Source organism: Corythoichthys intestinalis, chromosome 2 (genome assembly GCF_030265065.1).
Source record: "Corythoichthys intestinalis isolate RoL2023-P3 chromosome 2, ASM3026506v1, whole genome shotgun sequence".
Classification (NCBI taxonomy): domain Eukaryota; kingdom Metazoa; phylum Chordata; class Actinopteri; order Syngnathiformes; family Syngnathidae; genus Corythoichthys; species Corythoichthys intestinalis.
Genome location: NC_080396.1, coordinates 62773090 through 62917268, shown reverse-complemented (window position 1 = coordinate 62917268; position 144179 = coordinate 62773090). Strand labels below are relative to the sequence as shown.

The 144179-nt window shown below is 38.6% G+C and overlaps 7 protein-coding genes across 17 annotated transcripts in view; 4 read left to right on the top strand and 3 right to left on the bottom strand.

Moving 5' to 3' along the window:
- cacna1db (calcium channel, voltage-dependent, L type, alpha 1D subunit, b) overlaps positions 1-41810 on the top strand; it is a 138018-nt gene extending 96208 nt beyond the window's left edge. For 7 of the 8 annotated variants that reach the window (XM_057819588.1, XM_057819570.1, XM_057819580.1 and 4 more), the window contains 25 exons: positions 1-104; positions 473-525; positions 610-756; positions 1278-1479; positions 1576-1734; positions 4301-4411; positions 7804-7887; positions 12718-12846; positions 12966-13031; positions 13684-13775; positions 14755-14914; positions 15009-15136; positions 15380-15476; positions 18392-18494; positions 18608-18709; positions 25135-25271; positions 26337-26453; positions 26596-27029; positions 28702-28728; positions 29527-29670; positions 29841-29998; positions 30245-30357; positions 30440-30574; positions 30660-30845; positions 35598-41809. The exon at positions 1-104 is cut by the window's left edge and continues 4 nt beyond it. In XM_057819588.1, the coding sequence (XP_057675571.1) occupies positions 1-104; positions 473-525; positions 610-756; positions 1278-1479; positions 1576-1734; positions 4301-4411; positions 7804-7887; positions 12718-12846; positions 12966-13031; positions 13684-13775; positions 14755-14914; positions 15009-15136; positions 15380-15476; positions 18392-18494; positions 18608-18709; positions 25135-25271; positions 26337-26453; positions 26596-27029; positions 28702-28728; positions 29527-29670; positions 29841-29998; positions 30245-30357; positions 30440-30574; positions 30660-30845; positions 35598-35879 (3470 nt within the window). In that variant the 3' untranslated portion in view covers positions 35880-41809. Of the gene's footprint in view, positions 105-472; positions 526-609; positions 757-1277; positions 1480-1575; positions 1735-4300; positions 4412-5046; positions 5125-7803; positions 7888-12019; positions 12062-12717; positions 12847-12965; positions 13032-13683; positions 13776-14754; positions 14915-15008; positions 15137-15379; positions 15477-18391; positions 18495-18607; positions 18710-25134; positions 25272-26336; positions 26454-26595; positions 27030-28701; positions 28729-29526; positions 29671-29840; positions 29999-30244; positions 30358-30439; positions 30575-30659; positions 30846-35597 lie in introns of all 8 variants that reach the window. The other variant, XM_057819532.1, reaches the window with a different exon arrangement.
- Positions 41811-54055: 12245 nt separating this feature from the next.
- chdh (choline dehydrogenase) lies at positions 54056-71342 on the bottom strand. Its single transcript, XM_057819611.1, has 9 exons — positions 70945-71342; positions 66822-67052; positions 63082-63248; positions 62798-62949; positions 60963-61092; positions 60764-60898; positions 57429-57571; positions 54739-54841; positions 54056-54668 (listed from the first exon to the last, which is right to left on the bottom strand). Exons 1-9 carry the CDS (start codon positions 71340-71342, stop codon positions 54250-54252), a joined length of 1878 nt encoding a protein of 625 aa, XP_057675594.1. The 3' UTR covers positions 54056-54249.
- Positions 71343-76257: 4915 nt separating this feature from the next.
- LOC130905885 (interleukin-17 receptor B) lies at positions 76258-85629 on the top strand. Its single transcript, XM_057819655.1, has 10 exons — positions 76258-76315; positions 76393-76417; positions 79558-79671; positions 79829-79932; positions 80508-80640; positions 82888-82920; positions 83025-83057; positions 83194-83280; positions 83566-83843; positions 84706-85629. Exons 3-10 carry the CDS (start codon positions 79638-79640, stop codon positions 85123-85125), a joined length of 1122 nt encoding a protein of 373 aa, XP_057675638.1. The 5' UTR covers positions 76258-76315; positions 76393-76417; positions 79558-79637; the 3' UTR covers positions 85126-85629.
- Positions 85630-86547: 918 nt separating this feature from the next.
- actr8 (actin related protein 8) lies at positions 86548-100910 on the top strand. The gene is made up of 13 exons (XM_057819602.1): positions 86548-86795; positions 86891-87061; positions 87147-87257; positions 89422-89526; positions 89603-89776; positions 93907-94000; positions 94075-94207; positions 95668-95821; positions 97441-97536; positions 97634-97774; positions 98316-98616; positions 98692-98855; positions 100388-100910. Exons 1-13 carry the CDS (start codon positions 86664-86666, stop codon positions 100529-100531), a joined length of 1920 nt encoding a protein of 639 aa, XP_057675585.1. The 5' UTR covers positions 86548-86663; the 3' UTR covers positions 100532-100910.
- Positions 100911-102195: 1285 nt separating this feature from the next.
- Positions 102196-105178, bottom strand: selenok (selenoprotein K). Its single transcript, XM_057819717.1, has 4 exons — positions 105064-105178; positions 104650-104740; positions 104392-104466; positions 102196-102295 (listed from the first exon to the last, which is right to left on the bottom strand). Exons 1-4 carry the CDS (start codon positions 105080-105082, stop codon positions 102196-102198), a joined length of 285 nt encoding a protein of 94 aa, XP_057675700.1. The 5' UTR covers positions 105083-105178.
- Positions 105179-105737: 559 nt separating this feature from the next.
- Positions 105738-122387, top strand: LOC130905892 (mucin-2-like). Of its 2 annotated transcripts, XM_057819674.1 has the most exons (5): positions 105738-106099; positions 120143-120293; positions 120378-120470; positions 120577-120723; positions 120825-122387. In XM_057819674.1, exons 3-5 carry the CDS (start codon positions 120419-120421, stop codon positions 121616-121618), a joined length of 993 nt encoding a protein of 330 aa, XP_057675657.1. In that variant the 5' UTR covers positions 105738-106099; positions 120143-120293; positions 120378-120418; the 3' UTR covers positions 121619-122387. The 2 variants fall into 2 exon arrangements, with proteins under 2 accessions (XP_057675657.1, XP_057675652.1); XM_057819669.1 differs by lacking the exon at positions 120378-120470 and having other exon boundaries at positions 120825-122386.
- Positions 122388-122944: 557 nt separating this feature from the next.
- Positions 122945-127924, bottom strand: LOC130905871 (lamina-associated polypeptide 2, isoforms beta/gamma-like). 3 transcript variants are annotated; one of them, XM_057819624.1, is made up of 11 exons: positions 127676-127924; positions 125010-125118; positions 124738-124869; positions 124621-124667; positions 124409-124474; positions 124177-124332; positions 124021-124092; positions 123863-123942; positions 123710-123800; positions 123507-123562; positions 122945-123300 (listed from the first exon to the last, which is right to left on the bottom strand). In XM_057819624.1, exons 1-11 carry the CDS (start codon positions 127814-127816, stop codon positions 123042-123044), a joined length of 1209 nt encoding a protein of 402 aa, XP_057675607.1. In that variant the 5' UTR covers positions 127817-127924; the 3' UTR covers positions 122945-123041. The 3 variants fall into 3 exon arrangements, with proteins under 3 accessions (XP_057675607.1, XP_057675616.1, XP_057675625.1); XM_057819633.1 differs by having other exon boundaries at positions 122951-123300; positions 125010-125115; positions 127676-127922; XM_057819642.1 differs by lacking the exon at positions 124409-124474 and having other exon boundaries at positions 122952-123300; positions 127676-127922.
- Positions 127925-144179: the final 16255 nt, after the last annotated feature.

Sequence of the window (144179 nt, the reverse complement as noted above, 5' to 3'; positions counted from 1 at the left end):
TGGTCCAGTGCGTGTTTGTCGCCATCAGGACAATTGGCAACATCATGATTGTCACGACGCTGCTGCAGTTTATGTTTGCTTGCATCGGAGTGCAGCTCTTCAAGGTACAGTGAAGCAGATAGTTGCGTAGGCTACATAAATAGTGTGAAATTATAACATGGCCACATTGAAAGGTGCCAAGAAGAAGGCTAGGCAGAAGGAGGCGAGCTTTCTTTTTGTCTTCTTTGCTTTTTCATTGCCATTTTCAGAAGAAATGGCTATTCCTATGCCAGCCAGCTGTCAACAGTAGTGTCTAACTCTGCCCCTTTGAGTGCTTAAATGTAGGGTTTGCCACACACTGTGTTACATGTAATTAAACCTTAGTTACCGGATAGGTTTTCACTGTAATGTGTTGTTTAGTGTATAGCCTAGTGTGATCCAAACATTAGCATTCCTGTTATCTAAATAATTTACTTGTTTTCTTGATATACAGGGTAAATTTTATCGCTGTACAGACGATGCAAAGAGCAGCCCCGATGAATGCAAGTCAGTATATAATTTATCTCATAATAATCCTCATATACACGTTTTATTTTTTGTGTGATAAAAAGTGTCATTCTAAAACCACAGAGGCACGTACATTCTCTACAATAATGGAGACACTGCACTGCCCATGGTCAAGGAGCGGCTGTGGTTCAACAGTGACTTCAATTTTGACAACGTCCTGATGGCCATGATGGCTCTCTTCACTGTCTCCACCTTTGAAGGATGGCCCACGTAAGTTAGTCAATTATTGATGGTAAACTTGCAATTATATTATATCTGGTAGTATTGATGAGCTATATTTAGAAAACGAGTAGTATTTAGCCACCTTTTGTGACAGCTATAAGCATTCACAAACCCTTTTAAAGAAGACAATCAGTTGTGGATTTTTAGTATACACACCAGGGCTTTGTCCCTGTCGCCCACGAGTTTTTACCATCCAATCCCATCTGTTAACTTGTTTGGGACGGAAACAAAGTCTGCTTTGTGAATGAAAGATCAGAAACTAAATTGTCAAAAGAAAAAATTGCCTAATGTTCAACCAAGATGTACACTTGGGAGCACTTTGTTAACACGTTTAATTAAGCAGATGCTTATATCACTAGTTAAATCTCATTACCTGAAATTCTAATTGGATCTTCATGATTTTCTGTTCCTCTACCATTGTAGAAAATGATGTTTTTCATCAAAGTTTGAGTACTTGCAGAGAACTGCTCTGTTTTATGTTTTTCTGTTTTGTTTGTTTCCCCCTGCAGTCTCTTATACAAGGCCATCGACTCGAACCGTGAAAACATGGGTCCCATCTACAACTACCGCATTGAGATATCCATTTTCTTCATCATCTACATTATCATCATTGCCTTCTTCATGATGAACATCTTTGTCGGTTTCGTGATTGTCACTTTCCAAGAGCAGGGTGAGAAGGAATACAAGAACTGTGAGCTGGACAAGAACCAGGTAGGAAAAAAATATGATTATTCCCGCCACAATTAAAGAAAAAATACACTACACAAACTAAAATATTTTTCTTTTTCTACTACACCTTGGCCTCAGCGTCAGTGTGTGGAATATGCTCTCAAAGCCCGTCCCCTGCGGCGCTACATCCCCAAAAATCCATACCAGTACAAGTTCTGGTATGTGGTCAACTCCACTGGCTTTGAGTATGTCATGTTTGTCCTAATCATCCTCAACACCCTATGCCTGGCTATACAGGTAAGTGATAAGAGATTTGTCTTTAGTAGCTACTAATGTTGCACAAGTACCATTTTTTGGCTCCTGATACTTATTTCGCTATTGACAGATACCGAAACTGTACCAATAGCACATTTTTCCTCTCTCTTTAAGTACTTAATTACTTCATACCCTCTTGAATATCAAATAGTTGCTATCATGGCTTGGTCAGACACTGCTTAACAGCATTTGTGCTTACCTGGTCAGAGTGACAATTAAGTCTTAAAACTAGTCAATTTTCTTCATCGTGTTTTGAGTGTTAAAGACTAGTTAACAGATCCATGCGTCAGATTATTCCTCTTACTTTTAGTAATTATTACCAATTTACTATTATAATTTTCGCCTAAATCAAGAAAAATTTGCTTTCAAATAATGTTTTGAACAATATCTATTCTCGAATAAAGAACATTTCTGACTTTTTAAAAGATTAAATATACTAATTCATTGCTTAAAATAAGTTTATTAAGCTTCAGCTAGCTATTTTTATTATTGCAAAAAATAGAAGTGAGTAAAATTTACTCGAGGCACAGGTTAATAATTTCACTTACCGGTATGTCTAGTAGATTAACTCTGAAAACAAGGAAATTTGACTAGTTTTATGGATGCGTTTTTTTGCAGTGCACAATCAGTGCCTTATGCCACAGTAGTACTTTAATTTAGCTCAGGCGCTAATCACTTATTCTAGTAAAGAACACAAGTTCACTAGCTTGCTTTTCCCAGTTTTGTCTCCTTCTAAAAAAGCTAAATTTTTATAGACACTCATGTCAATGTCAGTCACAAAACTTTAAATCCTGGCTGGTAATACCTTGTGACATTACTTTTTTTAGGTGCGTAAACATTTGGATAGATATTCATGTTAATTGTAAATAATTTATTTGATTCCATAAAACAAGTTGTTAGTTGTTATTTGGTTATATAAGACAGGAATATTATTTATTTGATTTCGTGGAACTAGTTCGTGACGTCACGTTTGACGACGTACTATATATGAGGAAGTGGCTCGGTGCGCGAGTTCAGTTTGGCGTGGAGGAGAAGGACGCATAAGTCACAGAGCCAAACAGTTTTTCACGTCTCCTTTTCTCTCTCTTCCTAGTTGAATTAGTCTCTCTGTCTGTCTCTCTATCTCTTAGTTGCTCCTTTGTTTATGTTCTGGATGACAAGCGTTTGGATTAATTCCTGTTGGATTAAACGAATGAACTGGGAACGAGCTGCGTGAGACTTCAGCCTTCGGGCTGAAGGCTTTTCATTTTGGAACCTACACTTTTATTCACCATTTAAAGTATAGACAAGTTTCCTGAGCGAAACATGGGCGGCGCCATCTTTGACAATTTCTTCTCCGAACGTCCGGTTTGGACAGAACAACATGAAGTGTGGTTGAAGTAGGCAGTGTGTTGACAAAGTTAAAACTGCAAAATCAAACCAGAGGAACCCATAGAATCTCCCAAAATTGATTCAGCATGACGTAAGTGAGACTCCGAGACTTTCTGTGCTGCTCCTGGAAGCGCCAATATATCACAATAAAACTTTTGGACAACATGATTTCACTTTTTGTTTTATTTAAAAAAAATGGTGAATGTACAAAACAGGTCAATAAATCACAATTTATAAAATTATTACGAAATATTGACAAAAGCGGCGCATAGGTCGAGCCTTCCATTATCAAAATAGAACGCACGTACTCTCGATATATTTCCATCAACGTACAGAAAGTGTTGTTGAGAAGCACATCAAGTTGTCTTCCCTTGTCTAACAGCATTTTCCACCTGTTAACAAACGAAAAAAAAAAAAACTTGCACGCTTGCATTTATGCATTTACATAACTGTGCCATCCTACACGTACTGATTAGCAACAGGCTAGCAGCAGACAGCATGTGTTGAAGCCACAGCCGTACAGTAGTTGTAATAAATAGTATTAAACATCATCTTAATTACAATCATCATCGTAATAACAATATAAAAGACAACAAGTCGTTTCATGCGTAAGATTTTAGCTTTAGTATTTTTTGAGTAGCGGACACATTAAAAAGCAGGGATAGGAAGAACATACCTTCCATAACACCAATGGCAACATGGCTACATAAACACCCAGTCTTTATAATAGCAAGCTGAAAGCTAAGTTTAGCAGACTTTCTTTAAGCATTAAATTAGTATATTTAATCTTTAAAAAAACTTGTTTGTCAGAAATGTTCTTAATTCCAGAATAGATATTGTTCAAAACCTTATTTGAAAACATTTTTTTTTAATTTAGGTGAAAAATAACCCATTTTTGGATGTATGGGCTTAATAAGAACAAATAGTGATATTCAGTATACTGAAAATAAGCGGATCTGTTAACTAGTCTTTAACACTCAAAACAAAACAGAAACAACTATTTAACTACCATAGATTCAAGAATTATAATCTGATTAATACGTTATAAATTTGCAGTGTAGTTGATATTGATGACTGCATTTCAGTGCCATGTTTGGGCCCCCTCTGATACTAGTATCGGTATCGATGTAACACTACTAGCTTCTTGAATATATATGTGTACGCTGTCTCTTTCTAGCACCATGGTCAGTCTCACCTGTTCAACTATGCCATGGACATCCTGAACATGGTGTTTACTGGTGTTTTTACTGTTGAGATGATCCTCAAGCTTATTGCCTTCAAACCCAGGGTAAGTCCACGAATGAGTCATGATTATTTGTATTTTAGTTAAACATTAATTGAAAAGGGAGAAAAAACAGCAGTCAGAGACAAGTGCAGAAACAAAACCGGCGACCGAGAATTAGTTTTGTGATAATCGCACAAATTTGTTCTCCATAACATGATGTATAAAACAACTGGTGCAGAATAATTCCTGCGTGATAGTCAAAGAAAATTGGGCCTAAATTATTTTGTTTCTGCCAAGCTGTAATCTGTACCACCCCTATTACTAAAACAATATAGGCTACAGACTGCACGGCCTTAATCATACAAACATTGAATCAATTCTACATCACCTCCCAAAAAAGTCAAAAGACAAAAACTTCACGATTGAAATTTGACAGATTAATGATGACACACATCTCTAGTACAGTAACCACTGTTATATATTAAGTTCCTTCCAGGGTTGATGGTCCCCTGAAGCTTCATTGTTAAAGGATTCCCTACGTTCACACCAAAGTTTTGCTTTGACCCCCTTTTCCTTTTAACACAGCCCTCATGCACTCTTCCTGTTCCTCTTACCTTCGCCCCTGGGCCCTGCATCCCTCTTGTCCTCCCCGCCTTTTTCTCCTCCAACCACTGGCTGTGCATGGTTGCCCTACGTAGGGCTATGTAGGGGATGCCTGGAACGTCTTTGACGCCATGGTGGTGATTGGCAGTGTAGTCGACATCATACTCAGCCAGGTAGAGAGACGCCAGTATATACAGCTTTGTCTTGTGCTGCCTCCACCTCTTGTTGCTTCCGTCCTGTGCGTCCTCGCTACCCCTTCTTCTCTCTATTTTTCAAAGTATTATTATTATTTCTTTAATTTCATGTTTTGGGACGGGTGTAACAGGCAGTCCAAAAGCCTTCTTAACCCTTTCCAGTGACAATGGTCACTATTAGAGTTGTCTGATAATGGCTTTTTAACCGATATCCAGATATCTTCCAACTCCCAAAATCCGATACTACTGTAATTTTCAGACTATAGGCTGCTACTTTTTTGCTTCATTTTGAATCCTGCGGCTTATAGTCCGGTGCGGCTTATGTATTGGTTTGTTTGGGTTAATAGGTAACGCTTTATTTGACAGCGGTGTCATAAGACCGTCATAATTACGACATGACACTATCATGGGTAGTACTAAATGCTTATGACAGATGTCATTGAGTGTCATACAGCAAATTATGTCTCTAACTTTAACATTTATTTCCAGCTAGGATCTTTTATATCCATTCGAAAGTGAGATAATTTGCCGGATAACACTAAATGATATCTGTTAAAAGCATTTATTAATGCTCATGACTGTTTCATGTCATAATTATTATTGTCTAATGACAGTCTTATGGTGCCACTTTCAAATAATGTGTTACCAAATACCATAACTAGCAATTAATCAACTGGAACAGTAAAGAAGAAATAATTGGCACAGAACATGAATTTTGATTGTTGCTGCCATGCATGCTATGAGGCATGTTGGAAGTGTTGACAGCAGGTGGCAGCGGAGGTTGACTGTCTCCCCCAAGGGAGCAGTGATGGCCAAATAAAGCTTCTTGAAGCAATGAATGGTGGTTCATTTGGTCTTATGACAGTCATATGATGCCACTGTCAAATAAAGTGTAACCGGTTAATATCTTTTGGTGTAAATATCCCATAATATAACGAGGACAGCTGCGTTTTATCCAGTGCGGCTTATCTATGAAAACATTTTTGTGTCAAATTTGGTGGGTGGTGGCTTCTAGTCAGGTGAGCCTTATAGTGCGAGAATTACGGTAATATCAAACCAATACGATATATCCGGTCGTGGACTTAACATATTATAGCTAATTGTAAAGTGGTGCCCCATTGGATGCTTTAAAAATGGTGATGCTCACATAACAAATCCCGGACATCTTAGTTTGGAAACATCTAATGGTCAATAAGCATAACTGCTGTGTTAAGCTGTGACCAGCCCTTGTACAAAGGGAGAAGGTTTCTACATTAACTCTGAAGACCACATGCATATTGGTCTAAAACTGATAATGACAAACCTATTTCCATATTATCTGATGTCATTTTAAGATGCTTTTGTTGATTGATATTATCGGCTACCTGAAAATATCAGACAACTCTAGTCACCACAGAGGTCATCTATTCAAAAGTTATGATTAGCTTAACTGCCAGCCCAGGTCAGAGAGAATGTATTGTGGTAGCTAGTAAATACAGTATTTCAATAAATTGATCTTGAAAACATAGCAATAGACATCCAATCTATTTAAAATAGAATAGAATAGAACTTAGTTGTCATTGTCAGCCAAACAATTTGACTTGGCACTCCAGTATAAAAATATGTATTGAAAATAAATTGGAAAATATATACTCTAGGGCAATAAGTGAGAAATTATAGCCTGCTTGGACGGATATACTGCATGTGCAACACAAGAATTTCAAGTAGGGAGGGGCTAGAAGTGATCATTCGATCAATGGCAGCCAAAGCGTTAAGCTACGTGAGGTCGCAAGAAATTTATAAAACAAAACAAAAATCAATAATAAAATTCCCAGGATAAAATACATACGGGCCACACTTATTTGAAGTGATGTCTTTATTCTTCTTTTTTCACTTTATTAGAATTTTAAAAAATAGTTTTATCTTTTTTTTTTTTTTATCATCGTATTTTATTTTGATAAACACATATTTTAATTGAACATACAAAAATAAATGCTGGCAACATTCATAGTACAATTGAATGTCAAATGGGAGTCACAAAATATTGTCCCACAGATCAAATGTAATAAATAATTTTAAGAAAATAAAAAATCACAATTGGTGCATAAAAGTGTCAAAATAAGTATTTTTAATATTAGTATTAAATCATTGATTGGTTAAATTGCTAGTTTGGTGGCTGATCAGCAACATACAGTAGATCCACATTATTGCTATTACCAGACTTGTTTCTGGTCATGGCAGGTGGTGGGCAGAAATCAGGCTCTGTTGTGGCACAATAATCTGACACACACTGACAAATGTTTTACAATTTTGTTTTGTGGTCACTACTTTGGTTACCCTCTAAGATGCATATGGCAAGAAACATAACTGATTGGAAACTTCACCCTCTCACTTTTCTATCTGATACATCTTTTCGAGGTGACCTAATTTTTATTTCAGATGTGTGCTATGACCATATCTTATGAAAAGTAGATGATATATCATTCATAATCAACAATAGATAATACAGTGACTACTCTCATCAATGGAAGTTTATTATCTCTCAGTCTTAATAAAAATGTTCTTGCATGAAAAGTCTTCTGTCGTTCACAATGTATGTTTTTCTTTTACCTATCTTTCCTTTTCTTTCTTGCCCTGTCTCTTTTTTGTGTGTTTGTATTTGTGGCTTGTGGCTTGCAGAACTATTTTGCTGATGCATGGAACACGTTTGATGCCTTAATTGTTGTGGGTAGCGTGGTTGACATTGCCATCACGGAGATCAATGTAAGTAGTCACACATGCGTGCATGTTTGTATGCCACTGTTGCTACTGTAACTGTCGAGTGTTGGGGGTTTGATTTAATTGTTGAGTCCTGTTTAAGAGATCAGAATATTTATCAGAATATTTATTTTCATATATCTTTAAATTTTGTAAACACAAATTAGTTGTCCAGTGTACGTATTACCTAGTACATTCACAGTAAAACAATATATACCGTATACATTTACAAAATCTTTCTTACTATGTTTACTTTCACTTGAAATTAAATTTAGTCTCAACATATGGTATATTCCTTACATTAACAATAAGCATTTCTGTTGTGTACACTGATGGCCAAAAGTATTGGCACCCCTGCATTTCTGTCGGATAATGCTCAATTTCTCCCAGAAAATGATTGCAATTTCAAATGCTTTGGTAACAATATTTTCATTTATTTTGCTTGCAATAAAACACATAGATAATGGGGGGGGGGGGGATCATTATCTTTTTACATGAAACTCCAAAAATAGGCTGGGCAAAAGTATTGGCACCCTCACTCTAATACTTGGTAGCACAATCTTTAGACAAAATAACTGCGAACAACGGCTTCCGGTATCCATCAATGCGTTTCTTACAATGTTCTGCTGGAATTTTAGACCATTCTTCTTTGGCCAACTGCTCCAGGTCTCTGAGATTTGAAGGGTGCCTTCTCCAAACTGCCATTTTCAGATCCCTCTTCAGGTGTTCAATGGGATTCAGGTCTGACTCATTGCTGGCCACTTTAGTCTCCGGTGCTCTCAAACCATTTTCTAGTACTTTTTGAAGTGTGTTTTGGGTCATTGTCCTGCTGGAAGACCCATGACCTCTGAGGGAGACCGCTTTAGAACTGACTGGCCACTTTAGAAGTCTCCAGTGCTTTCTCTCAAACCATTTCATTTTCTAGTGCTTGTTGAAGTGTGTTTTGGGTCATTGTCTTGCTGGAATGGTAAGACCCATGACCTCTGAGGGAGCTCCAGCTTTCTCACACTGGGCCCTACATTGTGTTGCAAAATTTGTTGGTAGTCTTAAAACTTCATAACACCATGCACACGATCAAGCAGTCCAGTACCAGAGGTAGCGAAGCAACCCCAAAACATCTGGGAACCTCCGCCATGTTTGACTGTGGGGACCGTGTTCTTTTCTTCGAAGGCCTCGTTTTTTTTCCTGTAAACTCTATGTTGATGCCTTTCCCCCAAAAGCTCTACTTTTGTCTCATCTGACCAGAGAACATTCTTCCAAAACGTTTTGGCTTTCTCAGGTAAGTTTTGGCAAACTCCAGCCTGGCTTTTTTATGTTTCTGGGTCAGAAGTGGGGTCTTCCTAGGTATCCTACCATAAAGTCCCTTTTCATTCAGACGCTGAGGGATAGTACGGGTTGACACTGTTGTACCCTTGGACTGCAGGACAGCTTGAACTTGTTTGGATGTAAGTCAATGTTCTTTATCCACCATCCGCACAATCTTTCGTTAAAATCTCTCATCAATTTTTATTTTCCGTCCACATCTAGGTAGGTTAGCCACAGTGCCATGGGCTTTACACTTATTGATTACGCTGTGCACGGTAGACACAGGAACATTTAGGTCTTTGGAGATGGGTGGTAGCCTTGAGATTGCCCATGCTTCCTCACAATCTGGCGTCTCAAGTCCTCAGACAGTCCTTTGGTCTTCTTTCTTTTCTCCATGCTCAATGTGGTACACACAAGGACACAAGACAGAGGTTGAGTCCACTTTAATCCATTTTAACTGGCTGCAAGTGTGATTTAGTTATTGCCCCCACCTGTTACTTTCCTGTGGCACATAACACAATTACACAAATTTGAGAAGCATCACATGATTTTTCAAAGACAGCCAATAATTTTGTATGTCCCGTGTGTAAAATGATAATGATTTAAAATTTTTTTTTCCATTGCCTTTTGTGTTTTTTCATTGCAAACAAAATAAATGACGATATTACTACAAAAGCATTTGTAATTGCAATCATTTTCTGGGAGAAATTGAGCATTGTCTGACAGAAATGTGTGGGTGCTAATACTTTTGGCCAGCAGTGTATGTCTGAAAAGCTGAAAAATTACCAACTTTTTGATGTGTGGGCTTAATGAGAACAAATAGTAATATTTACTTAAGGTAAGTGGAATAATCTGACACATTAATCTATTAAATAGTCTCAACACTCCAAACAAGGAGAAAAATTATTTGACTAGATTTAAGAGAAATAATCTGATTAGGACGTTATAAATTTGAAGTGCATAAAATTATTGTACTAAACCACAGCAAATGTACATGCACAGTCTGCATTTAAATACTACTTAATTCGTACAATGCTCGCTTGATGCAGTTGCAACGTTGCTTCTCGCCGTGTTTTGTTTGCGTCATCACAAGAGGCCTACGGTTCTTCCAACTATTTGGTGGTAAAGTTTCAGTCTTTTAACCGAAAATGCAATTTTGGATATTTTCTGTGCCCAATTTTCCCTCACATCTCTACTAATATACATGAGCAATTCAATTCAATTCAATCCAATTTATTCACACACAAATTCATATTTACAAAGTGTACATTATTATCTCAGTGCTGAGCCAAGATTATGTGTGAGTCAGGTCTCCTTAAGAAGCCACTAAAAGCTTATAGTCAGGAGCCTGCAGGTGTATATATATATATATTCATTCATTCATTTTCCATGCCGCTTATTCCTCACGAGGGTCGCGGAGGTGCTGGAGCCTATCCCAGCTAACTTCGGGCAGTAGGCAGGGGACACCCTGAATAGGTTGCCAGCCAATCGCAAGGCACAAGGAGACACACAACCATTCACGCACACACTCACACTCACACCTATGGACAGTTTAGAGTGTTCAATCAGCCTACCATGCATGTTTTTGGGATGTGGGAGGAAACTGGAGTTCCCGGAGGAAACCCACGCAGGCACGGGGAGAACATGCAAACTCCACACAGGAAGGCCGAAGCCCGGGATTGAACCCTTGATCTCAGAACTGTGAGGCGGACGTGCTAACCACTCAGCCACCGAGCCGCCTATATATATATATATAATATAAATATATGTACGTAGTACATTGCCATTTTCTTTAACCAGTTTAACCAGTGTAGTGCTATCTGTTTTTTATTGATTGTACAAATTGTAATGGACGGCGTTAGGTACTGTTAGTGGAAATAGATGTACAGTGGTTCTTCGACATACGATCGCAGCGACATACGATCCTTTCGACAGCCGACGTAAAATTTGACTTGTCATTCTCGTCTTGACATATGACGACATGTTCGATATATGACGATTTATGACAGCGTCGCAATTTCTTTTTTTTTTTCGCGAGACGGACGCACAGCGGTTTTTCTTGTGAGAGAAATCAACATGAGTCTCAAGAAGGTTAGTGCAGGAAAGGGTTAAGAAGGAAACGATAGAAAAATATGAGCGTGGTGTGCATGTCAGTGAACTGGCTTGACAATCCAGCCGGAATACGTCTACCATCTCGATGACTACTCTCATTATTATTATTGTAACATCGGCAAGGAAGTCGCCAGCTTCATCAGGTTTTTAATCATTTATTTCAGAACTTGTGCAACACAACACGGCTACTGTACACCGTAGCTGACGACAACAGCAACAGAACATGAAAAGAGAAAGTAAAAACTCCGCCGTACCTCTCTCACGCTCTCGTCAGTCACACAGTGCGTTCAGGAGCAGCAAGAAAAACATAACCACTACATTAGAATCCAATTCATAATATTATTATTATTATTATTCTGATTTGTATTTGTAATTTATTTGTTTTGTTATGTGTTATTGATATTTATAATCCCATCTGCAGTATTTTATTAAGGATTTGGCATAGGTTTTTGGGCTGTGAAACAAATTAATCAAATTATAATGTATTCTTATGGGGAAATCCCGCTCGACATACGACCATTTCGACATACAAACCAAGAATGAAATTTGCACGTAAGGGTACCACTGTCTACTCTACATTTTTAACCTTGCTCGGTTAAGACAGTGGATTTCTTAAAGGTAATAATTATGATGTCTTTGCATTGTTTTGTCTTTGTTTGTGTTCGGTGCTTTACATTTGGAATATGTAACTCCCAATTAACTTCAGGTTTTTGGTTTTAAGTCGGCAGCACTCCCTGTCGTCAAGGTGATAGTGGAACCAGGGGTAAGAATGTGCCCTGTCTCCTTCATTTCAACTTCAAACTCTAAGAACGCTTGAAAAAAAGAACATTGAAATATTATGTACTGGAACTTCATACATTTGGACATATTTGGAATTTCTTGCAATGTGGCTATCGTTTATTGGCCAGCTGACATGTTGTTTTTTGTAACTGTCTTGGTGCATGGCATGAGACATTACTGTACTTCAATTCAACTAACTGTAACTGTGAAGTGTTTATATTTCGTTGGAAAATGATTGGCTTCGTATGATTCGTATTAGGTTGACATCTGTACGTGATGAAGGCACTGAGTTGCCGATCATGGCATCAGACTTGAGGTTGCTTGCTTGTGGTTTGTTTGTCTTTTGGACTGTGAACTCCAAAATGTTTAAGGGCATTATTCAAATCAATGTTTTGTTCGTGTGATGCATTTTGGTGTTTTCATGGCATGCCCTTGCTCTGCATGTATTCTCATTATCAACATTGCCAAGATGGAGACTTTAAAGTCTTCCTGATATCACTGGTACATACTGTACGTTCTATGTGACAGTCTCAATAAATTTAAATTGATCTTGTATATTAATATTTTCATACTGTTCACTTTCTCTGACCAGAATTATTAATCTTTAAATGTCATTGTCGTCAAATCCTTGTGGTGTAGAACACAGAAGACAGTGCTCGCATCTCCATCACCTTCTTCCGCCTCTTTCGAGTGATGCGATTGGTAAAGTTGCTCAGCAGGGGGGAGGGCATCCGGACACTCCTGTGGACATTCATCAAATCCTTTCAGGTGAGTCTAGAATCCAAAAAATATTTTGACTGCATCATCATGTTAACCAATGGCACTGCCTGTAATATACAGTATGTAGGTAGAATGTCTAAATTCCCTTTTCTGTCCACTTGTTCAAGGCTCTCCCCTATGTCGCACTTCTGATAGCCATGCTGTTCTTCATCTATGCAGTAATTGGAATGCAGGTAAGGTATTCCCAGTTAAAACATACTGTAACTCGAAAGGTATACATTACATTTTAAGAATTTAGTATGACAACAACATTTAGTACGATAGGAGAATTGTTACACAAAGGGGATTTTCACTGGGTAATTATTTTATAACTGTTTGTCTTAAAAAAAAATGAAAAATACTTCAATGATGGTTCAACATGTCAAATACTCTGTACTTCGCAGTGATCTGGGCATTTATTTTGAAGCAGAAGTTCTAACTTGTCATCATTCCCCTCAAAAAGTTAATTGTTTTGCCCCCCTAGCATTCCCCGCTATTTTTGTGTTTAGGATTACATCGTACCTGCTTCTTTTACTCTGAGTTAAATGACCTCCTAATAAAGCGTACGACAACGTTTCAACCTCTTTGTGGAAGCGTACATTTCTTGAAATGATTCCATGTTTATGGGTAACCTTATAACAAGGATAAAGGAATTGATCCGCTCGCTCACAGGTCAACGTCATGAAAGTCTTACCTAATGAGGACAGCCTATTGATAACAGATCGATGGATCGTGCATGTAGTGCCAAGAATGTCTTACCTTCACATTAGCAGCATCTGCTGGAAGTTGTGCCTTCGTTGTCCCTATCTGCACAATTGATTTATGTTTATTTTTGCCATTTGACAGGTTTTTGGCAAAATAGCGATGGTGGATGGAACACAAATCAACCGTAACAACAACTTCCAAACATTCCCTCAGGCTGTCCTGATGCTCTTCAGGTCTGTCAGTTTCACTTTGGATTGTGTATGGTGACAATTAGTGTTGTTTTTGGCAGCCATTTTAAATTTCTTCTTAGTCTTTTGGACGATAATACTTATTAGTGTAAGTCATATTTTAGTCATCTCAAAATGTGTTTGTCTTTGTCTTGTTTTTGTTGACGAAAACTCCAGACTAATTTCGTCTAGTTTTAGTTGACGTTTACTAAAAATGTTTTCATCTGCAAAATTAAAAAAAAAAATTACTCCAAAATGAAATAAAGGTTTGTAACTATTTCAAAAGAATATTGACAGACAAGCACATATTGTAGCGTCTGCAAGAACAACGCCAACTTGTTGATAATACACACTCAGCAGGAAAAATAAATTTAAAAAAATCAAATCAATCAATTATACCCACCTGGATGCCACGAACTGTATGTTAAAAAAAAAAAAAAAAAAAGTTGTCCAAGAGTTTAAGAAGACCCGCGCCGTTAGCATTAGCCTAATGCTAAGGCGAATGCTATGCTAATGCTACCAGTTACATTTAGTGTGTGATGATTACACAACACAGACTTTTGAAGGCAAAAGCAACATTGTATATACTCTCTGGCAAAGCTAAGAAAATAAATCTTACCGTGTGTGCAAGCTGGAGTGACAGGAGACGACCTGGTAAGTTGGGGGGGGGGCGCAGCACATCACGAGTGACACAACAGGCACTGCTACGATGCAGGCTAACTACACATCAAATGTCACACATTGTGAACACGTGACGGTAACTATGGCGCATTTTCGTGTCATTCTCGTCTCGTCAGGCGAAAACTGACATTTTTATCGTTATGTTTTAGTCATCCTAAACACGTTTTTAGCTCATTATCGTCATGAAAAAGTGTTCGTTTACAAAATATTTTCGTTAACGTCGTCGTTGGTGAAAACAACACTTGTGACAATTCAACATCAAGTGGTTGAACATTATAACTTGGACCGTAATGTTGAATGTCAGATGTGCCACGGGTGAGGCCTGGCAGGAGATCATGTTGGCCTGTCTTCCTGGGAAGTTGTGCGACCAAGAGTCGGACTACAATCCTGGAGAGGAGAAAACTTGTGGCAGTGGCTTTGCTATCATCTACTTCATCACTTTCTACATGCTCTGCGCTTTTCTGGTGAGCTTGACACATACCAAAGAACTACACAGCAGTATTAAAGTTGGCCCACATGCAGACATGTTAATTAAACATGTTCATTTGTTGGTTTCAGATTATTAACCTGTTTGTTGCCGTCATCATGGATAACTTTGACTATCTCACGCGGGATTGGTCCATTCTTGGGCCACATCATTTAGATGAATTTAAACGGATCTGGTCCGAATACGACCCAGAGGCAAAGTGAGTACTTGGGTCTTCGCAACTCATCATTGTGCAGCACTGGCATTCCTGTTAACATTATCCTATTGTTAGCATCCCATTTATTTACCAACACATGGATAGAATGCGGTCAAAAAGCTCCTAGCAAGATTTGAATCTCACTACACTATGAGCAAATAATTGACAAGACCCGTCACACATGTGAAATACATGTGAAAACTATTTTCTTGTTGTAGGCTATTTAATGGTTTGTTTTCCCGCCAGGGGCAGGATAAAACACCTGGATGTGGTAACCCTGCTGAGGAGAATCCAACCTCCCCTTGGTTTTGGCAAGCTCTGCCCACACAGGGTGGCGTGCAAGGTGAGTACATGGTACTGTATGTGAAATTATATACAATACACATCATCTTGACACTTTTTTTTAATGCTTCTTTTGACGGTGTCATATGACTGACAATCATGACATTACACCAGTTATGAAAAATGAATTTTTGTGACAGATGTCATTAAGTGTCATTCAGTAAATTATGTCACTTTCCATGCAAAGACACCATTGTTTCAAATGTCTTTGGCTTAGGCATACGACACCTATGTAATGACATCTGCCATTTACATTCATTCGTGTTCATAACAGGTGTCATCAACTGTCATGTCATGATTATGGCAGTCTTATGACATTGTCATAAGAAGCGTTCAAACAAAGTGTTACCCGCATCACAGTATAAAAAAGTCTTTCTCAGTGAACCCAGTATGTCACTTTTGAAATCAATGAATAGTCGACTTGTTTTTTTCCCCTACACAATAAAACAACTGACTGAATAGCCACCAAGACTGGTCATTTTATAATTTTTGTTGTTGTATTATTATACACCAGAGGTCGGGAACCTCATTCAGTGCAACACAAATGAAGGTCCCAACCCCATTGATAAAACAATAAATTCCACTAATCAACCCTGAAAAGGCATCAAGAGAATATCAAGAGTGTGCACTTAAGTAATCAGAGCAAAGGGTGGCTACTTTGAGGATACTGCAATAATATACATGTTTTGAGTTATTTTACCTTTTTTTGCTAACTACATAGTTCCACACATTCATAGTTTTATTACCTTAAGTGAGAATTTACGATATGAAATATATCATGATCATATATATATATGATCCACATATCATATATATGTAATGAAAATAAAGAAAACGCACGAATGAGAAGGTGTGTCCAAACGTTTGGCCTGTACGATAGATAGATAGATAGATAGATAGATAGATAGATAGATAGATAGATAGATAGATAGATAGATAGATAGATAGATAGATAGATAGATAGATAGATAGATAGATAGATAGATAGATAGTAAATGGAGAGTACTTATATAGTACTTTATCTACATTGTTACAATGCCCAAAGCGCTTTACATTCGCACACATTTACCCTTTCTTACACACATGGTACTGCTGCCATGCAAGGCGCTGCCAACCCATTGGGGGCAAGTTAGGGTTCAGTGCCTTGCCCAAGGGCACTTCGACAGTAGGCAGTCATAGCCGGGAATCGAACCACTGACCCTTCGGTCCTAGGACAACTCAAGCTACCAATGGTGCATTTGAACGCATCAAGCGAGAGTAAGGGCATTCTTGGCTTTTACGAGCAGTCACCAAGTTGTAATTGAATTAGATCTTTAGAAAACAACAACAAAAGCCTAACATCATCACTTGGGATGTTACAATCGTTGTTCAGTTGCATGCTCACTAATTGGAAAATAACAAATAGAAACATGGTGTGGCACTGCGTATATTTCCTGGAAGTGGAAACCGCAACCAGAAAACTTGTAAATAACAGTGGCCAACACATGTGGAGCCTCTCGGAGCAGCTGTTTTGTGGGACTCGCTCTCCTGGAAGTGCCGACAATTTTGACAGGTGAAAAAAATCATGAAAGTGAAACTGATCGAGCCTCTGTGACTTGAGGTACCATGCAGTTCACTTTCGTGATTTAATGTTCCCCTATGCAATTTTATATAGTCCAGTTCGCTCGGTATTCAGTTGGTAGGGGCCAGCTCCGCCGCTGGCTGAGCGGAGACTTAACGCGAGAGACGAGCTCTGCACTAACGCCCTTCTCTGTGCAATCCATGATGGGATGACCACCAATGGGCACTGAATTGAAGCATATTATTACGACGTACATTTGAAGATCCAAGAAAAATGTGTGAATGGACCAGAGGTTGCGCTAGACTTTTTCGTTGTCTGTCATTTTGACTGACAGTGTCATAAAAATCCGGTCATAATCTATTTTTACCCGTCATTTACATTTTTAAAATGATAATAATGACATATTCAATAGTATTTAGTTTTCATTCATTTTTAATTAATATTCTGTCCGAACAAGCTTAACAAGAGGCAAACAGACAGCGGAGTGCACCAATCAGCGACGGGCAGACGTGCCGTTAGCAAAGCGACGAGGGCAGGACGAGGGACTTGCGCGCGGAAGTAAACATACGAGGAGAACGGAGTTTATTCAACATGGCTAGCGCGAGACAGACTGTTGTCAATGTCTCGTGTCGATGTGTTTTAGCTCATTTAAAACTGAATTTACCGCGGATTGGAACATATTCTCGGCTCTCTCGCCATCTGTGTTGTTGTAGAGATGACTTTCGGCGCGCAAGAGTGACGTTGCTCGTGAAGAACACGTCACGCAAATAAGCAAATCTGATTTTTCGATTGATTTTGTACCTACTCGAAAGGCTGTGTCCCAGACTTTTCTCTCAGTGTTTGAAAAATACAGGGAGAACAGTCTGGCCGTGCCAGGCAAACACTCAGTTGCTTTGACATTTTTCCGAGTAAGGCCAACGACGTCATGCATCAAGAGAGACAATAGCTAATTAATATGCTCACTCGCCACCCTGTGGTCTGGGGTGTGAATTGCAACCTGTCAAAATGACGGATGGACTTCAGTTTTTTCCGTCACCGTTTTAAAAAACCGGTCAACGAAGGAAAATATTCGGTTAACGCGAACCCTGGAATGGACCATCAGCTCATCACAGCTCGTTCATGTCAAACGAGCCTCCGATTCCACATTTGAAATTACGAGTTAGCAGAGAGCCAGACGCACTCATCAAAACAGCCAGATATGGCTCGCGAGACATAGGTTCCCGGCCTCTGTTATAAACATACTGTAGATATATTTCAAGCCTAAGATGAAAGAAATATGAACTCCTTAGCAGCTGTAATAAAACCGTGTAGTATATCTCCACCCAGTCTGATGTTTGATTCATGACCATCTGCAGCGTCTGGTTGCGATGAACATGCCTCTGAACAGCGATGGCACAGTTATGTTCAATGCCACCTTGTTTGCCCTGGTACGCACTGCTCTGAAGATCAAAACAGAAGGTAATTAATTGTAAATTATCTTTATACTCTGATTAAATTGTTTGGTTTTAATTGGTATCCTCGAAATATCAAATCGGATTTCCTGGCTTGCATGTTGTCTTGGATGTTGTCAGGTAACTTGGAACAAGCTAACGAGGAGCTACGAGCTGTGATCAAGAAAATTTGGAAAAGAACTAGCATGAAAATGTTGGATCAAGTAGTGCCCCCAGCAGGTGGTGAGTGGTCACGACGCACACCACAGAAATACCAGTCCTAAGTAACGTTTTCTCGTGCATCTTGCGCAATTGGACGTATTACATCTACAGTGGTACCTCTACATACGATCGCTTCGACACACGAACTTTTCGACATCCGACGTAAAATTTAACTCGCCATTTGTTTCTACATCCGACGACATGCTCGAAATACGACGACAATGGCAGCACCGCAGACGAATGCACAGCGGATTTTCTTGTGTGACAAATCAACACAGGTTTCAGAAAAGGTTGGTACAGGTGGTGAAACAAGGAAAAAGTTGATGCTTACCTTCTAAATGAAGATGCAAATGACAGAAAAATATGAGCGTGGGGTGGGCATCCGTAAAATGGCTCAACATTACATCTCCACGGTCCTCCTCCGACCATCGTTCGCCAGTCTTTATAAGTTGAGCTGACAATTCTTATTGTGGTAACATCTCCAAAGAAATCGCCAGCTTCGCCACGTTTTCATCATTTCTTTCACAACTTATTCAACACAAAACGCCTGCTGTCTGCCGCAACTGACGGTGTTCTCAAGAGAACATTCAAAGTGAAAGTGAAACTCAAGCTCACCGGTCCAGGCACGTCAGCACCGCGGTGCGTTCAGGTACACAAAAAAACGTCCGTCTTATTAGAACCCGATTCGTTACACTATTACAGGAATTATTATTATTCTTTTTATTATATTATTCCAATTTTGATTTATAATTTATTTGTTTTGCTACGTGTAATTGCTATTTGTAATAGCACCAGCAGTATTTTTTAAGGATTTAGTGCAGGTTTTTGGGCTGTGGAACGAATTAATGGAATTATAATGTATTCCTATGGGAAAATCCTGCTCGACATACGACCATTTCGACTTACAAACAAGGTCCTGGAACTGATTAACTTCGTATGTAGAGGTACCACTGTACCTGTAAAGTTATTTTCACCAAATCACATATTTGATATTTTTCTTAAACTACTAGTCGCCATTCTACTGTGAGACTAAAAAGGACTATCATAAATTTTAACATTAAAATTTTATTTTTAAAACAGAAAAATATTAAAAGTCTTAATTAAGTTTGTAAATTTATGAATGCCAAAAAATGCTGTCCTCCAAATTGCCAAATAAACAAACAACTATAATAACTACAATATGGACAGTTTGGACATTACCATTGTGCTTAAAAATTAATTAATTATTATTTTTATTAATGATTAATTAAATTATTATTATATTATAATTTAATTAAGTTGTGCCATTTCTCACTGCTGATTGTCTTTCTGATTGTTTGCATGTACTGTAATTTCTATCCTAATTTGCAGACATGCTTTATTGCTGTGTGTTTTGGATGCCAAACATTTTTAACTGCATGTTTAGTGTGTGTTAGCTTTACTCTCAGGCTGTCTTTTTTGTTTTTTATTTTTCTTTTATTATTCTTTTAAATGTCACCTAATTTGTGTGAAGCTTCTCTTTCTCGCAGCTCTGCTTTGCTCCATCCAACCGTCTTTTCTCTTTCTGCTACCCTGAGCTCCCTGGACAGTTCTGTTTTAGATTGGTGGCATGATACTGATGATAGCATGCTTGATTTAAAAAAAAAAACAATTAAACTAACATATGTATATGCTAGTATATATATGGTGGAAAACACTCAGGTGATTTGAAGTTCCGCTCTGAGACCCCCAATTTGGCCAAATTTCAAAATTGTCCTATATGCATGTATGATACATTATTGGAAAGCTTAAAATCTCTATTTTCTGGGGGAAGAAAATTTTGGAACAGGAGGACATTAAAAAAAAAATAAAAAAAAGTTTAAACCCCTAAACCCGAACGTAACTCGAACGTGAGAGCATGAGAGACCATAATTAAAGACACCATGATTTTAACGAGATATTATTGCGTACTTACCTTGTTTCAATCCAAAAACTTCGTGTTGCATGTCTCACCGAGTGTCAAGACACATCTGTGAATGGCCACAGCCGGACTTTTTGGGGATTTTATGGGTGAAAGACGCTAATATAACAAGGGTCGCAATGCAGAAATCGCAGACATCGAGGAGTGGTCGAAATTTTCTTTTTCAAATAATTACCCTTTTAAACGTTTTTTTTTTTTTTCAATTTTTCTTTGCTTGGATCGATTATTCATCATCTAAAATATCGGGGAAAATGCGACAGTAGCAAAAAATATACAATTAATTGAAAGTTATGAGGTACAGATCTGTGACTTATTTACAGACACTATTTTTTTCATTGTGACGTAATTTGTTTAAAAGTTTAAAATATGCGAGTGAATAATTTTATTTAAAAAATTAGACATCAATTAATGATTCTAAGCTAAAAATGACAGACATTTTGAATAATAAATATAATTACTAAAGTTTTTATGGCAGGGTTGAAACAAAAGCGGTTGCGCGGTGTCTGTAAACGGGGGACTCCAGGGTAAAACAGACAAATAAAAATAATTTGGGGGCTGATTGAAACTGCTATGGCAACATATGGACATATTGTTCGATCTAACACAACAGTTATTGGTAACACTTTACAATAAGGGTCCCTTAATTAACATTAGTTAATGCATTTTTATACAAAAACTAATGTATAAGTATCATTACAATAATTAATATAATTGCTTAAAGCATTAGTTAATGCATTAATTAATGCATAACCAGACCGTAACTAATGGTTTGGTAAAATTACAACAACAAAAAAAAGCCCTATATAGGGTTAGGGTTCGGGTTTAGGGTTCGGGTTTAGGGTTAGGGTTTGTTAACTTATAACTTTATAATTTCTTAGTTAAGGGAGGACACATGTGCTGCACTTTACAATAAGGGTCCAAAAACATTCAGCAATGTTAATTAAGGTTAAGTAATACTTATGGGGTACGTTCACGTGAAATAATACCATACTTAAGGTTAGGTTATATTAAGTATGGTATCATTAATTATCGTTAATTAAGGTTAAGTAATACTTATGAGGTACGTTCACGTGAAATGATACCATACTTAAGGTTAGGTTATAATAAGTATGGTATCATTTCACGTGAACGTACCTCATAGTTATTACTTAACCTTAATTAACCATTACTGAATGCTTTTTGGACCCTTATTGTAAAGTGTAGTACATGTGTCATTTAACTAAGAAATGATAAATTCTTAAGTTGACAAACCCTAACCCTAAACCCTAACCGTATATAGGCCTATATATATTTTAAATTTTCCCAAACTATCTGTTACTGTCTGGTTATGGGTTAACTAATGCATTAACTAATGTTATTTAATATATAACGAAATGTTAATGAGGGATTATATGAATTAACGTAATGTTACTTAAACATTAGTTGTTGTCTTTAAATGCATTAACTAAGGCATTAACTTAATGCATTAACTCATGTTAATAAATATATTAGTAAAGGTTAGATAAGGGATTACAGTAAATGAATTATTGTAATGTTACTTAAACATTAGTTGTTGTCTAAAAATACATTAACTAATGTTAATTAAGGGACCCTTATTGTAAAGTGTTACCCAGTTATTTTGGCTGAAAATACAGCAGTTTATTTTAAAGAGGGGTGCAAGAGCAGAAACTGCTTTTTTAGCCTTGTCTGTGTTTTCCACCGTATATAGAAAACGTGTGGTACTTTGACAGAGATGCTTCCATCTTCTAGCACCTATCATCCTTACTTGGTCCTACACTTTTGGAAATAGTCCAAGTAATGGTGAGAGATGAAAGTGCATTTCGAGTATCACACGATACAACTAAAGTTCAGTCTCTCTCCCCATTGAGATTCAGTAGCCTATTTTCCACTTAGCATCTACCTGCTTTTTATGGCTCGCTAGTTGTATGTATGTGGAACTTGATGTACTGGCTCAGGATCAGAGGCATATCAAAGCTGCAACTCAGCCAGCTACGATGAAGTTAAAACCCAAAACTTGGGGGTCTTCTCCCCTTTCTATTACAATTACCTTCCATCTAATTTTCCTACCAGGACTAAACATAATGCTTATTTAAACATTAATAAATCAAAGTTCTACTGTTATGCCTCTGATGAGCTTTTCCAGGAATTCATAGTAAGAAAAGTTAGAAATCCTTCACCTGAGTGAATCAGACCTGATGAGCTTCCCTTCATTTCTGGCGAACTGTGTTTTAGTTTGCATGTTGTGTCCCAACACAAAAATGCTTGCTGCTCCTGTGTTTGGCTCCTGTTGCCACCTTGCAACCTTTGCAATCTGTAAAAATTACAGGTAGTTTCCGGGTTACGAACAAGTTCCGTACCTAAATTGGCGGTGTAATTTCCCCATAAATCGGAATTAACCCTTTAAGTACCCCTGATTACCCACCAAAATCTCAAAATAACTGTCCAAAAACATGTATTGTACATCATATTAATAAGATAAAATAAAAAATAAGATACTGTTAGGTACGTTATGTTAAATGCCGTTATACTCAATGACTATTCGGCCTTTAAAAAAAAAAAAAAAGGAAGAAAAAAAAACTATTCGGGCTTCACTTCGCCATGCTGCTGAGAGAAAATGCCGCTGTGGAAAGAGTAGGGATGCGATAGAAGAGGGATATCATGGCCGCTCAGGTCGCCTGCGTTGCCCTCTGTTAACGTGAGCCGGCAGGCCGAACTCAAAAAAAACAGATTAGGACTTGCAAGAAGTGTCGGCGCCGGGGGAGAAGCAGCAGCAGCAGAAACATTAAAACAACGAAGTGGGACCAGACATCGTCAGTTACTGCAGGACGGCGGCGACACTGGTGGGGGAAGGAGGGGATCTTGACAATAGCAAAAACTAGGTATTGTTTACGCAAGTAAAAAATAAAAACAAAAAAAACGACTGGAGACAGAATCGCAAACGAGACTCGGGCATCGTATAGTCAAAATCATGTAAGTCAAGTACGTCGTAGCCCAGGTACAACCTGTATTAGCCCCTTTCAGCCAAGCTCTGAAGTCCAGTAACGTGGCAATGTTGAAGCAGTGAACAGAATCTCACTTTAGTTCACTTTACTATGACATTACGCGGTCCTTTACCACCACTTCAGAAATTAAGACTCAAAGGTTAATGACGTAAGTGTGGTTATCATAAGACAAAAGGGTGCGCCAGAGTACTTCACGTAATTTCCTTATTCTTCTTCACGGCAACATGAAATAACAAACTGGTAAGATAGTGAAGTCCTGCATCTGCTCGATCTTGGCGCTAATTAAGATATAAACCTTTGAACTGGAATGTGGGACTCGGCGGTCATTGTTCAGTCTGGTTTTAGAGTCAACTCCTAACGGGTGAGCCAGTTCGCTCTACATGTATGAAAGCAGACAATTGGAAATGTGGTCATTTGTCTGAAAAGACACATTCCGTGTGAATTGCAGGTCAGGCTCTGGTCAGATATATAAAATTGGAATTTAAATACAGGTAGTCCCCGGGTCTAGAACGAGTTTCATTCCTACGCCAGTGAAGTAACTCGACTTTCTATGTAAGTCAGAATTAACCCTTTATGTACCCCAAAATACTCCTTAAATCTAAAAATAACTATCCAAAAACATGTATTATGCATCATTGTATAGCGAGCTAAACTGTAATCTTTGCCACTTACTCTCTCACTCGGCTGCGCGATTTCTTCGTGGGCGCAAATGCGCTTGTCCTCGTGTGTGCGCGGGCACGCTTCTTCATGTGGGCAAATACGTTCTTCTTCGTGCGTTCATGTGTTCATAAAGGCGTGTGGAAGTGCTACCTGCTCTACGCTTCCTGCGCCAAAACAAAAGTCAACATTAAAATCAAATACACATTTCGCCAAAGGGCAGAACATTCATATTAATAAAATAAAGTTAAAAGAAAAATACTGTGAGGTACAATAAGATACTGTTTACACGACAAAAAAAAATTGGCTGGAGACAAACTGGCGGATGAGTCGAAATCACATAAGGGGTACATTGTAACCCGGGGGCCATCTGTATATTAATACCTTAGCCCTATGGAAATAGTACCAAATTTAATTTCTGATAGTGTAACAAATAAATAATATGGTTACAAATGGATTTATCGCCACACGTACTAATCAAGCCAGGCAAAGGGTAGAGAAGATGTTTGCTGACAGATGTTGTTCAAGACTGTGCAGAAAATAAGCGACTTGGACGAACGCAAGTTTAGTTTTACAAAATTATTTGTTTTTGCTAGTTTTATTTTCTGTGCCAAGATGTTGATTTTTTTACCCAAAATGCATTGGATATGTTTTGTAGTTTTGTTTTTGGATTATTGTGTTGTCTGGTTGTGAGATAGTATTTGTAAAGATCAGTAAAGCATTCTGGATTTGTGTGTTCTGAACGTTAATGGACAATGTCGCTTTTGTGCGCATGCAATGGACGAGGGTTTTGTTACGTCTTTGGTGTTGATTTGGGAGGCCTCGGTGTGTCTGGTCTGTTCACTCAGATGACGAGGTAACAGTGGGGAAGTTCTATGCCACCTTCTTGATACAGGACTACTTCAGGAAGTTCAAGAGGCGCAAAGAGAAAGGCCTCGTGGGTAGGCGTTCATTCGACAGGATTAACACCACTATGGCTCTGCAGGTAAGTGCAATCACACTTATTGTCGTGAAAAAGCTTAGTAAAATCCAAAGAAAACTTTGATGAGAAAGCAACATTTCCCATCAAATATTTTTGAAAGAGTAGTACATGTCTCCAATAAGAACATGTGTGGTATTTAAAAAAAAAAAAGAAATTTAAAAATTGATAAGTATGGTAGTCATTTGAGAAGTCTGAATTTCTGTGGGACAAAGCAAATTTGTAACTGTCACAATATATTGCTCGTCCTTTCCCGAATATAACACGCACTTTTTTCCCCAAAATGCACTTGTAAAATCATGGGTGCACATTATACAAGGTACAGGGACAGAGAAGATTCATCATGATTCATTTTCCAGTGTCTGCATGGACCAGCACAATATTACCTAGTCCGAACGACAGTGATATAATAATCAACTTTCTATGTTGTAAATAATTGTTTTCATGATGATATTTTTCGCATTTAGTAAAATTAAAATGCTTTTGTTGTACTATTCATTAATAATCGGTTCATTTTTCTTACCATGTTGTCGCAACATGCCGGCTTGACACGGCCATGTTGTCCTAAAGAACGTATACGGCGATCAGTTTCGTATAAATGTTGACTGGCTGGCGAGCTAGGACAGGAGTCTGAGGAGGAGTGTCGAACCACGGAGCCAAGTCGCGTTGTTTTATTGACATTGAAACTCACAAAGTAACAACGTACGTCTTGCATGCTGCGACGGGAGACGTTTGTTTACTTCCGGCTGTTCTCTTAACTAAACTTTTCCACCTGGGAACTACACAACTTGCCAACATTAGTTCTGCTGGTGAATTCTGTTAAAACTCGCTACAATCGCTTACTTTATAAAAGACTCATATTTATTGGTGCTAAAATTAGGGTGCGCTTCATACACGAGTACAAGAATTTTCCCTAGATTTTACAGGTAAAATTCGGGTGCGCGTTATACACGGGTGTGTGTTATATTTGGGTAATTACGGTAAATGAATTAAAAAAACTGTCAGCTTCCCTGGAACCAGTCTATTAACTGAAATATTTCCTGTTACGTTCTATTTCATTCCATATAATAGGCCGGCCTGCGCACACTACATGATATCGGACCTGAAATACGTCGAGCCATATCATGTGACTTGCAGGATGAGGGGCTTGTCGATTTGACCGAGGAGGAAGACGAGGGAATTTACAGGGTATCTTACATTTTATATGTCATACAAAGCACATTTAGGTTGAAGGAAATTTTCTAAGTATGTGTATTCTTTTTTTTAAAACTGGTCACACACTATGCTGTACTTGTTAATAGCTTTTTATGCTCATGGCGTCACTTTGCAGCGCAATGGCGGCCTTTTCGGTAACCATGTCAACCACGTCAGTGCGACTCTGCAAGGCTCCACACACCCGACCACTGTCACTCAACGTCCTCTACAGATCCTCCCCTTTTCCTGCAGTGCCTCAGTAGAACCCACCCAGATGGGTCCAAGGGAAAATGACAGAAGCGAGGAAACAGAAATTACCTCCTCACCTGTCCAGTACAATCATCATCATCACACCTCTCATCAATCTGACTACTCCTGCTTTAATTCCAATCACCAACAATTAGCTGTACCCTCCAACGCCAACCTAAACAATGCCAATGTGCCACTGCTTCTCTCCATGACCCGTGGGAGACAGCAGAAATGTTTGTTATCGACAGACCGCCTGTCATCCGCCAAAACGGGATCACCAGTGTCCACCCGCAAAAAGCCATGGAAATCACTCTCCATGAGGTCAGTTCATTTTGTCCATATCAGTAAACATTTTTGATTGTATACATTCAGGGGTCGACGATATAAATTGCCCGGACGTACTTTCAAAACTGTCAGGGCCACCAAAATGCTCAACCACTGGCCTGGTGTGGCCAGTAAAAATATTCATACTGAATCCCACGTTGCTCCTGGTGCTGCATCATCAGTAGATGGATGGCGATGTAGTGTAAAGCGCTTTGAGGGCCTTGATAGGTGGAAAGGTACTATACAAGTACACTGCTGGCCAAAAGTATTGGTACCTCTACAATTCCGTCAGATAATGCTCAATTTCTCGCAGAAAATGATTGCAATTACAAATGCTTTCGTAGTAATATCTACATTTATTTTGCCTGCAATGAAAAAAACAAAAGAATGGGGAAAAAAAATCATTTTACACAAAACTCAACACACCTTTTGAAAAATCATGGGATGCTACTCTAATTTGTAATTAACAGCACCTGTTACTTACCTGTGGTACATAACAGGTGGTGGCAATAACTAAACCACACTTGCAGCCAGTTAAAATGGATTAAAGTTGACTCAACTTCTGTCCTGTGTCCTTGTGAGTACCACATTGAGAATGGAGAAGAGAAAGAAGACCCAAAAACTGTCGGAGGACTTGAGAAGCAAAATTGTGAGGAAGCATGGACAATCTCAAGGCTACAAGTCCATCTCCAAAGACCTGAATGTTCCTGTGTCTACCGTGCGCAGTGTCATAAATAAGTGTAAAGCCCCTGGCACTGTGGCTAACCTATCTAGATGTGGATGGAAAAGAAAAATTGATGATAAATTTCAACGAAAGATTGTGCGGATGGTGGATAAAGAACCTTGACTAACATCCAAACAATTTCAAGCTGTCCTGCAATCCGAGGGTACAACAGTGTCAACCCATACTATCCGTCGGCGTATGAATGAAAAGGGACTCTATAGTAGGATACCCAGGAAAACCCCAGTTTCACTTCACCCCAGAGACATTAAAAAGCCAGGCCAGAATTTTCCAAAACTTACCTGAGAAAGCCAAAAATGTTTTGAAAGAATGTTCTCTGGTCAGATGAGACAAAAGTAGAGTTTTTTGGGAAAAGGCATCAACATAGTTTACAGGGGGAAAAAAAACAAAACAAAACAAAAATCATTCTCTTTTGTGTTTTTTCATTGCAAGCAAAATAAATGAAGATATTACTACTAAAGTATTTGTAATTGCAATCATTTTGTGGGAGAAATTGAGCATTATCTGACAGAATTGCAGGGGTGCCAATACTTTTGGCCAGCAGTGTATAACACCATTTACCATGTTATTCAAGCAAATTTTCTTTTTCATGATTATTGTGATCAATAACTGACGCATTAACCTGGGCCAGTGTTTTCATAGTGGGGCCAGTGAATTTCAAAAGCCACTGTCCCGAGGGCCAGTGCCTAATTTCCCTTATTACCTTCCCCTGACATAGCTGCAGTGGTTTAAGTTTTTTTTAAATTACGACCAAACAATGATAATCGACTGCAACTTCAGAATAACACAACAGTTTTCTATAATTGTGGTCAGAGGCAATGCAATGTGTTTACAGATGTTCTTTTTGCTTCATTATGCTTTTTCTACTCTGGATCTCCTATCCACTTTACCCTTTGTACTTGGCTGACCTGATGCACTTTGGAACAGGAGGCACTGCTATGAGGCCTACATTAGGTACAGTGTTATGCATTATATGAAAAGCAGCACTAGCAAAATTAGTACCGTATTTTTCAGACTATAACTGTTTTTTTCATAGTTTGGCCGGGGGTGTGACCTATACTCGGGAGCAATTCATGTGTGAAATTATTAACGCATTATTATATCACTTCACACGTAATTTTCACACTAAACCGCAAGAGGGGGCTCAAGGCCTGTGTTTCAACATTGGCGCTAACTTATAAAAACAACTGAGAAGGCATGAACAAAATGGCACCTAAGAGAAAATCATATTCTGCAGATTACACGCTTCAAGTGGTGAAATACAGTATGTAGCCGAAAATGGTAAAATGTGATTTATACTCTATTGAGACTTACATGTTTTTTTTCCTTTTCATTGCGCATTTTTTCGGTGATGCAAGTTATACTCAGTCCGAAAAATACAGTAATTGAACTGTCAAATTCCGAATACGTAGCTCATTAGATGCCATTGACAGTGATGGATGTCCAATCCTTTGACTGTGACTGGGAGTGTTGGCAGCTAATACTAGTTGCTAGTCCCTACCAGTTAAAATGGATTAGACATTCCTCAGAATCATTGACACCAAAATGTGGTCATTCAATGCAAGCTCCTCCCATTTCAAATAGTTTGGATGACCATTGTCATTAGTGAATTAAAAAAAATACAGAAGTATGTCCACCCCTGGCAGACATCATCAGTGATGCCTGCAAAAAGACAGACTTTTGGTTATTGGAATGATGAATGTCTCAGTTATGTTTTGATTCACTCACATTGACCTGTTGTTGGCTTTCCAGGTCAGAGGTTGGGAGGGGACGCCGCACTGTCTGTCCCATATCTGAGCCACGGAAAGCTGACAGTGATGAAGAGCAAGGCTCAGTAGAGTACTACTACAGTGGGGATGAGTCCCAGGAAGATGACATCATGCTCGCTAGGGACCGGTACAGTTACACACTCATTCCATTCAATCAGACAGACTTTAGACAAGACAATCTGTGTTGCCTTTTTTTGTCTGTTTCTGACCTGCGAGTCACCTATCGTCATTGACTTTCCAAACATGCATACATTGCTTACATCAATAATGTCCATTTATGTTTCTGTCATTGTACAGGGTTCCCACCCAAGACTCCAACAACATAGAGGGTGAATTTGACGCTGAGGTGTCAAGCATGGAACATCAATCAGATTGTTTTTATGATGATGACCAGCAGCCCATATGCCAAGACGGCAAGCAGTCACCTCGCAGATGGCTTTTAGCGTCACCAAAAGGTGACACACTGGCCTGACGTTGTTATCCACATTGAAGGGCTTTCGTTTATAAAAGTACATGCTATTTGCTTCATATAGCTCCAATACATTGGTTTTTGATATTGGACCTCAACACATGGAACAACAATCTGAGTATTGTGTCTATATGCACACGAACAAAGTTTACTGCGTAAACTATTTTAAAGACAATATAACAGGCTAATCTACTGGTATACAGCATGTATTTGTTCCCTTGTGTCCACACAGCCCTCAACAGACCAACCTTCAGTTTTGAGTGTCTTCGCAGAAGAAATAGTCAGGAGGAAGCTCCGCCTTCTCCTTCTTGCACAGCTCTGCCACTGCACCTGTTGCAGCAACAGGTCCAAGTGTTACCCAAATGCATTCATTCGAATTTTCGATTCATCGAGTCTTTTTGACATTTTTGTGTCCCTTTACCATCAGGTCATGGCGGTGGCTGGTCTAGATGCCAGTAAACTTCAGCGTCTGTCCCCCACGCGGTCTGTGCATTCCTGGGCCACACCCCCTGCGTCCCCTCTAGCCTACGATTCGTCACCCTGCTACACCCCGCTCATACAGGTGTGCATTAAACACTGAGGATATTTTACACCCCAACTTAGTCATACTCTCTACATGTGTTTATACTGTATGTGTGTGCCTGCAGGTGGACTGGAGAAGTTCAGGAAGTGTTGGCAACATCCCAGCTTCGGTAAAGAGGAGTTCATGGTACACTGATGGACGAGACAGCACCGCCCATGGTGAACACTCCCACTCACGACTCCAGCTTCCTGCTAAGAGTTGCTCACGTTTCCTGAAGAAGGGAGGCAGTGCCAACAGTCTAGTAGAGGCTGTGAGTATTTTCATCTATCACTAGCACAGGGCTGATGTTAGCGCTAGGACTGGGTATCGTTTGGGTTATATGAGACACCGGTTACTCAGTACTTTATAAAACAGTTACAGTCCTTAAACGGTTCGGAAACCAATACTTCCACCTAAAAGAAAAAAAAAAAAACAACTTGCAATTGTTGAGCTGAATTGCTGTAATGTTGCAGCTTGTTAAACTAAAGGAAGCTTATGGAAGGATTCGTGTCTGTGTGCAACACAGCTGGTCATTAAGGTGGTTTCGAGGCCATGTTTCGCAACTATTCAATTCTTGTGAACTTCTTTGCTTTTGTTGCGGAAGTACCTCTACTTACGAAATTAATTGGTCCTGGAAGTAAGTCTCGAAACCTAAAAATTCCATAAGTAGAGACACGTTTTCCATGTAAATGCCCTAATCTGTTCTAAGCACGACTTAAACACATTAAATTTTATAATCAGGATGAAACCAGAATAAAACAAAACAGCCAAACACATTTGAATCATTCCATATACCTAAAGTAACCTGTAATTAAATAGATAATAGAATACCCACCTACCCTAGTTGAAACGTCATCAACAATTGGCCAATCGGAGAGGCAGAATACTGTAGTAATATGTATTTTTCGGACTATAAGTTGCAGGTTTTTTTTTTTTTTTTTTTAAATAACTTGGCTTGGGGTGCGACTTATACTCTGGAATTGTTTGAGTTGCGTGGGCAAGAGGGGATCCCAGAGCAGACACACAGGGGTGAGATGAGTAATCGTTTATTGGCGATCACGAGAATGTGGGTGGGGTGGATGACTTGGCTCGGGGTAGTTGAGCTGGCGTAAGACGAGGAGGCTCGGAAGGAAGGCAGGCGTGGAATCCGACGAGGGGCGCGCAGAAAACAGGACCTGGGACGAGAGCAAGGTAGTCGTAAGCCAGTGAGCAAAGATATCATATAGGAATGCGAGATACAACTGACGTAGGAAACAGACGAGTTTATTGGGGGACGAGGTAGAGCGTCTGCTGGACTTTTATGGCTGGTTGATGTTAACTGCTCTCAGCTGTGGCCGCTCCACCCGTCTGACCTGTAATCAGCTAAAAACATACACACCTGCCAAAGGTGGGTTCAGGCCTCAGGAGGGAGGGGCGGAGGCCCTAACAGGAGTGGCTTATGTGTGAAATTATTAACACATTATTATATCATTTCACATGTTATTTTGGTGTTTTGGAGTGACACTGATGGTTTGGTAAACTTGTTAGCATGTTCTTTATGCTATAGTTATCTGAATAACTCTTAATAGCTATGTTACGTTAACATAGCGGCCACGTTCGCATTTTGTTGTTCATGTATCATGTAACATTATCAAACTGTACACTTATTCAGCATGTTGTTCTCTATCGTATTTTTATTTTAAATTGCCTTTCAAGATGACATATCTGTTATATGTGTTGGATTTTATCAAGTAAATTTCCCCCAAAAATGCGATTTATACCCCGGTGCAATTTAGATATGTTTTTTGCCTCTTCGTTGGGCATTTTATGGCTGGTGCGACTTATACCCAGGTGCGACTTATAGTCCGAAAAATACGGTATAACCAATAGGCCAACAGGATCTTATGCTGTGACATAGAATAGAATAGAATAGAATAGAATAGAATAGAATAGAATAGAATAGAATAGAATAGAATAGAATAGAATAGACATATGTATAACATAATAAACATATGTATTTGATAAATAAAATAAATAGAAAAATATATGCTCTAGAGAAAGAAGGAAGTACATATGTACCTTTTATAGTACTGTACTGTATTTATGCCTCTCTTATCCTGAAATGTCTTAATTCTGTTTGTAAAGACGTTCGTAAGTAGAGATACTATTGTATTAGTGACTGTTGTTTAGCTACTTGGCGACTTCAAATGGTTGACAACTTACCCCCCCAAAATATGCCTGATAGCCAGTGTCGCTAATAACGGCGTTAAGTATAACGGTGTTACCAACGGCGTTAATTTTTTTCAGTAGTGAGTAATCTAATTAATTACTTTTCTCATCTTGGCAACGTCATTACCGTTACTTAGAATGTAAAGGCGTGCGTTACTATGTTGGTTGAATGAAGCAAGAAAGGTCAGAGACATGGACTCACGGAGACGAGAGAGCAGAGCTGGAATGGGGAGGAGGGAAGGGAGTTGTGACGCCGTTGCAAACGCGAAGCTACATGGCTCCAATAATATCTGACTGTAGCCGATAGCCTACAAACTACGCCCACATGATGCTACGTTAGATATCACATGTATATAGAACTAGATGCGAAATGACAGACACAGCGGCGTTAGCACATGTATAGAGAACTACTTTTATAATCGAAATGATAGACTCGCCAGCAGTGTTAGTAAACAGCTGCCATCTTAAAACAGTAGACTTCTCAGGAAGGCTCTGTTGTACAGAACTATCCTAATGAACATAATTAACTTTTTATTTAAAATACTCCTAAATTGGCAAAATCTTGACGTGAATCTATCTTTAAATGATGAAACAGTTTTAAAACGTTCACATGTCAAAAGTAGACAGAAGGGAACTAATGTAATAACTGGAGCAATTTTTACAAATTTAACGGTTGATTCACAACATTAAATGACTTCCAAACATAGCAAAGGTTACTATGTTTTGTTTTTTTTTTCTTTTTTTTTAATGAAAAAAAACAACAGAAACATGAAACATGAAAGGTAACACTAGTTACTTTGCCAAGTAACTGATTACTCTTACATTCAGGTAACTACTCAGTTACTTTTTGGGAGAAGTAATTTGTAACTGTAATTAACTACTTTTTTAAAGTAAGATTAACAACACTGCTGATAGCCTGGGGCAATATTTTTTTCCTCCTTTTTGATGCACATTCTAACAGGTGAGATATACTGTATATCCTAAGTAATTAATTTTCTGGAAAATACGGTAATTATTTACGCTCACTAATATACTGCGCTGTCCTTGTCATCTGCCAATGTCAGTGAGGGTTATTGACAATTACAATCATTCATCAAAAATTAGGACACCCCATGAAATATTCAGTTCTTTATTAGGAAATGTTCACATATCAATGTCTGATCTTGTTTTTCTTTATCTCTGGAAAAGAAAGTGATTTAATTGCAGGTGAACAACAAAAATGATCAATGTTTTACTCATTAAACCAAATATATCAACAAAAATGCATATTCTAACCGAGGAAAAAGTTAGTACACCCCTACCACCTAATAGCTAGTGTTACCCCCTTTGGCTGAAATAACTTCAGTGAGATGCTTTTTGTAGTATAATAATTTGTAGTATAGTTTTGTAGGATTAAGATCTGGGCTTTGACTCGGCCATTCCAGGACTCTCCATTTCTTCCTTTTCAGCCAGTCCTTGGTGGATTTACTGGTATGTTTTGGGCCATTGTCATGTTGCAAGGTTCAGTTAATTTTTTCACAGATTATCTCACATGTTCCTCAAGCACCCTCTGATACACGATAGAATTCATGGTGGATTCTATGATGTGAGCTGGCCAGGTCCTGCTGCAGCAAAGCATCCCCAAACAACGACAACAACTTCCACCTCCATGCTTCACAGTTGGTATGAGGTTCTTTTCCTGGAATGCTGTATTGGGTTTACGCCAAACATGTCCTCCGTTCTGGTGTTCAAATAATTCCGATTCATCTGTCCCAAGAACATTATTCCACAACTCCTGGTCTTTGTCTACATTCACTCTGGAAAACTATTCCACAAGTCCTGGTCTTTGTCTACATTCACTCTGGAAAACTTCCGTCTGGCCTTCATGTTCTTCTTGGAGGGCAAAGGTTTCATCCCAGCACACCTCCCATGAAGGTTAACTTGTGAAGTCTCTTTCTGATTGTAGAGGTATGCACTATCACATTAACAGTAACAAGAGCCTGCCCTAGGTCCCGTGATGTCATTTTAGGGTTTTTAGAGACTTCTTTCAGCGTCTTTCAGTCTGCTCTCGGGGTGAACTTGCTTGGACGGCCAGAACTGGGCATGTTGGCAGTTGTTTTGATTGCCCACCACTTGTAGACTACTTTCCGGACAGTGGAATGGCAAATTTTATATTCTTTTGAGATCTTTTGAAATCCCTTACCAGTCTCATAAACATCTAAAATCTTTCTGAAGGCCTCAGACAGCTCCTTTGATGTCACCATGGTGTTTTCTCTCACTTCAACAGTCAGAGGCACACCAAACTAAATGTGAGGTTTATATAAGGCAAGCCTCCTTCAAAACACTGGCTAATGATGTTCTAATCATGTGCACCTGATGTGATACACTTGTGTGTGATTTTAGCCATTTTAAGTGGGATTGAATGTGGAGGTGTCCTAATTTATTACTCAACAGAAATTGCATTTATTTAAAATTACATTTCACAGAAAGTTATAAAATAGCTATTTTTCAGTTTAAATTGTTTAGTTCTATTACTTGAATCTTTCAAGATTGTTAAAATTGATATTAAAATCCATACGACCAAATATGTAAATAAACACAGAGGCTTCCATAGGGTGTCCTCATTTTTTCACATGACTGTAAATGTTCTTCCTCTAACAGAACTATTTAACCGCTGTATCCTCTGTTGCAAATTATACAACAGAAAATACAGTGGTGGTTTTATGTAAGTTTCAATTTGAAATCAGATCTTGAAATATAATACTCGTATAATATACAGTATGTATGTAAAAAGATTGCATGACTGAACCGTCTATTTATTTGAACTTTGTTTCAGGCGTTGATATCTGAGGGTCTGGGTAGATATGCCAGGGACCCCAATTTTGTGTCCGCCACCAAACATGAGATTGCAGACGCATGCGACATGACCATTGACGAGATGGAGAGCGCCGCCAGTAATCTGCTGAACGGCAGCCTGGCTGACACTAGCAGGGACGCGGCGGTAAACGCGGATCCTGTTGTGCAAAACATGCGGGACTACAGTGACGAGGAGATGTATGTGGCCATGAAACGAGAGGAGGATCTCACGGATGAGATGATTTGCGTCTCGTCACTATAGCAGCAACCAACTTTGATTTAAAAAAAAAAAATTCTGCTGCTTTTTCCACACTAAAAGAACCGGTGTGCTCCCAACAATACACGACATGCAAAAGAAGTGCCTTGTTTTCTCTTTCTACACGAAAAGAAGACCTCTGATAAAAACAAATATCAATACGAGAACATGGATGTGTATTTGATTAATAATTTCTTCATTAATGGTGACGGTTGAGATCGTCTTGCTCTGTTAAAAGCCATTCCGAATCCTATAAATTCACTTTGACAACAACAAGAGCGGTGATCATTATGGTGATAAAGTGTGTCTGTTGCATAAAACATCATAGATTTGTGTTGTTTAACTGTGGGTCAACTTTAAACTGGATTCCAAATGTTGTCTTGCACATTAACTATATCTGTAATTCAGTGGAATCTCTTAGGTGAAAACCATTTTACCCCATAAAAATAATGATCATACATACATGTGTAAAAAAGATTTGCTGATTTATCATTTATGATACATTCACCCTTAACTTTGATCAGATGTTCGTGTTAATACTTGCATCTTGCATACTCAGCTGTTTTTCCAGTGAAACCTCCAATGTTTTGCAATCGGAATCTTTGATTCCCATGAGAATTATTTTCAGTTTCTAAATAATGCAATTCTTTTACTTGAGAGGTCCCACTTTGTATACTTAGTTTCAGAGTGCAGGGGTCACATCTGATTTCATGTCACTGGCTAGACTTGAAAAGAAAAAACAAAAACAACAACATATCATTATACAATACAGCACAGTCCAGGAATGCTAGTAAATAACTATAAGTGGACATCTTATTAAATAATACGCTTAATTATTTTCTTTTTGTAAAACTGTAAAATAATGGTAATGATTATTTTAAATGTTCTTTTCTCATTTGAAAAACCCCCAAATAAAATTCAATATGAAATTATTGACCCAGGCAAAGTAAAACGGATCAATAACCACTGCAAAATATTTTGATTGAGTGAGGTCACTGTCGGTCAATATTTGAAAACTGCATGAAAAGTGCAATTTGTTGACTGGGTTGACTGAGTTTCATGGTTTCAAAGTTTTTATCATGCAAAAGTCACATCAAGCACAACGGTCTCGCCTAATAAAGATATACCTTACCTCAAAAATTACATTTACAGCAGAGAACTGTTTATGAATTGACAAGTTAAATGTTCAGATACAGTGCCATGAAAAAGTTTTGGTCCCCTTCTCAAATTCTTTGTTTTCCCTCGATTTTTAAAAATCGCCACACAAATGTATCAGACAAAAATTATTTATCTAAACAAGTTTTTTTAATAACGCTTTTACTCATCAAGGGGATACAAAAAAACCTTGAAAGTTACCCAGACTTGTTCACTGATTAATTTTCTGTGACTGATCACATTTTTGGGAAAGCAGAGTTCAATAGCATAGTTCACATTCAAGCCTAATTCTTGTCAAACTGATTTAATCAGGAATCCACTTAAATAAAATTTCCTGAAGATCTAAAAAAAACAACAACAAAAATGTACAGCTAAATGCCACGATCAAAATAAAAAAAAGTTGACATGTAAACCATAGTGGAATCCTTTATCCATTAACGGCTAAAACTTTCTCAAGGAACTTTGCAGAAAATTGTATTTTTTTTTTTTTTACCCACAGGCCAGCAAAACACACACTCAAACAACCTTGGCCTTTTATTTCTGCATGTTTTACGATAAAACCACTCCCATTTACAATTTTGTAACACGATATATTAATGGAATTCTAATAATACAATTAAAGGGCTTCTTGAAATGTGAAACCAAAAACAAAAAATTAACATGTGCACATTCATTCTAAACAACTCAGGATTTCCACTATCTTCAAATATATTTTGATTGTAACATTCCCAAGTTAAAGGGGAAGTTAAGAAATTTTAACATTAGGCTGGCTATGTTTTCAGGATAAAGTTATTAATACTTACCATTGCATGTCAATATTTGTAGGATGAAGTAACAGCAACATTTGTAATCCAACAGCTCTGCAGGGAACAGGCTGTCTAGGCCAGTGTTTTTCAACCGGTGTGCCGCGGCACACTAGTGTGCTGTGAGGGATCGTCAGGTGTGCCACGAGAAATTATCCAATATCGTTTTTTTAATTTTTTTTTTTTTAACGTCGTCGGGAGGAGTGGAGTGGGGTGGAGTTGCAGTAGGAAGGAAGAAGTAGGTAGAAAGTTCTCGGTCATGTGCAGATGAGCGAGGTATTGCTCATGTCACGTTCAAAAACTGCTCAGATTTCTAGCCATCGGTCACCTTGCTGTCCGCGACAATGTGGACCCAAGCACGTCCACTTTACATCATTTGTTTAGACTCAAGTGTAGATATACACGAATGTGTCCTTTCCATTGTATCCATATATGATGACCGTCAATCCTCCCGCTGTGTTTTATTCCAACACACTGTCGAGGACAGCAATGTGATGGCTAGAAATTCGAGCAGTGTTTTGAACGCGACACGAGCAGCTATACAACAACACCATGGTGCCAAGCAAGCTTAAACATCATCTCCAAACAAAACACCCGTCGCATCAAACTATGGACTATTTTGTTCGCCTTCATGAAAACACAGAGAAACGGGCAACTTTTTGGAGGAAAAACTACAAAGGTAAATGAGAAAAGAAAACTACAAAGGTAAATGAGAAAGCCCTCAAAACCAGTTCGCTTGTTGCTGAACTTGTTGCTAAATACAAAAAGTCCCACACTGTGGCAGAGACATTAATACTACCTGTCTGCAAAGCCATTGTCAGCGAGTCGCTCGACCCTGATGCGGTTAAAGACATAAGCGGAGTTTAAGGGGGGGCAGGCCCTAATGGCTGAAAATTGTCATTGCATGTAATTGACTTTCCTCTATATATATATATATAAGTTGTAAAGCATTAAAGGAAACAACAAAAATTAGTAAACGAACAAAAAAGATATTTTTATAATGGGTCAAAATAATTTTTTGAACAGATCATGTGACTATCACCTTAAACGGTCATTTGCTTTGCATATTATTTAAAAACGAAAAAAATTCGGGGAGGGCAATTTTATTTTTCAAATGATTTTTACCTTTGTTTGAAAATATTTTTTTTTTTGATTGAAGCAACTTTTTGGGGGATTTAATGACTTAGACACCAATGTCCTACCCATAATATGGCCCTACATCAAAACGATTGCTAAAATCAAAGAAAACCTTTTTAATTAAAAAATAAATGTGTTCAAATGCAAATATTTGAGTCTCAAATATTTTTTCGCATTCAAAAACTTTTTTTCGATGATTGATTTTTTTTTTTTTTTTTTTGATTGAAGTGATTTTTCGTTTGAAAATGTTTTTTGTTTGAAGCAACTTATTTTTGGATTGAATAATAAAGACACAAATGTCCTAGCCAAAATGTGGCCCAAACGCAAAACATTACTTCAATCAGTTGCTTCAATAAAAAAAAACTGATTTCAATCACCCCCAAAATTCAAAGAAAAATAGCTTTCAAATGCATATTTTTGAGTTTCAAATTCATTTTTACATTGAAACACTTTTTTTTTTTTGATCGAATAATGAAGACACAAATCTATCTCCATATGGCTCCGCCCAGGGGATACAATTTTTGACTGGGGTAACTACATTGGCACGACACCGGCGGGCATACCATATTCAATGGATGACGATCTTGGCGAAAAGTATAGCTGTCCTAAGCGGCCTGATTTAGAATTCCCCTCAAGAATGAGGGGAATAAAAAACGCTCATTTTCAACTTATTATTATAAACATCTTGTAAGTTAATTTTATTGCTGAAACTGCGTTTTGGGGTCATCAACATGTTGTGCCCCCCGGCCCAAAAGTCAAACTCCGCCTATGGTTAAAGACATTGCTGAAGTCCCTTTCTGATAATTTAGAAAAAATTTAGAAAACTGTATTTCTTTGTAAATAGCTCATGTTACGATGTGGGCCAACGCGGCATATAGACAGGAGAGGCTTATGTATGTACAAAATGGTTTTTCCTTTAAAAATGAACTGGGTAATGCTTGTAATCAGGGGCGCCCATTATTCCAGAAATCATGTTAAGTATAAATACTGAGGAATTATTTTTATAATTAAATATACTGTACAGAAAGTAATTTTGGAACATTTTTGGTGTGTGGTGTGCCGCGAGATTTTTATCAATGTAAAAACGTGCCGTGATTTAGAAAAGGTTGAAAAACACTGGTCTAGGCAAGCAAGGTGGAGTGACATCACATCGTTTTCTTCATTGCTGATGTTTTTTGGTGGGAACGAAAGGGACTTCCTGCCCCCAAATAAATCACTGACACACTGTACTTTTTACTCTTTGACCACGACAAGGCTTAGTTTGAACAGTTAGACCAGTTAATATTGTTTTTTATTGGCATGCTTGCAAGCACCATTGCCTAGCCACTCTGAAGCCCTACAACTAACAAACTTCAAGGAATTTGTTGAAACCAAGTCCAACGACTTCAACCCCCTGCTAACACGAAAATTAAGCCCAATGTCAAAAATTCTGAACTTCCCCTTTAGAGTCAATAAAATTCTTTTGCACTTAAATAACTAATACATTTGAAGTGATTGATTAACATATTATGAAGGAAAGACAATCTGTTTTAAAAATATAAGAACATTTTTTAATGAGTTTTTCAACCATCATGTGGCATGTATGCCTAATTTATCTCTTTACTAACCCACTAGAAGTTAAAAAAAAAAAAAAACTCCCAATTGCCTATGTCACAAAATGATTTGCAATCGAGAGCAACCGATAACACCAACAGAAGATTGACTGCAGTTGTTATGGGTGTTACATTTTGTGAGGAAATTGTGTTTTGTGCATTCTTTATTTTTATTTAATTCATGTTTGTAATGTTCTGCTGCTTAACACGTTTGATAATTGTAAGGTAAAGTTCCTGTTTTTTACATAACTGTGGTACAAAATAAAAAACATCAGCCTCTATCAGCACTGTTGCACATAGATTTTCTAACACTGGCGTACAAAATCACCGTTTTATTTGATGCAATTCATTTTCTATTCATTTGAACTCTGGACAGGCTTGTTATTATCCAATGTGGGGAAGGCAGCGTCAAAATAATGTACTAGGGCCCTAAGCAATGGAGAGTTACTGAAGTTCTATTTAAATGTGCCATTAGGATATTAAAGATATTAACCATTTCAGGGACAGTGGTTACTACAGTGGAAGTCTATTCAAAGGTTTATCATTGGCTTAACACATTCACTGTGTAGGGCACAAAGTATGTGTTTTAGTAGTTAGTAAAAGAGAGAAATTGATATTGAAATCATCTATTGACGGCAATAGACTTCCAATGCATCCAGTGATGCATCCAGTGATTATATCGATTTATTTTTCGAAGTTTTATTTTCTTCTTCTTTTTTTTTTTGTTTGTTACTGATGGCTCTTTTATTTGCGTTTTTACTTACTACTATTAAAATAATATATTATTTTCCCAAAGTGGATCCTTCAACTAATTTATTCATTTTATTGAAATTGTTGATATATTTTTTTCCCCATTACCTATTACAAAGTAGTTTCAGACCCCTGCCCTATATGCATGTAATAAAAAACATTTACTGCAAAAACAAAAACTCAACATTTGTGCGTGAATGTATTAATGAGAAACTTCCATGATAAGGTTGCTTTAATGAAATTGAATTAACACCTGCAGAGCCAACCTAAAACACTTCAGTTACAAAAAGTTCATTGCATCAGGGAGGACTAGTGAACTATTTTTTAGCCTGTCCTGTCAAGCTGTTTAGACATGGAGAAAAGTTATCTGGGGGGCTTTATCGACTGAAGAGTTTTAATGAGCCACATGGGAGTATGGTGTACTGTTGTAGTTGTTTATTCAGACGAAGAAGTGGACAGGGTCAAAAAGATAAATATTTGATACCGGTGGTCGGCAACCTTTTCTAACAAAGCCGCCAATTGGATCTACTTCCCCCAAAAATATAACCATAATGACACACAAAATATATACAGTATACAGTATTATAATTAACATAGTCAGAGTTTGACTTTTGGGGGGGGGTCAAAACATGTTGATGACCCCAAAACGCGGTGTCAGCAATAAAATTAACTTACAAGATATATGCTCACTTAGTAGCGTAGCCCATGCTCGTAAATACAGGACTCCTGGCTGTGTGTGTGGGTGTGCGTGCGTGTGTGAGCGCGCACGTATTTCTGTGGAGAAGTAGACACCGATTTTTGCATTCCACGGAGATATCCAGTTTAATGCCAAGGTTTTCCAGTCACTCACACCCTTGCGAAACGAATCCTCACAGTGGTGACTGGTGAGTACTGGTGTCAACAATAATCGATGCGGCGATGCATCCCGATGCGGGCCATGGACGATGCCATTCGATGCGGGCAACAAGCCGAATCGATTCAGCACATATTAAAATATATAAGTCCGTTCAAAAATTTTCCGGTGATGCAATGGATTTGGTTTCCCCATTTGTATTATTATTCTCATGTTTACCTGTAGAGGGAGCTACTGTACAAGCAATGCAGGGGGGACGAGGAACCCAAATCTGCTTCCTCACGGGAGTAACATCACAGACATGCGCAATTGCGCAGTGGCAATCGAGAAAGCAGAGAGATAAGACATAACAGCAATGGCTGAAGCGGAGAAAGAGGGAGCGCGAAAGATTATTGACGCACCAAAGACATTGAAAGCAGGCATATGGAGACATTTTGGCTTCTATGAGGTTGGTGGGAAACTTGACCAAACTTATGCGGTGTGTAAAAAATGAAAGGCTGGTACTGTGTGTAAAAAAAAAAAAAAGAAAAGCCCTGGTCTCATTCAAAGCACTAATTAAATGCTGTGATGTTTTTATTTTTATTTTTATATATATTACTATTTTCATTTGACTACAACCAGAATGACACAAGAGCCTATAAGAAGTTGTTTAATGTCTGACCGCTTGTGTTGCCTCATGATTCACGAAAAATATGCTTTGCTTTAGCATTTTAATGCATCCCAGGCTTTAATGCATCGTGATGCATTGCCAAATCGAACCGAATCGAGGCCATCTGAATCGAATCGAATCGAATCGAATCGTGGCCCTCCAAATCGTAATCGAATCGAATCGTGAGGGCAGTGCCGATGCACACCTCTACCGGTGAGTACAAAATTTTTCAACGTCCATGGATTTCAATACCAATCCTGATAGGGATAGGGATGTACATTTTTATAATAAAAATGTGTTGGTTAAAAATATGAAATAAAATATAAAATAATTTCTGCAATGATTCAGAGCATTACGCTTTTCACGTATTTAGAAATTTAAAACGGCAATGTCCATCTCACATGACAGATCATGCACAATACCAGCGATCTACCTACCAAAACTTAGACCTCCCTCTCCAGTAGTGGTACCTTTCGTCCATGAAATTGTTACTTAGTACACACAAGAACACCCTCGCTGTTCTGGTAAGCCTAATATTGTACAGAACAGTCTAGCAAATTCCGAAACATAAGCAACGTAGGCCGCGGGGAACTTGTCGTATTTTACACCATTGCACACGAGCGCAGTCAACAAAATTAGGGCCCTTAAAACTTTAGAGCAGCCACTTTTACATTCAAAACAATAAAATAAAAGCAGTGTGAAAAATACACAAATGTAAAAAACTAAATATTAATTAGTTAACAATAACCGACAATTGTCATATAGCAGAATTCTATTATATGTTTCATGAAATAATTGCAGAATGGATTAAAAAAAAAAAAATAACCATTAAAAATATAATCTGAACAATTTACAATAATTATACTGAATAAATACAACACAGACATGGGGAAAAAGCAGTAAAGAATTTGAATTGCTTTCACTTTATAGCTAAAAAATTAAGGACGATTTTAACATTTAAAAAATCATTTCATGTAAACATTACTATTGCAGTGTTAAAACTGGGTTGAAGTTCTTCATAGTGTAGTGCAAAGCTTACATACTCTATACAGTTGTGACTAAAGATGCACCGATACCGATACTAATATCGGCAGGGGGCACCGCTCCGGCCCGAAATGGTGGTATCGGTATCGGCGAGTACCAACAAAGACGGCGCCGATACCATTTACCGGTCCATTATTATAACATTTGACCACAGCCTTTTTCTCCTCCTGGCGCTCACTACACTCTGTCTCTGTGTTGTGTGATGACATGTGAACACCAAGCAGCTATCGCTATTGGCCTGCTCCAGACCAATGAGAGCGGGCCAATAGCCACTCCTGACCAATCAAAAGGGGGGGTTTTCATATGGACGAAAAACAAACCAGGAAATATGGCGGCGCCGCGGCGTCGGGAAATATTTCCAAATAGAAATCCCGTCGATTAAAATCAATGGCTGCATGCAAGATTTGCGGCCTGAAAGCTTGGAGATGTGGAGTTAAATCGGCCAGTTTCAATACCTCGAACTTGATAAAACATTTGAAGACGAAACGTGAACGAACACAACGAGTTTGAGCCTGCAAGAGCAGGACTGCTATCCAGAGGAAGAAGGCCGCTGGACCGGAGCAACAATCTCTGGTCAGTTCACTTCGTCTACTTTACTTTTATTGTCTTTTACTGAAAGAAATGCCGCAGTAATTTGGGAAGTGTTTCCAAAGTATTGTTGCCACCTTTCAGAAATAGAAATAAGGGACTCCCACCTCCCGAAAAAAAGGAGAGACGGGATGCTGTTGTCAATTATTATTACTTATAATTGTTAGCGTCCGCAAATGCGGAAACAAGGTTGAACCTCGAAGCAGACAACAAGCAGGGGATACATAAAAGGGTTTAATGATTGCAAACAAAAAATAACACGCGATCGCGGGATGGTAGAAATAACAAAAGGAGTCCGTGACAGCAGGTCGACGGACAAACTAAGACGATAGGCAGCGGTTACAAACGAGAGCAGCACACTAACAGAAAAACCCAATGCAGGGGCATAACAAGCAAATGTAGCGAGATTATTGTGCCATATATCAAATAGCGATCAGCAAGGCAAATATCTCGGCAGCCTTCTCTGAGATCACCCATGCTTAAATGCTGTGTTGATGAGCCTGCATTGGATTCAAGTGCCACGCCCCCACGCCCAGCAACAAAACACAATCTAACCAGCAGCAGAATGTGACAATAATTTCATGAAAGTTGCACTGTTTGGACTTTGAGAGGTTTAAAAAAGTTTATTCAGTTCATTCAGAGTTTATTATTATGAATTTATTTTTACTTTCTTACTGTTGGGCTAGTATTATACATGTTTTATTAATTTCACAAATTTAGCACTATTTTGGCCATTGAGAGCCAAAGGTTTATTCAACTATTGTCTACTAGGGTTTAGTGTACTTTTTCCTATTTTGCAAAGGTAAGCAACAGCCTGACAAAGCCTTGATAGCAATGATTTCACATCCAATTATGTAGCTCTTTGGAGGAAAAAAAAAAAAAAAAAATATATATATATATATATATATATATATATATATATATATATATATATATATATATATATATATATATATATATAAACGGGGTGGTATCGGTATGGTATTGGTATCGGCCGATACTGCACAGCCAGGTATCGGTATCGGGGCCAAAAAATGGTATCGGTGCAACACTAGTTGTGACTCATGATCTGTTCATTATCAAAGTACATTCAATGTGCAGTTGCTGAATTTTGATAAACAATAGCAAATAATATATAATGTTCTAAGGCTCAGTTTACAATTAAGAAGCATAATTCTATTTTTAAGACATGTTACTAATACAAATAAACAGATAAATGACAAACTCATGAATTCATGTACTTGTATAACACCATTTACCATTTACCCTTAACGGCAATCGTGATAGTGATCAAAAGATCGCTTCTCGCCCGTCGCAGTCAAAATGGATTGGACGTCTATTGTGTTTGACTAACTACCACAACGCATACTCTGTGACCTGGGCGGTTGGCTTCAAAGATAGAGGCCAGCAGTTAATGAGTTAAAACTAAAAGGTTAAACACGACAAGTTGACCATGGGTTATCATTGTAATGACAAAACTATTTCGTCATTTTGACACTTTCATGCACGAATTATGACATTTTTTCAAAACCCCTACAGCCACTCATTTAACTCTAGCTCATTCGTTCATTCGCCCCTCCCAGTCAAAATGAATTGGACATCTAGATGGGCATTCATGGCCTGTCCAATCAGTTTAAATAAATTAGATGCCTATGACCATTAATCGTGTGCAGGGGCGGACTGGGACTAAAAAGCAGCCCTGGACTTTGACTCAGCCCAGCCCATAAGAATCGCTATACGAAGGGAAACACAGACCCCATAGGGGGGTCCGGGAAAATGCCCCTCCCGGGAGAATTTTTTTTTTTTTTTTTTACATTTTATTGTAAAATGCACCAATTTCGTGCACTTTGAGAGAAAAATGAAGAAAATGTGTCGAGACTGTGACTGTCTGACTACGGGCGCTCAAAGTACTGCAAGGCTGAACTGGAGTTGGATTCATTTTCTGTACTAGCTCTATGATCAACCTGAATAAACAAATGAAAGAATTTATTTTTCAAAGCAAGTTTTACGTATCCAATTAATTATAATATATCTCTATAGATCTCTGTCTATAAAATGACTTCATTGTTTATGCCATAATTCAGTGGTCTCCAAACTATTCCACATAGGGCTGCGGCGGGCGCAGGATTTCATTCCAACAAAACAAGACAAAACCTCTGCACCAATCTGGTGTCTTACAAGTGTAATCAGTTGATTGCAGTCAGGTGCTGCTTGTTTTAGCAGAAACTTCATTGGTTAAACTGTCGGTACTCGATCGGTTAAAACAAAAACCAGGCCCCACAGCGGCCCTTGAGGACCGGTTTGGAGACACCTGCCATAATTAATCTTGCCATACAAATAATAAATTTCAATGAAAATACAATACACATTTCAAGACAAATCCTGCATACATAAACTTCATTGGAAAGTATTAACCAGAAAACAAAACGATATATAAATGATTAATAATGTATATAACATCAATTTAACTACCTAAACTTTAAAGTAAAACCATTCATTTTATTAATATTTTGTTATATTTCTTCTGAATTAATATTGCTATGCTGCGTGTGCATACATTGTTTTACGGCTAAAATATTTTTTCTTAGGAGAGGGATAGTAGGACTAGCATACTGTAACTTGACACGATTGCAAACGGGTACATCGACTAGCTGGCACTAACCCTTTAATTGTCATTTATTTGATTTAAAATGTAGCTACCTGATGGATAACAATTGCCAGTTTACAGAGCAAGTAACCCTCTTCATCCCAATTTACTTGCCCTGCGCTTGTCTGGGGAACTTCCAACAGTTTATCGTTGCCCCCTCCCTCTTCTTTTCTCTCTCCCAGCACCGTCTGCACGTCAGAGCGGCTGCAGCTCCCTCTCACCATTGCCGGGAGCTGAGCTGTTGTTACCCGACGTGGCCGTTGCAGCCAGACTGCTGCTTGCGAAAATATTTGTCGATTTATGACATTTTAATGCTTCACTCTCCAGTTTCTTTATTTTTTTCTCTCTAACCTTCTCCGCGCCACCCTGCTCTTTTCAGTTTTTTGCCACCACCATCCATATTGTGCATTAACACTCGTCGCTATTTTGCTTCCACAAGGAAGGAACCAATGAAGGCTACTCTGTGCTTTCGTCGTTCCTAGTCTATCAGATTGGCGGTGAAAAGCCAGGCGCATTGCTGCCACCTGTCGGATTGGATGCGAACTGTAGATAATCAGAGGATAGGGGGGATAAAAACAGTGATGCATAATGAATGGCGGCCGCCGGCCGTCCAGGGCACCGGCCGTTCTGTGATCCTCCAGAACCCACAGATTACCAGTCCGCCCCTGATCGTGTGCAATCAGTGAAATACAGTACTATGAAAAAAAGTCTTTAGAGTGAATATAGATATCGGCTGATAAAAGCATTTTGAATTGATATCAGATATTTTTCAACATCGGTTTTCCATTATCAGTTTTGGGCCAATATGCATGTTGCCTTCAAAGTGAATGTAGATTCCATTTGCCTTCTGTCTTTGTGCAAGGGCTGGTCACAGCTTAGTACAGCAGTTATGCTTATTGACCATTAGATGTCTTCAAACAAAAATGTTTGGGATTTGTTATGTGAGCAGACTGCTTGCATTCATGGTGCAAAAATTAAATGAACAACAAATGATTAAAAAATAATGAATATGTTAAGTCTACGATCGCATATATTTCGGTATCAGACTGATATTGGTATCGGATTTTTGGAGTTGGACATATGAGGATACTGGTTATTGGTTAAAAACTAATTACCGGCCAACTCTAGAGTGTTCTTTAAGGCTGTAGCCAGTGTTTATCTATTTTTATTCATTTTAATTTCATTAATTCAGCTTTAATTAACACTGTAATAATTCCTACATTCATTATACGGTATAATTCATATACTTATATGAAAATAATATTTAATCATGATTAATCATTTTTAAAAATAATATCATCATGAATGCTAATATTTAAGTTTTTTATGACCAAAAATAGTCAATCGCATATATACTAGTAGTGTTAAAGGTCTTAAATGTCAACTTTTGAATACTGTAGTTGCACACTGAAGTGACCATTTTCTCTGATAGGGTTAAGCTACCAAATCTTATAGCATGAACTCATTTACTGCCATCTAAGGTATTTCTATGGTATTCACAGAGTATGTGTTGTGATTGTTAGTAAAAGCAGAACGTTGCTATTAGAACACTCAATAATAGAGGTAGCTGTCCAATGCATTTTGACTGAGAAAATGGCTGCCAGTCTAGTCTTCCCAGTTAAAATCGATTGGATGTCTGTTGTCATCATGGTAGCCTAAGAGTTAAGATGTTTATCTCGGATAATTACTAAAATTGCTGTATATGCAGAACTAAGCACAATCATTGGTCTTCACAAACAACATTTTTACGTTTAAAAAGAAAATATGGCCTTTGGACTTGTAAGGCTTGCTCAACGAAACACTTAAAATGTCACACTCCATCTCCATTTTTAAGAAATAACTGAAAACTCATCTCCTTGCCATGTATGCTTAATATGCTGTCTTTGATTAACATTCCTAAGGTATCACATGTCAAATCCGATGTAATCAGAATTTTGAAATTTTCCATAGTTAATTGTATGTATGTGTATGGATGTGTGTATGTGTGTGCTGTTTGACTGGGCCCCTACTAAAAGCTTTGAACAGCTTATTTGGAGTGTCCCTTTCATGCATCTTGTCAGATGAACTGCTTATATATGACCATGTTCTTGTGTGTACCATGATACGAATAAATGAATAAACTAAACTAAATGGCAACAATGATTTCCGCCGTCGTTTTATATTATACATTTTAGTAATTCAATTAGTGTTTTTTTTCCTTTGCCATTTCACATTCAGTTGTTTTTGGCGGTGTGCTCATGAATAAACATTAATTTTGCTGAGTAAAAAATGGGCTATAATCTCCAAGGTGACTTCTGATCAATCATTTAGTTTGGAGGACTCCCTAGTTTGAAAGTCTAAGTTGTTGGTTACCCCCAATAACTGATTTCAGTAGGGTTACTGATGGTGTAGTGGTTCACTTGACTGAGCTCAAACACATTGATGGACTGAATGGTGGACAGTCTCTAGTGTAATATGTGCACTGGGATCTACTGGCAACCAAAGTGCAGTCCCGAAGGCCTTGTTCATACTGAAGGCAAAATCTGATTTTTATGCCATCCAGATCGAAACTGAATGGCTCTTTTGTCTGAACAGTCACAAAACACATAAATCTGATTTTTGCGAGACTTAGGCTACGTTCATTTTGCAGGTCTAAATACACAAATCCGATTTTTTATCATATCTGTTCTTTTTGCCGTGCCCGTTCAGACTGCCTTTGTCCATTGAGACCGTTGAAGCATTACGCATGCGCACTAATTCGCAGTCCGACAAGCGCTAAGCAAGAAGACCCGCATGCACAGAAGCATCAAAACAAATGACTACACATGCTGGCTGTCATCCGTCATTCCAGGGTGATCATATTTTGATTACCAAAAAGAGGACACAAATAACAGACATAAAAAATCCACGTTTAGGCTTATGTTCAAAGTTTCTGTGGATCGATAGCATGCACACACTGTCCTTGCATGTCACACACACATACGGGCAGTTTGGCCTGACTCTCGGCCGTGTAAGCAATCTTGAAATATTGCTCATATAGAACAGAAAAAATCGATCATTCTCAGGCTTATCCTCAACCCATTTTTAGTTTTTTACGACTTTTGCCAAGCCCGACCCTTCCCCAAAAGCCGTGTTCAAGGCAAGCTAGGTGCTAACTCACAGCTGCACCTCTACCGGAGCGCGCCGTCTCTCTCGCTCTTTGATGACTTAATTGCTGCATGAATTCTAGTTTGGGAAACTTGCCAGTTCAGACCACCGCGACGTTCTGGAAAAATGTGGCCCGGATCGGATTTAAAACACATACGAAAGTGACCCAGATCGGATTTGAAATGGTCCACTTCTATGCCACTCCCATTCAGACCGTCAAGTTAATGCCTCACTCGAGTCGGAAAAACACGAAAAAAAAATCGGATTCGTGCATTAAGACCTGCAGCTGGAACGTAGCCAAATTGAATCCACATACAGAACGTAGTTTCATATCAGATTTGGACAAAATGCTTCTCAGTTTGAACAGCTAAAATGGGATTTGGCTGTCCGTGACTTCTCTCACTGCTGAAAGATGCCTTTGTTGCCACAGCAACCTGTCAGGTGTGTCAATAATGAGGCCCAGTCTGAACAGGCTCAGATTTGATTTAGACACTTGCTAAAAATACTGTGAACATTCAGCCCAAAAAAAATCAGATTTGAAATGGAATCCGATTGGAAACAGATATGCCTGCAGTCTGAACGCAGCCATAGTCAGCTGGGATGGGCTCCAAGTCTCCTGTGTCACTTGAATAAACAGCAATGGTACTATATGTTCTGTGTAGAATTACTGGCTTGAAGCAAATGACTACGAGACGGGTATTTCATGTAAGCAAGTGAATTGCAAGTAAATAGGAAGATATTTGCACGCCTCAACTGCAACAGCTGCAGCATACCAAAGAGCCGCATTAGTTTTGGAGAGAGAAGAGAAGAAGCAATATCTTTGCCAAGCCGATGAACAAAGTTTGGTTGGTGATTTCTGTAAACAGGAAATTATTAAGGTTATGCAATCGAGGCTGGAAGAATCAAGCGCCACACATTTTAAACAGATGTGGGTGGAAACTAAATGCACAACAGTTAGGACGGTTCCCCCCAAAAATTACATGAATTTTGATTGCATGATTATGCCCAGAATGATCATTCTGATAAATTCTGATCTTTTTTAATCACTATTAGAACCACAATTGTTGATCAAAATTATTTATCATTAGGGAAAATATCATTATGCAATACTTACTGCAATACTTAAACCACACTAGGTAAATAGTTTTCAGTGTAATATATAACTTGTCATTCCAGGGGGGGAAATGATACTAATAAGATAACTATATCCACCTAAATAAATACTATTATCTTGCTTAGCATCACTTCTCCTGAGTCCAAAACAAGTCCTGACAATAAAGGCTGATCCTTTTTTAAGCAGTAATGTCTTACATCATTCTCGTCAGGACTGAGTTTTCTTTTATAGTTAGTACTTCTGACTCATCTTGCTTGTTATTTGGTAGCTTAATTAAGCCTTAACCATAGTCTTCACTATCTGATGGTGAGGTCTATGCCTTAACCATGCGCTCGGTTGTTGGCAAACATTGAGAAAAGTGCCTGATTAGATGTGCAGCAGACCCACATCTGAAATGTAATAATTACCAACGTTCACGTTAATTTGATTGTAGCAACTGAAATCGCAATCCCTTTTAAAACGTAATCAACTGTTGTACTCATTTTCTCGTTCCTTTCACACTTAGAGGGTTGAGCTGTGATGGAAAAATTGACACAAAGTCACGTAGCCTACGCAGGAAGGAAGACAACTGTCGACATGTGATCTCCTCAGATAAATCAAAAACATTTGCTGTGTCTGTGATTTTTGAAATATAGATTAAAAGGATGGCCTGACGACTTCAAGTGAAGGTTGCCGGCATATTTACTGATTAAGCATTATTATTATTATTATTAGAGATGTCCCGATCGATCACGTCATTTTCAAAGTATCGGAATCGGCAAAAAAATATCGGCATGCCTTTTTTTAATATATATCTATTTTTTAATTAAATCGTTTTCTAATTATATTTAACTTTACAGACATAATATGTTACACTCATCCAGTCTTTAGTTTAGGCTTAAGGTAGGGTTAACAAAAATATCCCGATAACGGCGGCATTTAATTTATTAAAAATGTGTCACGTTAAAACATTTAATGCTATTAATATATTCGCTGCACGACCCTCTCACTCATTGTCGCGCTCAATCTGAAATGATGCCGTTTTACCTATATAGAGAGATAAAAGGCAGTGCAAAATGAGTAAAGTGAATTTTGGCAGCCTTTGGAGCCTTTCTTAGTAATAATGATTAGTAATATCATGGGAAGTAATGTGGGGAAGCAAGGTGGCAATTTATCTTTGTCTTAACACCTTAAGTTATTTCCCAAAGCAGAGAAGATATATCCATTGGTAGCACGACGCACAGTCATGGTTCCACTTCCCATCATGCATTGGGCATGGCTGCAGTATCATTTACTGAAAGCTCAACAAATACACTAGATGGCAATATTTAGTCACAATATACAAAGTCACAAGTCTTTCTATCTGTGGATCCCTCTCACAGAAAGAATGTTAATAATGGAAATGTCATCTTGAGGATTTATTGTCATAATAAACAAATACAGTACTTATGCACTGTATGTTGAATGTATATATTCGTCCGGGTTTTATTCATTTTTTTCTTAATGCATTGCCAAAATGTATATAATGTATAAAATGTATAAAAATTATCGGGAATGATTGAAATTGAATCGGGAGCAAAAAAAGCAATCGGATCGGGAAATATCGGGATCGGCAGATAGTCAAACTAAAACGATCGGGATCGGATCGAGAGCAAAAAAACATGATCGGAACAACCCTAATTATTATTATTTTTTTTTTTATAAGTTTGTGTGTATTCACAGTTTACAAAAGGAAAATTGAATTAGAAGAATACTGAAAGAAAGGAAGAAACTTAACAGTAGCTGTGTAAAGCTCACACAGGAGGGGCGGAACTAAAATTTGAAAGCCAGACATAATTGTCAAGGCAGATGTGCTACTTGTTCCATTACTACATTTAGTTCAGTTAGCGTAAAAGCCTAGGCATATCTGAGATAATGTTTTCTTGGTTAAAAAAAAAAAAAAAAAAAAAAAGAATAATTCTTCTGGGATTTAGTGTAATCCGTGATAGATACTAAAGTAGATGATAGATACATCTGGACTGATGTATCGATTGATCAAGCACAATCGAAATTGATCGAAAGGTGAAAAAATGATTAACATCGTCATCTCTTAGATATGCCGTTTTGTTTTAAAGAACGATTTCCATTGCAATGTCTGAAATATTTCTGTGACAAAATTGTCATTTTAACAATTTTGACATTGTATTTTCTATTGCGAACTGATTATGTTAAACGTGTACATAATTCATTTATCTTTTTAACCTCTTATCCTCACGAGGGTCGGAGGGGTGCTGGAGCCTATCCCAGGTAATGGTGGGCAGGAGCCAGGGTACGACATTATAAAGAGCCGCGCGCGTTCCGGTTTAAGAGAGAGTGCACGAGAATTACATCGCTGGACACAGCAATTTGAGCAATAAAGACTCTTAACAAGCAAACCGCTTAACACCCTGTACTGGTTGCCAGGACATACAGAGACAAACCACCATTCATGCACACAATCCCCCCTATGGACAATTTGGAGTGTTCAATCAGCCTACTGTGCATGTTTTTGGGATGTGGGATTAAGCCGGAGTACCCGGAGAGAACCCACGCAGGCACGAGGAGAACATGCAAATTGCACAGAGGGAGGCCGGAGCCAGGATCGGACAAACAATCTCAAAACTGTGAGGCGAACATGCTAACCAATCTTCCTCAATTCTTGCAAAATCAACCAAAAGCCCTTAAATTAAATTGAATCAAATTGTAGTAGGCTTTGTAATATCTGCAATTATTGCATTGTTGTCCCAAAAAATCGGCAATGTTTCGTATCGTCATGAAATTGGCACATAACAGCCCTAGCAGTAACAGTATGTTTAACTGATTTCGCAATAATCATCAATATTGTTCTCCCTCTGTGTGAACTTGGTGTTTCGTTACCATAATGACATGATGGCAAAGTGAACAAGAGGCTTGTCCTAACTTTATCTTTGAGTGTCCAGCGTAGGCGGCTGGTATACCGGAACTTGCAGATCAACGAGCGCTGGGCGACCTCTGATGAGGTCGGCAGCCTTCTCTGCGATCATGATAGTCGGAGCGTTTAGATTGCCGCTAACCATACTTGGCATGATGGAGGCGTCGACCACACGGAGGCCCTCGATCCCAAGAACACGCGTCTGGGAGTCCACCACCGCCATCGGGTCAGAGGGCTTGCCCATCTTGCACGTGCATGAAGGGTGATAGGCGCTGTCAGCCTTGTGGCGCACAAAGGCATCGATGTCAGCGTCGGACTGGATCTGAGGACCGGGCTGGACTTCGCTGCCCCGGAACAGGTCGAAGGCCTTCTGGGCAAATATCTCTCGTGAGAGCTTGACACATTGTCTGAACTCCAAAACGTCGGCATCTGAGAGGAGATAACAATGGAGTTAAAAATGGTATCAGTGCCAGTTGGTTGCGATATGATGAAAACATACCTGTGGACAGATAGTTGGGCTGAAGAATCGGGTGGTCCTTAGGGCTGGCGCTCTGCAGCTTCATCCAGCCAACACTAGTGCTTCTCATTGGTCCAACATGAACCTAAAGCATAACAATAATAAATTGGAAATGTTAAGGTTAACAAACTTCTTCATTCCAGGGAACTCCTAGAGGGAAATCCTTCTTTTTACACACACCCTTATTATCATAATGCCAATTAAACATAACTACAATTTATGCTCTTAAATACCCCCGATCTTTGGAATATATCTACCCTTCCACTTTTCAAGTCCAGACTGAAAACGCACATTTTTACTCTTTCTTACCCACCATGATCCTTAACTGTGTTCTATCTATACCTCTTAATTTTTTAATTTACTTTTATACTGTTTTTATTCCAATTTTATGATTGTTTTGTTATTATTATTATGACTCCATCTTTCTTGTAGTGTCATTGTGTGGCTTGAAAAGCTATTTAATAAAAAACAACAAGCTTTTTGTCACAGTTGTTGAAACTGTCAGTCTGTAGACTAGTAAAATAATGTGTGTGTATTCATTTTTTTTTTTTTTTTTTTTTTAATCAACCCTCTCTGGGCTATCTAGTACCTGTGATATGAATTTTAATGGTGATTATAAAATGTACACTGCTGGCCAAAAGTATTGGCACCCCTGCAATTCTGTCAGATAATGCTCAATTTCTCCCAGAAAATTATTGCAATTACAAATGCTTTGGTAGTGTTATCTTCATTTATTTTGCCTGCAATGAAAAAACACAAAGAGAATGAAAATTTTTTTTAAAAAATCATTATCATTTTACACAAAACTCAAAAAATGGGCTTGACAAAAGTATTGGCACCCTTTGAAAAATCATGTGATGATTCTCTTATTTGTGTAATTAACAACACCTCTTACTTACCTGTGTCACATAACAGGTGTTGGCAAAAACTAAATCACACATAACTAAATCACACAATGCAGCCAGTTAAAATGGATTAAAGTTGACTCAACCTCTGCCCTGTGTCAATGTGTGAACCACATTGAGCATGGAGAAACGAAAGAAGACCAAAGAACTTTCTGAGGACTCAAGAAGCAAAATTGTGAGGAAGCATGGGCAATCTCAAGGCTATAAGTCCACCTCCAAAGACCAGCATGATCCTGTGTCTACCGTGCGCAGTGTCCTCAATAAGTGTAAAGCCCATGGCACTGTGGCTAACCTCCCTAGATGTGGATGGAAAATAAAAACTGATGAGAGATTTTAATGAAAGATTGTGCGGATGTTGGATAAAGAACCTCGACTAACATCCAAACAAGTTCAAGCTGTCCTGCAGTCCCAGGGTATAACTGTGTCAACCCTTACTATCCGTCGGCATCTGAATGAAAACTATATGGTAGGATACCCAGGAAGACCCCAATTTTGACCTAGAGACATAAAAAAAGTCAGGCTGGAGTTTGCCAAAAATTACCTGAGAGGCCAAAAACATTTTGGAAGATGAGACAAAAAATAAAGTTTTTTTTTTTTTTTTTTTTTTCCCCGTAAAGGCATCAACATAGAGTTTACTGGGGGGAAAAAAACGAGGCCTTCAAAGAAAAGAACACGGTCCCAAGAGTCAAACATGGTGGAGATTCCTTGATGTTTTGGGGTTGCTTTGCTACCTCTGGCACTGGACTGCTTGACCATGTGCAAGGCATTATGAAGTCTGAAGACTACTTACAAAATTTGCAGCATAATGTAGGGCCCAGTGTGAGAAAGCTTGGTCTCCCTCAGAGGTCATTGGTCTTCCAGCAGTACAATGACCCAAAACACACTTCAAAAAGGACTACAAAATGGTTTGAGAGAAAGCACTGGAGACTTCTAAAGTGGCCAGCAATGAGTCCAGACCTGAATCCCATAGAACACCTGTGGAGAGATCTGAAAATGGCAGTTTGGAGAAGGCACCCTTCAAATCTCAGAGACCTGGTGCAGTTGGCCAAAGAATAATGGTCAAAAATTCCAGCAGAGTGTTGTAAGAAAATCATTGATGGATACCGGAAGCAGTTGTTCGCAGTTATTTCTTCTAAAGGTTGTGCTACCAAGTATTAGGCTGAGGGTGCCAATCCTTTTGTCCGGCCCATTTTTGGTTGTGTAAAATGACAATGATTTTTTCCCCCCATTCTTTTTTGTGTTTTTTCATTGCAAGCAAAATAAATGAAGATATTACTACCAAAGCATCTGTAATTGCAATCATTTTCTGGGAGAAATTGAGCATTATCTGACAGAATTGCAGGGGTGCCAATAGTTTTGACCAGCAGTGTACATTCCAAAAAAATAAAGCTTCAAAACTGATATTACATCTTGTACTCCATGACCGCATCAATACAAACAAGTCTGGCCGCGATTAATGTCAGCTAGTTTATAGTGTTTGGCCACAGTGCACGTCTCATGCATGCTCCAGTTGTATAATGATGTCATAGTTCTTCTTCTCTGGAAGTTTTTTTTTTGACGCTGCTGTTAATTTCTGTAAACAATGGTGAGTAATTGTTAGATTTTTTTCCCCTAAGAATGACACGTGAGTTTGATTGCGCTCTTTTAGCGTGGGTGTTATCTAACCAATCATCAACCCACACTTTCCTTTACTCTAAATGAGAACGTGAATGTCCTTCTACAGTATACCCGGGCTCCAAAACAAAAACATAACCAGAGCACACTCACCTGATAAGCTTCTATCTTTGAAGCCACCCGCCCATGATCAATGACCTGTGAGGGCAGGAAGTGAAACTGAATGTCGGGATGTGGGACCTGTGGCCCACTGCGAATAAAGCCTCCGCTCTCAAGGTGTGCTGTTGCTCCGTAACCTTGGCGACAAATGACAATGACAAAGAGTGAGGAATGAAACGTGTCACTATTAGATTCTTTCCTGAGTGCTTCTTGCCAACGAAATACAAGGATAATAGTAACGTCAAGACCATAGCAAGTTTAATATTGATCTTTGGTATTTTTTTTGGTATCATTTCCCTCTTAATTCTCACAAGACTAAATTGGCTGCCTCGACTGTTATCTTTATGTTTTTAATTTCTTTTAAAATTTGTATACTTCCGACTACATGCAATAATGCCAATGTTGTGCCTTGAACAAATTTTGAGTCTAAATTTCAATTTGTTGAATGGTTGCAGCACAGTGAAACCTCTACATACAAATTTAATTCAATCCAGGACCTGGTTTGTAAGTCAAAATGTTCGTACGTCAAGCGGGATTTTCCCATAACAATACATTATAATTCGATCAATTTGTTCCACAGCCCAAAAACCTACAGTGATGGCCAAAAGTATTGGCACCCCTGCAATTCTGTCAGATAATGCTCAATTTCTCCCAGAAAATGATTGCAATTACAAATTCTTTGGAAGTAACATCTCTGTTTATTTTGCTTGCAATGAAAAAAACACAAAAGAGAATGATAATTAAAAAAAAAATCATTATCATTTTACACAAACCTCCAAAAATGGGTTGGATAAAGGTATTGGCACCTTCAGCCTACCAAACTTTAGACAAAATAACTGCTAACAACCGCTTCCGGTATCCATCAATGAATTTATTACAATGCTCTGCTGGAATTTTACACCATTCTTCTTTGGCCAACTGCTCCAGGTCTCTGAGATTCTAAGGGTGCCTTCTCCAAACTGCCATTTTTAGATCACTTCACAGGTGTATAGGATTCAGGTCTGGACTCATTGCTGGCCACTTTCGAAGTCTCCAGTGCTTTCTCTCAAACCATTTTCTAGTGCTTTTTGAAGTGTGTTTTGGGTTATTGTCCTGCTGGAAGACCCATGACCTATGAGGGAGATCCAGCTTTCTCACACTGGGCCCTACATTGTACTGCAAAATTTGTTGGTAGTCTTCAGACTTCAAAATGCTATGCACACAGTCAACAAGTCCAGTGCTAGAGGGAGCAAAGCAACCCCAAAACATTAGGGAACCTCCACCATGTTTGACTGTGGGGACCATGTTCTTTTCTTTGAAGGCCTCGTTTTTTTTCCTGTAAACTCTATGTTGATGCCTTTTCCCAAAAAACTCATCAACTCACCCAAAAAACATTCTTCTAACACGTTTTGGCTTTATTAGGTAAGTTTTGGCAAACTATAGTCGGGCTTTTTTATGTCTCTGGGTCAGAAGTGGGGTCTTCCTGTGTATCCTACCATAGAGTCCCTTTTCATTCAGACGCGAATGAATAGTATGGGTTGACACTATTGTACTCTCAGACTACAGGAAAGCTTGAACTTGTTTGAATGTTAGTCGAGGTTCTTTATCCACCATCCACACAATCTTTCGTTGAAATCTCTCGTCAATTTTTCTTTTTCGTCCACATCTATGGACATTAGCCACAGTGCCGTGGGCTTTACACTTATTGATTACACTGCGCACAGTAGACAGAGGAACATTCAGGTCTTTAGAGATGGACTTGTAGCCTAGAGATTGCCCATGCTTCCTCACAATTTTGCTTCTCAAGTCCTCAGACATTTCTTTGGTCTTCTTTCTTTTCTCCATGCTTTATGTAGTACACACAAGGACACAGGACAGAGGTTGAGTCAACTTTAATCCATTTTGACTGGCTGCAAGTGTAATTTATTTATTGCCAGCACCTGTTATGTGCCACAGGTAAGTAACTGGTGCTGTTAATTACACAAATTAGAGAAGTATCACATGATTTTTCAAAGGGTGCCAATACTTTTGTCCGGCCCATTTTTGGAGTTTTGTGTAAAATGATAATGATTTAAATTTTTTTCATTTCTCTTTTGTGATTTTCATTGCAAGCAAAATAAATGAATCTATTACTACCGAAGCATTTGTAATTGCAATCATTTTCTGGGAGAAATTAAGCATTATCTGACAGAATTGCAGGGGTGCCAATACATTTGGCCAGGACTGTATGCTAAATTCTTAATAAATACTACTGGTACAAATACAAATAGCAATTACACATAGCAAAACAAATTACAAATAAAAATCATAATAATAATAATAATAATGTTAATAATAATAATAATAATGTAACAAAACGGCTTCCAATATGGTGGTTGTGTTTTGCATGCTGTTCCTGAACGCACCATGTGATTGATGAGAGAGAGGGCGAAAGAGAAGGAGAGAGCGAGTGAGAGAGAGAGAGAGAGAGAGAGAGAGGTGCGGTAGAGTGGGAAGTTTTTACTTTTTCTCATGTTGTTGCTGTCGTCGGCTACGGCGGACTGTAGCAGTGTTGTGTTGCACAAGTTTTGAAATAAATGATTAAAAACCTGACCAAGATTTGAACTCCCTGGCTGATGTTACAATAATCATAATTGTCACCTTATTTTATAAAAACTGGCGAACGGAGGTCGGAGGAGGATCGTCAAGATCATACATATTCCGGCCGTATTGTCGAGCCAGTTCACTGACGCGCATACAACGCTCATATTTTTCTATAATTTCCTTCTTAATTTCAATGGCATGCGTCACCTTTTTTTCACCCCCTGCACTATCCTTCTAGAGACACATGTTGATTTCTCTCACAATAAAATCCATTGTGTGTCCGTCTTGCGGGAAAACAATAAAATTGCAACGCTGTCATAAATCCGCATATTTCGAGCATGTCGTCATATGTCGAGACAAATGACAAGTCAAATTTTACATCAGATGAGGAAAGGATCGTATGTCGAGGTACCACTCTATCATAATTTTCACAATTATTTACATTTTGTTATGTACACCCATCCCAGATTTTTTTTTTGGTGGGGGGGCTGTTTTTTTGCCTCAAAATGAAAAGATTTTTCAGTTTGGCAAGTTTGTAGTTGATATTAAAAAAAAAATACAAAAAGACTATGTAAAATTTGTTGAAACTGTAAGTAAAACATTATACCAGCAAAATGTGTGAAAAAATCTGATCAGCCCAATTTGCATACCGCACACTTTTGTGTCACTTCTAGCTAAAACCAACTATTTTAAACATAAAATCACTATCTCACTATCTGACTGCAGTTTGACTAAAATAAAATTAATTTGCCGTGTGAGAGTATTACCAGTGAACACAGAGAGCCACTCAAGGCCTATTTTGACCATGTGGAAAGGTTTCTGGGCTTTGTACAGAGTTATGGGTTGAGTGCACCTCTGCTGGACGTACAACTCCAAATGATCCTGCAAGTTGCTGCCAACACCTGAAAAAAGATAAACAAATAATAAAGACAAAACTAATTATACTCTCAGTGATGTGAAATACACCTGGTAAGTGTTGGACCACTGGGATGCCATGTTGCCTGAGGTCATCAGCGTTTCCCACACCGGACAGCATGAGAAGTTGTGGTGAGTTGATGGCACCGCCGCTAAGGATCACCTCTTTTTCTGCGAATACCTAGAAAGCAGTAACATATTATTTGTGAATTGATAATTATTTATATACAGAATATACACTGCATCGCATCCAGAAAGTATTCACAATGTTTCACTTCTATCGCATTTTATTTTATTACAGGTTCTCAGAAATTGATTAATTTACAGTGGGGCAAATAAGTATTTAGTCAACCACTAATTGTGCAAGTTCTCCCACTTGAAAATATTAGAGAGGCCTGTAATTGTCAATATGGTTAAACCTCAACCATGAGAGACAGAATGTGGAAAAAAAAACCCAGAAAATCACATTGTTTGGTTTTTAAAGAATTTATTTGCAAATTATGGTGGAAATAAGTATTTGGTCAATACCAAAAGTTCATCTCAATACTTTGTTATGGACCCTTTGTTGGCAATAACGGAAGCCAAACGTTTTCTGTAAGTCTTCACAAGCTTTTCACACACTGTTGCTGGTATTTTGGCCCATTCCTCCATGCAGCTCTCCTCTAAAGCAGTGATGTTTTGGGGCTGTCGTTTGGCAACACGGAATTTCAACTCCCTCCACAGATTTTCTATGGGGTTGAGCTCTGGAGACTGGCTAGGCCACTCCAGGACCTTGAAATGCCTCTTACGAAGCCACTCCTTTGTTGCCATGGCTGTGTGTTTGGGATCATTGTCATGATGAAAAACCCAGCCATGTCTCATCTTCAATGCCCTTGCTGATGGAAGGAGATTTTCACTCAAAATCTCTCGATACCTGGCCCCATTCATTCTTTCCTTTATGCAGATCAGTTGTCCTGGTCCCTTTGCAGAAAAACAGCCCCAAAGCATGATGTTTCTACGCCCATGCTTCACAGTGGGTATGGTACAATTCAGTATTCGTTTTCCTCTAAACAAGAGAACCTGTGTTTCTACAAAAAAGTTCTATTTTGGTTTCATCTGACCATAACACATTCTCCCAATCCTCTTCTGGATCATCCAGATGCTGTCTAGCGAACTGCAGGCGGGCCCGGACGTGTACTTTCTTCAGCAGGGGGACACGTCTGGCAGTGCAGGATTTGAGTCCTTGGCGGCGCATTGTGTTACTGATAGTAGCCTTTGTTACTGTGGTCCCAGCTCTCTGTAGGTCATTCACTAGGTCCCCCCGTGTGGTTCTGGGATTTTTGCTCCCCTTTCTTGTTATCAATTTGACGCCACGGGGTGAGAAGGGAGTTGAAAGTCCGTGTTGCCCAACGACAGCCCCAAAACATCACTGCTCTAGAGGAGATCTGCATGGAGGAATGGGCCAAAATACCAGCAACAGTGTGTGATAAGCTTGTGAAGAGTTACAGAAAATGTTTGGCCTCCGTTATTGCCAACATAGGGTACAAAACAAAGTATTGAGATGAACTTTTGGTATAGACCAAATACTTATTTTATGATATGCAAAGAAATTCTTTAAAAATCAAACAATGTGATTTTCGGGGGGGTTCCACATTCTGTCTCTCATGGATGAGGTTTACCCATGTTGACAATTACAGGCCTCTGTAATATTTTCAAGTGGGAGAACTTGCACAATTAGTGGTTGACTAAATACTTATTTGTCCCACTGTATTTTCTCCCCTTACAACATCACACAATGTCAACGTAAACAAAGCTTTTTAAATTAATTTGTATACAGTATGTGAAATAAGTGAAGCATAGTGAATCCAAATCAATAGCAAATGAATGAGAGCTTATCTCTTTTTAACCTGTTTTGTCTCTCCTTTCTGTATATATTCCACACCTACAGCGCGATGGCCATCAAATAGGATCTTGGTGGTCAGGCAGCGCACCTCTGTCTTCAAGTTTGGTCGGTTCAGGACCGGTCTCAGGTAGGCACTGGCTGTGCTCCATCTTTTCCCTGCAAATTATTATACCAATAAAACGTGTAATATTACTTTAAGCTAATACAAAGAATTGTGTGGTTGTTGCAGACAATGAATCCAGTTTGACACTAACAAGTTTTCTTGTAGTGGTTCTTTGGCTCCTTTACCGTTAAAAATGGTCATGTCCATCCAGCCAAAGCCTTCTTGTTGGAATCCATTCATGTCATCAGTGAAAGGGTATCCTGCTTGCTGCCCTGCCTCAATAAAAGCCTTGTGAAGAGGATGGTTAGTCTTCCCCCGTGAAACACGAAGTGGGCCACTACCTCCTCGGTACCTGCATGAAAAACAAGCACAGGTGTGCTACAACACACTAAAGGCTGAAGTCTGTGATGAGGAATGCGCATGCCCTCTACTGGCTAAATTGTGACCTACAGCAATAAAAGGTGCATAATTAATTCATCTGCTCTGATACAATTAAAAAAAAAATCAGGCTCGAGGATCAAAAGATACTGGCCCATGCTACATAGCTACCAATTTTCAAGACGATCAGTTCTCAAATGATGAAGCAGTAGGACTTCAAAGTTAGTGTCCACAAGAACAAGAAGAACAAGTACTTCAACCTGTAACAAATTGAATGATTCACGAAATCAATTGAATTTGAAGAGGTTGAGAATGCTTGTATAACTGTGGATAATCCGTATTATCAATATCATTGACATTTATATTGCTTTATGACACTGCATTTAGGCCATCTCCACATTTGGTAATCACCAATATTACTCTTTTATTTAATGTTGCATAATATTTTAATCTCTTGTGCTAATGTCTTACTGAATATTGTGTAATCGTGGTTTCCTACTGCTGCTCAACAGGGACCTGAGAAGACTGATACTTTAATGTGATGTTTTAGAGATGAAAAGAATGCCAAATATTAAAAATTAATTGAAAATTTTGACTTCTGCGGCAAAAAACCTTAAATGTTTGACCCTAGATACTTTAGCCACTATCGTAGTCTTTAAATCCAGTCATGTTTTGACTCAAATAGAATAGCAAGGAGATTTGGAGTACACTATTTGGCTGCAACTAGCAATGTTGCTCAGAGTCAGAAGAACAACATGACGTAAGATATAGAATCTTGATTTTTCAACTAACATTGCATATTGCATTTATTTGCAACATACTGTATACAAGCTTTCTTTTGTTTATTGTTGTTTTGTGGGTTTATTACACACTATTATGAGTACATTGAATATTTTGCAAATAATCTGTCGTGGGTTGGGAACATTTGTCATGCCATGTTGCTTCCTGTTTTATTTTCAGGCTTCACCCTCTTCATAGTCACGTACTTGCCCCTCCTCTTGTCACCTAATCACCTATTGTTTCCACGTGTTCCCCATTATCTTGTGTGTGTATATAATGCCCTAGTTTCCCTTGTCTTGTGCAGAAGTGTCTTTCTTCCCAGGTCAGTCACCGCAGCCGCTCGCTATAGCCTATCATTGTTATCCTGTATATTATCCTCCATTTGGGGCGCTTTGTGTTTAAACCTTTTTGATCCTAGCCATCTTGACTTTTTCCTCCATTTGGAGCGTTTTGTATTTTTGCCTTTCCTCCCTTTTGGAGTGCCTTTTTGTTTGAACTTTTGATTGTGGTTGCCCTGACTTATTCCTCCATTTGGAGCGCTTTATGTTGGTATTTTTCCTCATCCCCGCATGCAACCTCTGTGTTTTCTAAATAAAAGTTTTTGCCTGAACCTCCGCAGCTGAGTCCGCCTCATCGTCTCGGCCTGACAACATTACCATAAACACGAAGATTAGCATAGGCATGAGGAAAAACTGAGTGGGAGTTGGTGATTAATTATTTAGAACAGTAGTTCTCAAAGTGTGGTATGAGTACCACTAGTGGAATGCGGCCTCCATCTAGTGGCACGCAAAAGATTGACTGAATTAAGTGCCCAAACAACCTTTTTTAAAATCCACTACAGTGCATTAGTCAAGTACAGTTTAGTTGTTTTCAATTTAAAACTCCCAACATTCATATCTAATCTATACTGTATATGGCGGAAAACACAGACAAGGCTGAAAAAGCAGTTTCTGCTCTTGCACCCCTCTTTAAAACAAACTGATGTATTTAAAGCCAAAAGAACTGTTGTGTTTGATAAAACAATATGTCTATATGCTGCCAAACAAAGAAAAATTGAAAATGTTTAAAGGGTAAATATATGAAAAAGAAAATCTTGACCACTGCTTGATGTCTGCGATTTCTGCATCGCGACCCTGGTTATATTACCATGTTTCACCCATAAAATCCCCCAAAAATCTAGCTATGGCCATTCACAGCTGTGACTTCACACTCGGTGATACATGTTACATGGAGTTTTTGGATCGAAACAAGGTAATTACGCGATAATATCTCATTAAAATCATGGCGTCTTTAATTATGCTCTCATATGCTCTCACCTTCAGTTAGGGTTTCGCTGTTTGCATTAACAACAAAAAAAAAATGCTGTCCTGTTCAAAAAATTTCTTCCCCCAAAAAATTTAGATTTTAAGCTTTCCAATGATGTATCACAGGTGCGTATCGGACAATTTTGAAATTTGGCCAAATTGAGGTTCTCAGAGAACGGAACTTAAAGTCACCTGAGTGTTTTCCGCCATATACTAGTATATATATACTGGACTGTCTCAGGAAATTAGAATACACAATATTCTAATTTTTTGAGACAGTCAGGAAATTAGAATATTGTGTATTCTAATTTCCTGAGACAGTCCTGTATATATACACAGGACTGTCTCAAAAAATTACAATATTGTGTATTCTAATTTCCTGAGACAGTCCAGTATATATGATCTGTATTTAGGAGTCACACAGGGTGTCCATAGCACACAAACCAACAGAAAAATTACATAAGAAAACACAGGGACAGAAACTACAAAAGAAAGAACATTAAAAAGGCACAAACTATCTGTGCACAACAAGCAGGCTTTTACGCCAATTGCGCCACATGCTTGACCTACATCTATAACTATGTTAAGGGTCCGTAATTTTCATTAAAATACTATTTTAAGACTCATTTAATCGACACATGAACTGATACATCAGATTTCTTAATAGCGCTTTAAAGGTGGGTAACCCAGAACTGACAAATAATTGGCTGGCCCTGTACCATCTAGGCACACGCAAAAACAGCCACAAGGCATCATTATAAGCTACATTTAGCCTCTGCATGGGCTTACCTAAGTACCTGGTCCACAGGTGAGCGGTGTAAAAGGGTGTGAAATATGCCCTGAACAGTGATGTTTTCACGTGGAAGGAACACATAAAAAAATTCTCTTTAGCATGTTTGCCTGTGCATAAATTTTATTGCATTGACGGTGAATGTCCTTGTCATCTGACAAATCAGCAGTTATAAAGTGGACGACAAATTTAGCCTCATTGCAGACATTCAGCGCTTTTTTGCCAGAAAAAAGCAAGGGAATACAGCCCCACTATCTTCTTTAGATCGTATAATCATAATGTTACTTTTCTCTGCATTGTATTTGATGTCAAATTGGTCTATTGGCTAATGTTTAAGAATTGTTTCTTTTTAAATATTTTGGAACATCTATTTCATGTACATTAATACTTTATTTATATTTTCTCAAATTTAAGTGGAATGTTAATGCTCAAACTGTCGCTTATAAAACTATTTCAAGCCGTCTGACTTTTTATCAGAAATTTTGCCAACTACACAAACATATTTTAACCTGATCAGCGACCATTCGCTGCAAGCCTCCCCAAGTCAAAATGAATTGGATGTCTGGCCCTGATTGTGGAACCCAGAGAGACTATTATTCTTAGAGGTGATAATTACTGTAAAATGTTTGAGAACAACTGATTTATAACACCAACAAACGTTTGTGTTTTGTACCTGTCACCACCCAATTCATGGCACTGTGCCTTCTTGAAATAAGGCAGGCAGTGGTCGTAATCCCAGCCCTCCGCTCCTTCCCTCTGCCATCGGTTGTAGTCTTCAGCGTGCCCTCGTATGTACACCATGGCGTTCAGCGTCGAAGAACCGCCCCAGACTCGGCCCCTGGGCCAGTACATAACTCTGTTGTCCATGTGGGCTTGGGGCAAAGTATGGTAGCACCAGTTGTACCTGTAAGGAAAAAAAGAGTGCTACCAGAGGTTAAATGTTGGTAATATCAGGAGGTATTTATTTATGAATCAGGAGGGAAATAGTAATATTCATTCATTCATTCATTTTCCATGCCGCTTTTCCTCACGAGGGTCGCGGAGGTGCTGGAGCCTATCCCAGCTAACTCGGGGCAGTAGGCAGGGGACACCCTGAACTGGTTGCCAGCCAATTGCAGGGCACAAGGAGACATACAACCATTCACGCGCACACTCATACCTACGGACAATTTAGAGTGTTCGGAAATAGTAATAGTTTACTTTTATTTTTTACAGCTACCCAAATATATGGCGGAAAACTCAAAGATTGACTGAATTAAGTGCCCAAACAACTTTTTTAAATTTCCACTACAGAGCATTAATCAAGTACAGTTTAGTTGTTTTCAATTTAAAACTCCAACATTCATATCTAATCTATATATGGCCGAAAACACAGACAAGGCTGAAAAAGCAGTTTCTGCTCTTCCACCCCTCTTTAAAATAAACGGATGTATTTTAAGTCCAAAGAACTGTTGTGTTTGATAGAAAAATATGATTATATGCTGCCATAGCAGTTTAATGTCGCATTAAGCCCCCAAACTATATTTTTAATTTGTCCGTTTTACCCTGGAGACCCCCATTTACAGACACCGCGCAACCGCTTTTGTTTCAACCCAGGCATAAAAAGAAGGTAAGTAATTATATTATTATTCAAAATGTCTATCATTTTTAGTTTAGAATCATTAATTAATATATAATATTTAGTTTCAAATAAAAAAACAAATTTATGAAATTATTCAGTCGCATATTTTAAACTTTTAAACAAATTACGTCACAATGAAAAAATTTGTGTCGGTAAATAAGTCAGGGATATCTACCTCATAACTATCGCTTAATTGTATTTTTTTTGTTACTGTCGCATTTCCCCCGATATTTTAGATGATAAATAATCGATCCAAACAAAGAAAAATTGGAAAAAAATTGTTGGAAGGCTAAATATTTGAAAAAGAAAATCTCGACCACTCCTTGATGTCTGCGATTTCTGCATTGCGACAAATGTTTCCTGTAAGCTGCGCATACTCAGCGTACAAGAAAATCAGTGCGGCGTACAAAATAAAATTCAACAGAAACGTTTTGTGGCGTCAATAGAACTACTGTCTGTCAGCACCGCAGTGATGTGTCAGCGCGACGCTCCAATTTGTGCGTTTGATACAGCAACGTGACTAGGACAATTGTCGGCGCCGCTCTGATGTGTCACCGCGACACTCCTATTAGTGCGTTTCATACTGCAACGCGACACTCTCTTTGGTGGTGAAAAGCGAACTTGACTCCCATGCTGATGAAACAACATTCTGCTCCCAAACTTAGCCAGCGCTACAGTATTAATTATTATCTATTTACACTGAGAACAAGGGAATTTAACTAGTTTTGAGGAGGTGTGTTTTTGCAGTGTACGTAGCTGCTTAGATATGGAGAATAGGAATCTTGAGTGTCCTTTCTGTCTGAACAGTTTTAATGTGGGAGTTTGATATACTGTACACCCATTTTGGTTGTTCATTTATTAACTCACTCATGCCACAACTGGACATAAACTGCACTGGACATATAGTCCAGTGCAGTTTATTTGTTGATTTATTTGGATTAAGAGGTAACACTTTATTTGACAGCGGCGTCATAAGACAATCATAAAATCAAAAGTGAGATCATTTGTCTTATGACAGTCTTATGGTGCCACTGTCAAATAAAGTGTTACCAAATATCATAACTCACAATTAATGAAAAAACTGGAACAGTAAATGAAGAAAATATTAGCACAGAAAATGAATTTCAATTGTTATTTACGTCTGTAGCGCTGCAATGCATGCTAGGAGGCATGTTGGACAACAACAGTGTTGACAGCAGTTGGCAGCAGAGGGTGACTGTCTCTCCCAAGGGAGCAGGGCTGGCCAAATGAAGCTTGTTGAAAGCAATGAAGCTTTGCAGGCAATTGGTTTAAAGCTTCATGGTTGTTCATTTTGTCTTATGACAGTTGTGTAATGCCGCTGTCAAATAAACTGATACTGTATAATATCTTTTGATTAGGGCTGCAGCTATCGATTATTTTAGTAGTCGATTAATCGATGAACTAGTTAGTTCGAATAATCGAGTAATCGGATAAGAACCATGAAAAAATTAAAATACCTGAGCTGAGCCTCAAACGGTATAAAAATATTTTTAAAAAACGAGGATTTATGTACAACAAAAGAACAGGTAGCTAACTTACATAGCAAAAGTCTGCTAGCTTAAATGCTATAAAATGCTAACTTTTTTTTTTTTTTTTTACAATGTTCTTAACAAATGGTACGGACACATATTGCCACAAAAAACGGCTAAATACAGTGATACCTCAGCTCACGAACATAATTGGTTCCCAGAAAGTGTGTGTAAGGCGAAAAGTTCGTCTTCCGAACATTTATTTCCCATAAGAAACTATTAAAATGAGAATAATCCGTTCCCAGGTCCCCATAAAACATAATTTTCTACTAAATAAGCCTTAAAACTACACAAAAATATACCTTATTTTCTTTAATGTCTTCTTAGGCTTAACACTAGCCTGTGGTGGGGTCTTTTTCGGTCCCATAATAGCAAAAGTACACTCGATATGGTCCAAAATGTCTATCAAACACAAACCACGTCCGCACTCAACGAAAGGGAGGGGACGAACTGGGACGCCGTGAGCGTGCGTCAGCTTCTCGTGGCGCTGTTCGACCGCGTGGTTTGGTTCGTCCGCCGAAAACTAGTTCATCAGCAGAGACTATATGCTCGCGAATTTAATGTTCTTGAGGCGAAAAGTTCGTGAGCTTAAGCGTTCGTGAGCTGAGGTATCACTGTATACTTTACGAATGCATTAAAAAAAACATTAGCTCAAACAAAAATTTAGCTAATGTTGGTTTTAACAGGAAGCATCTGGATTCAGCCACGTGAAATGAGGCAGACTAGAGGGCAGTGTATTTACCCAAATCAATAAAACGAAATGCAAACACTTTCAAAACAAAACATTACAATGCCACTTCAATTAAACGAATACTCGAAGCAGCAAAATTCAATTCGAATCTTTTTTTTCTAATCGAATACTCGAGTTAATCGATTAATCGTTGCAGCACTACTTTTGATGTAAATATCCCATAAAATGGTGAGGAGAGCAGCGGCTTATAGTCCAGTGCAGTTTATCTATGAACAAATGCCGTTTTCGTGCCAAATTTGGTGGGTGGTGGCTTATAGTCAAGTGGGCCTTATAGTGCAAAAATTATGATATATTAAAAGTGAAGTAATGGAAATTGCTGCAGTAATTTCATTCTTTTAATAAACCATGTAACTTGCTTGATACTGGTGTGTGGCCACCATGTACACATGTGATGTTGCTCACCGTGGTCCGCACTGTGCTCAGGGAGCTTGTGTGTCTGCTCAGACACAAGCAAAATTAGAGGGAATATTGTTTGCGACCCTTGTTATATTACCGTGTTTCACCCATAAAATCCCCCAAAAGTCCGGCTGTGGCCATTCACAGCTGTTTCTTGACACTCGGTGAGACATGCGAGTTTTTGGATCGAAACAAGGTAAGTACACGAAAATATCTCGTTAAAATCATGGTGTCTTTAATTATACACATATTATACACATGCATATAGGACCTTTTTTTTTTTTTTTTTTTTTTAATTTTGGCCAAATTAGGGGTATCAGAGCGGAACTTCAAGTCACCTGAGTGTTTTCTGCCATATACGGTATATGTATATGTACTTTTGAATTGCTCGTATACAAATACAGTATACAAAGCTAGACTGAGATGAACTGACCCAAATTGTATGACCTGTATTGTACATGGTTACAGACTACCGTACTTGTCATTGCAAAGGTTGTAGGTCAGTGCAGCTGGCATGTGGATCTTCCATGTCAAACGTACGCTGCCAAGCAACAAATCTTTTGGCCCAGCCTCCAACAGCAGGACCGACTCTTGGGCATCCTCCGTGAGGCGGTTGGCGAGAACGCAGCCGGCAGATCCTGCCCCGACAATGACGTAACTGTACGATTTCTGATGGGATGAGGACGATGCTAAAGATGACGACGCTGGAGTCTGATGAGAACTTGAGTTACTGAAGCACCTGTAATGGTGCGAGGTAGTGCCAGGGACAAACTCGCAATCGGGCAATCGGGTAAAGAAGCTTCTACTAAAGGTCGACCATCTCCCACTTGCAATATTCCTCAGTCCGGCTAGGCAGGGGGTGGCCAAAGATGACATCCTGTTTTCAGGTGGTTTTGCTTAGTGTAGTGATAAGCTGTGAGTGAAAACCAGAACAAACATGAGCACAATCATTAGGTTGATACGTAGGCTTCCTTGGAATATTACTGGCTACCTTGAAATATTACAGTGGAATTTTTCCCACCAGTACAGTTCAGTTATATCTAACTTCAGGCAAATACATTTGCATTTGTCCCTATTTGTCATCTTAATTTTGCTGGGTTTTACATGATACCAGGGGCATAGTTTAAAAAAAAAATGTCACCAGAGGTGTTGGAACAGTTAACTGGAACAGGTAACATGAGATCATACAAACGTAAAAGTGGAGTGTAAAAGTGAAAAGAAAGCAGGAAATGGGAAAAATAAAACATTATATTGCCAAAATTGGACACGCCTGTGACTGTCTGCATGTTTTAGGATATGCGAGGACACTGGTCAGTGTACCTGCAGAAAACCATCGTCATCATGAGCTCTCTTAATGTTGCACTGTAACACTTTGAGATCATTTGTGTTTAATTATTGTGCTTCCACATTTTACATTTAGGTGTAAATGTCAGATATGAAAGCAAATATATAAAACACAAATGATAACACACTGGTAAATCACATAAGGCAGTGCATCATTTTGTGTTATGGTAAGACGTTATTACTTGTACATTTTATGTGTGACTGTATTGTTATTCTGACCTAGATGTTATGACTGGATGTTAATAGATGGTCACTCATTACTTTCACAAGTAACAAATATTTAACTAAATCTACTTTTGTTTGGATCTAAAAAAGACTTAAAGTGCGTATGACACCAAAAAGTATGTTTATTTCATATTTCACGCGATGTTTTATGCTCCTGAATGAAATGGACCGCTTGGATGTGTGTGAAAGCGGTCGTTTTATGAATTCAATTTTTGAATCCTGCTCCATGAAAATGGGTGACTTCCGGCTTCAGTCTCGGGTTTAGGACGAATGTGAATGTTACACCAACCGGGTCAGGATCTCACAATACAGCATTGGTGAAAGCATGCAGATGGATTCATCTGATTTTGCATCACGCCAGCGAAACGGCTGCAGAAAATTGTTGCTGCTCCGGCGAGAGGCGTGTGAGCCTTTTAGGGTTTCAAAAGGTTCCCGTTCACCACGGATATTGGCCAAAACAAGCCCTACTACTGTGGGACCATTGGACTTACGAGGAAGTGAGTAAACATCGTTTTTTGTATAATGTAAAATACTGGGATCATGGCACACGTTTTTTTATACTGAGGTGGCTTGCATTTTGTTGCTGATTGACCACCGAATATACCACTTGGCCGACAACCGACGGCTTGTTTGCACACACCCCTCTATACTCGGCTTATTGCCCTCTTCGTGTGCCCGATGTTCTGTCAAATTTTCAACCCCATCAGACATTGCAACTTTTTGTTAAATATGTCCGCGAATACAGCGATTACAAAGTAAATACTACAAACTCACTTCAAATAAAGGACTATTTACTTACTTTTGATCATAGACAGACATGTAGAAAAGTTCTCCTCAGACACATTCTATCTGTTAGCTGCTCAACAACTGCACGCCGCTCTCTGCTTACGTCTTCGCATTGTAGTAAAGCATTATTTTACACCGTATTCGTATTGACCATGTGCCATGTGGCAGCTACGCGCTCCTTCGACGTCGGCCGGTTTGTCTAGTGGTACTGTCCAGTTTCTTCCCCGGCGAGCTCTCCTGTCCGTGGCAGGGGAACGAGGAGTATCTTGCTCGCCGCCGGTGCGGGTTGCCAATCGGCGAAGTGTGATTTTGTGTGTGATTTTTCACTTCGAAAAGCGAAAATAGGACTTTGAGACGTCACTCGGTTTGGGTCAGCATGTCAGCTAGCTGTCATGCCTCTTGGTTTGTTTCCAAAGCCCGGCCAGGGAAATGACAAAAGCCTGACTAACTACAGTGGCATAAAATATCGTTCGGGAGGTGCGACAGTAATGGTGAAGTCGACAGTTTTGACCATTATGGAGTAATTTTGCCATGTCGTATTGAATAAATGTAGTTTTATTATTTCATATTCCATTTAGCACACTGTTATTTGTCATGACCATACCATTTATTTAGTAATTGGGGAAAAATACTTCGATAAAAAGAAAATCCTGTAAAAATATTGGAGTAGAGAGACTGAAACAATGACATTTTGCGGCTCTCTTCGTTGCATTTTCCTCGTTCTGAATAATTCCTCCTCAATGGGCTGAATTTTAAATCAGATGAAACCATGAACCTGCCGACATCAACCTCCTGTTGGGCACATTAGAGCCCTATATAGTGGGGAAAATAAGTATTTAGTCAACCACTAATTGTGCAAGTTCTTCCACTTGAAAATATTACACAGGGCTGTAACTGTCAACATGGGTAAACCTCAACCATGAGAGACAGAATGTGAAAAAAAAAAAAAAAACTGAAAATATTACACAGGGCTGTAACTGTCAACATGGGTAAACCATGACAGACAGAATGTGAAAAAAAAAAAAAAAAAAATCACATTGTTTGATTTTTAAAGAATTTATTTGCAAATCATGGTGGAAAATAAGTATTTGGTCAATACCAAAAGTTCATCTCAATACTTTGTTATGTACCCTTTGTTGGCAATAACGGAGGCCAAATGTTTTCTGCAACGCTTCACAAGCTTTTCACACACTCCAGGACGTTGAAATGCTTTTTACGAAGCCACTCCTTTGTTGCCCTGGCTGTGTGTTTGGGATCATTGTCATGCTGAAAGACCCAGCCATGTCTCATCTTCAATGCCCTTGCTGATAGAAGGAGGTTTTCACTCAAAATCTCTCGATACATGGCCCCATTCATTCTTTCCTTTACACAGACCAGTCGTTCTGGTCCCTTTGCAGAAAAAACAGCCCCAAAGCTTGATGTTTCCACCCCCATGCTTCACAGTGGGTATGGTGTTCTTCGGATGCAATTCTTTCTCCTCCAAACACGAGAACCTGTGTTTCTACCAAAAAGTTCTATTTTGGTTTCATCTGACCATAACACATTCTCCCAGTCCTCTTCTGGATCATCCAAATGCTCACTAGCGAACCGCAGACGGGCCTGGACATGTACTTTCTTCAGCAGGGGGACACGTCTGGCAGTGCAGGATTTGAGTCCCTCGCGGCGCATTGTGTTACTGATAGCAGCCTTTGTTACTGTGGTCCCAGCTCTCTGTAGGTCATTCACTAGGTCCCCCCCTGTGGTTCTGGGATTTTTGCTCACCGTTCTTGTTATCATTTTGACGCCACGGGGTGAGATCTTGCATGGAGCCCCAGATCGAGGGAGATTATCAGTGGTCTTGTATGTCTTCCATTTTCTAATAATTGCTCCCACAGTTGATTTCTTTACACCAAGCGTTTTACCTATTGCAGATTCAGTCTTCCCGGCCTCGTGCAGGTCTACAATTTTGTTTCTTGTATCCTTCGACAGCTCTTTGGTCTTGGCCATAGTGGAGTTTGGAGTGTGACTGACTGAGCTTGTGGACAGGTGTCTTTTATACCGATAATAAGTTAAAACAGGTGCCATTAATACAGGTAGCGAGTGGAACCTCATTAGACCTCGTTAGAAGAAGTTAGACCTCTTTGACAGCCAGAAATCTTGCTTGTTTGTAGGTGACCAAATACTTATTTTCCACTCTAATTTGGAAATAAATTATTTAAAAATCAAACAATGTGATTTTCTGTTCTTTTTTTCTTCCACATTCTGTCTCTCATGGTTGAGGTTTACCCATGTTGACAATTACGGACCTCTCTAATCTTTTCAAGTAGGAGAACTTGCACAATTGGTGGTTGACTAAATACTTATTTGCCCCACTGTATTGGTCGCTGTGGCTAAACGGTTGATTAAAAGACTAATTTCTCGTCATCTGCGCTTTGCCAAATTGTTGTGTATAGTTGAATCGTCTCAAAATATGATTCTAATTCACATAATAACGCTATTTAAGCCTTTTTTTCTCCTGTCATACACACTTTAATGGACTCATTTGCTGGATTGGTTCAACAGCTATGCAACAAACCTTAAGGCCGTTGAAGTCCAATCCATATTAACTGAGAGAATGCTGCATGCCAGCCTCCTGGCCGTTCAAATGGATTGGACGTCCATTGGCGTCAACGGCACTGAAACATTAACATTCTCTGCGAGCCCTCCCACTTCAAATGAAATTATTATGAATTTGAATTTGAATTATGAAATAATTTTGCGTAACTGTTTTTCCGAAATGCATGTAGAATGGCATATATGGGTCATGTTATATCATATATCCAGAGAACACGTTTACAATTTCAAATTCAGAGAAGAGCCTCATATTTCAAACTAGTCTATTTATGGATTTTTAAATGCAAAGTTAAAAAAAGAGCAGACTAGTTTTGCATTACTTAAAAAAAAAAAAAAAGTTAACACTAAATTTCGCAACATCTTGCTTATCAGTCTGCGTGTCCATTGATGTGTTTCTTATTGGCTGACCCACTTAATGCTTAACACTGACAATCTCACTAAATAATATATTTTAAAAAATGAAACAATGTGAAATATGCTTTAAATATTGCATGTTTGCGCTGAAGTTGTTGACTGATTGTTTAGTTAATTTGACAGCCAGGTTGCAGCAGCACAACTCAAATGCCCCATTGCACCGCACGACGCGATTTAATCACACAAAGTTGCATTCGTCGTGGAAAATCACGCCAGTGTCATAGGCGTACAATGCATGACAATCAAATTCGATCAGATGCAGAAAATTAAAAATCAAAAACAAAACAGCTTACCGCTTACAAGGCGAGCGGGGCACACACGCTCGAACGGTTCGAGTGGGCGGAGCCTTGAACGGAATCAGCAGGGACTGCGTCCCCTAATACATAAGAGCAAACGCTATCTCGCCAGCGTCCAAAGTTTTAGTCATGTGGAGGCTGCGACTTATTGTCTGCATTTATCTTTTTGCTCTCGTGACGTCACAAGATATTGTAAGTAACCTTGCTGTGTGGATGGCTCCTTATAATTGTGTGTTAATGTCAAAATAATAAGCAGTTTTGTGTTATAGAACGTGGTCTGTCATGAAGATTTTGGTATGTATGTTTTTTTCCCCTTGAATGTATAAAGATGTGATAAAAGTGCTCTTGATGAGATTTAATGTACATATTTGAGAAAGAAAAAAAGGTTCCAAGTAGTGATGTAACGATACATCGATCTAGATCGATATCTGTATAGGTTAAACAGCGATCCATTCAAATTGATTGAAAAGTAAAACCGATCAACATCTTCATCTTTTAGATTTTTTTTAACGCTTTCGTGCAAGAATTATGATTTCATTTTTTTTTTCTTAAATGTTTTTTTTTTTCTTCTTCTTCTTTTTTGCATTCATATAGGATAGTGGTCTCAAATTTGTAGTCCAGGGGAAAATTGAGGCCCACAGGACAATATTTTTTTTTCAGACCCGATTTGCAGTTGGCGGGAAAACAAGTAAATAATTTTAAATGGACTGGATGAATTAATTGAAGGATCCATTTTGTGGGGGTAAAAATTAAATATTTAAATCGTAGTAATTAAAAAAGAACAAAAATAATGCAAATTAAAAAAAAAAAGACAAGCATAAAGATATAAACAAAAAAATGACTTGCTGAAACAAATGTAATAAAAGAGGAAGAAGAAAGATATAAATTCAAATAATTGTGGCCTGTGTGTACAGTGTTTTGTTCTGGAAATTTTATGTATTTTTTATGATGAATCTCTTGTGGTCTCACATAGCTTAACTCTTTGTCATTGATGACAATAGACGTCCAATCATTTATTCGCTTCCAGTCCTTCCCATTTGGTATGGATTGGACGTCTATTGCATTCACAAAGTGTTTTCAATATAAATTTCTCCTCTGTAACTAATTATCACAAGACATACTCTGTCCATGGGCTGGCAGTGAAAGAGTTAAGCTAATGATAACTTTTGAATAGTCCACAGTAGTGACCAATAGGGTTAAAAAAAGAAAATTTTAAACGTCAATATACACTCACTGGCGACTTTATTAGGTACACCTGTCCTACTGCTCGTTAACACTTAATTTCTAATCAGCCAATCACATGGCGGCAACTCAGTGCATTTAGGCATGTAGACATGGTTTAAGACAATCTCCTGCAGTTCAAACCAAGCATCAGTATGGGGAAGAAAGGTGATTTGAGTGACTTTGAACGTGGCATGGTTGTTGGTGCCAGAAGGGCTGGTCTGAGTATTTCAGAAACTGCTGATCTACTGGGATTTTCACGCACAACAATCACTAGGGTTTACAGAGAATGGTCCGAAAAAGAAAAAATATCCAGTGAGCGGCAGTTCTGTGGGCGGAAATGCCTTGTTGATGCCAGAGGTCAGAGGAGAATGGCCAGACTGGTTCGAGCTGATAGAAAGGCAACAGTGACTCAAATAACCACCCATTACAACCAAGGCAGGCAGAAGAGCATCTCTGAACACACAGTACGTCGAACATTGAGGCAGATGGGCTACAGCAGCAGAAGACCACGCCGGGTGCCACTCCTTTCAGCTAAGAACAGGAAACTGACGCTACAATTTGCACAAGCTCATCGAAATTGGACAATAGAAGATTGGAAAAACGTTGCCTGGTCTGATGAATCTCGATTTCTTCTGCGACATTCGGATGGTAGGGTCAGAATTTGGTGTCAACAACATGAAAGCATGGATCCATCCTGCCTTGTATCAACGGTTCAGGCTGGTGGTGGTGGTGTAATGGTGTGGGGAATATTTTCTTGGCACTCTTTTGGCCCCTTGGTACCAATTGAGCATCGTTGGAACGCCACAGCCTACTTGAGTATTGTTGCTGTCCATGTCCATCCCTTTACCGACCACAATGTACCCAACTTTTAATCGCTACTTTCAGCAGGATAATGCGCCATGTCATAAAGCTGGAATCATTTCAGACTGGTTTCTTGAACATGACAATGAGTTCAGTGTACTCAAATGGCCTCCACAGTCACCAGATCTCAATCCAATAGAGCATCTTTGGGATGTGGTGGAACGGGAGATTCGCATCATGGATGTGCAGCCGACAAATCTGCACCAACTGTGAGATGCCATCATGTCAGTATTGACCAAACTTTCTGAGGAATGCTTCCAGCACCTTGTTGAATCTATGCCACGAAGAATTGAGGCAGTTTGAAGGCAAAAGGGGGTCCAACCTGTTACTAGCATGGTGTACCTAATAAAGTGGCTGGTGAGTGTATATATCTATCATGTGTTGTCATGTTTTTGTTCTCAGTTGTTCGTTGTGACATGTTTGTGTTAGTTGTTCTTTGTGATGCATTAAGGAGCACACTGTCTTTGTCACGCATGAGGAGCGCACTGTATTTAAGGACGCCTGTCAGCTTTGAAGGACAATTACCTTGCTTACCGCTGTGTGTGACCCCATCTTGGTTCTCTCCACCGTTTCCTCCGGTTGTATCCTACTTTGATCATTTAGCTTTTTTTTTTTTTTTTTTTTACTCTATTTTCTATTGACTTTGTTAAATTCGCATACTGTTTGGCATGCTTGCTTTATTGTACTTTTTATTAAATACAAACCTATTTGGTATTTCTGGTCTCTTTGAGGGTGTGACTGAGAACCACATAAACAGCTTGCCGTTCATCACAGTTTAGGTCTTTATTTTAAATTCATATTTTACAGGAAAGTCAATTCCATGCAATGATATTTTTCTGCCACTAGGTGCACTGCCCCACCTGCCTCCCCTCAATCTCCCCGTATGAGTGAAATGTAACTGATTTTGTTAAATGTGTATATAATATTGTAATAAATCGATCGAAGGCCCTCGAATTGAATCGTAGCAGACTTTGTAATATGTCCAAAGAATCGATAAACACGTACAAAATTGTTGATTTACACTCATATTTCAAAGTGGATGTACTGATTAAATTCCAATACTTTAATAAATGGAAAACAAAAATTACTCTCTTATGGATGGTGGACTAGTGGCACCGTGCTTGTGCAGTTAAAATAAAGTGGAGTAAATTGGCGTGGTTAAATTTAAAAAACGTATTGTAAGAATTACAAAGGTCACATTGGTCATTTTTCCTTCACATGTTGATTCTGTTGCATATAATGTCTGCATCTATAAATTCTTTGCCTTACATTTGGATTTGTTTTCTTTTTTAAAATTTCATTTGTGACATATAATTAGATGCATTGAAATGAATCGTCTCTTTCTCCAGATTTCCCGAACATCAGTAATTACACTCCATCTCTGTTGGCAGACTTGAAGCTTGAACTAGTAAATGTGTTGGGAACAGACATGGTAAATGTAAGCTGGGCAATTAACATTGATGGTAAGGCACACTGTGATTCTTTATTAAATGTATGAATAACAGGAATTTTAACCACAAAATTCACAAATGAAGTTAAATTTCTTTCTATAGTAACTCACAATTGGGGAAGTTGGGTAGAGCCTCTGATGCATTTCTGTCATTTGTTATCTCTGTATAGCAAGTGTTAAATATCTTGAGGGCACACGGATTAGCGGGGAGGCAGTCCACCTCTGTAAATACATTCCATCCTTTGCTGAGTCTAACCTCACCGGGATACATAAGGTATCAATTTCCGCCTCAAATTGTGGAAAGGTTTATAATGTATGTCAGAGCAATTTGATTGTTTGCACACAAAAAAAAAATCTGTAAGACAGCAGTATATCTCACACGTTTTACAAAAAAATTGTTACCAAAAATATTTGTCTCTCTGAGTACAACCAACATGACACCAACATGAATCTTTTAAATAATATCTAAAATGCAATTGTATGAAGGGAAGTGTTAGTCAAAAACAAAGCTGTGGTTTTATTACTGAAAATTAAATGTAATCTTATTGTAGGTCACTGTAACATTATACACCATTCTGTAGTGGATTTTAAAAGAAACACCTTTTAGTAACTGGACATTTATGCACATTTGGACATTAAATTTAACTTACCACTTTGAGCTACAGATCACGTTGCAAAAATTGTCTAATAGTTGTAGTGCAAATTTCACATGTAAATGCAACATAATATGTAGAAACAATGAAAAAAAAACAGGATGTACACCTGTACGTTCATTGTAAGCGCTGGTTGACTGTGAAAGTTGAAAAAATCTTTTTGAAATGTTCGTTTGTTTCCTTTTGTCTTGTCTAGAAATGGTTTCATTACTTAGTGTACGATCAATATGGCGCCTTCATCCAAGTGTCCAACATTCCTTTGCCGCCAGATGGAACCAACTATACCTCCTATAAGTACGCAAAGGTTATGACTAGTCAGTCCACACAGAGTAAGTGCACTATTATTCAAATGCCTCTGTGTGTATGTGATTGTCTATTTTTTTTTACTAAGAAGCTATGTGTCCAAGAACAATCGACAATATCTGTCATGCCATCAGACAGTTGGCAGCTAGTGCAGCATCACATCTTGTCATAAAAATATTGCAAGAGTCCACAAAGACAGCAAGTCGGACTCAATCATGTAATGGCACAATAAACAATTTGAGGTTAATGGGTTAGTGGCGGCAGGTCTTATGTTTGTGCAACTGGGTCAAGTTATCAAATCAATAAACTTCACTGTTGCCTTAAGGTACGGGTGACCAGACATTTTAATTTAGGACAATTACATCAATCTTTTTTTTTTCTTTTCATTTACCGCAACTCCAATGATCTTACACATATTGGAAAACACAGTAGTCAGGCTAGCAAATAGCATCTACGTACAGTGCCTTGCAAAAGTATTCGGCCCCCTTGAATCTTGCAATCTTTCGCCACATTTCAGGCTTCAAACATAAAGATATGAAATTTAACTTTTTTGTCAAGAATCAACAACAAGTGGGACACAATCGTGAAGTGGAACAACATTTATTGGATAATTTAAACTTTTTTAACAAATAAAAAACTGAAAAGTGGGGCGTGCAATATTATTCGGCCCCTTTACTTTCAGTGCAGCAAACTCACTCCAGAAGTTCAGTGAGGATCTCTGAATGATCCAGTGTTGTCCTAAATGACCGATGATGATAAATAGAATCCACCTGTGTGTAATCACGTCTCCGTATAAATGCACCTGCTCTGTGATAGTCTCAGGGTTCTGTTTAAAGTGCAGAGAGCATTATGAAAACCAAGGAACACACCAGGCAGGTCCGAGATACTGTTGTGGAAAAGTTTAAAGCCGGATTTGGATACAAAAAGATTTCCCAAGCTTTAAACATCTCAAGTAGCACTGTGCAAGCCATCATATTGAAATGGAAGGAGCATCAGACCACTGCAAATCTACCAAGACCCGGCCGTCCTTCCAAACTTTCTTCTTCAAACAAGGAGAAAACTGATCAGAGATGCAGCCAAGAGGCCCATGATCACTCTGGATGAACTGCAGAGATCTACAGCTGAGGTGGGAGAGTCTGTCCATAGGACAACAATCAGTCGTACACTGCACAAATCTGGCCTTTATGGAAGAGTGGCAAGAAGAAAGCCATTTCTCAAAGATATCCATAAAAAGTCTCGTTTAAAGTTTGCCACAAGCCACCTGGGAGACACACCAAACATGTGGAAGAAGGTGCTGTGGTCAGATGAAACCAAAATTGAACTTTTTGGCCACAATGCAAAACGATATGTTTGGCGTAAAAGCAACACAGCTCATCACCCTGAACACACCATCCCCACTGTCAAACATGGTGGTGGCAGCATCATGGTTTGGGCCTGCTTTTCTTCAGCAGGGACAGGGAAGATGGTTAAAATTGACGGGAAGATGGATGCAGCCAAATACAGGAACATTCTGGAAGAAAACCTGTTGGTATCTGCACAAGACCTGAGACTGGGACGGAGATTTATCTTCCAACAGGACAATGATCCAAAACATAAATCCAAATCTACAATGGAATGGTTCAAAAATAAACGTATCCAGGTGTTAGAATGGCCAAGTCAAAGTCCAGACCTGAATCCAATCGAGAATCTGTGGAAAGAGCTGAAGACTGCTGTTCACAAACACTCTCCATCCAACCTCACTGAGCTCGAGCTGTTTTGCAAGGAAGAATGGGCAAGAATGTCAGTCTCTCGATGTGCAAAACTGATAGAAACATACCCCAAGTGACTTGCAGCTGTAGTTGGAGGAAAAGGTGGCGCTACAAAGTATTAACGCAAGGGGGCCGAATAATATTGCACGCCCCACTTTTCAGTTTTTTATTTGTTAAAAAAGTTTAAATTATCCAATAAATTTTGTTCCACTTCACGATTGTGTCCCACTTGTTGTTGATTCTTGACAAAAAATTAAAATTTTATATCTTTATGTTTGAAGCCTGAAATGTGGCGAAAGGTTGTAAGGTTCAAGGGGGCCGAATACTTTTGCAAGGCACTGTAGATGCAGTTTTTGCAGTCCTAAATGTTGAATTACTCTCAGAAAATTAAATCTATATACTGTACACATTTTATTTATTTTTTTCATCTCCTTTCTGAATGAACAGGCCCTTGAATGCAATGGTCATAAATACAGCATGGATACCTTATTCCGAATTCATGATTCAGTATTTAATTGTTTGCAGGTCTAACGCCAAAGCCAACAAAATTTCCTTCAGGTTAGTAACCTAAAATACATACAGTATATAGTGATAGTAGGTATAAATGATGTTAACATCAATAATGATTACACTTAACGAATGTGAAATATATTTCTCCCCAGCTGAGACAACAGATACAAGGAAGTCTCTCACAGGTTTGATATCGAAATAGCATGCAACAGCAGAATATGAAACAGCATAAAAATGGAAATATACATTAAACTCTGTTTTCATATGCATTTGATGTTTGAATGACTACAATTTATTTGTTTCTTTTTTTTTTGGGTGCAGATCCTGAACATAGCTTCACCACCATATTGGTGAATGTTTATCTAGGACTGGGTGCTGTGATGCTCCTAACTACAGGATACCTTATTTGTAAGTTGAGCACCTCAAAACATACACATGTTGAGAATCTGTATGGAATACACACAACAACATTTTCACCGTTTTCCTAACAAGAGTCATAGGCTAGACAGCTAATAACATTCAAGATGTCCTCCATTATAGAATCAAGTATAACTATTCTAATGTAACGATTAATACATACTTGACTATCCCACCTATTTTTAGAGAAGATTTACTGATCATTTTTCAAATAGAAGTTAAGTTCATGGAAGACTCCGGTGCTGTGTAACCCTTATCTGAGTGTATTTGATCCAGATAAACGGTATGGGAGAAACTTGGCCACATCACTGGGCTTTCAAATGTTACCATCAACCTCAGTGGACGTCCCCATCAATGTCCTTATGGTGTATCCCCCTGAGAATGAAACTTTCCAGAGGGCTGTGATAGCCTTGGCAGAATTCCTGCAGAAGCACGCAGGCTGCAGCGTTGCAATAGATGTATGGCAGCAAAACAAAATTGCACATGATGGTCCCATGCGCTGGCTGGCTGAACAAGTCAAAATTGTGAAGCGTGTCCTCATCGTTTGCCCAATGGTAAGATGTCAAATTTGTGTATCTGACCAATATGTCATCGACTCTATCATTACAAATCCACTTTACATAATTTTCTCCATTGTTTATGAGTACAGGCTTACAGTATGTTTTATGATTTCTCCCACATCCAAACACATACATTAGGTTCATTAAAGACCTGTCTAAATTGTTCATTAATTTCAAAGTGAAAATCTAATTAAGGGCCCCAGACTGTCACTAAAAGGTGGCGTTTTCCCATTAATATTTTACACAGTGGAACAGAAAATTTCATCTACTTGTGCCTGGGTGGCTAGTACATTTGCTAGACTTTATTTTTTTAAACAATTGTTGTTGGTGTTGTTAATGCACAAATGACATTAATGTATTTATCACTAATGTAGCAGAAATTAGTGTGAAATGTGAAAATTTACTCCGCTAGTCAATTTACATTGCACACCCCTAAAAGTTTTGGGCGACTGTGCTTGTAGTAATAAAACAGTCTGGAAAATTGATGGATGTAATTATGCCAACTTCTACATTCGTGTAGGTCACTGATGGACGATATCATGTTCTGACTTTCATACAAATTCCTGTTTGGTCTACGTCATTGGAACCGATTTCCTCTGTAAACCAAACACTCATTGTGATTGTAAATACTCTATCCATGTGTTTTGCCTTTTAGTCAGTATAAAAAAATTTTTTTTCCCTTTACATTTATAAAAATGTATTCTTAATTTTTTTGTTTTAAATAATAGTGTATAAAGGCAACCAGTGATACTGCACTCATAGGTTATGAGGTCAACTATAGTGGAGGCCACTGCTTGAGGTAAACTTGCAATTATAGTCAAATACTAATTTGACATAACAATTTATTTCATTACAGTCAAGACAGCCTCCTGCCATCCCCAACTTCACCCCCACTGGAGGACCATCCATACCAGCTGCTGCTCAAGATCTTTACCCGCTGATCCTCAACGTAGTGGCAAGCCACGCTAAGAGTTCTCGCGAGCTTGCTAAATTCTGGGTGGTGCAGCTTGGGGAGAAGCAGAAGATTTCTAGTAACCTGGCTCCGGAATTGAGGACCTGCAAGGTTTTCTGTTTACTGAAAGATCTTAATAAACTTTGCGGGAGTCTGCACACTCAGGACCAAGTTGGAAAAAGATTGCCTCTTGTGTTCAGACCAGGAACAATTAACCATAGGAAGAGCACAGTGAAGTTAAGAGACTCTTTTGAAAAGTTAAGTCAACGTATATTAATTTCCAGAGAGGATGAACCACTCACGTCTGTGGTTATCACTGTTTGAATGTTTTCAATAAATTTGGTGGACTAGTATAAAAATATATCCACACAGTTAAACTTGTAGTATTATACAAGGAAATATGTGTATGGCGAAAAACACTCAGGTGACTTGAAGTTCTGCCTGCTCTGAGACCCCCAATTTGGCCAAATTTCAAAATTGTCTTATTTGCATGTGTGATACATCATTGGAAGGCTTAAACTCAATTTTATGGGGGAATAAAAATGTTGAACAGGAGGGCATTTTTACAACCACAAAAAACAAAAAACAAACAAAAAATAAATAAACAGCAAAACCCAACTGGAGGTGAGAGCATGAGAGAGCATAATTAAAGACGCAATGATTTTAACGAGACATTTTCGCATACTTACCTCTTTTCAATCCAAAAACTCCATCTAGCATGTATCACCGAGTGTCAACACACAGCTGTGAATGACCAAAGCCGGATTATTGGGTGATTTTTTTGGGTGAAACATGGTAATATAACAAGGGTCGCGATGCAGAAATGGTCGAGATTTTCTTTTTCATATATTAATTTTTTCCCATTTTTCTGTGTTTGGATCGTTATAATCTAAAATATTGGGGAAAATGCGACAGCAAAAAAAAAAAAAATACAGTTAAGCAATACTCATGAGGTAGATATCCGTGACTTATTTTCAGACACCATTTTTTTTCATTGTGATGTAATTTGTTTATAAGTTTAAAATATGCAAGTGAAGAATTTTTGAAGTCGTTTTTTTTTTTTCATGACATATTAGACATCAACTAATGATTCTAAGCTAAAAATGACAGACATTTTGAATAATACATATAATTACTTACCTTCTTTTTATGGCTGGGTTGAAACAAAAGCATTTGCGCGATGTCTGTAAATGTGGATCTCCAGGGTAAAACGGACAAAAACAGACAAGCCATGAATCTGCTATGGCAGCATATAGACATATTGTTCGATCAAACACAACAGTTTGGCTTAAAATACAGCAGTTTATTTTAAAGAGGGGTGCAAGAGCAGAAACTGTTTTTTCAGCCTGGTCTGTGTTTTCCGCCGCATCTAAATATTTTTAACAAGTATAGGAAATTCCATTTATTTTACTGAACGTGTGTATTTATTCAAAGTTACACTGTGTTGTATTTTATTGGGCATACCTCCCATATGTGTACATGATTAACAGTAATAGCACATTAATAAATAATTCAAAAGACACTGCATCATGTGCAATTAAATAGCAGTATGCGTTCTAGATGCGAATAGATTTTTCCTTAATTCTATATTGTAGGACCAGAAGTGAGTACGGTAAACGGCGTATCATTCCAACAGCAGTTTAAAATAGCATAGATTTTTTTATACTTTCAATTGTAGAAGAAATATGTAGTTCTGTTCGACTTGTTGTGTTGTATAAATAAAGGTTTTTTTTGCCCGCGTTGTACCACGTGACCAAACACGGAAGTAATTTCTTTACTGTTCGAAATCGGTCGTTTGATTCAGTTGGGTCAACATTTACACACTTTTTGAACAAGTTATTCAATCGATTTCAACTGTAAAGATGACACAAGCAGAAAAGGAGCAGGATAATGGAAAGGAAAAGGAAAAAGAACGCGAAAAAGAGAAGGAGAGAGAGCAGCGAGGAGTGAAAAGACCCATTGCTCCGCCGATCATCCCGGAGCCTCTCCAGGAGGTCAGCTGGCAATAATTATACAAGTTAATTATAGACACCTGAAAACAACCCAAAATGTGATGTGTGAATGTAATCATGTTCATTTCCTCTTACAGCAAATACAGAGCAACTTTGTAATAGTTATCCATCCCGGATCAAGGACGCTCCGCATTGGCCGAGCGACGGACAACATTCCGGTCACGGTCCCACACGTGATAGCGCGCCGTCACAAGCAAAGTGGCCAACCCAGATATGAAGACGCCTGGTTGCTCAGGGACGGTCTAAATGTACGCCACGTTTGTTAGGTTGCCTGTGAAGATTTAAATTGTCCTCAATGTTCTCACCCCATCCCGTCTTCGTGCTCTGTATTAGAAACCCGAGAGTAACGAACAAAGGCAGAATGGCCTTAAAATGGTTGACCAGGCCATTTGGTCCAAGAAGATGTCAAATGGAGTGAGGAGGACGCCAGTGACTGCGGAGCAGGTGTGTTCTAAGAAATCCAGTGGTCCAGTCCATTGGAAAATACTGTATTGAATTGGGGTGTGACAAAATATCGAAATGGTGATATTAGGGCTGGGCGATATGGCCTTAAGCACGTATCACGGTAAATTGAGCAGATTTACCTTGATAATGATAAATGACGATAGATTCGCCCAAGCGGACTGTTATTAATGCATGAAACACAGATTAACCGTTTCTCGTTGGTTTATTTACCAGCTTTCAATTTAATATATTTAACAATTGTACATGCAGTCTAAACATAAAGTATATAAAAATTTATTGTAAACAAGAATTCAAGCATGAACATTTTTAACAGCTTATATGGCTTGAACAATGCACATTGTCAAAATCAATATGCCTGTGCAAACATGTCATTGTAACACAAATGACTTACAGCTTGAACAGTACACTTCAAAAAGACAACTTCTTGTTAATGGCTGCTGTGATATAATTACTCAACACATGTTTTTACTTCATGGTTTCAGGTTTTTTTTTTTCCCCAGTGCATTTTTTAATACATGCATGCACACATGAACCCCCACAGACACACACACATTAAAGCTATATTGATCTTCTGGAAAGGAAACATTTAAGATTTTATGATGGCAGTGATGACACAGAATTAAGCACATACAGAAAAATAGCTGTGGCCACTAAATGGTCATATTATAAGTTTCACTGTTGGATTGTACTTTATGCTGAATTCTTTGCCATCACAAAAGCTATTAGAGAAATCACACACAGACAGATACAAAATAGCGCGACATACTAATTGCTAGATGCAGTCCGTGCCCAATCCACTCATTAAGTGCAGTCGTTTCGACAGGGTCAGAGCCGCTATCCGACTCCATCACGTTCATTTGTAGCGTTAACCTCTAGCGTTAGTCGCTAGCGTTAGCCTGTGGCCTGGCTACTAGTAGAAAGCACTGAAAGCACCCTCTCCTGAAATCATGAGAACCAGGGAGGACAGCGGGTGAAAGCCCGTCTGGATTCCGCCATGAGTCTACATAATGTCGGGTGAAAGATTGGCGAACCTCCCTTAAGCCACACTCCATCACATTTGCTTGTAGCGTTAGCTGCTAGTGTTAGCCTACCGGGCTCCTGTTTGTTTGGCTTCCTGATAACCACGTGACTCCATACGTAAGCACACCGACCGCTTTCTTTAAGGGAAATTAACATAGACGAACAACACAGAGTCAAAGCGGGATGAAAAGACTATAGTTTCTTTTTTTATTAAATTACCAAATTTACCGACATGGTCAAAATTATGTCGGTCATCGTAAAGAATTTCGGTTACGGTAAATTTTCGGTTTACCGGCCTGGTCTAGGTGATATATCGTGATACTTTGTATCCCAAAGGTTATCGATATGCTCCTGCCAAGAATAGAGATATTGTTTTAAAACGGTGTCAATGTTTAAAAAAATAAATAAAAAGGAACCAACAAGTTGCTACCAAAATCTTCCACCATGATAGTGTCTCAGGTTAGGTAATTCTAAGGCTGACATTGACTGTGCTCGACGTCCAATCCATTTAGACTGGGAACATTCGTTCATTCGAAACCAGAGCATTCGCAGTCATTCTGTCTGATTTTCGGGGCATTTACAGGTCACTTGCTGTGTATTACAAGTCATTTCCTGTTGAGTTTGAGACACTGCCTATTCATTTGGGTGATTCCCAGATCACTTCCTGTTCTGTAACTCAAAATAAACAGGAAGTGACCCATAAAATACCCCCAAATCAACAGGAAGTAACTGAAAATCAACAGGTAATTGACCTTATATGGCCCAAAATTACCTCATTACCTGTCATTGGCTGCCACTGACGGCCATAGACGTTCAATCCATTTGAAGTGGGAAGGATGGCAGCAAATAACGAATGTTCATTCGCTGCCACCCTCCCAGTTCAAATGGATTGTACATCTACTGGTGATAAACTCATTCCAATTCACAGCAGAAGCTTGTTTTTCTGTTTATTAGTTGTTTGTAGAATATCCTAGAATGATTTCCTGACTAATGTATCAATAACCGTTGTATCGCCATATCGTCAGATCGTTATCGTAAGCTTTGTATCGGAAATCGTATTGTCTTGTGAGGTTACAAGAGGTTCCCTCTCTTAGTATTGAATTCGTCTTCCAACTGTGTTTAGGCGAGAGCGTACAACTGTAAGATCCGTCCAGCTGTGCTAGACAGCAGCTCAAGAGTCAAATGGACCAACACAGCTCACCATCCCCCACATTTGATAGGAGAGGAGGTAAGTGCATAGGTCTGCATGACACTAAAGGAGCATCGTCTCACTGTTCCTGCCTATTGCTGTCACCACAATACAGGCCCTGTATGTGAAACCAACAGACAGTTACAACATCCACTGGCCTATAGTACGAGGTCAACTCAACGTGCACTCTGGTCCAGGAGGCTCGATGACTGCTGTACTGGCTGACCTCGAGACCATTTGGAGTCATGTTATACAGAAGAACTTGGAGATCCCCCTCAAAGACCTAAAGGTAGAGGATATATTAGAATTCTTCCTTTTTTGCTAGTCACTATGTAAGCAAATGTTTTGCAACGCTCCTCTTGGATGATAAATGAAGCCTATATTGGGGTATCCCCAATTTGGACAATGGAACAGAAAAACATTTTGGACATTGGAACTGCACTCTAATTGTCCCGAGGTATGAGCATGTGCGCGAATGGTTGTTCGTCTCCTTGTGCCCTGCGATTGGCTGGCAACCAATTCAGGGTGTACCCCGCCTACTGCCCACAGTTAGCTGGGATTGGGTTCAGCACCCCTGTGACTCTCTTGAGGATAAGACGGTGTTCTTTTGATTACTTTCTCTCAGTAACGAGCAATCTAACGCATTCATTTTTCCAAGCCGGTAGTCTGATTAAAGTTAGTTTCCTTTGTGTCTGCGTTACTATGTTGTTGTTGCCACATAATGAATGTAGAATGAAGAATACTGTAGTCATGTACGAAGAGCATTTGAATAGAAAATATTGCTCTTGAGTTTGGGAGTGACATCACAGCTCACGTTTTCTCATCGGGAAAAAAAAAACGGGTCACGTGTATTACCATGCTGTTTGAGCGCCGTCTGCCACACCGCTCAACAACATAGCTTTGCTGCCTCGTCAGAATCTTAATAGTGAAAAGCAGGAGATATAGCACAAACGGCTGCATTTGCTCACTGGAAATACAGCCATTACTTCACATTTCTGTCCAGTAAAGATGGCAAAAAATATCTCCGTGCTTTGCAAACTTTGCGCTGGCTCAAAAAGACTGTCGACCGCTAAAAACTCTACATCCAATTCAACAAGGAAGCACTTGGAATTACAGCACAATGCGAAGAAACTCGAAACAAAGTCTACATGTTACAAGACAGCCAGCACTTCTGCAGTTTGTAACCAGCCTTTATGTACTTTATACAGTAGTTAGAGTTTGTAACCATAGGCGGAGTTTTACTTTTGTGGGACTGGGGGCAAAACATGTTGATGACTCTGAAACAAAAGTCAAAAGTTTGGACACACCTCATCATTTTTGTTTTTTATATATTTTCAATACTATTGTAAATTTTCACTGAAGACATAAAAACTATGAAAAAACATGTTGAATGGCAAAAAAAGTGAAATAACTGAAAACCGGTTTTATATTTTATTCGTCAAAGTATCCACCTTTGAGGTATCTCCAAACTTATGGCCAATACTGTACATATACTGTATATACAGTGGGGAGAACAAGGATTTGATACACTGTCAATGGTAGAGCTGGGAATCTTTGGGCACCTAACGATTCGATTACGATTCAGAGGCTCCGATTCGATTATAAAACGATTATTGATGCACCCCCACCCTCCTTTTTTTATTTTTTTTATTTTTTTTTTAAATTAAATGTTTTGTACATTAGTTCCAAAATTGTTCAAAAATACTCTCAGGCTAAACCAAACTACTATTTCAGTAGCAAGTTAACATAATATAGCAGTAAACAAATATACAAAAATAACAGTAAATAAAAAACTCCAGTCTCCATTCTGTAACAGCAGCTTTAAACTACATTCAATTAATTTAATGTTGTGAATCAACCGTTAAAGTTGTTAAAATTGCTCCCGTTATTCCATAATTTCCCTTTTGTCTACTTTCGACATGTGAAAGTTTTAAAACTATTTTAAAGATAGATTCAAGTCAATATTTTACCGATTTAGGAGTATTTTAGATAAAAAGTTAATTAGGTTTGCTTGGAAGGTTCGCGACAACAGCCTTGCAGGGAAGTGTACTGCTTTAAGATGGCGGCCGTTTACTAACGCCCGCATCTAGCTTTTTGTAGATGTGCTGCCAACGCTACCGAATCTCTAATGCATCTAGTTCTATATAAATGATATCTACCGTAACATTATGTGGATGACGTACTTTGTAGCAGCTTTTCGGCAGCAGTCAGGTATGTTGTTGTTGTTTTTTTTATCTCGTGGCATGAGTTGAGCTAGAGCCGTGAGTTGAGCATTGGCATTACCCGAGGGGCCGGGTAATGAGAAGCATGATGTTTAGCTATTCTCGCTGCGTTCTTCCTCATTGCGCCCCGAAGAACGCGTGGCGCGCTGAGTGTGTTGTACGTCCGCTTTACTTGGCATATTTCAATAATCGGAATTTGGATGTTTGTGAATCGTTCTCGAATCTTCCACGGCCGAATTGCGAATAATCTAAGAATCGGAAATTTTGCACACCTCTAGTCAATGGGTTTTCCAATTGGCAGTGTATCAAATACTTGTTCTCCCCACTGTATAAATATATATATATATATATATATATATATATATATATATATATATATGTATTAGGGCTGTCAAAATTATCGCGTTAACGGGCGGTAATTAATTTTTTAAATTAATCACTTTAAAATATTTGACGCAATTAACGCACATGTCCCGCTCAGACAGTATTCTGCCTTTTGGTAAGTTTTACAGCAAGGCTTTTTGTGCTGTCAAACAGCGAACTCTTGTGGTCGCTTTGCGACATGGTTATTGTTTTCTTGCCAGTTCAATATGGCTGCACGACGTCTCGGGCTGATGCCTATGTTGTAATGTCGTGCTAATATGATCCTTGGACAAGATTTGTCCGTAAGTATGGTTGTTGTAAAGAATGTACATATTATGTTAGTAAGCGAAATGTTATATTTTTTGTATGAGACGTTTTTTGTTTAAGCTAACGTTGTTGCTAATGCAATGCTTGTGTACTTTTTTTTTTTGTAGTTTTACGACGGTCTAAAGAGGACAATGGTTTGAGGCCATTTTATTAATAAATCAGATGAAAAAGGAAGAAGTCTGATTGTTAAGGCGTCGTTCACTAGCTGTCTAACTTTGGAAAAAGTAGACACTTCGGAGTGAGGACAGCATAGACAGATTTAAATGACAGTAGAGTGAAATGCCCACTACAGTCCTTATGTACCGTATGTTGAATGTATATATCCATCTTGTGTCTTATCCTTCCATTCCAACAATTTATTTTACAGAATATATATATAATTTACAGAAAAATATGGTATATTTTATAGATGGTTTGAATTGCGATTAATTGCGATTAATTACGATTAATTAATTTTTAAGCTGTAATTAACTCGATTAAAAATTTTAATCGTTTGACAGCTTTTCATGTTCAATCAACTGTTCAAGCTCAGTTGTTGTTGGTAGCATTTGAAAGCTTAGGTTTAAAGACATTCTAAATATCCATCTTGCCTCCTCAGGTGTAGTTTTGGCTAAGCAAAGGAAAGGATACTCTCTAAGATGACCATTGGTGTGTGAATGTGAACGTGAAAGGGTAAATGTGTGCTAGTGTAAAGCGTTTTTGGCATGGTAACCATGTAATCGCTATATAAGTACTGTCCACCACTACTGTCCTCTAAGGTGCTAGTCACATGATCTGTTCGAAAAATGATTTTGACCCATTATGAAATATGTTGTAGGATTCTTGTTCATTTCATTAATTTTCGTTGTCCGTTTTTATTACTTTACAACTTTTATAGACAGCATTTTAATGGCTAGGTATTTATTTTAAAGTGGAAGTTCAAAATTTTTGAATTGGAGTTAGTGGGAGTTTAATTAGTCGTTGGAGTTGATTTGAACAAATTCTGTGCAGTTTGTCAGTTGTTTGTTAGTTTCAGGGCTCTGGAGTGGCTAAGCTAGCGCGAGTCAATGGTGTTTGAAATCAACTCCATCAACTAATTAAACCCCCCCTAACTTAAAGATTAAGCCTTATGTGAAAATTTCAATTACATGCGATGACATTTTTCTGTTGTCATTTTTATTTTGAGGCGGCAAAAGGAGAAAAATTGGTAAAAAGTAACTGATACGTTACTTTTAAAGTAACTTACTTTGATAATAAAGTAACCAGTAAAGTAACTAGATTAGTTTTTTGAGATGTAATCAGTAATCAGTAGTTAAATTACTTTATTAAGCAATCCGTAACAACACTGGGATAAGTGGCTTGGAAAATGAATGAGTGAATGAATAAATGTTATAGAACTATTTTTGTGTGAAATGTGTGCACTCTTAGCAAATGTCTTTGAAAGAGACAAACATGAAAATTTTGCAAATTGTTAAAAAAACAAGCTGTGTTTATGTATTGTCTTCACATAATGTGTGATTGGTGATAGTACTACAGATGCATCCTCTTGGTACCTGATATCTACAACAGGCAACATGCCAAGGAACTGGTCTCGATGCTTCTGATTAATATGGGCTTTTCAGGTATTCCTTTTGTGATGCTCTCAGTTTAGCCTCTGCAAACAAACATCTAATTTTTTTGGCCTTTATGTGTCCAGCAATTATAGTGCACCAGGAGTCCGTATGTGCCACATTCGGCAGCGGGTTGAGCAGCGCTTGCGTCGTAGACGTGGGAGATCAGAAGACAAGTCTCTGCTGTGTAGAGGATGGAGTTTCCCATCGGAACTCCAGGTCAGGATATTTTTGGAGAGAATATTTACTCGTGAAATTTGATTGCACAAACATTAATATGAATGAAGTAATAATTTGCTCTCGCTATGTCTTGCGGTCATGGATGCACAAATGCATTTCATTGGCTATGTTTATATGTACGTTTTTATTCGGATTAAAAGCCTGATCGGGATAAAAATGCTTGATGCACACCCCTATTTGGAATATTCTAACATGATCCAGCCAATTCAAAACTCTATTCCGAACTAAAGGGGTGGTTTATGTTGATTGATAATTCGATCGGCGCGCATGAAAACACGTTATTCCAACATTTAGGAACTTCACCCCATATGCCCGTGGCGTTAGTACAGTACAGTATGTGCGTTTCTGTTTTCCGAAAGCTAGTAGAAGCAGAGCGAGTGGAAGACTGGGTAGGCGCAACTGGCACAAGACCAAGATGGTCTACGTATATCTGAGACAAACACATTGCTTGATTTTAAATTGTTAAAGACTTGATGGTGGAAAAACAGGAAAAAATACACGAAATAATGCTAATGTTTAATGTCGAAATGGACGGAGCGATGTTTTATTGACATGGAAGTCAGTGCTGCTGCTGCTGCTGCTTCTACTATATCCGTTACATTTGGTCATGCTGCCTTCACATGCTCTGGGAAGGATGAAGCTTACCACAGCCTTACCATACCATGTTGGTAATTACGAGTTTGTCCTGTTTCATTTACTTATTTATTTATTTTACAAGGACAGTGCATATTAAACATTGCAACTCACAGTAAAATATGCCAGAATTAGTAAAAGGCTAGTTTTCATCTGCAGTCCTGATCATGTGCTTGTTGTTGTTGTAGCGAAAAAACACAGTAGACATGAACTTCATTTTGGTTTGTTGTGTGGACAAAACTGTCTTGGACCTATTAATACATCTAATACCACAAAAATGGAATGCATCAAAATGTATTTTTTTTTTTTTTTGTAAATGAAGACTTTAGCAAACACTTGTTTTAAGTCTTATACAGTATCTACACGATGTTATTATGCTGGCGTAAAAAAAAAGTTCAAATTGACAATAAATCTGATTTTTAAAAAATTGTTTCTTACCATATTTACCATAATTATGACACCACATCAAAGCAGCTGTAAAATAATTTGTTCTGGTCGGAAGTGTGACCCATGAACACACAAGATCAATTTTTTTATTGTGCAAGAAAACTGTGTAACCAATCATGATTTTAATTCAAAAACTGATCGAATTAAGGAAATTTTGTCCATGTAAACATAGCCACTGTCAACCAGCAGTGAAAACCAGTGTAGTCTCTACCAGTAATTCATAATTTAACAATATTTTGCTCAAATTTTTCATGGGATAGAAATTATAAGATGGGGACAACATATTTTTTGTTTCTATCAATATGTTGTCGTTTTATTTTGAAATCAATAATTTTTGCTGTAATATATGATCTTGCCAGGTTGTCTTTGGCATACGGTGGCGCAGATGTGACCCGCATTTTATTCTGGCTCCTCCAAAGGGCAGGATTTCCATATAGAGACTGTCAGCTGTCCAACAGATTGGATTGTCAGTTACTACAACATATCAAGGAGACGCTATGTCATCTCGACCAGGTTGGTGTCGTTTTTTTTAAGCGAATGTAGGATGTTATATGAAGAATATATGTTAAGACCATTTAATAATATGCAATATTTATCTCATTGGCTGCCTTAGATGGCAATAGATATTCCATTTTGACTGAGCGGGCTGGCAAAAATCATTCACTGCCATCCCTCTAGAGGTGGGTAGAGTAGCCAAACATTTTACTCAAGTAAGAATAGAATTACTTCCAAATCATATTGCTCAAGTAGTAGTAAAATTAGTCATCCAAAAATTTACTCAAGTACAGTACAGGTAAAAAGTATTTGGTGTAAAGAATACTCAAGTAATGAGGAACATTGTGAGTAACTGCATAAAATGTCACATTTTTTAAATAATTGTACATTTTTTCTCAGCAAAACGTCATGTATAGGAACTGTTATTATACTGTACTATAATCCAGTGGTCCAACTTGCTAGCTTATAGCAACATATTAGGCAAAATTGAGTTGGCTGTAAGATCCTCTTCTGGCTCAACAGGTGGCCTTTTCCCTGTGAAAAGCTGTCCAAAAACGTCGCCGCCCGCAGCACACAGCCAACAGCAGATAACGTTACTGTTTATATTGACTGTAGCTGGACTGCTTTAGGTCTGCAAACACCGCAGTAATTTCGACCAACCACTAGAAGGCGCAAATCTCTACTCGGATTAGTTAAGAGGCACAGGCCAGATTGCTGTCATTAATAAATTATTTAATATTTCTCCGCGGCCCGGTTACAAATGCGTCACGGACTGGTACCGGTCCCCGACTCGGTGGTTGGGGATCCCTGGCTGAACATATTATATGACTGTATTATGCCAAAAAGATGACACAAAAATCATCAAATTCAGAACACAACACTATGACCCATTGCCCATCCAAAGAGCATGAGTGCCCTCTAGTGGAGAAAAAACATTGTTACCTCTGAATGATATAATGGAATCATGTTGCGACATCTCATTGATGAAAGTGGTAGAGCCACTGTCGGTATCGCTGGCAAAAAGTCAATATGTAGGATAAGCAGGAAAAATGTAACAAATAGTGTAACGGAGTAAGAGTAGTGTTTCTTCTTCACAAGTCTACTCAAGTAAAAGTAAAAACTATTGTGTGGTAAAACTGCTCTAAAAAATACATTTTTCTCAAAGAGTTACTCAAGTAAATGTAAGGGAGTAAATGTAACGCAAAGTGTTACTACCCACCTCTGTACAATCCTTCCAATGTAATGAATATGGGTTTGTCTATGATGGCTAGTTGATTTATTCTGTTTTGTTGCACAAAGCTATTGTTTTGAATGCAGCACTTTCGGTGTGAGTGATAGTGCTGAAATTGACGTTGGATTTCCCACCATGCCCCATGTAAAACATTAATTACATGTTTTATTGCTTTTATTAGAGGCTAATACTTTCCCCAATTAAGTAATAGTTTTGACATGGTTTCACCCAACTCATGATTGCTTAAGTTTCACCAACTGTTTTATTTATGCATGCTGGAACAAGCAACGACATTTTGTTGCCATAAATCTCACTGCGGTGTTGTTTTTTTTGTGCGCAATGACAATAAAGGAAATCAGAATCTGAAATGGTAAACGGTGATGGTTTGTCTGCTTTCTTTCATAAGGACATATCAGGACTCCAAGATCATGAATTTCAAACACGTTTCCCAGATGCTCCAGCTCTTCTATTCCAGGTTCGCTTAGGAGATGAGAAATTACAGGTGCTCATTCAAATCATTACAACTCCACGTTGTCTTGGTGGTCATGTGTCTGTATTTTTCCCAGTTGATGTTTTATCTGTTCTGTTTCATGAAATAGGCACCCATGGGATTGTTTTACCCCAGCACATTTGGTATCGTGGGTCAGAAGATGACATCACTACAGTATCGTTCCCAAGGTGACTCCGAAGACCCTCATGATGAACTATATTTACTGGCCACACACAGCAAACAGGACCAGGTAAAAATACCTGACGTACAATATACTCTATATAGTTGGTCCTCAAATGTGTGGTATAAGTACCACTGGTGGCACATGGTCTCCCTCAACTGGTGTTAACTTCACTTTAGATAATTATATATATACTATTAATGAATACATAATAAGAAATGTCATTGACGCTGATAGATGACCGATCCTTTTGGACTGGAAGGGGCTGTTAGCGATTGAATCAAAGTACAAATGGATTAGACCAGGGGTGCCCAATCCCGGTCCTCGAGAGCCCCTATCCAGCTTGTTTTCCATGTCTCCCTCCTCTAACACACCTGAATCAACTAATCAGGATCGTTATCAGGCTGCTGCAGAGCTTGCTGATGAGCTGATCATTTGATTCAGGTGTGTTAAAGGAGGGAGACACATAAAACAAGCTGGATAGGGGCTCTCGAGGACCGGGATTGGGCACCCCTGGATTAGACGCTGATCGTCGTCAATGGCAGCCAACTTGTTATGATACATATAATAGTACATTGATCATACTGCTATTCTTGACATTTTTCAACAGTCTTCCAAATCTGCTACAGACCGCAAAGCGATTTCAAGACCTGGTGGAGCTTTGGACAGTGACATGAGTGGTCAAGGAGGCATTGGGGAACTATCAGAACTGCCCAGGGGGAGCGGCAGCAGTGGAGCAATGCAAGGGGAGACAGACATCGGGGCTGTGCAGGGGGAGTGCCTGATGGGAGTTGGGGAGGCAGAAGAACCACTCTCCACACATCTCTCCAGAAAGACTGCAATCATGAACCAGTTTGAAGGGAAAGCACTGGGCTTAGATAAAGCCATCCTGCATAGCATTGACTGCTGTGGTAATAAAAACACAAAATGGACAAAATATTCATACAAAATGTTTGTAGAAGTAAAGTCTCATCTTGTCTCAATAGCCTCGGACGAAACAAAGCGAAAGATGTACAGCTCAATCCTGGTCGTGGGCGGAGGGCTGATGTTTCATGGTGCTCAGGAGTTCCTGCTTCACCGCATCATTAACAAGATGCCTCCATCCTTCAGAAGGCTTGTGGACAACGTGGAAGTTATCACAAGGCCAAAGGTAAAAATTACCCATTCATAATTAGTACTGGTAAAATACTGGGCAATACATTTATTCTTTCAAAAACGATTTGCTATAGCGGTATGAAAACGTGTAGAGCCCCCCGTGACAATTTCCATTATTTTCATCTATAAATCATTGGGTGTTTTAGATAAGCAACTTCATGGACTGTTATATTACAGTGAAACCAAATTTATTGGACTATTGGAAGATGTGCAATGTGAATCAAAACTAAATTATACAGGTGCAAAAAATTGGGCACCGCAAAATCTTACAAAACATCTCTAGTTCAGTTAAGTTTGATGGTTGCCGAGCATGGACAGCCAGCTCCAGACCATCCCGAAGATTTTCAATTATATGCAGGCCTGGGGAATAGGATCACCGTCCTAGAAAATTTTAATTGCTCCTTTGTATGAATACCATGTGCTTTTGCGTATCTCAAGTGGGTCCGTGTGTGGAATGTTGAATGATGCACATTGACACGATCTGCAACTATATGTAGTTCTATGGTCGTAGTTTGTGGGTTGTCCATTCCTGCCATCCTTCACCTTGGCAAACCAAGAAAAACAAATACCAATTCTGGCCTTAAAGTGTATACGACACCTAAAATGAAATCTTAAATAGCATTTTTATTGGAATTAAAATTATATATTGAGACGGTTCAACTATATACAACAATAGGACATAGTGCAGCTGATGAGAAATTTGTCCTTAATAAGAATTGTGTTTGAGGTTTTCCATTTCATATTGTTCTTCACAGTGGAAACTGACGTCTGAAATGTCAGGGATAACTTTTTTTGTAGCCTTCCCTTAACAATCCTTAACATAGCCTTCTGTTGAACAATCTTTTCATTCAGGTGAGAGCTGTTTTGAGGCCCCCATGCTGCCACTCTTCGTTAAAGATTTAAAGAGAAACACAGCATGCAATCGGCCACCTTAAATACACGTTGTAATGATTGCATGCATCTTTTTTTGAGGTTCAAGGCTTGATGAACTCAAAATGGTTATTTTGGTTTCCAACTAACCAGTGCTAGTAAGTTACAGGTTCCCAAAGTTTTACACCTGTTCAATTTGTTTTGATGCATATTGCACATCTTCCGTTGTCTTGTGAGTCTGGTTTCAATTGTGGAACGTCTGTCCATCAGGTTTTTAAATATCTAAATTAAGTTGCACCCAAACGTTTTCATACCCCTGTAGCAGTTACACAATAACGGAAGTGTCATCCTCAGTACAATTTCTCATTTGGTTGTCTTTCACCAATGTGTATAGTGAATTTGTATAGAGCAAGGGTGTCCTCAAGGGCCTCTGTGTGTGCAGGTTTTTGTTCAAAACTATCCAGCATGGACAGTTTAATCAATGAGGTTTCTGCTGAAACAAGCGGCACCTACAATCAAGTTAAAAAAAGGTGTCTTCTCGATCGGTTGAAATGAAAACCTGCATCCACTGCAATCCTTTGTAGAATAGTTTGCCTACCCCTACACAGTAGATAACATTTACAGTTTTCTTCACACATTTTGTTTGGTATGCTGTAGGACATGGACCCCCGACTGATATCATGGAAAGGGGGAGCAGTGCTAGCCTGTCTGGACACAACACAAGAAATGTGGATTTACCAGAGAGAGTGGCAGCGGTTTGGCGTTCGAATGTTACGTGAGCGAGCTGCTTTTGTTTGGTGAAACCACAAAGGTTTACACAAACACTGATTTGTTTTGTCTTCTCCTATGATTTTCAAGAAAAAAGTTGTTTTGATGATTGTTTCACATTCACAAATTACAATAAAAACATGGGTGTGTGGTAGGCCTGCACAATATATTGTTTGAACATCGCCATCGCGATGTGCGCATGCGCTTTAGTCCCATCGCAGGATGTGCGTTTGTTTTTTTAACACGCGTCTGTGTGATTAAAGTACTGTATGAGAAAACTATCAATGTGTTTTAGTGTGTACAAGGCTGTGTGGGTCACCTGATCTTTTTATTTTGTTGTTTAAAATGTTTTAATATTTTTGCTGCTGTTGAGGTGTGAAATAGTGTTAAATAAATCGATTTTGTGCTGAGACATGGCCGCCTGGATCCCTTTTATATACAGCAATCTTCATCATTGACAGATGAACCCTTTTAGGTAGGATTAAACGGTATTGTATGAATACAATATGGGACATGCCGAGTCAACCAGTCTTCCCAAACAAAGCTTTCCAAGTCATCTGGTGAAAATTCTTGTAGTTTAAATATCGCAATATATAGCAAAACCCCAAAAAGTCGCTATGTCAGTTTTTTCCAGTATCGTTGAGCCCTAATGCCTGCCACCCAACTATTTGGCAGGCTGTATCTCTGAAACCAGTTGAATCTAGAATTTTGCAGATGTTCATTATTTATATCTATTTCTCCAAAATCAATAAATCAAGAGTCAATTGTTCAAACATTTTTCAACTTTGGTTAAATTCATATGGCATAACTAACGTAACCACAAAACCATTTTAAGCCTTGAGTGGACATGTCGGCAACAATATGTTTCCAATAATTTTACAAGTTGGCAAATTCACTGGTTGCACGTGTACAAGTGGACGGAATATGTACTCTCAGTGGCTCAGATTTTAGGGGCAATATAAGGCCCTGACTTGGATAAATCATACATGTTTTTAAAGATAATTTATTGAAGAGGGGTATCATGTTTATTAATATCTAACATCACATCTTCACCATTACCTCCAAAAGAGGGAGAAAAAAGGACTATGCAATCAAAATACATTTTATGAAAAATGAGGTGTTTGAGGGGGCGGGGCATGCCAGAGCTGCGACATCAGCCAGTTTGGTTCCTCTCAGTAGGAATTCCCAAAATGGCATCAAAGAACTGCTGAGGGGCAGTGGCAGCTTGAGAAGTGGGGCTTCACTACTGTGGCCACCATTCTATACAGTAGCTCGGCCCAGGCCTACACATATCGTGTAGGCGTTTACCTGCAGGACAGAAAACCAGAACAATTCAACCGCAATGCCAGATTATATTTTCGTATGATTATTAGAATAAACATTGGACCTGCACTTTCTAATTGGAGCCAATACAAGAACTATACAACTTTTTTGGTACTTTTACAAAACTCATTCTTGAGTAGTGTAAGTCGTAGGAATGTGGTGTAAAACTACTGCATGCACTGCAAAGTGATCATTATAAATACCACAACAATGCAAACTACATTAATAAACAATGTTAAATTAATACTTTTCTGATATAAACCTCATGGTGTTATTAAAGATGTTTTCCTAAATTCCTAGCTCGTGTATTGCGTAGTAATACCCTGTGCAAGTAAACTGGTATCTAATGTTATGACCAGTGTGTGTTTTTAATCTCACCTTCCTCATCCTCCTCCCCCCATTGGAGGAGGACTAGGCCCGCCACCAAAGTTTATTCTCCCCATCCGCCTTCTACCACCAGGAGGACCTGGAGGACTGCATGAAAGAGAAAAGCTTAGTGTGAGCCACTCTTTTTGCTGGTTGATATGATGTCAGCGCTAAAATTTACGCCCCTTAAATAACTCTGTAGAAGTTTATTTGTGCAGACTTTTAACACATTCTGGGAAAGAATGCAGCAGAATGGTTTTATCAACACATAAGCCCAATAATAGTAAAGTCTACTATTATTTACAATTGAGTGCATCCTGAGTTAAAACTACAGTGGTTCCTCTACATACGAAGTTAATTCGTTCCAGGACCTTGTTTGTAAGTCGAAATGCTCATATGTTGATGATTTTGCCATAAGAATACATTATAGTTCCATTAATTTGTTCCACAGCCCGAAAACCCACACGAAATTCTCAATAAATATTGATGTTACTATAGCAAATATCAATTACAAAGAGTAAAATACATTATGAATAAAAATCGGAATAATATAATAATCGCAATAATAAAAATACCTGTAATAATGTAACAAACAGGGTTTTAATGTGGCGAATGTGTTTCCATGGTGTACCTGAACGCATCGCGTGGCTTACTTGATGAGCCTTTTTAGTTCAACTTTCACTTTGTTTACTGGGGACACCAGGCACAAGTTGATGGAATAAATGATTAGAAACCTAACGATTTCTTTGCATTGTTACCACAATAATAATTGCCACCTTAACTTATAAAGACTGGCGAACGTAGGAGGACCGTCATAGACCGTCTACGGCTGTATTGTTGAGCAAGCCATATCACGGATCGGCACCCCACGCTCACATGTTTCTATCATATCTATCTTCATGTCAATGGTAACAGTAAGCATCACCTTTTTTCCTTTTTTTTCACCACGTGCACTAGCATTGCTGGAACTCATGTGGTTTTCTCTCAAGAAAATCTGCCATGCGTCCGACTTATGGGAAAACAAACGGCGGTGCTGTCATAGACTGTCGTACTTATGGCATGTCGTCAGATGTACAAACAAATGGAGAGTCAAATTTTACGTCGGATGTCGAAAAGATAGTGTGTCGAAGCGATCGTATGTCGAGGTACCACTGTAATTTGGAACTTTTTGGCAAATTTGCCTAAGAACAATTGTGGCGGGGTGTAGCAACACACTAAAGAAAGGAAATTTATACGGGCTGGCCCCTAAGTATGGGAAAATGACGACGCTTCGGACCTCTTATGTATAATTGACACGACACACTGTGCACTATTTAATGATTCAATTTAAAGATGAAGTGCTTTAAACTTAGTTTGGAGTTAGAAATTCTAAAACACTCAAGCTGACTGGAGTATAAACAAATTAAAATATCTGAAAAGCAGGGTAAGAAGGAGGGACCCGACCCTTCAGACAACAGAAAAGTACAAAGCATTTTGAAGCTAATGACTTAGGTTCATCTCATTTATCGTCATGACAATTGGAACACAAAATCGAAGACCTAAAATCAGAGCTGCTGTCTTCCAAAAAGGTGTGGTTGTGAATAAAGAGTGGGAACTTCTGGATACGATTTTCTATACAATCCTCACGATAACAATTATTAACATATGCCTAGGTCTGGACACCAATCTATGATATTGTTTGATCCAACTATTAAAGAGAAAAGCTATTTCTAAATGGAGAAGTGTTTAATTTTGGCACTTTTTCAGACAATCTGTCAAAAATATTTTGTCAACAAATTAGTGTCTTACTTAACATGGACACTTTTGTAGTGGAAAATTTTGGTGGCAACCTTTTGGTTCCTTCATTAAACTTTTTAAAACAATATATTGGTTCTTGGCAGAAGCATATTGATAACCTATTGGGATACAAAGAATCTCAACATACCTATGCATATTTTCACATTGTGATAATTCCAGTCGACAGAGTAGTATTAATGTCCTCTAGAGCCTGAAAATCGTGACCAATTGTCTTCAAAACTCATGTGCACATCTACCAATTCCTACTTCAATCTCTGGAAATATCTAGGTTTGTAATTCATGCCCAGCACATTCTCACGGTGGAAAGCGTGAATTTATAAAAAAAAAAATTGCAATCAGGCAAAAGCCTAAGTGCAAATATGCAAAATGTCACAATGACAAAAGTAACAAAAATTAAGCTCACATACCCTCTACCATCAGAAAACCGCGACGAACCACTTTGTCCATCTTTTGACAGGTCGGGGTCAATTATTGTTTTAAAGCTGGTGAAGGGGAAAACAAGAGTGAATGTTAACACTTTGACAATGTAATTTTAAAAAAGCACATGTACTGTATATAAATTGAATACTAGTTACTTTAATGCAAAATTATTTGACTCTTCTCTTAACCAATGGATTATATAATCATTTATACTAATAAATAAATACACTCACATGTTTACTTACAATAGGCTAAAAAACGCCACAACTCCCCAGAACAGGTCTATGAGTAAAGACAGTCGCCATGGTGATTGGCTCCTACTGTCCAAAACTTGACCTGCCAATGAGACGGTATGAATGTTAATGACAATACAGTGCAATATAATACAATATTAGCGTTCCTTTACTTAAATGTAAACTGTTTAATGGGGTGAGAATGAGGCGACCAAACCCATGGCCTTTCTTCCTGTTAAGGAAAGAAGGGTTGAGTTGGTTGGTTTGTTGTAAGCACCAACTCGTCAGCTCTCTACTTATTTTATATACTAAAAACGTAGTTTAATCCAACCTTAATAATTTGGGGTAATTTATAAGGGTGTTTTGGGTAGTACAGACATTATACATTGGGAAAAAATCGACAGAAGACACCAGAAAAACACTCACCGTTCGACACGTACACCATCTTTAGGGAAATAACAACATGCGCGTTTGCGCTTGCGTATGACGTTCGCTTCCGGGTTCGTTGACGAAATATTGCATCAAAATAGCCAAATAAATCTTGTGAAAAAGAAAGTTTATCATGACTTTTTTTGTTGGTGTGTCGTTGCTTGGTGTTAGTGCTTATTGTAAAGATACATTTTTAAAATCATACCAAACACAGTTATTTGTTACAAAATATTGCACTTTTTATGGGATCAAATATTAAAAGTGAGGTCAGCAACTGTTTAATTGGAATCCCGGAAGATCAATTCAGATTATGACAATGACGTCTCGAAAAGGACTAAGATATATGAAGCTAGATTTTCTTATGCGTGCAGGGGCAATGTGGACAAGCATCATACATTGTCCGCCATTTTGTGTCAGAGCCATTCGACGAATTTTCAAACAGCTTTGTTTTCCATACCTTCAAAGATGCAGTAAATTAACCACATGCTTATATATAATTATATTTTTTTCGTCATCTATCTTAAACCAAAGCAACGTTAATACGGTTTGTTTTAAACCCACATGTTTGTAGATCCGCCAGGATTCAAAAAATTAAAGAGTATTTTAGTGGGGAAAATCACTTAAACATCATATCAATGGTTGTGACGCTTCTCTGGGGTAGTCTGGAGTCCCAGGCTATCTTTGGGGCACTTGTTATGATAATCTTTTTGCGGTTTACAAGATGGGGGCGTCACTTGTTACGGGGGCGTCACTGCTTATTTTCTATAGTTATTGTGCTTATAAATTATGATGGGCTAACTAGGTTGCTTCTGCAAAATTGTTGTACCTAAAATTTTGTGGGGAAACTGTCTAGCTTTCCGCACGACGCTGCGTTGGCGTTTATCGTTTTGGACTAGGTTTTAGCTGGAGACCGTGTGTAAGTGACTCATTACTAGTGACGCCCTCCCCTCATTATGAGTGACGCTTGCACGCCTCCATCTTGCAAGCTGCAGACAAACCCTTCACACGCAACATGGCGAATCGCAAGCAGCCTGTAAGTATACATTTATTTAATTTAATTAACGTGAATATACAACACACTTCTAAAATTGCGACGAATGCGTGGGCCAATGAGCAACACTTTTCAAAAGTTGACCAATTTCCTTAGTCTACCATTATTATCAAACTACACTAGGGTTGCCACCTTTCAGAAATAGAAATAAGGTACGCCCCCCACGCGCCTAAAGCCTTACGGCCGAAAAAAAGCGGCATCCCCAAAACTCCTAAAATGCATAGAAATGTATCTATTTTTAGATGAGAAAACTGTATTGTGCACTATTTGGGCATGGCGGTTTCCTTGCAGCAGATTGTTTTGTTTTTTTCTGCAGGTTAGTGAAAACGAAGTTGTGAAGATCGCAATGGCGTACCGCAAGCAACACGTCACTTCCGCTCATTAATATTCATTACATTAGCTACTGTTGCTAAGCAAGGACAAGCCATCGTTTGTCCCTAATAGGAAATGAATGGAAATCGTGTACGAAGGAGACGTTTACAGCGCTAAACCTACCAATTCTCTCCGAAAATGATGTGCCTGGTGCCAAATTGACTGGCATAGATGTGGAAGAACATAAAAATATTCAGTTAAAGAGATGGCTTTAGTGTCAAAGGCTGAAAAAGACGAAAGAAACGAGCCGACCTAAGCATAGCTTTAGCTTTTTTTTTATCGACGCGACTGACAATGACATTCTCCGGTTTCAACAAGCTATCCTTTACCATCAGCCCTGTCTTTCTTATATATCCTCTGGTTGTCCTACGTCTCTTACCGTTCTTAAGGGTTATTTAGTTAGCTTTGTGTAGCGATCGCAAATGCTACTCAGTGACAGCCAACGAACACTTTTAATTTTTTCATTGATAACACATCTTAATCCTATAATTTATTTACACTTCCCCCTTACTAAAGTTGTTTATATATATATATATATATTATGACTGTCAAACGATTAAAATTTTTAATCGAGTTAATTACAGCTTAAAAATTAATTAATCGTAATTAATCGCAATTAATCGCAATTCAAACCATCAATAAAATATGCCATATTTTTCTGTAAATTATATATATATTCTGTAAAATAAATTGTTGGAATGGAAAGATAAGACACAAGATGGATATATACATTCAACATACGGTACATAAGGACTGTAGTGGGCATTTCACTCTACTGTCATTTAAATCTGTCTATGCTGTCCTCACTCCGAAGCGTCTACTTTTTCCAAAGCTAGACAGCTAGTGAACGACGCCATAATAATCAGACTTCTTTCTTTTTCATCTGATTTATTAATAAAATGGCCTCAAACCATTGTCCTCTTTAGACCGTCGTAAAACTACAAAAAAAAAAGTACACAAACATTGCTTTAGCAACAACGTTGGCTTAGCACGCTATACAGGTTCACTAAACATAAACAAAAAGCGTCTCATACAAAAAATATAACATTTCGCTTACTAACATAATATTTACAATTCAGTGACATGCGGTCAGGGGAGGCAGGTGAGGCAGAGCCTCACCTGTCATCATGACAAAAAAGATAATTATAGCATCAAATTTATATTAATATTTGTCCATTGCTCTTAATGTATGACTCATTTCAAACATTTTTTATAGTCAAAATCGCTGAATTTGCCCATTTCCTGTTCAAATAACGAAATGAAACGAGAGGTGCGGCAGCAACGAGTAAAGCCTCACCTCTGATTGCGCAATCCATAACAAACTGGGTTGATACTAGCAGTGCAACGGTTTGCGGTTCAAAACCGAACCGTACGGTTCGCCCTGTACGGTTCAATACGCCTTTATGAACCGCGCCTTTTTGGTTTTGCAATTACAGTAATTTATTCCGAACGCTTGTGGAATGAATAGGGATGGGAATCGAAATCCGATTCCAATTTGGAACCGGTTCCGAGTGTTTCGAGGCCTCGACATCACAATGAAAAAGCCTTAACGATCTCTTTAACGATTCCTAAAGACGCATATTGCGTCGTGACGTGTCTTGTTGTCCAGACGCATCAAACTAGCATGGCGCCAAGAACCACTCGGTCCAAAGTTTGACTACACTTCACCAGGAAAGAGTGTGAAATGAAAGGTTACGACGGGTAAGCACGAGCATTGCAGCCATAAACATAACAATGACAGCACGTAGGTTCAAACGCTCGAAAGTGTGTCTTCACTTCACGAGGAAAAATTACAACAAAGCGACTTGCAGTCATTGCAAGGTGGAGATAACTGCATTGGGAGGGAATACGACTGCGCTGTCCTCACAGAGAGGCTAAGGCTCAGTTCTGGCTATACAGCTAGCTAAACTCCCAAATGACGATGTAGAAGACGTTGGTATAATTTGCTGACTTTATTCAACCATCACTTGAAGAGTGAAACTAAGAATAGAAATGAAACAAATCAATTTCGTCCCCAATAACAAACAGGTTTGCATCAACGTAAATCAGCGATGATTAGCTGCTAATAACAGTATGGTTAGCATTCGTTCGCTAGCATTAACACATCGTTCAAACCACTACACAACTGGATTTAAGTGTCCGATCGCGAGTGGAAACACAACAACAACAACACAAAATATGATACATACAGGCGTTGCCTCTGTAGATATTAACATTAACAAAGAACGTAGGCTTGTAGAAGTGTTTCCCTCTCTCACTTCGCTCGCTCACTCGCTTGGATGCGGCATTTCTTCGGGTGCCAAAACTGCGGCCCGCGGCCCAAATACGGCCCGCCTCCACATTTGGTCCGGCCATTTTGAATTTTTTTTTTTACCTCAATCGTGTTATTTATTTCCTGGCCTTTTTCCTTGAAGAATTCAGAGAGGGTTATTTGGTTATTATCTATTTAATTAATAGTGTTTTTATTATTAAGTATTATTATTATATTATTATTTTTATTTTATTTACTTTCATTCCGTGAAGAATCCAGAAAGGGTTATTTGATTGTGGCTTTCTGAAAAACAATAATTTTTTACATTTATGCACTTCTGCAATCGTCACACTTTTTCTGTTACAAACTGACCCCGACCCCTCATCAGAGAAGGGAAAAGTTATGTGGCTCTCACAGGAAAAAGTTTGGGGACTCCTGCTTTAACACATATTGCCAAAGGCAGAACAACAACCTTTCTGCCAATATATACCAATTTTTTTTATTTCTATTAGATAAATGTTTCAGTAAAATGTTACACATTCTTGTGTATTTGCCACTTATTGCCACAGTTAACATTGAGGCTTTGGGCCTCTTTTGATCTTGTTATGAGTTTGTAAGGTTGGGAGTTCTGATTAAACAAACTCGATGCCAATCAAAACGTTTGTTCTTCTTTTTCCCCAAATTAGAATCGATAAGAGAATCGATAAAGAATTGAATCGTTAAGAAATATCGATAATGGAATTGGAATCGGAAAAATCCTATCAATTCCCATCCCTAGGAATGAATTGGTCAAACTCTGTGTGCCTGTGTGTGACGTGAAGCGCAGCTGTGGAGAAATTCCCGCCCCGCGAGTAAATGTCCAATCGCTGTCAAGCACCTGTGTAATAGGAGCCGAGTAACGCCCTCTCTCGCTTACGAGCGAGGTGAAAGTGAAACAAGAAAGAAAACAATAAAAGTTATGGCGAGCGGAGGAGTCGACAGACCAAATTTTGAGGAAGCAACGTCTTCTTTCAAATCTGCGGTGTGGCAACATTTCGGTTTCCCCGTGGACTACAATGCAGACGGGGAGAAAATATTGAAAAAAAGAAAAGAAAAAGAAAAAAAAAAACAATTTGCAAGCATTGCTCAGCGCTTGTTCCCTATGCTAACGGCAACACTTCTAACATGACTCAGCACCTCAGGCGGCATCACTCACAGACATCGCTTTCTCAGAGCAGGACAACCCCGAAGATGACACCAGTGAAAACACACGGGTCTATAGAAGAGGCGTTCCAAAAGCCTTACAATATCAGGTCAGAAAAACACAAGAAAATAACCCACGCAGTGGGGATGTGCATTGCAAAAGACATGCAACCATATTCCGTGGTTGAAGATGCGGGCTTCGTTTATTTAATTGCAACGCTTGACCCGCGTTATATTGTTCCCTCGCGGACATATTTCGCGAACAACATAATCCCCGACATTTATGAAATGGCACGCAAAGCCATCGAAGATGATTTCGCGAAAGCACATAGTTTCGCCCTGACCGCTGATAGTTGGACGTCCCGTGCTACAGAGTGCTACTACCTAACTGCGACGGTCCACTATAATTCATACCTGTCAGGTTGTACGGTCTTGTCGTAATTTGTACAAGTGAGCACTGATTTTTAAATGTGTACGCCGTACGTTACGTTCAAAATATGCACGTTTTTCTCGCATTGCGGTTTTTTTTCATCCGTTTGGATTTGGTCACCGTTTCTGCAAGGAGCCAATGTTCGTTAATACTTGAATGACGCGAGAAAAGTCAGACACGGAGAGGGCAGTGTGTTTGTTGAGACGCTGTAGCAAACGCGATGCTAGGCTACGCCTGACTTTAGCCGACATCATACAATCTACGCCTAGATAACTCATGCATATAGAACTACATGCGAAATGACACTCGGTAGCGTTAGTAAACAGCCGCCATTTTAGAGCAGTAAACTTCTCAGAAAGGCTCTGTTGTAGTAAACCTTCCGAGCGAACCTAAGCCACTTTTTATCCAAAATACTCCTAAATCGGCAAAATCTTGACTTGAGTCTATCTTTAAAGGATGAAACAGTTTTAAAATTTTCACATGTCGAAAGTAGACAGAAGGGAACTAAGGCAAAAACGGGAGCAATTTTATCACATTTAACGGTTGATTCACAACATTAAATGACCTCCAAACATAGCAAAGGTTACTATGTTTTTGGGTTTGTTTGTTGTTTTTTTTAATGAAAAAAAAACATGAAAGGTATCACCAGTTATTTTGCCAAGTAACTTTTTTACTACTGTGTGTGTATTTCAGTAGTCAGTCACTACACTTGCCAAAGAGCTAAGAGGCATTTTAACAGTCGAAAATGTTTACATTTTAAGTGTTATTTCATTTTTTTTAAAGCAAAATAAAGGCAGTTTAAAAAAAAAAAAAAAAAAAGGAAAACGCAAACCGAAACCAAACCGAAACCGTGATCCAAAACCGAGGTTCAAACCGAACCGTGGGCTAACTGAACCGTTGCACCCCTAGTTGATACATGGAATTGGAGCATGCTGGTTGCCGTACATCTGCATGTCGCCATCATAATGTTTCCAGATACGTTTATTTGACCTGATTTTCCAAAGTCTGGCTAATGTCTTTAACCCTTAAAGTTTAATGTTTGTCAGCGACATATTTAGTTTTGCTGATGGGAAATAAAACCGCAGTGAAAAGGCACAGGTTGCGGCATATAGTACTCTGCCGCACTGAAAGGGGGCGTACGTGAAACTGGACTTTCTGTCAAAAGTGGACGCGATTAACAACACCGGAGCTAAAAGGTTTGCTTCAAACTACGGGACAGAAGATAACTCGCACTTTTCAAACGGACTGGTACACCCGAAAAGACATTCGAAAAATCGCCTTTGCTGCTTTTCCTGCCTTTTCTTCTCAACTTGTGCCAATGTCTGGACTAACCCGAGATATTGTGACATTAAAAAACTACCACGAAGCCTTAGCAAACATGAGAGCTCGACCACTCACATTTAAAGCCTGATTGCTTTCAAAACTTTTGGAAGCTCAAGGATCGATTTGGCTTTGACGAACAGCGGAAGCTCAACAGTAGCATCCACAACGCCCAAGGTAAAGGAAAACCGAAAGAGTTTGAAAGACCTCATTAATGCAACCTGCATCCTAGCTAAACAGGAGTTAACTTTTCGTGGTAACGATGAGCGTGTAAGCTCTTCTAAACGTGGCATATATATAGAACATGGTTTTGCTGAGAAAGATGAAAGGTTAACTAGACATTTGGACACATCCACTGTGTTTTCTGGCTTATCAAATAGAACACAGAACGATCTAATTGAAGCAATCCTCTCCATTGAGGCGGAGAGATTTTTTTAAAGTAAAGGAAAATAAGGACGACTTTTACAAAAAGGGCGTAGGTTTGCATAGGGACGGTAGGGACATAACACTACCAACTTTTCAGGATGCTAAAATTGTCCCCACCAACTTTTAAGCAACCTTACCTTTTTTGCTTGATATAATGTTCAGTTATATAGAGAATTTAGATCTTTCAATAGTTCCATATGTTGTAAGGATAGAATTGACCCTACCATTATTAAGTGAATTATTTTCATTATGTTTATGTTTGCTAATATAAACCAGACATTCATTCAGGAAGTTTTCAAAATGTTTCTTTAGTATTCTTTGAAAACAAAGGTTTGAATCGAACAGTGTATCATCTGAACCAATGCACGTAAAAGTTATTTTCAGTAGATAAGGATTTATTTTGCATTGATCATTTTTGCCTATTAATTAATTAGGTTCATATACATGAGAAATGTGGCCCTTTGCCCCCTTCATCCAATCTGTTTGGTCTTATTAATGTCCCGTCCCCAGCAAAAAAATGTACCTACATGCAGGTTATGCTGTTATATCGTCCCTATGAATGTTGAGACCAAACCTATGCCCTTCCAAAGTAATGGCGGTTTTTGTGGTGAAGGACAGGCGCAAGACCACAAACAGTTTTCATTTCAATCTTATAAAAAAAAATTAAAAAATTTAAAAAAAAGCTTAGACTAAGAAAAATACAATAGAATATTTAAAAACTAAATTTTGGACTTAAATAAAATATCCTTTGTTTTTCTTTTCACACTTTTTGTTTAGCAATCTGTAATAAATTGATTAAAGTATCAGAATTAAAAGTTTTAAAAACAACTGAATATTTCACTAAAGGTCAGAATTGAATTCTGTGGTTTTGTACACCACTCTTTACTCTCATTTATGTTGCATGAATTATAGAATTGCGACGACCAACACATTGAGGGTGTAGAGCAAATGCATGTTATTTTCTTACTTTTACGTATCGATAATATGTACCGTGTGCGCGTGTTTTGTGAAGAATGCTGATGAGATATGAAATAACCAGTAGCCAATTGAATAAGCTACCCTTTTTGGTTTATATATTTGGAAATCTGACACTAAAGGAGTCAGTGCCTCACCAACCATGAACCTTACCGCACGTCACTGATGTACATTATTTACAACAACCATACTTACGGACAAATCTTGTCCAAGGATCATATAGGCACAACATTACAACGTAGGCGTCAGCTCGAGACGTCGTGCAGCCATATTGAATTGGCAAGACAACAATAAACCATGTCGCAAAGCGACCACAAGAGTTCGCTGTTAGACAGCACAAAAAGCCTTGCTGTAAAACTTACCAAAAGGCAGAAGACTGTCTGAGTGGGACATGTGCGTTAATTGCGTCAAATATTTTAACGTGATTAATTAAAAAAATTAATTACCGCGCGTTAACGCGATAATTTTGACAGCCCTAATATATATATATATATATATATATATAACAGAAACAGTAACAGTGGCAGTCAGATACCATTGTAATTTTTTTCAGGTCATTCATTGTCAGACAGAAGCAGTACGGCATAACGTTACGCTAAAAAAATTAAGTAAAAATATAAAAATGGCTTACCTCTTTGTCCTCTGAAAGACCATGCCAACCCAACATAATGTTTACTGCATATGAAACGTGAATGGATTCGCCGAGCTGGTGTTAAAGTCCGCGCAAGTTGATTCGGTCTTCACATTTTTTCCTCCCGAGTTTTTGGTTTCCGGGAACGTATGAAGAAAACATCCTTCATGGTCGTAATGTCTAGAGTCGTTTCTACAAGTTCCAAAAAAGCAATGCGTGATCGGCATGTTCGTTTTTGAAAGATTACCGGCAAAAAGTAGCACTTTTTTCGTTGGGTCTATGCGAGGGCGGGTCTATAATGTCCCACTTCGGTTTTACTTCCGCTTTACGATGCGACGTCACGGTCTAAAAATAGCCTGCGTGCGGTACGGCATTAACATTTGTGTTGTCGGCACTGAATCCGGTCACGTGATCCATTGACAAGGCAATTTCTTAAAGAGCATACGACAGGAGAAAAAAAGTCTTTAATAGCATTATTATGTGAATTAGAATCATATTTTGAGACGATTCGACTATATAAAACAATTTAGCAAAGCGCAGATGACTAGAAATTAGTGTTTTAATCTGTCGGTTAGCCACGCCTACCATTATAGGGCTCTCGCGTCCCCAACAGGTGGGTGACGTCAGCGGGAGACTGGGCTCATCGGTTTTACGATTCAGCAACTATTATTTTTATCCAAGTATTTTTCCCCAATAGCTAAATAAATGGCTTGAGAAGGACCAGTCAGCCCGTCGAGGGGGAACTATTCACAACGAGGAAAACGCGACGAAGAGAGCTGCAAAATATCATTGTTTCTGTCTCTTTACTTCAACATTTTTACAGGATATTCTTTTTATCCAAGTATTTTCCCCAATTGCTAAATAAATGGCATGGTCATGACAAATAACAGTCTTGTGCTAAATGGAATATGAAATAATAAAAATGAACTTATTCAGGACGACATGGCAAAATTACTCCATAATGGTCGAAACTGTCGACTTCACCTTTACTGTAGGGTTGCCACCTTTCAGAATTAGAAATAAGGGACGCCCCCGTCGCGCCCAAAGCCTTACGGACGAAAAATAGGGGCATCCACAAAACTCCTAAAATGCATAGAAATGTATGTATTTTTAGATGCGAAAACTGTATTGTGCACTATGTGGGCATGGCAGTTTCCTTGCAGCAGACTGTTTTGTTTTTTTCTGCAGGTTAGTGAAAACGAAGTTATGGATATCGTAATTAACAATTGTGTTGTTGGCACTGAATCCGGTCTCGTGATCCATTGACAAGCAAAATTTCTTAAGGGAATGTTGCAGGAGAGTTACAATTCCAGCAGCTGACTCCTCTGCATTCTCTATGAAGTCCAGCATTTTGTTGGTGACCCCAGACTCTGGACTGAAGTACTGGACAGCAAGGGGAAATATCTTCCTGCTCAATTTATTCGAGGCATCGGTCTGTATGGCGAATGGGATGGGTGACGTTAAGATCTTGAGCACATCACCCACTGCCTTTGAACCCAGGACTTGTTTCAACAATGCCTCTTGCGTGTCCACAGTCAACACTATTGTAGCTCTGGCCACGTTTTACTGTGTGGTATACCTGTGTTACCTCAGCTGCAGTAATTTAGAAGGTAGGCGTGCGATGATGTCAAATTATTGCTTTAATTTTGGTATCACAATTAGTCAATCAATAGATAGTATATATTCGCAATAGGACTATTTATTCAGTGTTTATTTGCTGTTAATCTATTAGGAATAATTCCAAATGAGGAGCATTAGTTAGCATAACAAAATAAGATGTTCTTTATGGGCACATGAATCCATTCCATAGTGATTGATAATAAATGCATGTTTAAAAAAAAAAAAAATCAACATTCCTGAAAATAACCATAGTGGCAACTGAAATAGCCTAGCTATGCTCCTATCAATGCAAGTTGTATTAAGGTAAATATAAATATAGCCTATATTTTGTCCATATACAAGAGCATAATAACATACCAAATCAAGCTCAGGGGATGTTTCAGGTACAAAGAATTATGACGAAGGCTCTTCTGGGATCTTATATTCTGTTTGTGGAGGTCCCCTGCAGCATGCTGTTTTACACCTCCGTGAGACACAGCAAAAACTTTCCTGCCTGCCTTGCAGTTCGCTTAATAATCATCATCAGTGACTCTATCGAGCCACGGGTTACCCTCTTCCCACTCCAGTCTATCTTTTGGAGTCGTTTCCCCTTTTGAGGATGAGGTGGGGTGTCCTGAGCTGTTGCTGTTGAAGAAGACATCTTTGTTTTGAAAACGTGTGGGTGGTGCACTGAGCAGAGCGAGCGAGATAACTAGGCAACGAACCCAGAAGTGGAGCGCAGTGCAGGGCAGACAGCAGCGGGCAGGCAGATAACTATCTTGCTGTCTTTAATATCTCCTGCCCTTTTCGTTCATTATTGTTGGCTCAGTGGTCACTCATGAGTACTGGTGCACAATAATTATTGGTCCGATAATTATCGGTCCGATAATAGGAATTATGATGTCATCCCAATAAATCCAATAACATTATTAATAGGACCGATAATACTGTATGTACTGTGCTGTGCTACACCCCAGTATGGGAAATCAGTTGACCATTTGCGGGGCATTGCTGCCACCTGCCGGTCAGAATAATTCGCTGCATCTATTTTTTGTTTCGCTCACAAGCTCATTCACTTACACCGTGCGGTGTCTAGCGGTAGCATTGACAATCGTGAATGCTTTCCGCCTCGGAAATATGTCTAAGTATTTAATGTTTACTATAACACATGGATGTGCAATATATGTTTACCTCTGTGGTGAAGGGTCATATGTACAGAACTAGTGATGCACGATAATGCATTTTTCAGCCGATACCGATAACCGATAATTTCCTCCTCGTTCCAACCGATAACCGATAATGTCAAGCCGATAATTTTATTAAAGATTTATGTAAAATTTTAAAGTATACACAAGAGAAAATATTGCTGTGCAAAAATAATATTGCTCTTTTTTTTTCAACATCAAATGTGAATGAACAAGTAGTAGTAGTAGTAAATTCCAACATCTAAATAAAGACAGATTGTCTGACATTGTGTAATGGTAAACTTTTGGCAACAATTACTTACAGAGTAAATACATAAATTGCACAAAAATGGCTTTAAAAGTATGCCATTCCTAAAGTATAACATTACTACACAGCAAAAACACAGCTCCTTAAGACTAGTTAAAGTCCCTTGTTTTCAGTGTAAATCTATTGGAAATAAGTTAAATTAACTGCCAGCACTTCAAGTATATTTCACTCAGATTTCTTGAAGAAAAATGGCCAGCTGAAAATAAGATTAACAGCCTTATTTTAAGCAATAAATTATCATACATAATCCTTAAAAAAAAACAAAAAAAACTTGTCAGAAATGTTCTTTATTCAAGAATATGTATGGTTCAAAACATTATTTGAAAGCAATTTTTTCTTGATTTAGGTGAAAATGACCTTATTTTTTTAGATGTTTGGGCTTAATAAGAACAAATTGCAATATTTAGTTCAAGTAAGTGGAATAATCTGGCGCATTCAACTAGTCTTCAACACTCAAACAAGATGGGGAAAATTATTTGACTATATTTAAGAAGAATGATCTGATTAAGACGTCATAAATTTAAAGCGTACTGAATGCATTACTGACTGGATGACTTCTTTGTGTGGTGTGGTGCATTTTACAATTATCAACTAACCACTGTGCCGTCATGATAAACATGCTTTGTTGACATCACTTGTGTAAATGTCCGTGGTAAAACTGATGTGATCGGCATGTCTTTCACGAAGAATCGTGGTCGTATAAACTGCATTATTTTTTCATCCAGGGGTTTGGCTATCGGCTCATTTCGGGAATTTCCTCCCGCCTGTGCCCTTCAGTCCGCCCGGCTGCCGAATTAGCACCCGCGCCAGGCCTCTGTCTTGAACCGGAGTGGCGGCAGCAGCTAAGTTTGTACCGGATATCCGCCCGCCCCGGCCGGCTCGCTGCGGCGCATTCGGTGCATGGCTCTGCTCTCATTCTCTGCCCGCCTAGGGCGAGGCGGCAGCCTGCCGGACCGGCGGGATCCGTCGGAAGACAGCTACTTGTCGACTATCTGTCTCGTGAGGTGTTTAGCCATAGATGGGAGTTTACCACCCACTTTGGGCTGCTTTCCCAAACAACCCGACTCCGGGAGGGCCGCAGCGTCTCTGTATCGTCACAAGCCCCGTAGCTTCCTTTATAGTTTATTTGTGTTTACAATAGCTTTAGCATTCGCGCTAGCAGCAGCCTCGTATTCGTTCCAAAAATCATTGTGATGCAGTTTGAAATGGCTGCTGGGTTAGTGCTAGTGGTGTTCAATGAGGACGCTTTCTTTACGCCACGTGGAACTGTTTTGTAGATGGCGAGAGCGTCGTTTATTTCATTTCACACACGGGAAAAGCAACGCACGCTAGTGAGAGCGCCTCAACACTGATGTGTCACACCGCCTCCTCTATGACGCCGTACTCCTAAACCGCTCCTTCCACAGGGGCTTCAGAGAGGGGAGGGGTTGAGCAGGCCGCAGAGGAGAAGTGGGGAGAAAACTGCTTGGTTGCGCACATTTGGAAGCTAAATCAAGTATATAATTATCGGATTGCATTATCGGTTGATTTTTTAAAAATCTGTATTATCTGTGTGACGTCAAAATTGCCATTATCGGCCGATAATTATCGGTAACCGATATTATCGTGTATCTTTAATATATATATATATATATGTGTATATATATAAAAGATGAACGATAATATTGGTTACCGATAATTTTTGGCCGATAATGGCAATTATGTCGTCACACAGATAGTCCAGATTTTAAAAAATTCCACCGATAATGCTCTCTGATAATTATATACTGCATTTAGCATACAAATGTTATAAGTTAGTAAGTTACTGAGAGGCCTTTTGGTTATTGATTGGCTTGCTGTCCTAACCTGTCTCCCAGGTTAAGAAAGTTGTTCCATGGACCAAGACCACAACAGTCTCCTCTCCTGTAGCACCAAATATTTTTATTTGATGACAAAGCACAATACCTGTTGGGTTTATGTTTTAGTTCAGTGCTCATTATTGAGGAAACACATCTTCAATTATATTGACTAATTGATTGTGATTGACTCAAATTATATTTATTTGAAAAAATAAATTTTGGCACTTTATTTGAAGTCAAGACTATTCTTGTCTTTGTTTTGTTCATAATAATGTTCATGTCATTATGAAAAATCTGGGCAAAAATCTATGTTGAATCCACCACTATTTTTTTTTTTTTTTTAACCTCCAGGTGTTCAAAAACTTATATATTTATTATTGGTTATCGGTATCGGCTTTGAGGAGCAGGATGTTATCGATATCGGTATCGGTTTTAAAAAATGGATATCGTGCACCCCTACTCATGAGCGCAGGTGTGTGTTTGTGTGTGACAGACGATCATGGGCTGGGCGCACCGCCGCCCGCCACTAACCGCCGCCGCAGCCGCGGGTTGTGCGGGGTCGCCCCATGGGACAATTGTGAAATACGGAATAAACAGAATTCCCAATTACGGAACAATTCCGTATTTCAAGGGACAGGTGGCAAGCCTAAACTACATATGGACGAGGCTGAACTGATCTGTATGTGTACTTGTTGGCCTACAATACTGTAGTGACATGGAGGGGGAAAAGTATAAGAATTTTTTGTTTGCATTGTACAAGCCCCACATAAACATTGATGGTCCTTTTTATTTCATTCAAAAAATTCCAACTAGAAATGAAGTTATCAAGGAAAATGTGAAATATTTGGCCCATTTTTTTTGTGATCAATTGTAGTGGATTCTTAATGTTTTAAGACACATCTCTGTCAATTTGTTTTCTTCAAATCAAATGTTCAGTAGCTTCACATACAAGACATTTGACCGACAACTTGACCTTTGACAAAATTTCGGGACAGTCCTTGTACAAGCCAATATGGCAAGGTGTGGCATTATGGCATCATCAAAGCAACTTAGTAGCAACATAGTTCATATACAAGTAACATAAGATCTCAACATCAACCTAACAGGTGAAAAATCAAATCTGTTATTTTTTTTTCATCATCCATCATCACAGTGAAAAGTCCCCCAAGTGACAACAAGTGACCTAAACTTACCACAGAGTCTTTGAGCTTAGCAGTTGTGGTTTCACCATGTTGTTAGCTTCAAAACAAAAGACTCTGGCCTATTTACAACCAATTTTATGTGAGGTAAAACAAAAAGGTGACATATACACGGCTGCAGATGTGTATCGAGACATCATTACTGTAAAGCATAATATAGTTTTTACAAACAAAAAAAGAGCAATATTTTTTGTCCTATACAAATGCAAACCAGTGTTCAGACATTTGACACTTGTAGATATTGATACAATTGTTTGTCTGCAAAAATGAAGTCTTCCTTTTGTTCTCAGCTTCATCTAACTATCGTAAAAGAAGGATGCCGACCAGAACCCATCATTGAAGGGTCTCTACATATATGCAGCATTTGTTTGAAGAGAGGAGAGCGTGCAAATATTCTGGCACATATCCAAACACATGACAATAAGGCCATTAGACATGAAGGTATGTTTAGTTTGATGTACTAAATAATCCATATAGATTTTGTCGATTGATTGAATTTGTTTATTTCGAATATTCAATACATAGGTACCAATAATCGGTGACAATAATCAAAAGAAGAACAAAATATGACTATTCGAAAAGGAGAAGACTCATTGACTCATTTATTTTCTATTTATGGTAAACAACGTATAACAATATAAAAAGGAATGTTCATTTAGAACAGTGAAATTACAATAATATATCTCCATAAGTACTTTACAAATTAATTTCTCATTGTTTGCAGGCTACAAGATATTCCGATGTAATGGTCGATGTTTGCATTCCGGTCATTACCATTGCTGCTACTGTTCGAAGGTTATAGGGAGGTTAAGTACGTTTTTGAACCATCTTAAGAAATGCAAATGTACACCCCAGAATATCACTGCTCCAGGTATTTATGCTTTTATGTTTTTCAATTTTTAGATATGACATTATTTCTTCCAGCTATCGCGGCTAAAAAATGTCCTATTGTTTCTAAACCCAATATTGCAGCCTCCATCATACCCGCGTCGCCCAGTCACACACTACTTCCTGCTGCAGGTTCCACCATGTCTGCGGCGCCAAGTTGCACACCTGTACCAACTGCAGCCTCCATCCAATCTTCATCCTGTGCGAACGCACTAATGACTGCTCTGGCCTCCACCATATCTCTGTCACCCAACGGCACACCTATACCCATTGCAGCCTCTTCCAAATTTTCATCCCTTACCAACGCACCACTGACTACTCTGGGCTCCACAATATCTGTGTTGCCCAGTGGCACACCTGTGCCCACTGCAGCCTCCACCATATCTTCTTCATCCACCACCACACCAGTGCTTGCTGTAGCCTTGCCCATATCTGTGTCATATAATTTTTATTGTTTTTCACATCCAAAAGATCCTTCTGTCTCTCAACCCAATATTGCAGCCTCCACTGAAACTTCGTCACACACTAACACACCAGAGCCTACTGCAGCGTCCACCAAATCTGCATCGCCCAGTGGCACACCTGCACCCACTGCAGCCTCCACCGAATCTTCATCCCCCACTAATGCACCGCTGACTGCTCCGGCGTCACCCAGTAGCCCAATGGACTCAGGCCAATCTCCAACCAAAGCGGACACACTAGCTAATGGTAGAAAGCCCAAATTACTCAAATCAAAGCCCCAAAAAGTTGCATGCGCATTCTGTAATATGATTATCTCTAAAAAAAACATGAAAGTACACATTCAGAGACGGCATTCATCATCCCTTGATATTATTGCCCACGATCTTCTATCTGAATGTGTGGAAATTGGGATATGATTTTGGGATTCTATGTAAAATCTTCATTCTTGCTGTTCTGAAAGATGGTGATTACCTAATCCAAACCTCTGACCTGCACAATCTGAGTGATTAACAGAGCAATCATTCCACTTTTGCTGGTTAAATAAGTTAAATGGAGTGAAATTTCTCCTTAGGTCAGGAAAATATACAGGATTACCTCAGTGCCTGCATTTAGTGCCTTGAAATACAGGGTTTAGACAAAATAATGGAAACACTATAAAAAAAAATCAACAAAAACTAAATATTGTGTAGGTCCGCCTTTTCGGCAATTACAGCCTCAATTCTCCGAGGTATTGATTCATACAGCTTGTGAATTGTTTCAAAGGGAAGCCGTTCTTCAGTTATAATGTCCTTTAACCCTTTTAGAGACGATAGCAATGGAACTCGACCTCTTAATTGAGTCTCTAACACTGACCATAAATGCTTAATGTTGAGGTCTGGGGATTGTGCCGGCCATACGCGATGCTCAACTTCAGTTGAAGGTTCATCATGCCATTCTTTAACGATTATGTTCAATGATTATGGTGCAGAAATGTTTCCATTATTTTGTCCAATCCCTGTATTAGAAAATAGTAAAAGGGCTTTTGGGGAAGGGGAAAAACAAGTTCTTGGTATCTCGTGGGAGATGTTGCGGTAACAACTATTTCCTTGTATCTTATGCAGAATAAAATATGGTTTTGATTTTTTGTGTGTTTATGGATATCGGAACAAAAACCATGTATATTCCAGAGTAGACAACCTACACAAATGTCACACGTAAAAGGCTTTTGCAGGGGGAAAAAACCCCACAAGCGTTATTGTTGCACTTACCACAGAAATTTGTCTAAGTGTGGGATGCCACATTTTCGAATAATTTACAAAACAAGCCGCATTAAGGTTTCTGGCAGCAGCTTTACTCTTGTTGTGGAAATTAGCTACCAGCCACCATTCGTCAAGGTGATTTTCTGTAATATGAATTTTAAATATTGAGATTCTCCTCAGTTCAATGATCGGCTGACACAGTACGAGGTGCAATAGGACAAGGCATTTAATACGGTGATGCTTATGTAATATCAAAATTAACTAAGGACAAATCATTTCCCCCAATATACATTAAAACTTCAAAATGATTGCATTTTGAAAAGATTATCTCTAGACCCTGCTATCGATGTTTTCAGGTCCTTATTTTTGACACCTAATTTTAACTGAAACATACTTTGTGCATTCAGGTTTTGTAATTACTTTATTAATTGCAGATACACACACACACACACGCACACACACACACACACACACACGCACGCACACACACACACACACACACACCAACAATGCAGCAAATCATCTTTATTGAAACATTGCACATTTAAAACGTTTGAACACAACAGGAACTTAACAGAAACCTTAAGCATTTACCAAGGTCTTAAGACACTTTAGTACCATTGATGAAACCTTTCATTGCATTATACACCACAGCCAAAAGTGGAGTCAATGGCTCGCTTTCAACAATAGCAAAGAGCAGAAAGGCAACTATTAAAAACATCACAAACTGGATGTAAACTGGGACCATTTGTTGGTCCATTTCTCTTCTCCCCATACTGGTGGGGTGAAATGTAGATTTTTTGTTGTTAAACTGTATGGGCCTTCCTGCTGCACCCTTGATGGGCCTCCGACAAGTGACACTATAATAAAGAGAATAAATTTTTGACAGGATAACTGTAAAAGAAGTAAAATGCAAAAGTTTCTAAACCAAAAACTTTTAGAACAATAGTTCACGCAAAAAAAAAAAAAGGTAAATTAGACATATGCATGCTTTCTGAAGTTTAGAGAAGGTCAAATGAAAATAAACAACTAAAGACTGCAGTCTCTCCCAGTTATCTGTCCTTACTTTATCACTGTGCGTGCAGCCTGTATGTTATGTACCCAGTCATCTTTCGTAAGCTCCTGGAGAAGCAAAAAGATACAATTAGTTGTTTACAGAATGCCCAAAAGCAGAGATAAGATAAATGAGGTTGAATCAATTCATGCAAAAAGATTCAAACACAAGCCAACAGCGTGTTCTTGCTAGTTGAAGACAAAGTAACACCATACAGAAGTGTGCATCTTTGTTTCCCAGTTAGAAAAGGACCGTTCGGGAGCGAACCATTGAGAATGCCTCATATCCACCTCATCCATGGCCAACAAAAAAAAAAAAACGATAACAGACTGCATGTTTCACTTCAAATGGAATGTTGACTGCTGACCCCATTAGATTGAGTTGAAGACTCGGGTACATCGTTTTCCATCGATTCACTCTCTGCAATTGGAGACATCTTTTTTTCCATCTGATTCACAAAAAAAATTAAATAAATTGAGCACAATTCTTAACACCCACACCCCTCAAAAGGCAAACCCCACCTTACCTTTTCAACCATTTCAGTGATGCTAAAGTTCTCTGAAGAACATTTTGAATCTTGCACTGATTTATGAGAGACCTGTTACATAGAAGGGGAATGCCAATATTTTTGTATTTAACAGGTTAAAGTAAGGAAGCCAAGTACATGCCCATTGAGATGTACCTTTGATTCAAATTCTGAGTGTTTCTTAAATGACAATGGTTCACTTTTGTCATTAGGTATTGTAAAGACGCCTTCAGACTGCATTGATTTAGCACATTTCTCCAAAGATGGATTGTGAGAAAGATTGGCATCACTTGAGGTGCAGGCTACAGAACGCTGCAAAACAGGCAAGACTCAAATCAGATTAGACAAAATAGAAGAGTTTAATTGGGCCTGTAAAATATGAAAAGACCATTCTGGATGAAAGTATAAAACACTGCTGGTAAACGTGTCCATTTCGAAAGGGCACATGCTCCTCCTGTGGAAAAAAGTAGTTAGCCACAACCCTTTGATGCAGTCATTACCACAGCTGTATCAATACACATTTCTAAGATGTATGAGGGGAGGGGGGCAACATACTGCCCAATGCCCCAAAAACAAAATTCGTGTCAAACTTTGCCTCACCTCATTGCGTTTTTGCACGTCAATCTCTTCATCTCCCCGTTTTGCCTCTTCAAAATATACAGAAAACAGAGGTCATTGAGCAATTCCAGATGGTAAACATTAGAAGTCATTCATTACCTGATTCATCATCGCCAACGCTCCAATCATTGTATTCGTCAGAAGAAATTACAATGGTCTCTACAACTTTTGGGGCGCCACGTTTAGCCTGGAGCCTTCTCAGCTTTCTCTCGTACAAGGACCTGGTGGAGCCTCGCATTCACAAACATTCTTATTGCAATTTATGTTATATGCAGAAAAATATTAAACAAATGAGAAGTCAGAGTTCATACCAAAGTGAGTTTTCCATCTATGATTCAAGAATTCATGCGAGTCAAATAACTCCACCTTACCCACTATTGGCCCAGCTTTGATGCCATACTCGAGCAATTTTGCCATGAGGTCATCATCTGTCAGCATACTGTAATAGTGTTTCTCTCCATCTCCTGGCTTCTCCGCCTGCTAAACAGAGTGTGTGAGCTTTTACGACTTATATAATGTGAATCGAAATGAGTTCATCTTACTACCTCGAAAAAAACTAAGCAGCAGTTTGGAAAGCATTCTAGGCCAACATTGGTAAATAATAAACATGTTTGATTATTACTGTTACGGATCAAACAATTCAAAATCAAGTTTGGTCAAGCCACACAGAATCCAAATTTAAAAATGAATTTCTGGAAGGCAGGCTTTCATGAAAAGAAATAAAAATCCACCACGGTGGGTGGACCACCAAGTTGAAATGTATTTTAGACAACATTCACTAAACTACAGTATAATTTGGGAGGCCTGATTTGCATTGATGTCCACTGAAAGCTTTGTGACGTGGTCATTTCATGTAATTGACACATACCTGTCAACCCAAGGCCAATGGCAATCTTACAAATAGTGATGTATGCCCTTACAAATTGGTGACTAATCTTACAACATTGTATATAGCGTGCAATATGAAACAAAAGTAAAACTAAATTTTTAAAATAATATGAATTTATTGGTAATATTGTATCATATAGCCTGGTGCAATCAAAGAACAATATCTTCAGCTACATAATGATTACCAAAATTTAACTGACTTTTGTTATAATTGTATGTAGCACTTTTGACAATTTCTATCATGTCTTGATGGCTGCACATCATGGCACTTCAGCTCGCAATTCAGTTTGACTTAAGGTAGCTCGTGTGTCCAATTATAAATTAAAAAGGTCAATTGATAAAATTAACTTACCTATGCAATCTTTGAGTCAGGGAACATTTCTTTTGCTAATTCTGAGAAGTGATCAGCAATATTTGCAGAAAAATTGTGTTCGGCAACAAATTGGCAGAATAAAATTTCCGCTTTCGTCACTTTTCATTCTGCAGACGTCCTCTTTATGACCAGTGTTGTTAATCTTACTTTTAAAAAGTAATTAATTACAGTTACAAACTACTTCTCCCAAAAAGTAATTGAGTTAGTTTCTCAGTTACCTGAATGTAAGAGTAATTAGTTACTTAGCAATATAACTGGTGTTACCTTTCATGTTTTTTTCCCCCCATTTAAAAAAAAAAAAAAAAAAAAAAAAAAAAAAAAAAACCAGTAAATTTTGCTGTCTTTGGAAATCATTTAATGTTGTGAATCAACTGTTAAAGTTGTTCAAATTGCTATCGTTTTTGCATTAGTTCCCTTCTGTCTACTTTCGACATGTTAAAGTTTTAAAACTGTCATCATTTAAAGATAGATCCAGTTAAGATTTTGCCGATTTAGGAGTATTTTAGATAAAAAGTTACTTAAGTTCGCTAGGAAGGTTCACTACAACAGAGCCTTTCTGAGAAGTCTACTGCTTCAAAATGGCGGCTGTTTATTAACGCCGCCGTCTGTCATTTCGGATGTAGTTCCATAAGCATGTGATATCTAGGCATAGATTGTAGGCTGTCGGCTACAGTCAGGAAATATTGGAGCCACCTAGCCTAGCATCGCGTTTGCTAAAGCGTCACAACAAACACTCTTCTCTCTCAGTGTCTCTGACTTTTCTTGCGTCATTCAACCAACGTAGTAACGCATCGTAACGCATATTGTCTCATTGCCGAAACGGTGACAAAATCCGAACGGAGAAAAAAAACGTAATGCACGAAAAACGTACGGCGTACACATTTAAAAAGCAGTGCTCACTTGTACAAATTCCGCCGAAACCGTACAACGTGACAGGTATGCTGACATCACCCCCCAAATCCTGGTACACTGCATATTTTACGTAGGATTTTATAAATATTACATAATCTGTAGATAATTAAATAAATTAATTCTTACCCTTTTGCCACATTAAGGTGCATATTAAAAGTAAACTCAAGAACCTAGACCCTCTAAACTTAACTGGTGCTTTTGAATGAAGGTTAGTAGGGGCAAAGTTGAGGGTATGTTTAATTAATATCCATTTCATATTGGTATTGTTAGACTTTTATCATCTTAATTGTTTGGACTGTCACAAGACTATTAGTGCATCTCTGGCAATGCAATGCCACATAATTGGCCTGCAAAGGTCTCGAGGATCATATGAATACTCAAAGTTTATGAGTCAAAGACAAAGCAGAGGAATAAGTAATGTCTATGGCAAGCCAAAGGCTTGCTTTTAGTTACTGTATTTTTTTGTCATTCTGTTGTTCACTGTCCAATTTTTAAATGTTAATAAGAACAGTGAAGTTCTGTGTTCATATAAAAGACGGTCATATGCTTTATTTTACTTCATCGTTGTCCATTTTATTTAGTTTTCACCAAGTCACATTTCAGTAACTATTAATTGATTGCTTTATGCAGTCCACTGAGGAAAAACAAAGCCTGATGGTGCCAAGCAAATAATGTTCAGTACAGATTTAAAAACATTTCACTTGTTACGTGTAGTCTATACAGTACTTCAAGTCCGTATTCTAAACTGTTAATTTTTTAAAATTAATTATTTACACAGTAGCCTATGCCATTATTAAATCTTGTCAATGAATAAGTACGGTACTGGAAATTAACAGGACAACGAAGACCCAAGCAAACACCTACGGTCCCATGGTGTTCATCCTCCTCGCTAGATAAAGCAGCTATGGTCCTCTGGTAGACATGTCTCTGGGGGATGTAATCTGGTTCAGCTAGCTCATTGGTGCGCCAGGAGTTGACAGCAGGGTGTTTCCTTAACACTGGCATTTCAAACAAAATAGCAGTCCAGCAGGATAGATGTTAAAATGTGAACAGCAGCACTCCTCTTTGACCTTTCTCATTCCACAACAGCTGTGACTGATAACTTGATTGACAGCTGATTTAAAATGCAGGCCATTGTTAACAAAGTAAAAAAGTGTAAAGGGGTCTACATAATGTTCGGAAACTATGGATATAATGCACCAAAGGCAAAGCTGTAAGATGGTCAGTAGCGTGTACTGTAGTTTTTTTCCAGTTAGAACGACTTCCTCCTGCACTCCAAAAGCATGCACTGCAAGTTTATTGAAGACTCCAAGTTGTTCATAGGTGTGAATGTCTTATTTTCATGTTCTCCCATGTGTTTCCCATACTCAAATAATTCTGGGGAATGCTTTAGCCCCACAAAGCCTTCTTCTACAAAGTCTTACCTACAGATTCATGTGAGGTCAATTGTGAACAAAATCGTGAATGGCTGGCAACCAGTTTACGGTGTAACAGTCCCCAAGCAGACCGCTAGAGCAGGGGTTCCCAACCTATTCCACTAAGGCACACTGTGGGTGCAGGATTTCATTCTTACCAAACAAGATGACAACACTTTTTCCCCAATCTGGTGTTTTACAAGTGCAATCAGTTGATTGCAGTCAGGTGTGGCTTGTTTTAGCAGAAGCCTCATTGGTTCAACTGTCTCTGCTGGATCGGCTGGAACAAAAACCAGGACCCACAGTGTGCCTTGAGGACTGGGTTGAAAACCCCTGCGCTAGAGGACAGCAAAGTTATTTGAATAAAACTCAAATAAGGAGCATCGTTCCCTGTTGGCTTTCCAATTCATAGGTCTACGGTTTGATTCTCCCCTCAGACCTGCCTTTGTAGAGTTTCTATGGTCTCTCATGCGAGCACCCCCGCATCCTTCTTTAACCCTTTAACACCTAAGCCTATTTTGGCCGAATTTGCATGCATTTGATGTTGCCTTTATATTTCAAAGAAAAAATTGTTTACAATGGCCAAGTTGGGTCCCTTTTTTCAGGACACCTTGAACTTCATGTCCAAACTGTTGTTTTCTTCACTGACCAATTGTAATCCACATTTTGGACCCAAAAAGACAAAAAAATCCCAAAATCTTTTTTCAAAATTTGTAATGTTGACGTCCCACTGACAACCAAACATGCTCGACCAACTGTTTTGAAGCTTGATCATATTTATTCAACTTGTTAGGATAAACATTCAATTGAAAAAAAAAATAAGATTGAATAGTTTTATGTTTGACAATTCAACACAAACAGCAGGTATGTTCATAGGCGTTTTTGGCCTTTACACATACTATGGTCAAAACAGGTTATATACAGTGCAAAATAGTGAGAGAAAAAAATTATATATATCATCTAACACAAAAAGGTTTTGGAGGATATCTCTTTGTGAAGTTAGGTGTTGTACCCATCACCTTATCAAAAGTATATACCTAGATGCAATCAAGCTTCTCGAACACACATCTACATAAAAACTGAAAAGATTATAGTAAAGAAAAAATATATATAACATTGAAAAAAAAGTATTTTAAAAAATATTGACAAGTAGTTCAGTTCAATTCAAAATGTGCAGGCATTTTTTTTTTTGCGCACTCAATAAAGCTTGAAAAGGTGACGGATCTGCGTCACACACGTCACACTACTCTTTCGCCGTTTGCGCGCTGCCGTCACTTCTATTCGCCGAGACGCCGACTCATGCAAAGAAAAAGACGACAAATACGGCTCATATTCCTCCTTGAGTTAATGAAATAATGCATTAGCTTGCGCTAAATGTAGTTTTATATTCATTCTGCACGTTTCAAAGTCGCTCGCTCAAACCAACCGGCCATTGCTTGCGTCGCATGCCTCCCTTTCATGAGTGTGCGCCTCGTTCGGAACTTTATTAAAAATGATCACATTCGGTTCGTCCTTCTTGACATCAGAACGGCTCTCGGGATATGTAGTCTTTTGTGCTGCTTTCGGTTTTGAAAAAGGACAAGAAATGATGGAAATATGGAGATAGATACATGGTCCATGCAGCGTTTGAATGCATATTTATGAGTGTAATAAAACTATAAAACCCAAATGACATTATCTCCCGTTTTTCTTGGTCGATTGACTTCAAATAAAAACTGGTGTGGACATCAACTTCTGCACTTTCAAATGAGACCAACCAGCGACACGTGGGTGACGTAGTTACAGCATGACGAAGCTTCAGAGACGATATGCGTAATCGCATCGCTGCCGACACGTTCGGTGGTAAAGGGTTAAACACCAAGACAAGCTTCCTCATTTTCTCAAAGGCATCTTTTAATGTTCCTCATCCTTCTGCCCAATATATACTCATCATTCTTTTCTTGATGCGGCCAAACCATGCAAGTCTGCTCTCTAACTTTGTCTCCAAAACATTTACCGGTAATCTTGGCGTCACGCTCAGGAGCTCATTTGCAATGGTATCCAATTCCAACCCCAAAACAATTACAAGGTCACTGATATAAAGAAAACCCCAGAATCTTCATTTCTGCCACCTCCAGCACTGATATATACTAGTATATTAAAAAAATTGTCGTCTCGCCCACCTTGGCGGTATGGTCTCTCCTTTCAAGCTCGGGTCCTCTACCAGAGGCCTGGGAGCTTGAGGGTTCTGCGCAGGGTCTTAGCTGTCCCTAGGATTGCGCTCTTCTGAACAGAGACGTCGGACGTTGTTCCTGGTATCTGTTGGAGCCATGCACCCAGCTTGGGGGTTACTGCCCCGAGTGTCTCGATCACTACTGGCACCACTGTTGCTTTCACTCCCCACATTTTCTCCAACTCTTCCTTCAACCCTTGATATTTCTCCGGCTTTTCGTGTTCTTTTTTCCTGATGTTGCTATCGCTCGGGATTGCTACATCTATTACTACTGCTGTCTTCTGATGTTTATCCACCACCACTATGTCAGGCTGGTTGGGTATCACCAGTTTGTCTGTCTGGATCTGGAAGTCCCACAGGATCTTGGCTCGGTTGTTCTTGACCATGTATCACTGGGTGTCAAGACACAACTGTGAAAGGCCACAGCTGGATTTTTGGGGGATTTTATGGGTGAAACATGGTAATATAACAAGGGTCGCGATGCAGAAATTGCAGACATCAAGGAGTGGTTGAGATTTTCTTTTTCAAATATTTACCTTTTTACACTTTTGTTTTTTCAATTTTTCTTTCTTTGGCTCATCTAACATATCGGAAAAAATGCGACAGAAACAACAAATACAAAAAAAAAAAAAACAACAACCAAAAAACAAATTATACAATAAAAAATACAATTAAGCGATAGTTATGAGATAAATATCCATGACTTTTTTTACAGACACCATTTTTTTCATTGTGACGTAATTTGTTTAAAAGTTTAAAATATGCGAGTGAATATTTTTTTAAAGTCGTTTTTTTTTTTTTTTTAAACGAAACATTAGACATCAATTAATGATTCTAAGCTAAAAATGAGAGACATTTTGAATAATAAATATAATTAATTACCTTTGTTTTATGGCTGGGTTGAAACAAAAGTGGTTGCGCGACGTCTGTAAACGGGGGTTTTCAGGGTAAAATGGGCAAATTAAAAATGGTTCGGGGGCTTAACGCGCCATGAATCTGCTATGGCAGCATATAGACATATTGTTCTATCAAACACAACAGTTGTTTTGGCTTAAAACAGCGGTTTCTTTTAAAGAGGAGTGCAAGAAACTGCTTTTTCAGTCTTGTCTGTGTTTTCCGCTATACAGTGCCTTGCAAAAGTATTCGGCCCCCTTGAATCTTGCAACCTTTCGCCACATTTCAGGCTTCAAACATAAAGATATGAAATTTAATTTTTTTGTCAAGAATCAGCAACAAGTGGGACACAATCGTGAAGTGGAACAACATTTATTGGATAATTTAAACTTTTTTAACAAATAAAAAACTGAAAAGTGGGGCGTGCAACATTATTCGGCCCCTTTACTTTCAGTGCAGCAAACTCACTCCAGAAGTTCAGTGAGGATCTCTGAATGATCCAGTGTTGTCCTAAATGACCGATGATGATAAATAGAATCCACCTGTGTGTAATCAAGTCTACGTATAAATGCACCTGCTCTGTGATAGTTTCAGGGTTCTGTTTAAAGTGCAGAGAGCATTATAAAACCAAGGAACACACCAGGCAGGTCCGAGATACTGTTGTGGAGAAGTTTAAAGCTGGATTTGGATACAAAAAGATTTCCCAAGCTTTAAACATCTCAAGAAGCACTGTGCAAGCCATCATATTGAAATGCAAGGAGCATCAGACCACTGCAAATCTACCAAGACCCGGCCGTCTTTCCAAACTTTCTTTTCAAACAAGGAGAAAACTGATCAGAGATGCAGCCAAGAGGCCCATGATCACTCTGGATGAACTGCAGAGATCTACAGCAAAGGTGGGAGAGTCTGTCCATAGGACAACAATCAGTCGTACACTGCACAAATCTGGCCTTTATGGAAGAGTGGCAAGAAGAAAGCCATTTCTCAAAGATATCCATAAAAAGTCTCGTTTAAAGTTTGCCACAAGCCACCTGGGAGACACACCAAACATGTGGAAGAAGGTGCTCTGGTCAGATGAAACCAAAATTGAACTTTTTGGCCACAATGCAAAACGATATGTTTGGCGTAAAAGCAACACAGCTCATCACCCTGAACACACCATCCCCACTGTCAAACATGGTGGTGGCAGCATCATGGTTTAGGCCTGCTTTTCTTCAGCAGGGACAGGGAAGATGGTTAAAATTGACAGGAAGATGGATGCAGCCAAATACAGGAACATTCTGGAAGAAAACCTGTTGGTATCTGCACAAGACCTGAGACTGGGACGGAGATTTATCTTCCAACAGGACAATGGTCCAAAACATAAAGCCAAATCTACAATGGAATGGTTCAAAAATAAACATATCCAGGTGTTAGAATGGCCAAGTCAAAGTCCAGACCTGAATCCAATCGAGAATCTGTGGAAAAAGCTGAAGACTGCTGTTCACAAACACTCTCCATCCAACCTCACTGAGCTCGAGCTGTTTTGCAAGGAAGAATGGGCAAGAATGTCAGTCTCTCGATGTGGAAAACCGATAGAAACATACCCCAAGCGACTTGCAGCTGTAATTGGAGCAAAAGGTGGCGCTACAAAGTATTAACGCAAGGGGGCCGAATAATATTGCATGCCCCACTTTTCAGTTTTTTATTTGTTAAAAAAGTTTAAATTATCCAATAAATGTTGTTCCACTTCACGATTGTGTCCCACTTGTTGTTGATTCTTGACAAAAAATTAGAATTTTATATCTTTATGTTTGAAGCCTGAAATGTGGCGAAAGGTTGCAAGGTTCAAGGGGGCCGAATACTTTTGCAAGGCACTGTATGTATATATTAGGGCTGTCAAAATTTTCGCGTTAACGGGCGTTAATTAATTTTTTAAATTAATCACGTTAAAATATTTGACGCAATTAACGCACTAGGCCTGCTCAGACAGATTTAAATGTCAGTACAGTGAAAGGCCAACTTGTTAATTGTGTTTTATGGAGTTTTTCCGCCCTCTGCTGGCGCTTGGGTGTGACTTGCATATGTTATATGGCGTAATGTCGCCCTCTGCTGGCGATTCAGTGCAGCTGATTATTTGGGTTTCGGCGCGCTTTTCTGACGTGTTTATTTGTCGACGCGAACTCACACTAATAGACAGTGCTATTCAGACCAGCTAACGGCCGCATCCAGTATTCAGTGGCAGTTCTCATAGCCCCATCACACTGTTTGTGTCTAATACATGCATCGCTTGTGAGTTATATTCCTCCTTTGTTTATATTCATGAGCATTAGATAGTTATTGATGATGTGTATTTGAATTTGTTCACATGTATGGTGAAATGCAGTTACATTGTTAGATGCTTGTGAGCTAATTGGCTAGTGCTACTGCTCAAATGGACACGTGTGTGTACATTTTATGTTATTTTGTGATTTATGCAAGTTATTGACACATTGCCTTGTTATTTTCAGTTTTACAAAAATACAAGAAACGTGCTCCTGTCAAAAAGAGATGACTTCAGTAAAGCCCATGCAACTTTGCCACACCGTCTGATTTCTTTTTGAAACTTATGTTCGCTATCTGTCAATTTGTATACTCACACACATTGAGGACGGAATAGGGCTACTAGTTTATTTTTTGATTGAAAATTTTACAAATTTTATTAAAACGAAAACATTAAGAGGCGTTTTAATATAACATTTGTATAACTTGTACTAATATTCATCTTTTAAGAACTACAAGTCTTTCTATCCATGGATCACTTTAACAGAATGTTAATAATGTTAATGCCATTTGTTGATTTATTGTTATAATAAACAAATACAGTCCTTATGTACCGTATGTTGAATGTATATATCCATCTTGTCTTATCTTTCCATTCCAACAATAATTTACAGAAAAATATGGCATATTTTATAGATGGTTTGAAATGCGATTAATTGCGATTAATTACGATTAATTAATTTTGAAGCTGTAATTAACTCGATTAAAATTTTTAATCGTTTGACAGCCCTAGTATATATATGTGTATATATGTGTATATATATATATATATATATATATACATATATGTATAATATATACACCCCCCCACACACACACATATATATATATATACGTTTATTTTATTTTGAACAAAAGATTTACTCTAAATTGTATTGAATTTCGCTCTGTAAATTAAAGGGTAGTGTTTTTAACTATTTGTGTGCATTTTTGGTGAGGATTGGTGCAAGCGCCACAACTGTTTTACAGGTATCTAGTATTAACTGGTAATGGATAAAACCCAAACGATAACCAACCCTTCTCTGTACTGTTAACTAAAAGTATTTCAAGCCTTCCACCTACGCTAGATATGTGAGGAAGGTTGTCTGTCTCTACATGACCTGTGACAGGCTAGTGATTAGTCCAGGGTGTACCCTGCCTTTTCCCTACAAAGGTAACAGGCACCTGAAAAAGGACAAGAACAATGGAAAATGAAAGGATGTTTGCTCCGTTTGTAGTTGTCTCTCTTAGCCCACAGTTTCTTCAGGTGTGTCTTCACTATATGATAACAGCCATAGTATACAATTCTTTATTTTGATATGGACTTTTTTTTACCTCAAAGCTCTCAGAACTCCCTTTGGACTAATTAAAAAAAAAAAAAGAAACAAAGCTTAAGCTGTCAATGCTATGGGGGGGAAGCAACTGACTAAACTAATGTTGAATGCTCCCAGGCCTTTTGGCTACTACATTCAAACTAAAAGGTGAAAGGTCAGAAGTATTAGACAAAACATGGCTACTTCTCAGGGCTGCTCCAGGCAGGTGGTGTGGGTTAAAGTTCATTCAAAACAAGATTTAAAAACACTATCTGTGAAGAAAGAAGGCACATCAAGACAATACTGGTGTCTTCGGCTCGTGATATCTACATACGATATTTCGAGGTTGACAGCTGTGAACAATAAACTACTACAGTTCACACTGCATACTAACTGGTTTCATTCACGTCACGTTCATTCTCCCACCCGTAATGTACCTAGAAAATATTTTCAACCATAAATGGTCTTCAGAAGGCACATATCAGGTATTTTCACTCATGGAGGCAGCATCTCATGATGCTGATCCATGGCCTACATGCAGGGGACCAAAATGCTAAACATTCGCATTTGTAAAACAATAGAGTATTTATAAAAAATATGCATGCATGACAAAAGAGACCCACCCATTTGCATCCAAGCAATTACCAAGCTAATGTGTTCTTGAAGACAAAAATCTTCAATGTTTACAAAAATGTTGACTGTACATCAATGGTGGTCTATTTTTAAGTATAAATACTGTTCATACTCTACCTCGCCATAGGTGTCACTATAATTATTGTATCAACTCATAGAATAGAATAAAATAGATAAAATAGAAAGCCTTTATTATTATTGTACAGAGTACTATGAGATTTAAAGCTTCAACATAATGTGCACCATATTAAACAAAAGCAAAAGTACAATAAGGCTAATTTAAGAACACAGGTTACAGTGTACACAGATTGGGAATTAAGTGAATAAGTGACTAGCAGCAAGTGGTGATGTACTGTTAATATAAAAGTGCGTATATGAAAATATACAGTACTCAGGCTAGGAGGCTGACTTGATATGATAGTGCAAATATAGCGCAAATAACAGTTTGTGCATAGATATTGAAGTAACAGTGCAAAAACGCTATAATGTAACCATGCAAATATTGCCTATGCAGTGCAGATTATGCAGTATCCAAATTGAGGTAGATGTATGAGAACATATTACTTAGTTCTTAGCAGTGCAATGACAGTGACATTTCAGTGCAAACTTGAGTTGATCTGGTGATGGCTCTTGGAAAGAGTTGCGCCTGCCAGAGGGCAACAGGTTGAAAAGGTGGAAAATGAGGTGTGTCTACCGTAGTTTTCGCACTATAAGATGCTCCTGCATAAAAGCCGCCACCCACCAAACGTGATACGAACACAGCATTTGTTCATAGATAAGCCGCACTGGACCATAGGCCGCAGCTTTCCTCACTGTATTATGGGATATTTACACCAAAAGATATTAACTGGTAACACTTTACTTGACAGCTGCATCATACGACTGTCATAAGACTAAAGGAACCCCCAAGAAGCTTTGAATCAATTGGCTGCAAAGCTTCATTGCTTCAAGAAGCTTCATTTGGCAATCACTGCTCCCTTGGGGAAGACAGTCAACCTCTGCTGCCACCGGCTGTCAACACTGTTGTTGTCCAACATGCCTCCTAGCATGCACTGCAGCGTTCCAGATTTAAATAACGATCAAAATTCATGTTATGTGCTAATTATTTATTAAGTTACTGTTCCAGTTGTTTCATTAATTGCTACTTATGGTATTTAGTAACACTCACTGACATTGGCTCCATTACTGTTGTTAGACAATCATAATTATAACATGTCACTGTCACGAGCATTAAAGGGCAACTGAAGAGCTTTTCAGATTTCGCTCTTAAGTGTTTTACTCAGTTGAATTGTATTAAATGCGTCATTCGCTCTCTCAAAAAGTCACATAAAAAAAAAATAATAATAATTGACCGCGTAGTTTTTGAGTTATGGCCATAGCAACACCATAGCAACGAGGGACGCGCCGTCCTGCCGACCCCTACCTCATGACGTAACTTCCAGGAAGCCTCTCCACCACTTTGAACGCGGAAATATAGCACCACGCTATCCTCGCCATATATTGCATACATTTTCTGGGTTTTACTCGCGGGATTCGTCATGCCATCTCGATGTGGGGCGATGAATTACTCACAGGAAGATTCGAGACTCTAGGAGTGGTCCCAAAAAAACTTCTCCTGCAAAGGTTTGGACCGTTTTTGTTAGCATGCTTACAGGTCCCCAATCGGCTCATTGTTTTCATCATTTCAGCCACGACAGCTTTGAAAACCTACAACAATGCAACCTTGGTTTTGCAAAGACGTAAGTAGAACATTAATGGCTTTTTTTGATAAACGAGGGGGGACTCCTACTGCCTGTTTGTTGAAGTGCGACATTTTTTTTTTTTTTTTGCTGTTGGCCTGTCATAAGTAGATAGGTTGGCTGACGTCGTCTACTCGTGTGATTTTATTACTATATCAATAGGTGTTATGTAAATTCAAATGTCCCCAGCACCAAATAGGTCCTTGGCTCGTTTTTTATACTTTAACATCAAGGTCTGCCTATTTGAAGAGGGAACAATAGCATCAAATAGATGCTGCTATGACTGGGGCATTATTATTTGATCACCAAGAAATTATTATTACATTAAAATTAGGATTCATCCAATATTTTCATGCTGCTGTTTTTTTTTTTTTCTCCAGGAAGCCAAACATAAAAAATTAGGTGGCGGAAACCCTCAACACGATGAAAAAAGCGTTGCAAGTCAGTTGCCACCCAGTTTCCCAAAATCAAGAGAGAGTGGGTCGAGTCATATGATGACTGAAGTGATGCGGTGTCCAGCGATGACGACTGAAAAGATCCTATGAGGCCTGCCAGATGCTGAATTTCTTCCGTCTGCGACATCAGATGACGATGATTTAGGAGAAATAAATTGTAGCAAATTTTGATGACATGAAATCATAAACTAGTCATAAATACAGTACACATTTTTAAAAAGAAAAATCAAGTTACCTTCATATTTTAATGATAATGCATTATCTTTGTATAGAGAACACTTCATGCTACAGAGAAGAGTAAATACTTATACATAAATCTGGTATCATTTATTATTGTGGCCTATTAAATATTTTTTCAGAATGTAATATAATTACAATATATTATATACCAATAGAATACATTAAACAGTCAACAAAATGTGTCAATGTTGTTAACAATTTATGGTTTTATTTTTTTAATGTAATTCATGCCCCTGTCAGTGCGTCAGCCTCCTCAAGTTTGGCTCTCACGTCTGGGATCTCCTGATGACACAGGCATACTCTTGGAAGGGTACAGCAACACCTGGAAAATAAAATGGTTTTGTCATTTATTTTGAAATACCAATAACATATTCATTTAGCCACATTTGGGCTAGCTTTATCATATTTAGATCGGTAGGAGCTGTCTCATTACCTAATATCCAGTTTTAGCTATGTGTAGAGCATGGAAAAAATATACAACCATGTAATCGCATTCTGATAAAAAAATCACGATGCTGGACTTACCACTCACTCTCCCGTTCGTGAAGTGTCGAGCTTTCAATTGGCGTCATGACGCCATCTGCTGTGTCAAGTAAATCGCCGTCATCTGACGCCTCAGGTTCAAACATGTAGGGATTAATTGTAGTTCATCTTTCCTGGGAGCCTTTGCCATCGGTAGCGTCACGAAAGAGAGATCCTGAATGGTTACCTTTGGTGGAAATATCACTGACATCGTTGTTGCTGCTATACTAGCTGTGGGTAGTCTTCTGTTGCCTACGTCACACTTCCGGGTTTGCAAAGGGACCATTAACGGAGTGCAAAAAAACAAAAAAAAAACGCAAATTATCCTTACAATTACGTGTTGATAATGTCATGGTTGTTTTGATGAACTTATCCCAAGTTTATATTCATAAAATTACACCAAAATCCGGAAAGGTCTTCAGTTGCCCTTTAATGAATGCTTATAACAGTCTTCATTTAGTGTTATCCGGCAAATTATCTCACTTTTGGATGGATGTAAAAGATCCGAGCTGGACATAAATTGAGTTAGTAACACAATTTTTACATCTGTAGTGCTGCAATGAATGCTAGGAGGCATGTGTTACCTATTAACCCAAATAAATCAACAAAATAAGCAGCACTGGACTATAAACTGCAGGATTCAAAATAAAAAAAATAAATAAATAAATAAAAAAACTTTCAGCTTATAGTCTGAAAATTACATTAATCTTTGATGATGCTCCATGCCCTTCCTAGGCAACGAGAGTTGTAGATAGTGGACAAGGGAGGAAGGCAGCAACTGATGACCTTTTGTGCTGTTTTGATCACCCTATGCAGTCCTCTCCTGTCTGTTTCTGTGCAGCTTGAGTGCCACACTGACACAGCATGGGTCAGCAGGCTCTCAATGGCTGACCGGTAGAAGGTCAACAACAGGTTGGTGTCGAGTTGCTCCTTCTTGAGCATTCTCAGGAAGTGTAGTCTTTGCTGCGCCTTCTTTACCATTGCGTTGGTGTTGGTTTCCCAAGAGAGGTCAGGAAAGATGTGGACCCCAAGGAATTTGAATGACTCCACCGACTCCATGCTCTCACTGTTGATGTATAGGGTAGCAAGGGTGGTTTTGTGCTGTCAGGTGTCCAGGATGAGTTCCTTAGTCATGGAGATATTCTGTGCCAGGGTGTTGGAGGCACACCACTCACCATGTCTGAGGACTTCGTGTCATCTGCTAATTTCAAAATCATTGAAGTCATTTAAAATCAGACCATTTTATGTATCGACTTATCCGATATACTCTATAAAATAGCCAACAATTATGTTTTTCACGGCGTGATAAATTACCTTTTACCTACATTCCCTGAGTCTAACTTGGTCATACTTTCTCCTGCTGTAAGCAAATTAGTTCTTTGCTGGAGGCAGGACTCATGCACATACACATCAACAGCGTAGAGAATAATTGTGTGTGATACTGCATAATTTGGCATCCATTTAGTCCAAGTGGCTACAGTGCCAGTGTTGCACATCAATGTTGGATACAATGCAGATACAAGTTCTATTTCAAATTTGAGGTATAAGGCTCATGGAATGACCAAATCTCATTTTTCATGGCTCTCAAGTGTTTACGTGATGATTAATTCATAAATTCTAATAGTACTCAATACTAAGGAAATGTAATCTGAAACAGGAAAAGTTTAGTCTGATTTCACTTCAGACAGACAAAAAAATAAAATGGTTATTTTTGCACAACATGTAAACTTCTGGCTTCACCTGTGCACTCTGACTTGCTGTCAGACCGAGGCAAAGGCAGACTTAAATCCTCAAATCTTTCTGACTTTATGCGTTTGTTGTCTTTTCAAAATCGAGTACTATACACGACACTCCATCGTGTACTGTTTAATTTGTCCCACAAAAGAGGCAGTTAATATTGAACTTGTTTGTGCAATTGACATCACACATGCACAGCAGACATCCTGTCGGCTCATCAATATTTCAGTCATGCAAAAAACTTTCTGGGAATTATTATGGTTGATTGTTGTTACGTGAGAATTTGAAGAGTTCATGGGGCGAAATGCAAATACTATCTCTGCCTTGTTTGGTTTGGCAAGCTATTTGTGTTTATCACACGTGGCGTGCAGATTTGTAGCTGGATGCTTTGAGAAGTTTTGCCAAATTCTGTTTGTGTACACTTTTAAAATAAGAGGTAGTGGATTAAAGTTCATGTAGTATGTTTCTCTGTTCACCATTGTGTAAAATTAGAGGGTCATGTGAAGTGCTGCCAATAAAACGATTTGATTCAAATCACTTACAGTACACTTTGTACAAAAAAGCAATTCAGCATGTCTTGTAATAATCTAAACAAGTAAAAAGCAGTAAGAATCCCTCCGTCCGTCCATCGGTCCGTCTGTCTGTCCATCCATCCATTCTATTCACTGCATGACAAACAATATCAAAATACAATGATACAAATGAAAATATTATGGTGACAAAAAGAACAGCAAAAATAAAATATTCAGTACGCTCACTACATGAAAGGCTTAAAAAGGTTGATCAGAAAAATGTGTGAAGTTTGTCTATTTAAGTCAATAATTAAATATACAGTTGATATTAACAGATGCAGAGAAGTAAATTTTGTGTTGTAGAAGTGAAAAATGAAAGGAAAAAAACCACATCCCAACTTATAATATGATGCCACAATTGCACAGTGGTCTGTGTATTAGTGTATTTGTGGCACACCTTGAATTGACATACTAACATACATATTTGGCATAGTGCAGGCATTCACACATGCAAAAACTCATCCATCATTTTGACACCCCCCCCCCCCCCACACACACACACGCACAGACCCCTACAGGCACGCACATTGACAGTGAAAATGTTCCCCCCATTTAGGCTGCCTTTTTACAAGAGTATAATGGATGAGTCCATTAGTGGTAAGTAGTGGGTTCAGCTATTTTTCACACCCTTGCTTGTTCCAAAAACAGAACAGCGCTGTCCCAATAAAAGCTTTCAACAAAATCATCACTTCACGTGACGGACAACAATGGCGCAAGTCCAAACACATAAGAGCAGTTAAACATAATTTACCACTCCCAAGACTTCTACCCTATCTATCAGTAGGTTTCTTGCATTTCTTGTAATTATTTTTAAACTAATATGAGTCATCACATTTTTATTTTACTGATATTATTTGTATTTGTAAATCTGAATTAATTTATTTCGTACTAAATTTTGAACTATTAAATGTAGACGTTAAGACATCAAAGACTTTCCCTTGCATGGTATGCACATTTGAATTATTATAGTTCAATGCAAAACTTAATTTTTGGAGAGTATAAAAGAAATGATGGTAGTAAGAAAGCATAGAAAGTAAATCTCAGGAGACTTCAGGTCAGTGAACAATTCTGCCCAACTCTACAAACGTTTTCTTGACCTTTGTTGAGTTTAAAAAAAAAAAAATATAACGTGATTGCAAAGACATAAAGCACATGGATAAATATGGAAATAATGGTTGGTGAACCGGTGACAGGGGCATACTTTATGCTTGAAATTCTGAAGTTCAGCATTTGACTACTGATTCTCCCAATTCTGGTGTTCTTTTTTCTGAATACAAGGGTCCTATGAAAGGTTTTTGAGCCTAACTATAAAGTCAAACTTCTGTGAATATTTTTTAGCCATGTATTTCTCAACATAACCCCTTAGGTGTCCACAAACATCTACAACCTGTGCTGCAGGGCTTAAATCCATTATTTGTAGAAGGTTTCATCTTTGTCTTCCAAAAAGTCATTTAGAGCGGCCATGACGTCATCATCACTTTGAAAATGCTTCTCAACTAAAATTTTCTCCATGTTTGGAGAAAAATTTCCAACACTTTGCTTTTGGGTTTTTTATTTTTATTTATTTATTTATTTTTTTCTTAATAATTGTAGCCACAAGCTAAAGAAAAAGCAAAACAAGTGGACAGATTATTTTTCATACTTGAGAACCAAGTCACTGCATCTTGTGTATTTGACTGATCTAGTTCGAATTCCTATATTGGGCGCCGTCGGGCATTTGACTCAAGAAGTTGTTCATTTTAAATTTTCATTACTGTAAATAATCACAGCAACACAAACAAAACTGATAATAGTGTCATCATTTATACTTCATGATGATAGTATAATTGATTATGCTTGTAGGGCTGCTATTTGTAGAATGAATGTTAACCAGTCTTGACATGTGGCTACTGTTAGCGTATCTGACTCCTGCATGTCTGTGAAATCACATTAGGTGAGACTGAATGCCCGACGGATGAAGCAAGGTACGCTGATGCAGAACAAGTGTATGAGTGGAGTTGCCATTCAAAAGCTGCGTTTGCTGGAGTTGACGTAAGATACAGCTGACAATAACCAGCTGAGCAGCACCATCCTTGTCTAGCTTTCAGGACAGTACAGTATTAATAAAAAAACACATTTCATCAACGCGAAATGTTAATCACTCAGTCAACACGTACCTGTAAAGAATGTGCATTGAGAGGAAATTACATTTGAACTATGAGTCTTGCTAATATTTTCTTGTTTGAGTGTTAAGTGTTGGAGAAGAGTGGCTGGTAGTAAAAAAGGTGAGGCGTCAAAAGACTAAAGGTGAGTGGGAGGTGAGTAACGATGGATGGGAAAAGTGAGGTAGAAGCAGAAAACTGTATGGATGTGACCTCTCAAGGGGAGTACTAAACTTGATTTCTCCCCGTTAGAGGTCAAAGATCAGAATCTGGCCTTGAGGGAGATGGTTGTGCATCATCATGGCAACCTGCAACTAAGTCAGGGAACTCCCATGCATTCTTATTAGAGTCTTTGTTCACACAAGTGTGTGTCCAGTTAAATCAGAGTAAAACTTTGCAGTTCAAAGGTTACATTCTTCAACCGGAAACTTGTAGACATTCAAATCACTTGTGGACACCTGGAAATAAGACACACCCACAATGCCAAAGATGTGTATGGTGATTTAAAAATTTTATTACTAACCTGGAAATGAAATCTGAACTTGTAGAATGTTTAGTACATTTAATGATAGAGTTTATCAACTGATTAAAAATGTATATAATTTAATGATTTATCCAGTCATGAAAAAAAAAAAAAAAAAAACAGATTCTAACTACTGTAGCAAATTAAGGTAGATACGAAAAAAAGAAAAGAAAAGATCTGCTTCGAATGATCATGAAAAAAATCAATAAAATGATATAGTTTGAACAACTGAACTTTTCTTTCGCCACCAAACCCAGATAATGAATGGAAATAACGAATACATCTCTTTGTTACACTCATGCATTGATGTAAGGCTTTGAATTTTCCGCATTGATTATGTGTGTTGTGTAAGGATGCAGGTCACTGCTGTTTGTACTGTAAAAGCATCTGACAAGTGGCAACTGAAGAGCACAAGTCACCTGGAACTAATACGGCATGGGACAGGGAGTATTTAAAAAAAATAAAAGCATGCAATTATCTATGTACAACTCCCTTTCCCCTTGGCTACACAATCATTTTGAAGAAAGGACCCACAAAAAACAATCTTCTCATGAAAAAGGTACATAGAACTACAGTAGGCGACGTTAAAATTGTTCATATCCTTCCTTAAATGAAAGAAAACCCACGTTGGTTACTAAAATAGTGACGAAAGTAGATTTTCACGAACTTGTAGGCATTGTTTTATTTTTGTG

What these genes read in the sequence shown, in the direction of transcription:
- chdh (XM_057819611.1), bottom strand. Translation starts at nt 71,342, where the DNA reads ATGTCATCTTTGGCCACCCCCTGCCTAGCCGGACTGAGGAATATTGCA. An exon ending in TACAACCTTTGCAATGACAA is followed by an intron (nt 67,053 to 70,944) that starts GTACGGTAGTCT and finishes TTTTCCTTACAG; the next exon opens with GTACAACTGGTGCTACCATA. An exon ending in GCCCAACTATCTGTCCACAG is followed by an intron (nt 54,669 to 54,738) that starts GTATGTTTTCAT and finishes ATCTCCTCTCAG; the next exon opens with ATGCCGACGTTTTGGAGTTC.
- LOC130905871 (XM_057819624.1), bottom strand. Translation starts at nt 127,816, where the DNA reads ATGCCAGTGTTAAGGAAACACCCTGCTGTCAACTCCTGGCGCACCAAT. An exon ending in TCTTCAACTCAATCTAATGG is followed by an intron (nt 123,801 to 123,862) that starts GGTCAGCAGTCA and finishes TTTTTTTTTTTT; the next exon opens with GTTGGCCATGGATGAGGTGG. An exon ending in AAACAAAGATGCACACTTCT is followed by an intron (nt 123,563 to 123,709) that starts GTATGGTGTTAC and finishes TTGCTTCTCCAG; the next exon opens with GAGCTTACGAAAGATGACTG.
- LOC130905885 (XM_057819655.1), top strand. Translation starts at nt 79,638, where the DNA reads ATGGTAAATGTAAGCTGGGCAATTAACATTGATG. An exon ending in CTGGGCAATTAACATTGATG is followed by an intron (nt 79,672 to 79,828) that starts GTAAGGCACACT and finishes ATCTCTGTATAG; the next exon opens with CAAGTGTTAAATATCTTGAG. An exon ending in ACCTCACCGGGATACATAAG is followed by an intron (nt 79,933 to 80,507) that starts GTATCAATTTCC and finishes TGTCTTGTCTAG; the next exon opens with AAATGGTTTCATTACTTAGT.
- LOC130905892 (XM_057819669.1), top strand. Translation starts at nt 106,079, where the DNA reads ATGGCGAATCGCAAGCAGCCT. An exon ending in TGGCGAATCGCAAGCAGCCT is followed by an intron (nt 106,100 to 120,142) that starts GTAAGTATACAT and finishes TTTTGTTCTCAG; the next exon opens with CTTCATCTAACTATCGTAAA. An exon ending in CCAGAATATCACTGCTCCAG is followed by an intron (nt 120,724 to 120,824) that starts GTATTTATGCTT and finishes CCAATATTGCAG; the next exon opens with CCTCCATCATACCCGCGTCG.
- actr8 (XM_057819602.1), top strand. Translation starts at nt 86,664, where the DNA reads ATGACACAAGCAGAAAAGGAGCAGGATAATGGAAAGGAAAAGGAAAAA. An exon ending in CGCCAGTGACTGCGGAGCAG is followed by an intron (nt 87,258 to 89,421) that starts GTGTGTTCTAAG and finishes AACTGTGTTTAG; the next exon opens with GCGAGAGCGTACAACTGTAA. An exon ending in CGCTATGTCATCTCGACCAG is followed by an intron (nt 95,822 to 97,440) that starts GTTGGTGTCGTT and finishes TTCTTTCATAAG; the next exon opens with GACATATCAGGACTCCAAGA.